The 144,179-nt window shown below is 36.4% G+C and overlaps 2 long non-coding RNA genes and 1 other non-coding gene across 3 annotated transcripts; all 3 read right to left on the reverse strand.

Moving 5' to 3' along the window:
- Positions 1 to 20,728: 20,728 nt before the first annotated feature.
- LOC143690200 (uncharacterized) lies at positions 20,729 to 22,191 on the reverse strand. The gene is made up of 3 exons (XR_013179032.1): positions 22,156 to 22,191; positions 21,257 to 21,413; positions 20,729 to 20,981 (listed from the first exon to the last, which is right to left on the reverse strand). It is a non-coding gene; the product is annotated as an uncharacterized LOC143690200 (long non-coding RNA).
- A 6,818-nt stretch (positions 22,192 to 29,009) lies between these two features.
- LOC143690199 (uncharacterized) lies at positions 29,010 to 103,019 on the reverse strand. Its single transcript, XR_013179031.1, has 3 exons — positions 102,725 to 103,019; positions 94,275 to 94,479; positions 29,010 to 29,691 (listed from the first exon to the last, which is right to left on the reverse strand). It is a non-coding gene; the product is annotated as an uncharacterized LOC143690199 (long non-coding RNA).
- On the reverse strand, positions 48,131 to 48,201 carry TRNAG-UCC (transfer RNA glycine (anticodon UCC)). Its single transcript has one exon. It is a non-coding gene; the product is annotated as a tRNA-Gly (tRNA).
- Positions 103,020 to 144,179: the final 41,160 nt, after the last annotated feature.

Genomic DNA, 144,179 nt, shown 5'->3' on the forward strand with positions numbered 1-144,179 from the left:
TGACTTGAGAGGGCTGTACGTGAGACTTATGAGATCTAAATATTCAAGATCACTAAATATTCTATTTAGTGATCTTGATCTTGTGCGGGAAGAAATAATGTTGAATCATATTCAAAGATTACAGTAAAAAAGAGTCTGCATGCAACCTATTAAAATTCATAAGTAAGTTTAACAGGATCATTACATACAAGCACAATATATAAACAATACAGGCTATTTTGTATAGATGAGGAATATGTAACTAGAAAATAAAATTTTAGAAAGAGTATCATTTCCAATGTCAAAATCCTCAACCATGTAAATATAAATCGATAAAAATATGTGTAAGACCTATATCTAGAAAGTTGAAAAATATTATTGAGACACAATAAAGAAAGCCAAAATAAAGTAATTTACCATGTTCATAGATTGGCAGGCTCATTATTATAAATATGCTATTTCTCCCCAAATTAAGACTCAAGAACAGTCCCCATCAAATTTCAGCAAGCTTCTTGGTGGAAAATGAAAGCTGTTTCAAAATTTTATATCAAAATGAAACAGCCCAGCAATAGTTAAGACACTCTGAGAGAAGAAGAACAAAAACATGAGAGATTTCTCCGTGTCCACACTGATTATTAAGGTAAAGAAAATAAGAGAGTGTGATAGTGGTAATAGATTGGTAAATAGACCAATGAAAAAGATTAGAAAACAGAAACGAACCCACACATATATTGTCACCTGATTTATAAAATATTTCACTGAAATGAAATGGAGTTAAATATTTTCAGTTTATATTCTGGAGTGTTGCAGATTCCTATGCAAACAAAACTTGGCCTCTAGTCACGGCTTATTAAAAAATAAATTCTAATTGCACGATAGACTGATAGGTGGAAACTAAAGCAATGAAGCTTATAGAAGAATATGTAAGGGAATATCTTCATGAAATTGGGGTAGGCCAAGATTTCTAAACAGTACACATAAGTTCGAACTTAAAAGGGAAAGAATGAAATATTGGACTTCAATAAATTCAAGAACTTTTATCATCACAGGACATCATTAATGAAGTAAAAGTAGGACAATGTATTTCCAATATATATTTGACAAGAAATTTCTAGCCAAAATTATAAAGAATTCCTACAAATCCTATAAAAATTTAAAGACAATCTGACTTTAAGAGTTGGTCAAAAGAATTGAAAAGGCACTTCATAAAGAATGATGCATAAACGATTTCTAAATATATGAAAAAGTGCTCAAATTCCTTAGTTATCAGGGAAATCCAATAAAATACATGAGAGAAAGCAATATATACACAATATACACATAAAATGTCTAAAAGTAAAAGCAATATGACAATTCTAAGTCAAAGTATACATTTCTGGTAGAGGGACGATTTGAGACAGATTTGGAAATCTGTTTGGCAGTTTTCTCCTAAATCTGTTTGGAAAACCATTGAGTCCTAACTCATTACACCATTTATGTCATAGTTATATGACTCAGGAATCTCCAACTCCACTACACACATAGTCAACAGAAATCAGTACATGAGTGTACTAAACAATAAATGCAGGAATGATTATAGCCATATTACTTACTGAAAGTCTCAAACTGAAAACAATCCAAACATCTTTCGGGAGTACAATAGATAAATTGTGGAATGGAATAATGGAATACTACACAGCAATGGAGAAAAACAACTCCACCACATAGTTGCATCTCACAGAAACGATCTTGAAAAGAAAAGCTCAAAAAAGTGCTTTTTGTATAAATTTATTTACAGAAAATATTTAATTAGGCAAAACTGGTTCATAGTGAAATAATGGAGTAGGTTAGCTTTTGGGTTGATGATAACTAATACCTGGCAAGTTGCAAGGGAGTTTTGGGGGATTATGGTAAAGTCCTTTATGATCATTTTGGTTGTGATTGTACCCCAGGGTTCACTTTGAAAACTGCATTAAACTGTGTACTTACACCCTCGGCCCTTTACTGTTTGTAGGCTGAAATTCAATGAAGAATTTACAAAATAAAGTTAGATACTTTTCTAATGCCATATTTATTTAATTTATAAATAGAAGCATACCTCAGATTTTGATGTATGTGTAAACTAAATCTCTAGGTCAGCTAACATAGTTATCATTAGATAAATATGGCAAATCTTCCTGAAATTTGAATTCATTTAAATATTTTTCATATTGAGGATACTTAGATATTATGGACTGTGATGAGAAAAAATTGATTCATTCTTAGAGATAAAACATCAGACTTCAAAGAAACTTAAATGAAGAGATGGGCTGCCTCAGGCTCTGCCCCCAGATGCCCAGAAGGTAACATGACTCTTTCCTCTGTCATTATGTCTTTTTAAAAAAATTTGAAACTCACTGCCCAATACTAAAATGCAGTCCAATGGATGAAAAATTCCGAAGTTAAATAAAAAAGAAACATGTAAGTACTGAGAAGTGAAATGTCTATATATTTCAGTAATAAGTGAGAGGTTTCCACATGAAACTTTGAGACAGAAAACCTGTAGTAAAAGATCAACTAAAATTTGGTAATAATAACAGAAGCCAAATGTAGAATGTTAAAAACCCACAAAATATTCTTTTGTGTAATTCATCATGGATGGCAAATGAATAGAAAGTCATGTGCAACTTTTATATTTCAGATATTTCATTTATCGCAACCTATAAAGAGCTCTTTTAAGCCAACACCTCATGATCATTTCAGCCCTGAGAACATTTAAGATTTAAGATTTAACACATTACACTTTTATACTGGGGTTATACACTCTTTAAAACAGGATTGTTTGTTAACTTTTCTCCTGGTTGAGAAGAGTGTTTGACACCTACTAGGTGCTAAAAAATACTTGTTAAATTGAATTGCCAGTCACTCCAAGAAATCTAGAATTCCCCAGTAATTCTCTATCTCCAAGATTCTTATGCTTATATATGCGCTCTGTACATCACCTTTTCTAACTCTCTTGTGACTCTCCCCCAAATTATAAAACTTTCTCCTCCACTCTCAATAATTCATTTGTAAACGACTTATTTTTTTTTAACCTCACTACTCTGAATGTACCTTTCCAAGTTCTTGATTTGACGAAAATCTGCTTTAGCTCTGAGATACTGCAGTCCTTTCAAATGGTGACTATTTTTTCCTCTCTCCTAACATCCCTGAACATGAAGTTGGAGGTAGGTGAGTGTCATCCTTTCCATTCATTATTGCTTCTATTTCTCACAAATTTTTGAGTTTTTACTTTGATGTCATTAAACTATGTCATTCATCAACCTACTTGTGGTAGTTTTCTATTTATGTGTTGCTGGGGAAGTCAAGGACACAGAGGCCATCTCCCAGCCCTAGCCCATTACCCCTTCCTTTTTCTGTTGCGTGCAGATGTTTCAATATGTTTACATTCCATAGGCTGGGGGAAACCATAGGTCTAATGGAGTGGCTGGAGGATACCTTAAATTGATAACCTGGATCAGAGAAGTGGTTCTCAGTGGCAGGACTCCCCTACCCTAATGATATAAACCCCACCTTTGAGCAGTGTAGATTTGTCTCTCCTCAAGGTAAAGTGGAGTGTGTAGAACTGCCAATTAAAACTGAAACCCAGCAACTGGCTTCCCTAGGAGATCTGCCACAATGGGATCTCTTCCCCTGCTCTTTTGTACCCTTTGTGCTGTGTAAGTAACAATGTCCCACATCATTTTCAGGAGATTATATGCTTCATATTTCCTATTTTTCTGGGAAGCAATGAGGAAAAATTTTATGCAAACTCGCACCACCACATCTACCAACCTTCTCGCCACTGTGCTTTTATAGTCTGTCTTCCCTTTTGCTTTCATGGGAAATGCTGGACTGTTATTCAAGGTCAGCCCCTCCATTTGTAAACTAGGTCGTATCTCATCTCTCTTGCTCAAGTAAATAACTCTATTAATTCTTTCCTTATCTCCTACATCAGTTTTTCCTTCTTGACTGATTATGCCCATCCCCACACAGATATCATGGACTATCTCCCATCCTAACAGTGCCATTTTTAAACTTCACACCCCTTAGCCCAGATACTCTGTTCTTCTGTTCCTTTCTATAGAAAATCTCCCTGAAACTTTTCTCAGGGAGAATATACATGCTATTCTAGAACTCCTTTTCTGCCTCTCTCTACCAGATGAATTTCAGTTAGCTTCTTGCCTTCATTGCTATAATTAAACCTCTTATCAATGTCACTATGACACTGGATCCAGTAATCAAGCTTGAATTTTCATCTTACATAAACTCATTTTACCAAGTTGATCACTCCCTCCTTCATAAAACACTGCCTTCATTAACTTCCAGAATGCCACATACTCCTGGCTTCCCTACTTCACTTTGCTTTTTCTCAGTTACCTTCACTATCTCTCCAACTTCTAAATGTTGGTGACACCCTAGGACTCAATCTTTGCTCCTCTTCTCTCCTTTATCTGTGTTTTTATCCATGCTTATGGTTTTAATCACTATTGATACAATAAAGATCATCAACTCTTTATCTTCAGCCTAGACTACCTTTCCCCAACTCAGGCTCATATATTTAACTGCCTTAAAGACATTTCCATTAGATGTCTAACAGGCATTATAATTAAATATGATTGAATCCAAATTTCTCTTCCCATACCTATTTAACTACATTTTTCCTTGTCAAATAAATGACCACTCTATTTTACAATTGCTTAGACTAAAAAAACTTGGAATTATACTTAACTCCTTTCTCTCTTTCACTCTTCACATCTTTGTCAGCTTTTCAACAGCTCTTGTTGTTTCTATCTTCAGAAATACCAAAACCTGAAGAAACCTCACGTCTCTTCATTATCATCCTATATCAGGTCTCTGCTCGACAGTCACCTTCTCTGTGAGCTTTCTCTGATCATCCTTTGTAAAATTTCAACAACCACACCCAACCCAAGAATTCCCTTTCATTCTACATTTTTGTCTTTTGCAGTTGTCAAGGTTAGGCTGCTTATATACTTTGCATATTTTTTTTCCTTTGTTTCTTCTTCCTTTGCTATAACATAAGTTCTATGAGAGTTTATATTGCTTTTGCTTGCAGCTAGATATATGAATGTAGAACATTGACAATCATACATTGGTGCTCAAAAACATTAATCAAAGAAATGAAAAATGAATGGGTCAAATATATAAAAACATGATCAATATAAAAAATCATCTTAGTGCATAGTAACATATAACCATGAGATAAGCCATCACAAGGCTTAAATTTGACTTAAAAATGAACTAAGATTGAACATTTAGAAGACATGAAAGTATGTATTTCAGAAGATTTAGAATGTCCATTACCCTTGGATTAGCAATTCCACTGCTATGAATTTATCCTACATGTAGGTCTGTTCATTGTAGTGATGCACATATGTACACTAACAAAATTAATTTGATTGAATAAGCTAAATGCTCAGAAACTATTATAATATTCATGCAACGTACAATTATTGATTATAGAATGATATTTTCAGTATATTGTACAGAAGGAAAGCATGTTACAAAAGAGCAAAAAGTGTATTATCCCATGCTTATTAAAATACAATTTCATAACAAAATTTTCAAACCGATAAAATATTAATATTGGTTGTCTCAAGATATTAGAAATGAAGGTGATATTTTGAGTGTTTGTACATGTATATATGGTGTTAAACATGTGCAAGCTTTTTTTACTAGCATTTAGTAGGAATGCATCTACTTATACAAGTGTAATTTTAAAAAAGTGAACTCAGGAAATAGAATTATTAAAACTGGCTCAATCTCATGTAAAAGAATGTTTTCATGCAACTATTAAATAATCCATTTTCCCCACATTGTATTGTGACTATATCTTAAATCAGAGATTTACAGTAAATTTTCAAGTGATTATATTAAGTCAAATGAAAAGTCTGAAGTTACCAATGATCTTGAACTAATCCAATGTCTGGCCGATAGGAGTTAAAATTCATTCCCAAAAGAAAAAAAAATAATCTATGTATCCACTCTCATTCTTGAATTCAGTGCTATACGCAGGTTTCTCAGGTCAATGGAGAGGATAACAGGTTTTTGAATGTTCACTTCTGAAAGGATAAATGTCTAAGACACCATGCTACCCTGTTTGCCTGAAGATATCAATCATCATAAGATGCAAAAAACTCCAATCAGAGAAGCCTAAAAGTATTTGCTCCAAAAGTGTAAACTAATTTTTAATAGATAAAAGAACTTACAGGATCAAATATTTCATATTAATGTAGGCATAATGGACAATAAAGAATAAGTTTTGAGTTAGAAAACAAGGAGTCTTTTGTGCATCAAAGAACTTTATCAAGAAAGTAGAAAGACAGCCTACACAATGGGAGACAATATTTGGAAATGACATATCAGATAAAGGTCTAGTATCCAGAATTTATAAAGAGATTGTTCAACTCAACAACAAAAAGACAGCCAACCCAATTACAAAATGGGAAAAAGACTTGAATAGACACCTCTCAGAAGAGGAAATACAAATGACCAAAAGGCACATGAAGAGATGCTCAATGTCCCTGGCCATTAGAGAAATGCAAATCAAAACCACAATGAGATATCATCTCACACCCACCAGAATGGCCATTATCAACAAAACAGAAAATGACAAGTGCTGGAGAGGATGCAGTGAAAGAGGCACACTTATCCACTGTTGGTGGGAATGTCAAATGGTGCAACCACTGTGGAAGGCAGTTTGGCGGTTCCTCAAAAAGCTGAATATAGAATTGCCATACGACCCAGCAATACCATTGCTGGGAATCTACTCAAAGGAATTAAGGGCAAAAACTCAAACGGACATTTGCACACCAATGTTTATAGCAGCGTTATTTACAATTGCAAAGAGATGGAAACAGCCAAAATGTCCATCAACAGACGAGTGGCTAAACAAACTGTGGTATATACATATGATGGAATATTATGCAGCTTTAAGACAGGATAAACTTATGAAGCATGTAATAACATGGATGGACCTAGAGAACATTATGCTGAGTGAGTCTAGCCAAAAACTAAAAGACAAATACTGTATGGTCCCAATGATGTGAATCGACATTCGAGAATAAACTTGGAATATGTCATTGGTAACAGAGTCCAGCAGGAGTTAGAAACAGGGTAAGATAATGGGTAATTGGAGCTGATGGGATACAGACTGTGCAACAGGACTAGATACAAAAACTCAAAAATGGACAGCACAATAACACCTAATTGTAAAGTAATCATGTTAAAACACTGAATGAAGCTGCATCCGAGCTATAGGTTTTTGTTTTATTTTGTTTTGTTTTGTTTTGATTTTACTATTATTACTTTTATTTTTTTCTCTATACTAACATTCTATATCTTTTTCGGTTGTGTTGCTAGTTCTTCTAAACCGATGCAAATGTACTAAGAAACGATGATCATGCATCTATGTGATGATGTTAAGAATTACTGATTGCATATGTAGAATGGTATGATTTCTAAATGTTGGGTTAATTTCTTTTTTTCCATTAATTAATAAAAAAATAACTACATAGGTAAATATAAATGCTATTATTATAAAAAAAAAACAAGGAGAAAATTAATATGGATGGAAATGTCAATTGCTATGTTTTTATGAATTTAGGAAATCTGCATGAAGCTCCTGAAAAGTGTAAATGGCCTACTGTCTGATTTCAAAAATCAGAATATCACATAAATTTAGGAATTTTTTCTTAGAGGAGAAAGTGATGTTTTCTTATAAATTCTCAGCCCATTTGCTGCTATCTTAAAAGATGAAACAGAATATAAACTGCCCTTTTAAAAATGTTCAATATAATGTTTTCATTGCCTCCAAGAAACTGTTAGTGTATCTCAAAATTAATCATCTTATATTATATTAAAGGGTAAAAAATAATTTCTTTCCAAATACCTCAAGGATTTTGGCAGTAGAACAAACTAAATAGATGTGGAAGTACCATCGGTTAGCAAAGTTGCAGAGGGTTAAAAAGAAGTTTGGAGACATGACTGTTAGGTATAATTTAGCCACTGAATAGCTGGTCCACTTGGTTAAGTCAATTAATCAATACTCTCATTAGATTTCTCTGAAGCAAACCACTCTAAATGGTTATAATTCCATGAGATAGTATATTTATGTTTCATTTAATAAAAGATTTCTAGATTGGTTTTAAGCCCACATGCCAGTAAATCACCATAGTGCTGACCGAGTTGGTTTTAGTTTGCTAAAGATGATGAAATGGAATATATCAAAAATCGATTGGCTTTTAACAATGGGGATTTATTAACGTCCAACTTTAAAGTCTGAGACAATGAAAATGTCCAAATCAAAGCATTAACGGGACAATACCTTCTTTCTGAAGAAAGACTACTGGTGAGATGGGGCTTCTTCGTCATGGCTGGAGCCTGCTGGTTTTTTGCTTTTCTTCTGGACTTCATTGTTTTTAATTTCCGTCTGATCCATTTCTTTCAGTTTCTCTAGCTTTTCTCTCTGAGCTTGTCTGGCTTTTCTCACGCAGCTTCTCCGGTGCTTTTATTTTGTCTTCTCTTTCGTCTTTTATCCTCCTATAAAATACTCCAATAAGACCCTGAAACTCACCAAAAGATCCTACTCACAATGGGTCCACACCCATAGGAATGGATTAACTTTAAGAACATGATCTTTTCTAGGGTACATTCAGCTTCATCGCAAGTTGCTATTATGTTTCAGGCAATCTTTCAGACACTATGAATAAGAAGGTAATCAAAAAAACACAAAGTTACCAGTATTTTACTCTTGTAGCTTGTAGGCTAGTTAAAGAAATGTGAAACAACTAAATATTCACATAAGCAAATGTAAGCTGTATTCATGGACAATGCTTTGAAAGTCAAGTTCTTTCTGTAATAGAAGAATCTAGCCTCATCATCCAGGTCAGCAAAACTTTTCTGTGGCAGGATTGATGGAGATGAAAGCTGAAGATAAAAGGGAAAGAAGGGAATCCTAGGAAATGGAAATAGCTTGTCCCTTTCTTCCTATGGCAGGAAGACTATTTTCAATGCAAGAGACTGAATGAAGCCTTTTTACGGAATGTAATTTATTGTTCTATAATTGCTTAATTGTTCTCAGTACACTGAAATCTCTGATGGCAGAGAACACTTTTGTTTCCCCCCCCACACACACACACACATACACACTTCCCATCTTGGTCTCTCCTGCTTCACTTTAGACTCATAATAAATATTTGTTGAATAGCTGGCCCAGACCTCTCTCAGTGTCTCCTCTCATCACAGGTATCAGTGTTCTTCTCTTGCTTCAGGTAAAGTCATGATTGATTTTGAATTCCTCTCTACAACACTAGTGCCTTGGTCAGTGTCTTAGAAAGAGAATATATACAAAGAATATCTGTATACATATTGATACAAACTGATTTATTTTGAAGTTCTAGGCCTTTAAGTTCCAGTTACAGGATGTTGCAGTTTTTAAGGGGTGACTACTGAAAATATTTAAAATGAACGCTGACATTGTTCGTTTCATGTACATATTTTTAAAAAATAATCTAAAAAGTAAGAAAAAGTCTATTACAGGATCTGACTTACTCTCATCACTGAATATATATGATAAGAACGTCCTCTGGCTTGGCTCTGTTGATGAAATAAACCTAAATTTATTTCAACGATTTTCAGTTGAATTGTTGTATTTTATTTATTTATTTTTTTTTTGCAGTTTTAAGCATCCATGCCCTTTTCAGATTAAAGTAATGCCTAATCAAATCTGCAAATTCAGTGAAAAGGAAGACTGTTTGAAGCTGTGCTCTTCTGATAGGAAAACTCTATTATTCTAAAGGAATGGTCCCGAGACCAGCAGCATAAGCATCACTTTTGAGCTTGTTAGAAATGCGATTACACAGGTACCACCCAAACCTACTAATTCACAGGGAGGAGCCAAGTAAGCTGAGTTTCAACAAGCCAATGGTTGTTAAAGTTTGCGAACAACTGAGAATCACTGTTCTACAAAATCTTAGGATAGAGTTTGATGCTTCTATGTATAGGAAGCTATTACGAGTGACCTTTATTAGTCTTGAATGGAGTGAGAATAAATTTCTCATTCCAGGAAAGAGAGAGTCACAGCTAGAGAAATGAACAAGCCAAAATATACAATTCTTGCATTTTCCACACAACCCAGGTCTACAAACATCTGGAGACTGTTTTAAAAAACTAAGACACCTTGCCAGCACCCTCTTCCGCCCACCCCTTCAGTTTATTTAATTGTTTTTAGGATGGTCCTGACCAATACTATTTTGTAAAAGCTCTCTTCAGGTTGAAAATTACTGCTTTCATATGACTAATCCTGCAATAAACATCTTTTTCCATGTGATGGCAGCTGTGTACCATTAGCCAATGATTCCAAAATGGCGTGACAGGGGGTATTTGAATATAGATCGATGTGGTGATGATGGTTGATATAGATATAAATAGATTATGATTATAGAGATAGAGATATATCCATTGAGGTAACTTTGGTGTTTATTATGGCTTGGGGGTTGCTGTTTATTTCAGCATATTAATCACTTCCAAGTTGATAAAAAATTAGAAATTTTAGCGCTCTCTTTTTTATTATTTTGTTTTTCCAAAAATATTTTAATATTTCTGAACTCTTTGAAACTAGATAATATGTAAGAACAAAGTATATTATGCTTTAGAAACATTAATGAACACTTTTTTTGTTTCTTGATGTATTACTATAGTTTTTTTCACTAATCTAAAGTGTATCTATCTGGTGCTAAGTATGGTCTGATTGTCACATTTGCTATTAAAATCATCTATAAGTCTTTGGATTTTTAGCTGAATTAATTGGACTTTATATTTTCTGAATGTACCTTTTAATCTTAAAACCAGAGTAGAATTTTCCATAGTTGCTACCTTCTGTGGAGTCAAATATACACAGGATGGGGGTATGTGCGTCAATAAAACAGCTTTTAGCACAAGTTTGTGGCCTCTTACTATATATATTGATTTAGGCATAAGTATATGCAATAAGCAATATCATCCAGAGACGATCTGATGATTTTCAGGCAAGGGAATTAAGCAAAAAAACATTCTACTTATTTATGACTTTTTAATTACGTTATATTGGTTATTCCATTTCAAAATAATTTTTCTAATGCTCTTATAGATAGAAAACAATAATTGATGGAAATAAATATTATACATATTTTTTAGTATAAAGAGGCAAAGGTGGTTTTATGGAATTGGCTGGCTATGAAGTTTTCCCCCTTTTGTGCCAGTCTGGTCACTGAAACAAGCATTCACACTGTTACCTCTATGTGCCAGGGAAAGCTTCGATCAATGTTTTACAAAGTGTCATTATCAGGTAACACATTCTTCACAGTAGGTAATTAGAAAGTGATAATGAGAATCAAGTCCAGTATTTTCACGTTCACCCCTAAAAGCTACCCCTCCAAGAGAAGGAAGAAAGAGAGCTGAGAAATTGAGTCAAAAATGGTTTACAATACATTGCTTCACTGTATAGAAAGGCAAATTATTTTTAAAAATGAGATAGTTGGACAAAAATCAGGAAAACAAAATCTGCAAGTAATTGGATAAACACTATCGGTCATTGACTGTGGATTAACTATTGCATGTACTGTAGTTTAGTTGAACTGATTTTCAAAGTAACAAAAACTATTCTCAAATATAACTGACTTGAGCAAATATCTTGGCTCATTTACAATTAAAGACAAAAGTTGAAAGTAATTGAAAGTTGAGCACCAGCCCAGCTTACAGGATATGTGCCCAATGGAATATATGACATGATTTTTTGTTAATGATCTTGTTGGCATTAGAATCTCCATTACCAGATTGTCAATGTGATGGAAATGTACAAAATGAAGATCTAGGCCCTTCCCAGGGTTTCAAACAAGGAGGCCGTTTAAAATAGTGGCTAAATTCTTAAGATCTAGAATAGAAAGTTCTAGGTTTTCATTCTAGGTGGTATGAACAACCGTGTATGAGAAAATTGAGTTACTTGACAAGTTGCTTAAATTATCTGAGCATTTGAGGCCTCTTTTTAAAATTGATGGAACAAATAACGGTGAATTTTTCATAGGGGATGTGAGAAACACTTGTGAGCTTACTGGTGGAATTCTTAGTTTTGAGGAAATGGAACACAGTGCATGCATGTCAGTTTTGTAAAGGCATAACAGTAGTAGGAAGGGATTGCAAGAAAAGTTCAGTGCGTGCAGGAACTCTTGTCCCAGTTAGGGAAGCTTGGATGAATTCTGGGAATTAAGCACTTCACTATTTTATAACCATATTGGTTCATCTTTGAGAGAATGCACCAAAGGAAGCATGCTATTCCCTTTAATACAGAGTGAAGAATTTATAGAGCCAACCTGGGATTATGCAGAAAGAAAACTTTGGTCATTAAACAGAGATTTACACAGTGATGGTCATGTGCCAGGAACTATGTTGAGTGATACCTCTCCTAAATAGCATTGGAAATTAGAATTTAATTCTGTCTATTACAGATAATCATCTCAATTTAACTTCTAGAGCAATTTAAAATACACCTAATTGGTAAATATATACTTATATATATATTTTAAGTTGGTAAAAATCTGAATTATGATACAGTATCCATAGATAACATTTATGCTGATATTTTACTGGATTATACAGATTATTTCACCATGCAATTGCTTGCCTTTTCTAACATTTTAAAAGTCTGTAATGAAACAATTTCTTTCTTGACAACTCCTATTACCTGTACTGTAATAGATTGTGCTATATCCAATGAATTTCTAGATAAGATAAAGCAAGGAAACCTTCCACAAGTTCTACAGTAAATTTGTGAAAGTTATAGCTCTATATTTCTCTTAATTGAACCACTATAATAATAATAAAAATAAATAATTACCCTTTTTAAGCCATTCTAAGATTGCTCACTATACCTGTATAAGAGTTAAAGTAACTAGCTACTGAGAAAATGCCAAAGGCATTCACAGAAATCCAGAGTTCATCAAAAGGTTCAGCTTTATTAGGCTTTGCTGTTGAATAAAATTGTGCTTAATGAGAGGAGAATCAGGGCTGGGGAGAAAGATGGGCAAGTGGTGCTGTGTTTGGATAACTATGGAAACAGTTGCCAAGAAGCGTACACATCTGCAAATTCTTTATCTGAACCAGCTCTCCTAGCTCCCCAACCCTTGCCCTGTTTCTGGGTTTGATGTTGCCTTTTATTATTGCAATTGATCAGTGAACATCTTAGGGTACATGGGCTAATCATGGCTGCTCCCAGCATCATCTTTGAGTCTGAAAGATAAAATTTATCATTGTGATGAGAAAGAACTGCTAACGAGAGAAGGGTTAGGTGTTAATTTTTAGTGAGGGGACTCCTTACTTGAGTTGAATTAACTATTTCTACTGCTTAGCATATTATCGATATCATCGATAAGATATGGCTTAGAACTGTTTAGAAAAATGATATATTTTTTTCCCCTTGTAGCCCTATATCAACACTTTTTTTTTCTGTAAGCTGGCAGAATCATGCTAAATTTATTATTAAGAATAGTGGAAATTCTTTACCCTACAAATGATTACATATTGTGTGATGTTTGATGATATTCTGTGATGGCTTATTTTGTATTTGTTCATTTTAAAGATGCCTTTGCAATGAAAAACACATACTTTGACAATTTTACAGGCCAATAAACAACTGTGAATTATTAATTGCCACTGTCAGAAAGTGTCTTGGTATTTGATGACTGGCAATGGCTCTTACTGAACAGATTGTTTGTAATAAGATCCTTGATTCTCTGGAAAGGTGGCCTGACAGATTAACCAACCTGTGATTTATCCAATCAAGGACACTCTCAGGAAGATGTGAGTGTTTTTCTCGCTTTCAATCATAATAATGAAGCTAGCTAGCTGCAAGCCCAAGATAGGCAGTGTTTCCTTCTAAACACTTAGAAGAAGCATCATATCCTGCTTGCTGGCTCTTGTTACATTGAGATATTTCTCTAGAAACATGATATTGTGAGAAAGACTTGGCTTTATGAAGCTCAAATAACAAATGCCTACTAATTAAAAGCCTCACTTTTCCTTAAAATAGAGAGATTTCATCAAGAAATATTACATTTCTATTGCTTCTGTAACAAATTTCCACAGTATTAGTGGCTTAAAACAACCCCAATTTATTATTTTACAATAAGAAAATTAGAAGTCTGAAATCATTCTCAGTGGGATAAAATCATTGTCAGTCTGGCAAATGTTCCTCCTGGAGGCTCTGGGGGGATTCCATTTCCCTCTTTTTTCCACTTTCTAAAGACCACCTACATTCCTTGTTTTGTGGTCTCCTTCCATATTCAGAGCCAGCAATGACAAGTTGAGTTTTTTCATGCTGCATCATTCTGACACTGACTCTTCTATCTCCATCTTCCTTTTTTTTAGGTACAAAAATGAATATTTATTTAGAAAGAAATCACAACAAATGCAGATTTGAAAAGCTGACAAAGCAAAAATATCACAATATCAAGAAAAAATTAGCTAACGTTTTCATTAACTGTTTGACATACCTCTATCCTATTTTTTCCCCATATTTTTTTGCCTGCAAACTCTTTCACATGACGTTGATTTTACAGTATCAATTTCCATAGGAAAAGAAAGAAAATTCATTATTTCCTTGAGCATATTTATTGATATTAATTTTTTTTATTAGAGAAGTTGTGGATTTACAAACTACAACATAAAATACAGGATTCCAACACACCACTCCACCGCCACCTTTCATTGATGTAGAACATTTACTTTTTTTATAATTGTACTATATATTTTTTATCAGTAGTTACCTTTGTTACAAATGATGTAAGATTATTAAAACAGTACTATTAACCATCATCCACAGTTTACATTCAGTATATTTTTCCTATATACCACCTTATTATTAATACCTTGTATTAGTATCACATATTTGTTATAATTCATGAAAGAACATTCTTCCGCTTGTATTATTAGCTGTAGTCAGTCATCTGTAACAGTGTTCACAGTGTCATACAGTCTCATGTTTTATCCTTTAATTTTTATTATGTAACATATATGACCTAAAGTTTCCCCTTTTAATCACATTCACCTTTATAATTCTCTGTTAATTATGCTCACAATATTGTGCTACCATAGCCACTATCCATTTCTAAACCTTTACAATCAACCTAAATGGAAACTGTACAAATTAAGCATCAACTCCCCATTCTTTAACCCCAATCTATCCCCTGGTCACCTATATTCTAGATTCTAACACTATGAGTTTGCTTATTATAATTAGTTCCTATGAGTTGAGATCATACACTATCTGTCCTTTTGTGTACAACTTATTGCACTCAGCGTAATGTCCTCAAGATTCATACAAGTTGTCATATGCATCAATATGTCATTCCTTTTTCTGATTCAATAATATTCCATTATATGCATATGCCACTTGGGTTGTTTCCATCTTTTGGCAATTGTGAATAAAGCTGTTATGAACATTGAAGTGAAAATATATGTTTGAATACCTACTTTCTAATACTCTGGGTATGTAAGTACCTAGTAATGGGATTGCTTGTTCATAAGGTAATTCAATACTTTGTTTTCTGAGGAACTGCTGAACTGCCTGTACCATTTTACATTCCCACCAGCAATGAATGAGTATTTTTATTACTCCATATATTCTCCCATATTCATAGTTTTCTGTTTTTATAATTGTGGCCATTCTAGTGGTGTGAAGTGATATCTCACTGTGTTTTGATTTGTACTTCCCTAATAGCTAGTGATGTTGAGCATCTTTTCATGTGCTTCTTAGCCGTTTGTATAACCTCACTGGAGAAATGCTGATTTAAGTTTTTTGCCCATTTTTTTTATTGGGTGGTTTGTCTTTTTATTGTTGAGTTGAGCATTTTTTAAAATTCTGGATATTAAATCTTTAATGTATATGAGGTTTCCAAATATTTTCTCCTATTGAGTAGATTGGGTTTTCACGTTTGTGACAAAGAATTTTAAGGCACGAAGGTTCATAATTTTGATTACAAATAGATAAGGTCCCACTTATCTATTTGTTCTTTCATTGTTTACGATTTGGCTGTCAAGTTTAAGAAATTATTGCCTAACACAAGGTCCTGAAGATGCTTCCCAACATTTTCTCCATGAGTTTTATAGCACTGCTTATTGTATTTAGGTCTTGGATCAATTTTGAGTTAATTTTTGTATATGAGATGAGATAAGGATCCCTTTTATTCTTTTGTTATGGCTTTCCAATTTTCCCAGTATCATTTTTCAAGTGACTATTCTCTCAAAATTGAGTGGACGTGGCAGTCTAATAAAAAATCAATTGGCCATAGATATGAGGGTCTATTTCTGAACTCTCCATTCAATTTCATTGGTCAATATATCTGTCCTTGTGTCAGTATTACGCTGTTTTGACTACATTACATAGCTTTGGAATATGCTTTAAAGTAAGAAGTATGAGTCCTCCAACTTTGCTCCAAAGATTGCTTGTCAGTCAAAAGATACCTACCCTTCTGGGGAATGGGGGTGGGAGAGTAAGCCTCTAACCTCTGAAATCATGAGACAATACATTCTTGTTGTTAAGCCAACCCATTGTTTGGCATTTGTCTTAGCAACTGGGAAACTAAAATATGACATTTTAGCTGAGCTAAAAGGCAAGATTATATGAATCAGGAAGCAACAGAGAGAAATAAACTTAAGGGTTTCCAGGAAGAAAAGTCAGTATGCAAGAAGAAATTAAGATTTTTGCTGACATGATCTTCCTCCCTTTCACTGAAATTTATCTTTTTTAGTTTTAAATATTTGTATGTTTTGAATTTATATTGACGTAAGGCAAAGTTAAGGATAAAGATTTACATTTTTTCCCCAAATATTTAACTAGTTTTCATGTACCTTTTGTTAAATATTTACTCCTATATAGGCTTTCATCATAAATTTATATTTCTATTTGTGTTTGTTTTTGAATTCCATTCTGCTCCATTGCTTTGCTACCTTGTAGTTCTTCAGAATCAAATGATTTTGGTTAACATAGTTTCAAAATAAATATAAATATCTGGTAAGATTTATCTCTCCCTTATTTGCACTTCCTTTTTTACGACATCCTTAGGCAATTTCATATGTACTTTTTAAAGATTAGTTTAATAAAATTTTGTTGAATCAAAAATATTTTAGTATTTTATTTGAGATGGTATTCAATTTACAGACAAAATTAGGGAGAAATGACCTTTTTATAATGTTGACTTCTCTTTTCAAAAATATAGTAGGTTCTCTCCATTGCTTGTACTGTTTTATCAGGTATTTTCTTACTACAAATGTCCTGCTAGGGTCAAACCCAAACATGGAAATACATAGTTGCTATTAAAATATATAATAATATATATATTATATATTTTTATATATATAAACTATAGATTTTTTAAAAAAATATGAACAGGCACCAAGAATCGAACCCTGGTCCCCAGCATGGCAGGCAAGAATTCTGCCATTGAGCCACCGTTGCACAGCCCAATATACATATAAACTATAAAAAAGGAATCAGAACAAATCTCACACTTAAAAGGCTGAACAGTACTGCATATATGACAAAATCCAGAAATACATTTTTGTTAACTAATTAATATACTTCCATAATCAATTTCCACTATATTTTTTAGCTACCTATTCTTTGAGCGCTTCACATGACAGCAATTTTGTTACATTTTCTTTGGAGAGATGAAAGTATCATTTAGTATTTCCCCTAGAGTGGTCAATCAATTTATATTTTATTGTTGATAAGTTTTACCAGAAGTAGATGTAAACCAAATTCTTTGCTTATGGTATTGTAGTATGATGACTGGAAGAAATTCCCAACTGGCTTTTGGCTTCACATATTCCAAAGCTGATTTCTCTTCCACTAAACCACATTCTTCCAGGATTGTGCACCAAAGAAAATATTCATAGAGTGACAAAATTAAGACAAAGTCCTATACCTTGGTGTCTTAATACTGGGTGAAATATCAGATCAAATTAGACATTTTTCTGGAAGTCGTTCTTCACCAGAACAGCTGAAAATAACTTAACTATTCAAGAAAATGGCTGCAATTCATAGGAGTAGATCTTATTAAACCCAAACTAAATGTGCTCCCAACTCTACTGTTCTTTAACAGATCTTGAAAATGCTGAGCTCCATTACAGTGTTATCAGAAAGAAAGGGTAAACTGATGGAGGTTAAGTCGGATTGATTATTGAGGCAATGTCATCTACCAAATAAGCTAAAATATCTCATTTTTTACAAAATTTGAAAAATACATGACCATGAGAACACATTTGCTAGGATCGTTCTTAGGACCTTGAAATGTATACATACATGACAGCATTTTGAAGCATAAGCTTCATTAGTTTCTCAGTAAATTCACCTCTGTGTCTTGCATGATTATTGTTAAGCATCATATCTTTTATTCTAAATTGTTATTTATATATGTATATACAAATATTTTTATTAATTCTGTAAGAATCATTCTAGTTTTATATTGTCTACTGCTAATAGATAAGACAATATCACTTTCTTGTGATGATTCTAACTCAGTGGGGGCATATTCCCCTGTTGTACTGATCTCTTCACAATAGTTTCTTTTCCACTCATTGCATCTCTCCAACCATGAAGTTTGCACCAGATTATTAATAATCCCCAGGTGGAATGGGAGGGGCAACTTTAATGGGGCTCTTGTGGCCTCTTCATTTTAGCATTTTCTCCTTTTTCATAAGTTCCATAAAGTCTTGGTTACTTTAGTGATAAGTCCTGGGTGATTTTGATTATTCTAATCTTTCATTCTATTTTCCTCCCAATACACACTGAGAAAAATTACAAATTCTTGAAGTTATTTATCCCTTCTTTGAGATACCTAGTGCAGTATAGAACTTCACTTTAGTGGAACTTTATAGCACTTTTCCCACACTCCAGGATGTCTACAGAACTGCTTCTCTCCTAATTTGAGAGTTGCATTGAACACTATTAGTGCCCTTGTCTAGAATTCCTACGACTTCATTTATGAACTCTTTGCATCTACCATTAACTTCTTTGAGTTTTTCTTCCAATGGCTTTGCAATGGGTTAAGATTTTTCTGCAAACTCCTAGGTCAAATTGCACCCTAATTAACAGAATCAAGAGCTTCAAACCTTAGACTAAAGCCTCCATTTTTTTTCTTGCAAAGCTCTCAAATCAGGGACTGTGCTCTTACTTTGGGACCACTGAAAGACCACCCCCTGGACTTCCCCAGAGGATGGCCCTTGGACATTCCAGAAGAATGGAAGTAGCTGAGAATTTACATCCCCTGGGACAGCTCCTAATCAGTGCTTGACTGGTGCAGGAGTTTGAATGCCCTCCTTCAATGCCTACGGGGAGGGCAAACTAAGGCATTATTTGTACTCCAGAGCTCCCATGCTGAGTTAGCTCATTAGCCCCCAAAAAAGAATTGCCTGACATCACACCATTGCTTGGTTTTTCTGCCTTCCCTGTCCTACTTCCTAAATTTATTTACTAGCTTCAGTTGGGGACAGTTCCTTAATAAATTAGTTGTACATGAATCCTCATTTCACAGTCTACTATGGCTACTATTTTTCAAAGTTTTTGTTATGGAGTTGGGTCTGTTTCCTTGTTTGTTGCTATGTGTTACCAGACAAAAGCAGTGGATTTTTTTTTTTTGCCCCTGTGTTCAAATGACCAATTCCTGAGATACCAGGGTTTCAAAGAAAGACAGAGCTTATAGGTGTAAAAGAGTGAGATCAAACGGCCTATTGGCCCCAAAATCTGTCTCCATGAACTGCATTTGGGTTAGATACAGTCTGGACTTGGAGTAGCTTAGTTCTGGGCCAACCCAAGACTCTTCATTAATATACATTGAGGGGCTGTCTTTAGTGGTCAAAGACTTTAAAGTTGAAAGACTGGGTAAGTGGGTACAAGTGAAGGTTAGTTAAAAGTTTTTCTCAATCACAAGGGCACAAGATAAATGCTATGCAATCATTACCAGAGATCAAGGCAGCTGGATTACAATTCAAAGATTTCAGGCATTTCCCTCTGTCTACTCCAATATACCAGAAAATAAAAAGCAATTTCTATAGCAACCATAATCATCCCTTAAATCCTAATTTCTCAGTTACATATGGACCATACAAAGATGCACACATCCATACACACCCACAAACATTCACCACACAGCTACTCTGAAGCTAAAGCAAAAAATATGGACATATGGGCCTAAGTCAGGTCTGTTTAGTTTCCTATTTTCAAATCAATTTTGAGAACAGTGTAATATTGTGAGCTTTCAAATATTAATTATAAGAATCTCAATGTAGTTACTAATGGAAAATAAAACTGGGAGATTTTCTTTTTACCTATTTCTTGCAAGCAGGCAGATAAGTTTTATGTTGTATGCCTCTCAAGTCATGAAATCAAAGGTCTATTTGCCTATGGATATTTAGTATTTTTCCATCCTTTAAGGCTGCTAATTTAGAAATCAATAATATCATCAATAGCTGATTTGGTTCAGTAGTTAGCCTGCTGAAATTGACAGCTTGCTCAATAATGCTGTTATCTGCTTGAGAAGTCTAAATGCAATCAACTGTATACTACATGCAAAACTTCCATGACATATATACTTTTATCCAGTTTTTTAAAAAAAACTCATATTTTCAGAACTTTCTAAAGTGAACAGTTGATAAATGACAAGTGGAAAAGAAAGGTAGAAGTAACTGGGTTAAAGAAAAATATCTGAAGTGCACTTTATTTTGTAATCACAGCAAGTAAAATAATAGTTATTTATTTTTAGTATCTACTGTGTACAGAAAAATATGTGCTAGGTAATGGAAGGTAGGAGAAGATATAATAGAAATGCCAATGATTTCTTCTCAGGAGGAACTTGAACCTCAATTGAGTGATTAGCAATCTTCTTTCTTCTTTTTCTGATGCCAGACAGAAGCAGTGGGCTCTCAAATGACCAATTCCTGAGACACCAGGATTTCTAAAAGAGAAAGAGTTTATTGCTAGGTACAAAACAGATCAGCTTAATAATCTGTTTCCCTAAACTGCTGTAATGCTGATGGTTTTATAGAATCAAAAAATGGTCTGGTTTTAGGATAATGAGCACAATGGCTCTAGATGACATAATTACAGATGATCTATTACCGAGCATGGGCAGACTGACTACATGCTTAGTCACAGAGGGTAAGAAAATGGCAATCTTAATATGATAATGCCTGTGATTTTTAGTATTATATTAAGGTATAGGCCACTTACAGGTTCAAGTTTAAGCTACTGCGCATGTCAGACAGGCCCATCTGAGTTAGATTCAGCTTTGTTTATGAAGATAGCTTGAATTGGGTTGGGTTAGTACTGGGCTAACTGAAGTTCTTTCATTCATAAACATTTGGAGCTGTCTTTAGTGATCATAAGACTGAAATTGAAAAACCAGATAAAATGGGTATGAGTGAGAGTCAGCCACAAGGTATTACAATCACAATGGCACAAGATGAAGGCTATACAATCATCAGAGATCAAGGCAGCTGGATTACAGCAAAAATTTCAGGTATTTGCCTCTGTCTACTCTAATATACCAGAAAGTAAAAAGGAAAATCTATATAATGATTCAGTAATCAAAATTAGCCCCCAAATCCTAATTTCTTGATTACATTTCTTTCTGATACCTATCTGCTGATTCCATTTAAGTGGACAGACCCAAATTTTGACAGTCATTCTCTAAGACATTGTTCTTGAAATAATTCAATCTATGCCTACATTTAACAAATACAAAAATCTCATTTCTTCCATTTTTGACATGAATTTCCCTTTAATCTCTAACTTTTAGAATCACTACTCTGCTATAGTTTTTCCAGCCATCTTGTCCATTTTTACCAACAATAACAAAAAAAATTTCCATCAAACCCTAGAATATCCAATATTGTTTTCAGAAGATAATCCAAGTTTGCTCCATCATTAGGGGTCAATTGATGGATATGGCCAGTTTTATATAGATAATAGTGCAAATTAAAATAGTACTTGAATATATATTTGATCTTGCTTTAGATGGAAAAACTATACACATTATAATAGCTTCTGTAAAGTCAAAATTATAAAATTATATTTTAAAATGACAATCTATTCATTACTTTCTTTAAAATATTAACAAAATTTCTCACCTGCCATGGCAGAGACCCAGGTTCAATTCCCAGGTCTGCCCATGCAAAAGAAAAAAAAAATACTGAGGAATAACAGGATGGTAAGAGAAGACAAAATAGTACTCTGCTAGAAAAAGAACTGTACTAATTGTAAACTTCTTACCTGTACTAATTGTGTTTCAACATTATTAGTCATTAGGGAAATGCAAATACATTCTTAACTACTTAGCCATTTCATTTCTAGGTATTTACCTGAGATAAATAAGAATACTTATTCACAAAAAGTTCTTTTGTAAGAATGCCCATAATTCGAATTTAAAACAGTCCAGATGTCTGTCAGTAGGAGACAGATACAAAAATAAAAGGATGAAACTACTGATACAACATCCAGTTACACTGATGGCTCTCAAAAGATGTGCTGAGTGTTAAATGATAGATAGAAATGCATACATACTGAATGTTCCATTCGTATCAAGTTGTAGAAGAAATCAAGCTAATATATGATGATAATCAGAATGGTAGTTGCTTCAGGGAAGACAGTAACTGGAAACAGATATTAGGAAACCTTCAGGGATGTTGGAAATGTTCTATATCTTGAGCCAGAAATGGATAGAGACTTATATACATTAGTCAAAACTCATAAAACTGTACACATAATGTCTTAGCCTTTTAAAGTATGTGAAATGCACTTCATTTTTTTTAAAAAGAAATAATGGAGATTTAAAAAGAAGAAAAAAAGAAAAATGGAAAAATTTGTGCATAAGTACTATGCTAAACATTTGTGTGTGTGTGAGTGCTAAGCATTTTAAATGTATCTATTTCATCTTTGCAGCAGTCCAGGGAAGTACATGTTCCACTTTTTTTAACAGAGAGATCAAGATATCATAGCTCAGAGGCATTAACTGGCCAACCTATATAGAGTAAATAGCGTCCATATTCAATATTAAACTTACATTTTTAAAGCTGTTCTTTTCCCCATTATAATTATGGATAAGCTAATTAAATCATATTAGAGTTAAAACTGTAAACAATTTAAAAAGAATATGGAAGATGTTGCAAAATTCTTATAAATTTAGCATCAACACATAAAATAGGAAAAAAACTGGAAAACATATAGAAAAACTATATAATAGAGGACTGTATTTGAAAAAAGTTATGAAAAGAAAGAAATTCACTGTTTACTATAAGAGATTGAAAGATGAAAAAAATTTTCAACATCAAAGTGAATAAATTACACCAGAAAACACCAGAAAGTGTATGTCAAAAGGAAGGTATAAGAGCTACATGATCTAGTGAATTGAATTTAGGAGCCTCAGTCCATACTGCAACTCATCCTCTCTGTGAATTTTTGTAAACCGTTTAACCTCTGCCTTGTTTTTCCCACATGTAAAAAGCAAGAATTCAAATAATGACTTTCCTTACAAGACTGTGGGGAAGATTAATTAGGTAATGTTCTCTAGGAGCTTTGAAGATTAAAAGCCTCAAATAAGTGCTAAGTATAAAATAGAAAACCGAAGAGGCAGAATTAGAAAATATGCACCTCAGAAAGATGAAAGGAGAAAATATGCCTATAAAAGAGATGAAGTTAAAGTCTAGAAAGATATAGAAGGAGTGGGGAGATGAACTAGAAAAAATTTATCTCCAAAAACACATCTGGGAAATTTAAAAAATGTTTTAAGTAATGGTATATATATATATATATATATATATTCACTATGAATATGGCATTCAGAAAATATATGTCAACATTATTTGTACTGGAAAAGATCTGTTAATATTTTCTCTGCAAGGTCATGGGATGTGCCATATTCATCGTATCTATCACTCCCAGAACTGTCTCCTCTCATTTCTGTTAAATCTGCCTTTAAGTGTCACATGCTTATCTAGTGTGGGACCTTTGTTCCCAGATTTCACTTATCCTCACCATCTACTTTAAATGTGTGAAATTCACAAAATCAACCCAAAATAAGATGGATGGGACTCAGTGACCACAAAGAGCTCCAGTGAACTGTAAAATAGAGAAATGAGGCAACCTCCAGAAAAAAAAGATTGGATGGACTTAGAAACTCTAAAGCCATGTACTGTAGTGAGCTTTACTCTATAATTTCCTCAAACCAAATGAGAACTTCAAGGGGAAAAAATGAATAACAATAACAAAGTCCTGTGACTCAATCAGACAGATAGTAGAACTTTAAAAAGTTTTGGTTTTATAAAGTATTTAGTTTAAGATTAAGTTTGAAGTCGAACCAGAATATTCCACAACAGTTACCTTGTGGACCACAGGTATCATGTGAGTTTGAAATAGACCATGTAAAATGGGTACCACACTGACCTTGACTAGTCCAAATAGATTTGGGCAATAAACAACCCAACTGATAATATGCTGTATGGATATTAATCTTGGGTAGGACCAATAATAGGCAGATTGCAAGATTGGCTGGGTTTCATTATTAGGACTGTCTTCTTTCCCCCTTAGTTTTTCTTATTTTCCCACCTTTGGCCCTGAATGGTTTTTCCACTACCGTCATGTTTCTCACTAGCTTTCCAGGTTCAGTCACTGTATTGTCATCCTGATCTCGACTCCATTAACTACATTATTTTTTGGCATATTTGTGTTATCAAAATTTCAATTTCTTCTGAGCTCAAATTAGTTTTATGGAAAAATGTGATCTGATAAACTAATATACACTAAGGCATTATAAAAATTAGTTTAACATTGCTGAGCTACTGCTTTCATGACTCATGACAAATTGCATTCAGATGGCTCAAATGCTGCTGAAGTACACTGAAATAATACAATGGAATTCTTCTCTAAAGGTCAAATCTGGGATTTTTTGTGGCCTTTTAGCATTATTTGGGGCAGCAGATTAACCTGGAATCCATCATATCGAACTACTTCTATATATGTCTATTTATCTTACAGATGACCGTGAAAGAAATAGTATAAATAAACAAGGTCCAGGGCTAAGACAAACTTTTCATGAATCTTTCCTGAATCCTCTTTTGTAATCCATGCATTCTCTTGAAATTCCCCATATAATTATTTATGTACTTTCTTATCCTGCCTACCAGACTATGAAAGACGGCAGCTTAGAAACTAATATATCATCTTTTAATTCGTTTCTAAGCTGCCAGAATGCAATATACCAGAATTGGAATGACTTTTATAAAGAGAATTCAATGTTACAAGTTTACAGTTCATAGCCTATAAAATGTCCAAACTGAGGCATCCAGGCAAAGACACATAATTCAAGGAAGGCTGATGGGTCAGAAACACCTCTGTAACTGAGTAGTTGTGTAGCTGGCATCTGCTGGTCCCTTGCTCCTGGGCTTCATTGCAACCCACCTCTGCTCCTGTGGAGCTTCCTCCCTTTGCTTCTCCAGGGCCGGCTTTCATCTCTTGGCTCCCCTTGGCTCTCTCCAGGTCTGGCTTGCTTAACATCTCATGGCAATGTCTGCAAGGCTCCAATCGTCTCCAAACACCATATTTCTGTTCTCCAACTGCCCACATCTGTGTCAGCTCTGCTCTCTCCAAATTGTTTCCTCTTTTAAAGGACTTCGGTAAACTAACCAAGACCCACCTGGAACGGGTGGAGTCAGATCCCCATCGTATCAAAAGGTCACACCCACAACTGGGCATGCCACATCTCCATAAGGATAATCTAATCAAGGGTTTCCACCCCACACTATTGAATCGGGATTAAAAGAAATGGCTGCCCATGTGAGATTGAATCAGGATTAAAACACGGCTTTTCTGAGGTACAAAATGCTTTCAAACTGGCACAGATGACATCATATTGGTTCATCTTTGAATATCACAACATTGAATACAGTATGCCTGTCCGATTAAGGAACTAATGCACTATTACTAATATAGCAATAGGCCCCCAATATTTTTTTAAAATTTTTGAATAATACAAAGAATGGGTGAGTAAAGCAACCCTGGTTATCATTCAGGAAACTATCCCTGCTGTTGCAAAACTGAACTAGAATTAAGCTAGATTGTCTCTGAAGTCACAATTCTGACTTAAACATCCTAAAATTCAAAATTCTTTGCCAAGTATTGAATGTTCCATAGTCTGGATTCAAATATGCTGTTTAGCGTTATTGGTTATTGGATGCACTTAGATGCCTAAGAGACATTTTAGGCAAGCTAGCTATTTGCCATTTCTTTGTCAGGCCCTTATATTTCTTACCTTTCACTATATTTGAGTTTAGTTATGGTACTCTGCCTCTCACATCCTTGTCCAAATCATTAATATTTAGTAGTGCCCCTATAAAGCATTTCTCCCCCATTTAATATGCTTTTCACATCTACTTAATGTTATGTGTGGTTTGTTTCTCCTGAGGGCAAAGAGCACGTCATAGTCATCTTTGTACACCCTACATCTTTTAGTGCAGTGCCTGTGACTTGGTTTCCACTGATAGGTCACGATGGACTCATGCCAGTAATGTTGGTCAGCTCACTTCAAGAAATCAGAGCCTGACCTACAGTTGCTTTGTATGTATCCACAGTCACCCTGAGAACAAATCTGAGATTATTTCAGAGTCATAAAGTGATATAAGTCTGGAAAGCCTAGAATACTTTGGGAGAAAATGTGTATCATGAATTATTTTTCACAGATGAGAAAATTACAGGTGTCTTCAAAAGCTGGCTGAAATATCTCGAAGAAATGTTTAAGAAGGTATTGGAACAAGGTGTAATTATAACAAGGGATTCTGTATATGATTACAATAAACAGTAACAAACACCCAATTAATATATTTATCTAAACAGACCATTTCTTCCCAGAAGGAAAACAGCACGTAATTAATTTGGCTGATCCAGACTCCTAACTGTGAATTCTCAGCTATATTGCTAATGGGGTCACCTAAAAGACCAGCTAGAAATGCAGAAATTATTGAAAGAAGAATCAGAAAAACTAGGTACACAAATACCTTCCAATTAGTGGCAATTATTTGTTAAAGTTATTGTCTTTAAAAAAAATGCATTATTAGAGATACCTACTGTTTTATTTTCCTTGGCTTTTCAAGCAAGTAGCCTGCAATGGGTTGGCATAAACAATGAGAATTTATTCGGTCATGGCTTTGAGCCTAGGGCAAGGTCCAAATCAAGGCATCATCAAGGTAACGCTTTCTTCCCTAAAATCTGCATTCTGGGGCTGGCTGCCAATGATCCTTGGTCCTGGGCTCCTCTGCCACATGGCAAGACAAACAGCAGCCTCTTGGGGCTCTCCCTTCTCTTCCAGGTTCTGTTGACCTTTGACTTCTTGCTTCTGGAAGCTTTCGGTCTATCTGCCTGTATTTCAATCTGCTTATAAAGGACTTCGGTGATAGGAACTAGACACATTCTGACTGATTTGGGCCATACCTCAACTGGAGTAACCTCATCAAAAGGTCCTATTTACAATGGGTTCACACTTAAAGGAATGGATTAATTTTAAGAATATGCTTTCCTGGAGTACATCTAGCTCTAAAGCTACATATCTACCCAAAGGGAACTGGTGCAAAAGAAATTGGATTAAATGTAAGAAACGAGTCTATGTACTACTGGTCTGAAAGAAGCATACTAACTCATGTCTGTCTCTGGCCTCACCCCCACATTACCTGAGAGCAGGTGCAAAGTGGCTCACCCTTGACCCTTATCTTTTCTGTCTTTTATAAGAAGAGTGTGATTGGGTTGGTAAAACATATATTAAGAAAGAATTTCTGATAGCCACTTTAGGAGCTATTGAAAGTTTTTGCTGAATGCAAAGCTTCAGAAGAATATTTTCAGCAGTGATAGCAAATGATTTGCTTTGATGTCTGACTAGAGATAGCTATCTTTACTGGTCAAAGCAATAGAGTGGATAAAACCCAATATATTAAAGGACAATAAATGAAACTAAATTGCATTGACTAGTTTATGTTGGATCTGCATTTTAGGGCTTTTCTGCTAAAATAATGTGTCTAAACTCTGTTCTACGTTAAATGTGCATTTGGATAGACTTCGGAAAGTCCATAAATAACTATAGTATGACAGCTTAATTTGCTAGCACCACCAGATGCTTACTTTGTGGCATTTTTTATGCTGTGTCAGATAAACATATTTGTTTGGCATGTAGTAAGGAATTTATGATACTTAAGGAAATTCAGATCTATAGGAGTATGGGAGACCAGAAGGCCATTTATGCAGAAAAGCTCACTTAAAGAGAGGCTTTATGGCTATAGAAATATGCACAAACAAACAAAAAAATACCTGCATATTTTTCAAATATCATCTGAAACAATAAATAATAATGTACTTCTCCATTGAGTTACTAAGTGTTTCTGTTTTATATTCCCCCTTTCAGTAAAGCAACTCTGAGAAATTCTAAGGTGCTTACAGAAACAACCAAGAGAAAGAAAAGCCTTGGAGAGCATTAAAAGTCCAGAAATAAAGGAAAAACTTTCAGGAGAGTTTGTCTTAGGTGAACAGAAGAGGTTAGAGACAACTTAAATTACAGTTTATTTATTGAATGAAAAAATTCTTACAATTCTTAACAGAAATGTGACATACTGCTTACCTAAGACTATCTTCCTATAGTGCTTAGCTCTAAATAATCAACTTACCCTTGTAGAATCCTGATCTGAATTTAGAGAGTTTCTCATTACCCTTATACACATAGTCAGTTGTTTTGGATATATAGGATAACCATGATATGGCTAGTATTCGCTACATGCAGTTATGATCTGATTTTGAAACCATATATAACTGACCTCTGTGGGATCCAATTGATTATGAAAATAGATATACATAGTGAAATATTATGTATGGCATGCCATAGTTGCATGTGTGTTGTAGTTAAAATCCCTCAACAATGAAAACCAAATCAGTAGAAAATACTTGGGCTCACATTTAACCAAAAATTGTTAAGTGCATCTATAGCTAAAGCATTTTTAGAGGAGCAAAATGTCCTCAGATTGATCACCATCTTTGTTTCAGGCACTGTTCCAAGCTGATAATATATTGTGAACATTTTTTTTCATATTAGTAAGCATTTTTTGAAATAAAATCATTGTTACTGGTTCCCACTACCCCATTGTATGGTGGAAACATGTGCCATTTAACAAGTTTCTTCTCTTAGAAAGTTAGATAGGTGACTTCTAATTTTTTTTTTTTTGTTACTATGATCTTTTGAGTATCCTCCAGAGGGGGGAAAAATGCCAATTTCTTTTCTTAGTTGGTAGGGTGAAAGTGTTCTTAGAAGTGAATATGTTATATCAAAGATTATACGTATTTAAGAACTGATAAATATTAGCAAATCACCCTTCCAGAATATTTATCCCTTCTGTAGCCACCTGACTGATAATATTACATCCAAACCATCTAGGAAGGTTTTTCCAGGAAAGTATTTAAGCATCAACTTTCCAACTTACCCTCACCAGAACTGGTATAATTATTTACCCACAACCAATGTTCAGTGTAATAAGTTCCTTATAACTTGGATTCCAGTTTGACAAAATCAACACTCCTTCTCTCCTCCTCTCTGCCTCACATATCTATTCCATTTCCCATGTAGATTCCAGTCTTCTCTACTAGAAAACCAAACAATTTTGCTGTGAGTATTTTATTCTTCTTTATTTTCACTTAAACTCCTGGCATGAAGTTTTGAAAATTCTAAATATTAAAGCATTTTCTTCCAAATAAATAAATAAATAAGCATGGGAAATATATATGCTAATGTATTTACATACACTGATATGTGTTTCTATACATGTAAACCCAGGTAAGTTTATGTAATATTTAACATATTATATACACATAGATGCATAATTTAACATGTTACTATTTTAAGTCACATGTTAACTATTTTAAGCAGATACTGAGTTTCAAATTTCAGAAACCTAATCAGAAATGGCAACTTTATTTGGGAGATTCTTTTTGAATTTGTAAAGACAATCAATGCCACCTTAGATGTTTTCATCTCAAGAAGAGTCAATTTTAGAAAAGGGTGGGGACACTTTAGAGTGTGACATTAAATGAAATAAGTTCCATAAAAAATGAGCTCACTGGAAGTGTAATGCAAACCTTTTCATGCAAAACACCCAATATAGATTTTGCCTCCTTGAAAATGTGCTGGCTCTGCATACTTTGATACAACCTGATAGTAACTTCCTGGTCTCATCTTCTGGACTTGATCAGAGTACAGCTGTGATTTCTCTAGTATTACAGCTGATGGTTGACAGCTAATCCTAATGGAAAAGCAATACCACGTTTGCTAATCCTATCAGAGACGCTAAATCATTTTCATGTTCATTCTGAAAATCACACATCGGATTAGTTTTAAAAAACTGGATGCTGCTCTAAATTTTATCCCAGTAAGCAAGACTGCATGTGTTTATCTATGAACATAAATATTTCAGGTCACTTGCTATTATTAAGAATGCATTTGCAGTTACTTTTTCCCCATGTTCTAAAAAAGCTCACCATTTTCAAACTTTATTTTAAATAAAGATCCCATAAAATTATGACACATTATTAAAGAAATGGCAACTACTTATTTGCCATAGGTTAACCACAGATATATAATATATTTATTTATTCTTTTCCTTACTGTTTTGGAAAATATTGTGATTAAAATTCAAATGAATTAACATAAGTTTCTGTACTGATGCATAGTTTTCAAACCTTTGCTTTTTGAACAAAATAGTGTAAGGAACCCATAGCTAAATAATATAACTATTAATAAAATATAATTGACAACATTTGAACACTTTACACATTAGAAAATGTTTTCTTATACACTATATCAGAGCAATCCACTTATGAGGACATTTTCATTAGCATAGACATAGGCATTTGGCATTGCAGATTAAAGGGTCGGGTCAGAGAGTATGATGGGGTTGGGGCTCATACAGTCTCATTAAAGCCAATTGTTAGATTTTCAGGAATTTTGCAAGAAAATCCAGTTGATGTCATGTTAGTAGCTTGGAATTATCCATGCTGGTAGTATTTACATCACATAAATTGGCTAACAATATAATCATTTTCCTCATCCCAAATAAGCCATTTGCTAAATATTAACCAGCATATCACTTGGTTGGACCATATTCTCTCTAAATATCTTGTCATTAATAGAATTCTAGAAATACCTTAGTTCTCCTATCTTCAGTCATAAAATGGAAGCCAAAATAAAATCTGTTTTTATCACAGTGAAAAGCCCAGAATTCAAAAATAGTGGATTTATGTACATGCTTTTTAAATTTAAAATACTCATTTCTGTTATATTTTTTCCCCCTTTATCACTGAAGAATATGTTTTGAAGGGTGTAGGGCCTGTATACACGGTAGTGAAATGGATCCCAGCTGTCACGGACCTTTCAGTCTGAGGGGCTTCATATTTTCTCCTTTTTTAATGACAAAAAAAATTAGCAAACAAATAATCAACAATGTTCAAATAACTCTAAGGTACATTTGAATGAGACCATGAAATTTTAAACAATTTTACATGGTCCAGATCTCACCTTTCTGAACTTTAGTTTCAAAACTCTTTTGTAAAGTAAGAAAATATTAAATTAATTACATATATAAGCTTTGTTCTGACAGCAAATATCTATGATTTCTTATGTAAAATGCATATTTATACCATCCTGAAGATTGTCTTCAACATGCTTTTATACTTTTGATGCTTTATTAATGATGGTCAGGTCTTTGTTTCTGCATGTATGAGCCACTGTCAATGGGGAAGATATTTGCTTAAGTGCAGTATGCAAAGACATTTAGCAAAAGCCATACTCTATTCCTCCAGGGATTATTTAGGAAATACATGTCTTTGTTGGAATGTTTTCTAATACTCATCTTTCCCAACCTTAAGTAATTGGTTTATTCTTTCTTGGGAGAAAATATACTAACTATTAAGAGCCCAAATCAGAAACATTTATCAAATTGTTAAGACAAACTCTGTTTAATACTTGTTACAAGGACTAGAATTGTGACTCTCATTGTGTTAAACTAGGGAACTGAACTGTCTCAAACTTAGAGCTCACACAAACCTCCCACTTTAAATAAAATTGGTGATAATAGCAAAAAGCAATGACCACAATATTAAAGAATAAACAAAAACAATAATTTAAGAAGTGTTTATAGTATGCAGCAAACTTCATCATAGGTCTCACATGCATTACTTTATTATTTATTACAAAATCCTTTGCAATAAATATGTATTTTTATCAATAAAAATAATAATTATAATAATTACTATTATCATTCCACAAGTGATAAAATGAGATTTTACAAGGTTGAGCCACTTGTACAAGGTTACACAGCTAGTAAGGATGAAATTTTAAATTAGAAGGTTCGAATTTCAAAGAAAAGATGAATACCCCTTTTCAAAGTGCAGGTATGGCCAGTCCTGCAGAGTAGGTGGAACTGAATGGATGGAATTGTCATCGAAATTTCAGCTGCATGGTAATGGAGAAAGCTTTTTTTTGATGAGCAAAAGCTAAAAGTCTGCATTTTAAGTATGTGGTACGATTATTTCCTGCACTTAAAAATAAAAAGATAAAAAGTGATCTTTCCTTAACAGTATCCAGTTTATCCAGGATCCAAAATCTTGAAAGAGATTTCTTTAAGGAGATAAAGCAAAAAGTCCATGTCATATGTCTGTCTTTAAAACAGGGCAATGGGGTCCCTACGCTGCACTCTTACTTTAGAAGGACTTGCGCAAGCCTCTTCCAACCGGGAGTCTCCCTACATGTGAGAAGTTCGCAAGGACAAGAACTTGTGCCCACTTGGACCTGTGGTCTGCCTTCTAGACCTCACTATGTGGACATATAACTCCACAATTCCTTGACCAGACAGTGCTGAACCTTATTTGAGAACCTGCGCAGGTCTCCCTACTGCATCTGAACTTCTGAAGGAACCATTTAGTGGTGTGTACACACTTAAATTCAAGAGTTGGGTTGTGGCTATTTGCAGAAGTTATGGATGGAATTGAACCTGAGATGTAAGGTGTCCATGAAGCCATTTATAGTTGGGACAAAGAGGAGTTGGTGATGATGGGTTGAGAAAGTAAGTGCAGGGTGGAACACATTGTAGTTGGGGCCAGAGCTGCCGCTTTATGAATGACACACTCTGGCACAGAACTCCAATTCTAAATCTTAACCTGGTCTTCTAGAGCACTATGAAGACATACATGTCAATGTAGGCAGAGAGAATATTTCTTATTTAATTTTTGGGTCTGATTTATAACTTTTAAAAGACATTCTTAACAGCCTCTATATGCACTTTGTTTTCTGGACCACACAAATGTTAGGGATAATTTTCCATGAAAACTGTAAAATTATCTTACAATCTCTTCAAGCTTTCCTTAAATATAGACCATGTGGGAAGCGATGAGGCAGCTATTGTTGTGTTGACCTATCTATTCTATAAATTGCTAATTTTCTTTCTATTTCTTCTCATGTAACTCTTCTATATCAAATCCATTTCATGTGTTCCAGCTCATGTCAGTGTAATCTGTTTGGAAGTACAAATGGTGGAAACTTGGAGACTGTGAGTGCTCCAATTCCCTTGGGATCTACAGTGCAGGATTATAAATGCATTTAACTTCTCTTAGTTAAGATTACTATTCTCTGCATTTCTGAAATTACACAAATAGCAACTAAAAATCAAGACGGTGAATTTGTTACACATATGCACTTCAATTTGAGATAGCCAAAGCCATGGAAAAACAAAACCAGCAAATCATCCAGGTGAGTCGCTTAAAAATATGTTAGTGGGGTGGGCCACAGTGGCTCAGCAGGCAGAGTTCTCGCCTGTCATGCCAGAGACCCAGGTTCGATTCCCGATGCCTGCCCTTGCAAAAAAACAAAAAAAAGTTAGTGAATTCTATACTGCATGTTTCTAAAGGTAGGTTCCCCTTAATACAGATAGTCAATTATGTCAAATTACCTCTCAGAGGAATACATTTTTAAATATGTTAGGTTTGTTGTCTATAAACAGGATAATAACATTTAGGCCCTTTCTAGACCTAATTTCTAGAGCCAAATTTCTTATTAGGATAAAACTGGTTTTGTTTTATTTTTTTTTCTTGTTTTTACTTAGAGTCCAAACAATTCCTCCATATTTTTCATTTATGACTATTTCGTTTTACACACTTTACATTTCAGTAATGTTTGTTAACGTAATTGCATGGTTTGGATCAAAATATTTTATCTCCAACTATACTATCCCTCATTTTTGTTTTATTTTCCCAATTACAGTGTCTGGAAAAAAAGTTAGTAGAAGTCCAATGCTGCAGGGAAAGAAAAGCTTCAACAAGTTGAAATAAAATGCTGAAAAAAAAATAATTTGGAGTTGGAATTGGTCCTCAACTGAAGTAAATAATCTCAGAGCCATACACACCTGTTAGGTTTGAAATGTGTATTGCTATGTTGTAAATGCTATTTATATATTACACCCTTTAGAGAAAGGCATACATAGTAGAATAAGAATACACATTACTATGTGACTCAGATATTTTGTTAACAATGTTAGGAAACCAATAACATATCATTGCTGAGGGCTGAGAATAACATATATATCTTAATGCTGAACAAGTGAGGCAGAATTCAGGAATCCCAGTGCATATTTCCATAAGGGACTGGATAATTGACGAGCCATTGATGTTGATCTCACTGCTTTTACTATGTTCCTTATCAAACTTCAGAACTATGAAGAGGCTGATTGATCACACGATGGACTAGAACAAATGTGTACATGTTCAAGAAATAAGAATTCAAACTAGTATAGGAACTACTTTGCCTCTAGTTCTGGCAAGAAAAATCACTATGGTTAGTAATTGTTTGCCAAAGGCAAACAAACTCCACTAATGAGAGTACAAATGTAAGTGAGCAGAGAAGTTCTTATTATATCAAGATTGCAGGGATGAATCAGCCAGACCTGTCAAATTTCTCATGTGGCTATTTTGCTATCTTAAATATAGTAAGGCCTATATTTAAAATGTATCAACAATTTCACATGAGATTTTAACATTTAGATAACAGAAATTCATATATGAAGACACTTTTATTTTGAAAAACATATTTAGAATAACAACATTTTGAAATACTCTGTCATTGTTTTGAAATGTTTTAGGTAATGAAATGATTTTCTATTTATCATTTGTATAACTTTTCTGAAAATCTTAGTATGATCAAATTAGACAAAGACTTCAAATTATACTAGGTTTTCATAGATTATTTTGAATTTTTGTCACAATGTAGGGATAAAAGAAGTCCTTGGTAACTTTGGTAACATTTGGAACCTGCTTAATAGAAATGCTATACACAGTAAATTAAACTCAAGGCATAAATATTCAAGTTTGGCAAAACTACATTATATTATTTTAGATGTTGTAACCCACAGAAAATAGCTTCAATAGATTAAAGAATTTTGTAAAGGCAAATAGCTCTGAGCACATAATGTTTCAAAGTCGAAAGCTATTTATCATAAATTATGTAGGGTATTTCTGCAACATGCTATTAAGATTTTAATTTTACAACTGTGTACAGACCTTATAACATTCTCACGTTTTGCTGCATACCAGTAATTAAATGGAGAAGATGCTTATTTTTGTAAATCTGTTAGGTAAAAATATACTATTTTTCCAAGAAACTATTTAAAAACAATTTTTAATCTGAAAACTTAATTTGGAGAGTGTGAAAGAAAAAAAGGTGTTTACTTTGCCACTGAAAACATTTTAAGTCCATTTCAAGCTTTCAAGGGAGCTCATATTCTTTTAAATTACACCTTCACATTTAATGATATTAATCTTTTAAAAAATATAGGAATTGATGATGTGGTAGTTTGAAGCTATATGTACCCCAGATAAACATGCTCCTGAGTCTAACCCATTCTTGCGGGTGTGGACCCCTTGTCAGTAAGAATTTTTGATGAGGTTATTCAGTTTAAATGTGACCCCCTCATTCAGGATGTGTCTTACTCCTATTATGGGGGTCCTTTATAAATGGAATGAATACATAGAGAGAGAGAGAAAAAATCCACCAATACAAGAAGCTGAAAGCAATGAAGCCCAGCAGAGGAGGGAGAAACAAGCTGATGCCACTCTGTGCAGAGGAGCCAAGGATTGCTGGCAGCTGGTCTTCAGGAAGAAAGTATCACCTTGATGGTGTCTTTATTTGGACATTTTTGTGGCCTGGACCATAAGCTAATAAATTCCCATTGTTTAAGCCAACCCATTTATTTCATGGTATCTACTTTGAGCAGCCTAGGAAACTAAAACAGATGACAACTTTAAATAAAAATAGCTTTTGGATGTAACAAAACTTTTCTCCCTTATCAATACTGTTTCAACTTTCCTTTAGCTTGACTAAACTTTAGACAGACTTCTCCAGACTCCAGGCTCCTGACTTTCCTCTCACCCTGGTTCTTACACAGTCCAGGTGCCTGAGAATCTCTGAACTAGGTAGTTGATTATCTCTCTCTTCCTCCCTCCAGTCCTGCAGATTATAGGTGATTTAAGTACCATAAAGAAAAACATTAGGGGCCAAGTGGTCCTACTTACAACCTCATTAAATCACTCATCCCTCCCAGTGGTCTATCTTCCAGTGTTTTTCCCCCAAATTCCTAGCTCTTAAAAAAGCTTTCTTTCCTTCATTTTGATGGAGATGAGCTCAACTTGCCCCTGCTATAGCATCGCATCTCCTAAGTAGAGTCACCCTTGCCTGTTTCACCTTTCCTGGTGCAGTGCTTTCTTTGACATCTCCACTACCTCTCTCCAGAGAGGGGGTCCTCCCCAGATAAGGTGTTTTGCATAATATCATCCACTGCTGCTAATCTGCAGAAGAATATTTGTACTGTGTATCACATTATTGCTCAATTTTAGGTTTTGACTAACCTGAATTTTTTTTTCAAAGAACAAATTTATATTTCCTCAAAAACAAGTCAAATTTTACATGTTTATCTTTATGCAGCCTTTATTTATTTACCAATGCATTTTTTAACTTCTTTATCTCTCCTCCCTTTCATTTCATAATAGGACTACTATTTCTTCTGCTGTGTTTTCTGAGAAGAAAGGGAAATCATTAATGCACTCATTTCCATAGTACTTGTTTGCATAAACTCATGAATTTTCTGCTGGTGATAGTTGATCATATATTTCTGTGCTGGTTTGAAACTATTGTGTACTCCAAAAGAGCTATGCTCTTTAGTCAGCATTCAATATTATTGGGTGGGATCTTTTTTATTGTTTCCACAGTGATGTGACCCAGCCAGTTGTGGGTGGTAACTTTTGATTAAATTGTTTCCGTGGAGATGCGTCTCCACCAATTCAAGGTAGGATTACTTACTGGAGCCCTTTAAAAGTGAATCATTTTGGAAAAATCTCAGAGCTTCTGTTGATTTTTTATTTCAAAAAAATTTTTCTCTTATTTCTGTGGGCACCAGTCTGAGTTCATTCCCAGTATATCTTGGGGTGTGTCTCTCCTTCTGACTTTAGGAATTTCTACTATTGAGATATGGGTTTTTTTTTTCTTCATGTTTTTAAAATTTTATTTTATTATTGTTATTATTACTTTTAGGGTGCATGGGCCAGGAATCAAGCATAAGTCTCTCATGTGGTGGGTGGACTAAACTACCCATGCACTTCTTAGCTTTTAATAGACCCTCAAATAGAATTGTACCCACTACATGAGAGCCCGGCCTTGGTTTGGTGGGGAATTACTGACAAGCCAAGTGCAAAATGGAACCTTCAATGCAAAACCAAGTAAATACAAAACATTAGATGAGTGAAGGAAACCAAAATGTAAAATAACCTTATTAAGATAATCAAATGCCCCAAACACAGCAGAAAATCACAAAGCTTGTGATGATATAAGCAAAAATGGATCAGCCAAATGACCAAATCAAAGCACTGAAGTGCATGTAGAATATGGTATAATTACTCAAGAATATTTATTAAAAAATAAAGGATGTGAAGAAGATACTAGAAAGCATAAAGAAGAGTTCAAAAGATTAAATAGAAAAATGGCAGATCTCACAGAGATGGAAGATGCAGTAGACTAAATTAGAAATATGTTAGGTATATACAACAACAGATTTGAAGAAGCAGAAGGAAGAATAAGTGAACTATAAGACAGAAAAATTGAACTAGAGTGCACAGAAGAACAAATGGCAAAAAGATGGAAACAATGGAACTGGATCTTAGGGAAATGATGGACAGCAAGAGGCACACAAATATAAGAATCATCAGTGCTCAAGAAAAAGAAAAGAAGAGTAAAGGGCTGGGAAGGTTAGTTGAAGATATAATTGCAGAAAACTTCTCAACCATTATAAGAGACATAAATATGCAAATCAAAGATGCCCAGTGAACTCTAAAAAGAATAAATCCAAATAGGCTGACCCCAGGAAACATACTAATCAAACTGTCAAATGTTGAAGAGAAGCAGAAAGTCCTGAAAGCAGCCCGAGAAAAGTGAACTACTACATGCAAGTGAAAACGCATAAGACTAAGTTTGGATAACCCAAAAGGCACCATGGAGGTAAGAAGACAGTATCATGATATATTTAAGATCCTAAATAAGAAAGGCTTTCAGCCAAGGATTCTTTAAACAGTCAAGTTCCTTCAAAACTGAGAGAGCTATTAAAATCTTCAAAGACAAAGATTGAGAGAACTAGTCAAAAGAGACCATATCTACAATAAATACTAAAGGGAGTCCTGTCAACTGAAAAAAAAAAAAACAAAAAGACAGGAGAGGGAGGTCTGGAGGAGGGAAAAGAATTGAAGAGTGCCAGTAATGGTAATTAAAAGGCTAAAAAGGGAGAGAGGAAAAAGAATATATAGACGTGACAAGTTAAAACTAAAGGATGGTAGATTCAAGACAGCTTTTACAGCAATGACTTTGAATGTTAACAGACTAAAACCACCAATTAAAAGATACAGATAGGCAAAATGGCTTAAAAGTTATGATCCATTGATATACTGTTTACAAATGACACATCTTAGACCCAAGGACACAGAGTGAAAATGAAAGCATGTAAAAAGATGTTCTACGAAAGCTGTATTTGTACTCCTGTAACTTGTACTCCTAACCAGGAGTAGCTATGCTAACATCAGTTAACGCAGACTTTAATTGTAAAGATGTCTTAAGAGGCAAAGGGGCACTACATATTAATAAAAGGAATAATTTACCAAGAAGAAATAACAATCATAAATGTTTATGTTCCCAATCAAGAAGTCCCAAAGTACATGAGGTAAACAGTGGCAAAACTGAAGGGAGCTATAGACATTTCAACAATAACAGTGGGAGACTTCAATAAACCACTCTCCACTACAAATAAAATTACCTGATCAAGGACAACAAGGAAATAGAGAACCTAAACAATGTGATAAATGAATTAGAACTAATTGACAAATATAGATCATTACACCCCAAACACCAGTAAGTTCTTCTCTAGTGTGCATGTAACATTCTCCAGGATAGATCATATGCTAGGCCACAAAACAGGTCTTTATAGATTTAATTGAAATTATCCAAAGCACTTTCTATTACCACAACAGAATGTAACTGGGAATTGAATAATCACCAAAGAACCAGAGCTTTCACAAATAAATGGAAATTAAACAATACACTCATAAACAATCATTGGGTGAAAGAAGAAATTGCTAGAGAAATCAGCAAATATCTGGAAGTGAACAATAATGAGAATAAAACATATCAGAACTTATGGAGTGTGGCAAAGAGTGCTGAGAGGGAAATTTATTGCCCTAAACGCCTATATTAAAAAAATAAGAATGAACAAAAATCGAGGACTTAACTGCTCACCTGGAGAAATTAGAAAAAAGAAGAGCAAACTAATGCCAAAGCAAATAAAAATGAGAAATAACAAAGATTAAAGCAGAAATATACAATATGAAGAAAAAAAACACTAGAAAGCATCAACAAAAACAAAAGTTGGTTCTTTGAGAAAATCAATAAAATCAATTGACTCCTAGCTAGAATGACTAAGAACAAAAAGAGAAAGGACACAAACAAAATCAGAAATGAGAGGGAGGTTGTTACTATGGATCCTGAAGAAATTTTTGAAATCATAAAAGAATACTAAACAACTATATGCCAACAAATTAGACAACTTAGATGAAATGGAAAAAATCCTAAAAAGAAATGAACTACCTATATTGACTCCAGAAGAAATAGAAGATCAAAACAAGTCAATTACAAATAAAGAGATTCAGTCAGTCATCAAAAATCTTCCTAAAAGAAAAGCTCAGGACCAGCTGGCTTCACAGGGAAAATTTATCAAACATTCCAAAAAGAACTAAATTGATCTTGTTTAAACTGTTCCAAAAACTTGAGGAAAATTAATGCTACTTAATTCCTTTTATGAAGCCACTCTAATACCAAAACCAGATAAACATGCTATAAGAAAGGAACACTGCAGACTAATCTCCCTAATGAATATAGAGGCAAAAATTCTAACAAAATACTAGCGAATCAAATCCAACAGCACATTAAAACAATCATACATCACAATCAAGTCATGTTTATACCAGGAGTGCAAGGAGTTCAACACAGGAAAATCAATTAACATAATACAGCACATTAACGAAACAAACAGGAAAAAATCACATGATCATATCAATTGATGCAGAAAAAGCATTCAACAAAATTTAGCTTCCTTTCCTGATAAAAACACTTCAAAAAGTAAGAATCAAAGGAACTTCCTTAATATGTCTTAGAGGACATATATGAAAAACCCATAGCTGGCATTATTCTCAGCAGTGAGAAATTGAAAGCATTCCCCCTAATATTGGGAATTGAGACAGGATGCCATTGTCACCAATATTATTCAAAATTGTAATGAAAGTCCTAGCTGGAGAGACCAGAGAGGAAAGAGAAATAAAAGACACCATGTAGGAAAGAACTAATTAAAACTTTCATTATTTACAAATGACATGATCCTCTACTTGGAAAACCCTAAGAAATCTATGATAAAGCTACTTAAGCTAATAAACACATTCAACAAATTGGCAGGATGCAAGATTAATGTACAAAAATAAGTAATGTTTCTATACACAAGTAATGACCTATCTGAGGAGACAATTATGGGAAAATTTCATTCAGAATATTGACCAAAATCAGTTATCTAAGAATAAGCCTAACCAGAGATGTCAAGGACTTGTACATAGATAACTACAAAATATTGCTTAAAAAATTAAATATGACCTAAATAGATGGAAAGACATTCCATGCTCATGGATAGGAAGGTTGAATGTCATTAAAATGTCAAATCTACCCAAATTGATCTACAGATTCAATGTAATACCAATCAAAATCCCAACAACCTACTTTGAAGACTTGGAAAAGCTAGTTATCAAATTTATTTGGAAAGAGACACTAAATAGCTAAAGATATCCTAACAAAGAGTAAAGTGATAGGATTAACACTTTCTGACCTTAAAACTTACGAAAAGCCACAGGGATCAAAACAGCAGCATGGCACTAGCACAAAGACAGAAATATTGACCTATAAGATCAAATCAAGTATGCAGATTAGACCAACAACTGGTCTTAAATATGGGACCCACATTCACTGACCTAAGACAGATTAGTCTTTTTGATAAATGGGCATGGGAGAATTGGATATCAATAGACAAAAGAATGAAAGAGGACCCCTACCTTATACCCTATACAAAAATTAATTCAAAATGGATTAAAGACCTAAATGTAAGAGACAGTACCATAAAACTTCTGGAAGAAAATGCAGGGGAAGAACTTCAAGATCAAGCATTAGGAAGTAGCTTCTTATACTTTGCACCTAAAGTATAGGCAGTGAAAGAAAAAAAATAGATAGATAGGAACTCGGGATCAAGAGCTTCTGTGGCTCAAAGGATTTTGTGAAAAAAGGTGAAAAAGCAGTCAACTCAATGGGAGAAAATCTTTGGAAGCCACATATCAAAGAAAAGCTTGTGTACATAAATAAATAAATTATGCAGCTCAACAACGAAAGAACAAATAACCCAATTATAAAATTGGCAGAGGAAATGAACAGATGCTTTTCTGAAGAGCAATTGCAAATGGCTAATAAATACCTGAAGAAATGCTCATTTTCACTAGTAAGGGAAATGCAAATCAAAATGACAATGAGATGTCACCTCACAACAATAAGAATGGTTGCTATTAAACAAACAGAAAGCTAAAATTGTAGGAGAGGATGTGGAGAAATTGGAACACTTATTCACTGTGGATGGTAATGTAGAATAGTACAACCACTATGGAAAAGAGTTTGGCGATTCCTTAGAAAACTAAATATTGAGTTGCCCTATGATTCAGCAGTACCAATATTTGATATATGCCCAGAGAGCTGAAGGCAGAGACATTAACAGAAGTTCGCACACAGATGTTCATAGCAGCACTATTCACAATTGCCAAATGATGGAAGCAATCCAAGTGCCCATCAACAGACGAGTGGATAAACAAAATGTGATATATACATATGATGGAATATTATGCAGCAGTAAGACAAAATGATGTCCTGAAGCATGACAGCATAGCTGAGCCTTGAGGGCATAATGCTAACTGAAATCAGCCAGACACAAAAGAATAGACACTATGATTTTGCTGTTATGATTCTCATAAAGGTAATCTCAGAGGTTACACTGTAGAATATAGCAGACCTATATTCTACAAAAAAGCTAGAGATGGGGAAAAGGTTACCCAATGAGGTTGAATTTAAATGCAAGGGAACAGATGGAAGAGATGGTAACTAATTAGTGGGGTTATATGTAACATTGCGGTATTGAGGGTGAATATAAATGAAAGGGAATGTACAGTTTCATGAATCCCACTGATTAAATCTAAGTTATAAATAAATTCTTGCATGAGCTATTTCAAAGGTTTGACTTTGGTCAAAGAGTCAATAGTAGAAAGATATAGAGGGAAAACTAAAAATGCGTGTTATGGCCAATAGTTAACAGGAAGTCATCAATAGTACCACAGCACTTCCAGGTAATTAATTGGAGGAAAAGGACAAGAGGGGCAGTTTTGATTTGATTTGATTTTGGTTATGCTGTGTTTGTTGGTTCTTTGTTACTATGGACCAATGAAAATTATCTAAAATTCAAAGTACTACTTATTGCACAACCATATGAGGATATTGTAAGATGTGGTTTGTTTATTTTGAATGCTATCCATGATGTCCAATAGATGGAGGGAGCAGAAGGGTACAATGACTGAGAAGCAGAGTGGCGAATTTTGATACATTTATATGATGGAACATAGTGTGGTTGCAAAAAAGCAGGATGTTGAGAGGCACGTAATAAACTGAATAAACCTTGGAGACAATGTGTTGTGCAAATTGGAGACAACATGTTGTGCAAAATAAGCCAGAAACAAAAGAGCAAATATGCTAAGGTCTCTTTCAGAAAATATGCAGAAGAAAATTGGAGCCTAGACTGTGAGCCCTCATAACAGCCACATTTAGTCTGAATTTGTAAGCGTATTTCTAGACTCTGAGATGTTGAGCTATATGTGTATCAGCTGGTATTTCCCTGGAACTTTCAGTTATTCTATGACACCTAAGACCCAGAGATGGATTGCTGCAGCCCTGAAGGCTGCATTCAATAACAGCTAAAATAACCAAAGAAGATATCAGGCCTTAATTAGAGCTAAAAACAAAGCCAATCTGGCTAGGACTAAGGTAAATCAGAATACAAGGCAAAAGATGATAGTGCATGTACTCTAGACCTTCACCTACTGTATGAGACCAAAGGCAGAGAGGTTTATTATGTCTAGAACCTAAATTTTCTGTAACACACTATCTAAATCAACCTGTCTGGATAGCTCATTTAAACAACTCAAACTCCTGGAGTCCATAACAGGAACTAGGCCTTGTAATTCAGTATAACTTAAAGTAATAGCAGGCTACATCTCAGACTATGGTGGGCTGATAATTAAAAATATTGGTAATGTCCCTTGAGGGTCCAAAGGAAAAACTATTTGTGGAACTATTAAACTTTCTCATCTGGGAAACCCCAGGTGCCCTTTCAACCATTGGGGACCTCCAAGAAAATAGGCCAAGCCCTTCATTTTGAGGCTTGCCCTTGTGAAACTTATTTCCATAGTGGAGAATCTAAGACTACCTATAATGAGGCCTAAGAGTTACTTCCAGAACTCCTCTTTTATTACTCAGATGTGATCACTTTCTCTCTAAGCCCAATTCTGCAAAAAAAAAAAGCATTATTCTTATCCTTATGTGGGGCACAATATTGAGGGGTGAAACTTTCCTGACAACTTGGGGTGTGACTTCTGGGAATGAGTCTGACCTTGGTACCCATGGACCAACAATGCCTTCCTGACCAAAAGGGGGAAAACATATGTAATAAAATAAGGTATCAGTGACTAAGAGAATTCATATAGAGTTGAGGCTATTCTGGGGGCTACTTTTACACAAGCTTCAGTTAGACAGTGCTAATTGCCATAGTTTGCTAAACCCCAACCATTAACACTCCTATTAACTGTTAAGTACACCTAGTGCTCAAACTGAGTCTGTATAAAAGTTTCATGTACTAAGTTTGCTTTCCTGGGACCTATAATTTTCAGAGGTTTCTAGGACAGATAAATCCTGAAACTCAAAGAGACCTGCCTCTTCAAGTTTATCAATTAATGATGCCCGCCTTTGCTTTAGTGTCAATACCCCTTCTCAACATGAAAACATCAGAACAGGCATTGCCTAAAGATCCCTATAGATTAGGAGAAGAATTAAAGTAGAAGGAGGAGGCTTAACAGAAGAAACAGGATTTAATAAATGAGTATTGCTTCTGAATCACTATATTAATATTCCCTCTAGCCTACGGTGTTTTGGAGCAACTAGAAGAAAAAATCTGAAATAGTGGAGTAGTAATCCATAACAAATTCTGAAATCTGTCCTGTAACTACTTATTTAATATACTTCAAAAATTTTTGCTTTTTCTTTCTTTTCTTTGTATATACATATTACACAGTCAAAATGTATAAAATAAATTTTTGTATATGAGATAAATATAAATACATACTCAAATTATGTGGTGATTTAGATGAATTTCCAGCTGTTGTTTAGAACACTAATGTGTTCATTTTTTTAATTTATTTTGGTTAAAATTGGAACTATTTTAACATTGAAATGATTTTTTTTAAATGACCTGTAGGATAAACTTGGCAATTAGACTAAAGCTGAGGATGCAGAATTGATCTAAATATATGGCCATTATCTTGGTAAACCCATTAAGTATATGATATAGCTACCATATGTTATTTTCACAAAGGAAATGACCTGAATGACATTTTAATATTTAATTGCAATCTGATAGTCTTCTTTGTAAAAATTTATAGTTTTATCTCAAGTAATATTTGATTTAATAAGTGAGTTCACTATGTAGGTTAATAAACATATTGCACAAGGGCATGTTAATGCAATTAAAAATTAGCTCAGGCAGAAATTATTATGAAAGATTTATAGAGTGCTAACAGAAAAGATTATTTCTGTGTTCACTATGCCTAATATCAACTCTTCAAATATATATTTTGTTTTCATGTTCTTTGCTAACTTAACTCTTTCTTGGTATAAAATATTTTTTGAACCAAAAGATGACTCTGCATTTAACAAAAAGATTCCTAAGTTAACTTTTATTGAGGCCATAGTGGCTAGTTTTCACACCATTGTTTAAGGCTTAATGAAAAAGTTCAGAAGCTTTCTGGAAGGCACATTCATAACTCTGTCAGATCTCTTCCCATTGATTTGATGAATAAATTGCTATTTTCAATAAGGAAAGGTTACATAAAGTATGTATACTTATGACACCTCCTCATCAAAAGTTTCAGAAGTTTTAGTTGTTTTGTTAAAGTATTATATCTAAGTAAAAAGGTACAACCTTTCATTTCTGAAAACAGTAACAAGACAAAATTGAAAATGATTTTGTTCAGTTATCTGCTAAGAAAGTAGATACGGCTGAACTTGTTTGACAGCCTCTTGTTTTATAGTCATAAGTCTCTATAAGTAAGTTATTTAAAAATAACTATTGTTTTTATTTTTAATTTCGTCATTAAATGTGTTCATTTAGTTTCTACTTATCTTTGATATTGTGATTATAAATAAAATAAATCACATTTTATAAATAAAACAGATATATCCACATTCAATACTAAGTCATATTTAATATAGGAGAGAAGTTGTTCTCAAGTTTTTGTGTGCATGAAGATCAACTTAGTTCATGGTTTTTGAAAATGTTCTAGCAGCCCACCAGCAAAGCTCTGATTTATTAGGTATGGGGTGAGACCCAGTATTGTGCATTTTAACAAACACCTCACATGGTTCTGTGAAGATGGTTTCTAGAACACGATTTTTTTAATTTTATAAGTTTCAAAGAAATGATAAGATTTTCAGAGCCAAAAAGCAAAGAAAAAGTCTGTATTTGTTCTCTGGTGCTGCTCTCTGGTTAAAGATTTTTAGCCAAAACTGAGCCAAAGTTTCCTGTTGTCTTTGCAGATCATGGATGCTCAATGCTCATATGAATTTCTTCCTTGCTTTATCTACTTTTTGCATTCATTTTTTGTTCATTTGTTTTGCTTTGTTTCCAGTGAATTGAATTCCATTAAATTAGGCAACCATTATCAGCACCCACAAGCTTTCTATACCTGTCTTGATTCAGTAGTGGATACCAAATATAGAAATAGATTTGTTGGGAGAGTAACAGCATAAATATTTTTTATTCTGGGTGGACCTGTCTGACCAAGGAAAGGCCCTGAGTGCCAACCTTATGTCCTGCTACTTAGGTCACAAACACTGACTTTTCCTTCTCTGTGTTTCTTGCTTCTCAGTAATTTAGTTTAGAGGTCATAGGCTGAATCGCACTTTCACTTCTGCTTATAAACTGGCATATTTTTAAATGAACTTATCTCTGTCTTATAAAATGTTGTGAAAGAATAGCCAAAACTGTCAGAATTCTGTGTTCTTCCAGCCTCTTTCCTTATGGGTATATAAGTTTAGTGTGATCCAAATGACCACCAATAATAGTTCAACAGATGTTTTCCCCTAAGACAAACGACACAAATTTTTACCTGCCTATGGTATATCTTTTCTTCTGCCTGCTCTCCAAACACCAATGCAATGCCACATGTTTAAAATTTGTTGCTGTAAAACTCCATTTTCAGGTACCAGTTTCTGTGTTAGTGTGCAACAAGAGACCCCAGATTCAATGGCTTGAATGACATGGGTGTTCACGAAGGGTGACTTGATCAGGGTTAGTGGAGTGACTAGCACCACAAAAACACTTAAGGAGGCAAGATCCTTTTATTTGCTCTATATTGCCTATATTCTATATTGAATATGAAGCTCTATCTTGCTCTATATTCAATGTCCGTGCATAAACCACTGACTCAAAGTGAATGCATGGACATAGCTACATGCAAAAGAGACTAAGAAATACAACTTAGAGGATTTCATTATGAAAGGGAATAAAAGGAAAATGATTTTGAGGGGACAAGTAGCACTCAATGTCACAAACTGGGAGTCATAAAAGATAATAAAACTACATAAGAACTGATATTTGCTACACAAATGATGGGTATATATGTATTTAATACTATCCATTAGAGCTGACATACTCTATCTCACATCTCCTTTCATTGCACAACAGTCCTCTCAAGAAACTATAATGATTTGACTTAGTATTTCCCATTTCGTTCAATGCAAGTCCTCTTGAACAGCTTTCAGATACTCTGTTAATTGCTTCAACACTTATCTATCCTTATTCTGAAATGATTTTACTATTTTCTAAGTAGCATTCATTCATTCATCCCTTTGTATTTCCAACTGTGGCACTTTTTCTAACATCTCCACTCCTTCATCTTCACCATCCTCTTCTTCAAAACTTAAATTCTCCTTCTCCATAAAGTACCTGATTAATCCTGCATGCTGTCAGTTTTTATATCATCACTTTTTACTATGTTATTTTCACTTGCAAACATTTGATGTACAATCATTTTTTTTTGGGGGGGGGGTGCATGGTCCAGGAATTGAACCTGGGTCTCCTGCATGGAAGGCAAGCATTCTACCACTGAACCACCCATGCACCCTTATCTGTAATCATTTTAATGTATTGCACATTCATATGTGAACCTAACTGAAAACTCTTTAAAGACAGGGATAATGAACCTTTGAACACACTAATAATATAAGGAAATGGTGTGAATATTCCTTGCTGAAAAAGCATCCCTCCTGGGAGAGAATCAATAAATTTGTGAGGAAAAATATCCACAGTGCTTGGAAATGAGAAATCCTTTCTTCATCTTGCTGTCTGTGTGAACTTGGCCAAGTAACTGATCCTTTGTGTTATAACTGCTGTTATTCTAATGATGAACTCTAAGGACTCTGTCAGCAGAAAACTTCTATAAGAGTTTTATCAACATTGCTGATAATGGCATACTGTTAATTCAGTGTTGTCACTCAAAGTGCTTAATAACATTCTACTACTATGTAAAAGTTCAGGTTATTAGGTATTTTACTTGAATTTTGTTTGCCATAACAGCAGGCAATATTATCAGCAACATTGGTATGAATATCTAAATGAATACTACTATCTATACACTAATTTCTAATGATAATGCTCTAATGCATTCTCTGTGGACCTCTATGGCCACATAAAAATAAAATTCACATATTAAGTCCATTAAAGAATAAGTTTACTATTTCTTTAACTAAATGAGAAAATTATCTGATTAAACAAATAGATCATGTACTGTGACCTAAGAACCCAAATCTCAGAATGTGTAAAACCAAAAATGACTCAATTCCATACACAATTCACATTGACTCAGCATTTTATGCAGAATAGAATAATTAATGTAAAATTATATGTTAGAGGGTGGCACAACAGTAGCTCAGTGGTAGAATTCTTAACTCCGTGCTGGAGACAGCCAGGTTTGGTTCCTGGAGCCCACCTATGTTAAAATATATATATTTTATTATATATATATATATATATATATATATATATATATATATATATATATATAATAAATGTTAGGATTATTTGATCTCTAATATCCCCCACAGCAATAACATTTCATGACCCATACTTTAAAAAGCTAAAATGTCTTTACATTTCTAAATATTACTACTACATACACCATTATCATTTTCTAGTAGGCTTATTTAAATGTATCAAATAAAAAAACATGCATCTTTTGAATTCAATATATCTTATTTTTCAGATAAATCTCTTCAAATAGATCTAAACATAAAGTTCTGAATTTTAGTGCGCTTTCTAGAAATACTAAATGTAGTTCACCATTCTGGAAATAATGATAAGTACCTTTATAGGCTTCAGAAAACAGGTATTTCATTTTTCCATTTTAAAGTTTAGGTACAAAATCGTTCTTTGTGCACAATGACATTTGCATAGTGAGTTAATAGGAAACGTTAATATTTTTGCTTTTCCCCTCTATTTTTTCTTGGCCAGAGTGTGAAGGAGAAATAAAATTATTTGAGTATAAATAAAAATCAATAATTGACTGAAGGGAGCAGGTCATAAATAGCAGGCCATATAAATTTCCTCAATAGTTTAATAAATTCACAGTTCTCCATGTATGTCCTCAGAGATTCTACATTCTCCTTCCGAACTTATTGATTACAGATTCTAACAAATAATTTTTTTTTTTACGAGACTTGATAACTCATCTGAAGTGAATCTCAGGTGAGAAAGATTTGGAATTGTATTTCATTTTATTTGTATCTAAGCACCTGGTTCAGATGTTTAATAGTTGTTAATGTTCATCTGCAAGACAATACCTATTTCACTTTCTTTTTGGAAGCCTGGTCCTTCACCTGCCTCCAAGAAATTCCATATATTTTTAAGTTGCTCAGAGTTTTTTGTTACCTATAATGAAAGAACCCAGACTAATCCAAGAATGCTTTTATAAATTTCAAATGGGAGAATTAAAAATAACTATAGAAGCCTTAGACAAAGTCTTGGGCAAATCCAAAGCAGAGGAAGGTTTTTCAAAACAACAGCCAAGGTTTGATTTATTTTAGTCCTAGATGGAATTAAAGAGGTGAACTCTACTCTGTCTGCTTGCAAGAGGACGGGGGAACACTTCCTGGAGGAAGATAACATTTTAAGAAGACTCCATTTTTCTTCTCAATACATGTGTATTGAGACAGCAAAGAGACAGCAGTATATGACCATATGACAATAGAAACAGCTCAAAGTTAATCATGATAATGAAATTAGAAGACAAATGCTTTAGAATACTATGGTTAATGTATTTTAACAAGCTAGAGAAATAAATGGGCAAAGATGAAAAATGGAGAATATACTAGAGAAATTGAATTGAAAAATATAAATCAAATGGAAATTTTGTAAATTAACAATGCGATAACTAAAAATAAGAAAGGAATAGAAAGCTTTTACAGCAAACCATGTACAAAAGAAGACTGGAATGGTATAATGAAAAATATGTTGATACAAATGTTAAATCTGAAAATCAGGGAAAAATAAAAATACATAAAACAAGTTGATATTTATGGGATGTAGTGAAAACATACACATTTTTTATCTCGTGCTAAGAACTGTGGAAGAAAGAGAGAGAAGAAATGATGCAGAAGCATTATTTGATAAGTTAAGTGTTTGAAAATTGTTCCATACTTTGAAAAACATGAACCTACAGATTCAAGATGACCTATAAACCATGTACAGCATGCACAAAAAAAAGAAAATCATTCTTGGGCACATCATAACAAAACTGCCAACAAAGAAGGAAAATGAGAAAAACATGTAAGCAATGAGAAAAAAAAAAGACACTTTCAGGAGAGCAAAAATAATACTGACAGATGATTTGTCTAAAGAAATGATGGGAGCTAGAAGTCAACATTGTTAAAGTTGAAGGAAAATACCCAGTTTCACTTGATTCTATTTTCAGTGAAATGATCTTCAAAAGTGAAGATAAAGCCTCAGTTTCTAGTTAGGATGTAAAAAGGCGCAAAGAAACCATCACTGCTGCCACACCACAGAGGATGAGCTAGAAAAGCTACAGCATAACAGTTTTCTTGAATATATCATAAAGCTGGGGACAAAAAAGAAATCAATATCAACTAAAATGCAGAATATGAAAGCAGTTTCTAGGAATGAAGACTAGACTAGACATGCCTACTTTTATCTCTAGTGAAGCAGCAGGAGAGAGACAATTTGTCATGGAACGTGGTGGGAAGAAACTGGCCAAAACTATAGCATTTCTTGGTAAAATGTGGTCGAGCTAAATGTATTATAACCCCAAGTACCCGTAGCCACAGAACAAGACTGCATTAACTGCCATCTCTTACACTCAAGATTTCACTGACAGTTTGCAAATAATATGCTGAAAGCTGGAGGCAGGGAAGGAGAACTCAGAGAAAATCACTCTGGGCAATTCTGGGCATTCACCAAAAGTAACAGAGCTGTTGCCTCAGGCTGGTTGTGACATGGTAGTAAAGCTGAGCCATGATATTCAAAACTAGTTTTTTTTCTCTGTAGAATTTTCTTTATAAAGTGAATAATAATATTTTAATGTAAAATTATATAACCATTAATTAAAAATGATTTCTAGCACCTTCATAAACTTGAAAGTGTATATATTTTCTTCGAAGATTAACACATTATAAGTCATCCTAACTTCCATTTGAACCTGGTATGCAAACAACACTGTTCTTTTAGTGTTCTGAGTCCTAGATAAAGTAAGATTTCATTAGATTAGTTCATTTTCCCTAATTGAGTCTTCTATTCTCATTTCTAAAATTATTATCAATTTGTAGAGATGTTAAGGTATAGCTTTGCTTACATTGGAGCAGGTTAAAGGTTAAAATTTCTTTGTTTTGCTTCATATTATTCACTTTATTTAGTCTTGGCTATTGAAATGGAGATTCTTAAACTGATATGATTCTGTACAAAGAATTCTTTCCATTTGGATTGAAGTGAGGTGTTCATAATAATTCATAAGACCCCTTTGCTTCTTCATATTCATTTATTCATTCATCCATTTGAATCAGCAGTGATTTGTTTGAGTTTCTGCTATAGTACAAGCCTTTATTCTCAAATCCTGGAGTCCTGTTTGGTACATTGTCCTCTTAGACCTGTGTAAAAAGTAGTACTGAATTTCCAAAGATTCAAAAGAGTTAGGATGATGAGTTAAAATAGTTCATAGACACAATAAAAAGCTCTGTATTTTTATTTGATTTTTCGAACATCATTATTTCATTATGCCCAAGTGTTCTTAAAGTGAAAGTAATTTGTGTGAATATTTAGAAAAGCAATATATCAGCTGTGGTGCACAAATGCCATCTAAATCTTCACATTATCTATCCAAGGAAATATAAAACATTATCTCCATTTTCTGGTCAGTAAACTTAAGCCAATGCTTAAATAACTAGCTCAATATTATAGAGAAATCCTGGCTATTCTGACAGGAAAGCTGATAGCCTTTTCATTATATTAAGAGTCTGCCTTTCCTCCTCTAATCTGACTAATTTCACCTGACTTTATTTTTTGTTATGTTAGTGCATTTGCTCACCAAGGGGTATGTAATACATAGATCAGAGGTCAAGAAGATATTATACTAAATATGGACTCTGTCACGCAATGGAAGAGAGGTATTTACCATATAGGTTTGCATTTGAACATTGCCTACAGTGAAAATTTCCCTTATTCTGACATCAACATACATAATAATGATAGAGCTAAAAGTGAAAGTTGTCAGAGGATTTTGAGTATTACTTCGTTTTACATACTGAATTAAAGGACACTCATTTTTCTTAATAAAGACACTTGAGAATTCATTCAACTCCATATTGATTGACAATGTTGATTACTGACTATGACTCTCAGTGCTGCACTTTCATTTATTCTCCTGTCTTTGTTTCATCAGAGGTTCTTCTTCAACATGACTGTATTTCGATGACAAAAAAAAGCAAATTTTGTTTTTACACTATATATTCTTTCTTCTTAAGGAAAAAGTTTAGGATACAAATGCTAGCAATATTGTCAATATTTATTACCTTTTATTTTGGACTTAGCATTAATATTGTACCAGAGTCAAGTTAATTAATTGACTATGAGTAGGGGATCCACAAATGTAAGAAGGAGAGTATGTTGGGGGATGGATTTTCACATTATTAGCTGTACCACAGATTTAGCCAGGGTACTTGATATTATTTTAAGAATTGGGAAAAACATATCAAGTCCACAATGGCTCTAAGAGATAAAACTTCAGTTCTTTTAACATTGAGATGAGTCATTCATTTTAATAAAAATCCTTTTATTAAAGCAAGATGTGTTCTCTATCTGAGTCTAGATAGATTTGAGATCTTAGGTTTCTTACCTCTGATAATTTGTATAAGAGCATCTTTCGCTACCAGTATCTTTGCTTCATCATTAATGAATAACATCAGACCTGAGAAACATGTATTTACCATGAGCTTGAACATCTATTTGACAATCTCATCTTTAAATGCCAAAGGTGGAATATTTTTGCACTTCCCAGTCCTCCTGGGTCCTATTCTTTGTATATAGTATGCTGACAGCCAAAGCTAACCTCATTTCCTTTCTTTGAAAGTAACTCTAACTGTTTATATTATTCTTTTCACATTTTCTCAAGTCAGTCCAGAGAAAAAGGAATAGAGGTTGAGGATACTGCTCAATTTTATTCCTTATGATAATAAGTTTTGGTTATAATTTTTATACTATTGAAATACTTTTGTATTATCATTCTGTTTAGAGTAATACAATAGTTATAAATCATAGCACCTGGGTTCAGATCTTAGCCTTGTCATTTCTAATTGTGTGACCTTGGGCAAGATAATGAATCTGTCTGCATTTGTCTCCTCAAGCATAATGTAGATAATAATAGCATCTATCTCTGAAGATGTTGGGAGAATGAAACATGTCAATACATATATAGAAATATAGGGCTTGGGAGATTTTCTGGCACATATTTAGAGTTTAATAAATTTGCTGCTGCCACTCCTGCTCTTGCTAATATTTTGGCACTCAGTGTCCATGTGTCATAGTTCAATGAGTGGAATTCCCTCAAACTGGGAAGGAAACCATTTATGTATTCTAGAAAAGTATTTACCTTCTCACAGTAGAGATGGAGCAGATCTTCACAGATGAATCCTTTTTCTACTTTGTTTATGAATTCTTCAGTGTTTATTTAATTATATTTTCTCTACGTTTCCCTTTATACCACTTAGATGGACACAGGGTGTATTGGAACCACTTGTGGTATAAGATTTTACTGCATACCATTCAGCAATTTCAAAATTTACATTTTGGGAAATTTCAGAATCCTTGGCTTAACCAGGACAAAAAGATTTTGCAGAAGAAAAATTTTAATCTAATGAAAAAAGTATTATTTCTCCTTGATAAGCTGGAAAAAAGAAAAAATATGTTTGCTCCCAAAATTTGTGAGTGTTTTATAAAATTTTATAAAATTTGTCAGTGTTTTATAAAATTTCATGTTCTTATAATAAACATGAGGTAGAATTTTTATCGCCTTCTTCAGACTTGAATTAGTTTTAATGCTGGAAAAGAGATACATGGATTACTATGGCTCATAAGGGGAGAAGGGGGATGAATGGACATTTTAATATTGTTTGTCTGACAATAGAGTATGAGCAATATAAACTAATTCTCATCTTTATAAACATAGTGTTATATAGAAACAGCAAAGGACAGAAACAAAACTTCTAAGCTTCTGCTCTCTTTTCATATTCAAACACCCCCTGTAAGTATTTTGAAAGCCACTAGAGTTTATTTTATTTTCTGTCTTACTAAAGGATTTTGTGACATCCTTTTAGATAATGAAAGATAATCTAGTTGTTACTTAACCATTATTGAAATTATTGAGCAATAGTGACTTAACTAAAAGGAAGGAAATTGAGGACATCATTTGAAAAATCCCAAAATCAAGTTTTGTGTTTATTATTTTGTTCTGAAAACTGGAACACAATTCTAATTAGTTTTAAAATTATTCCTAAAAATTACTCAGATACAGTCTTTTTGTCTTGCTGTTTATACCTCCCAAAGAGATGATGTCTTGTTGGATTAGAGTTTCATCATAATGCAGTAGCAAGGAGAAATATTATTAAATTAAAGAGAAAGAGAGGTGGTCAATTTTATATCATCTAAGTGTTTAATGTTTTTTTTTTAATCTGTAACTATGTTATAATAGGAATTCTTCCACTTTTCAAAGTGTTACGTGGTGCTTTGGCTTGTTTTCCCCAGAAGCAGATCCTGGAATGAAGATTTGCACTTGGGAGGTGCAAAGACACTGGTAGGAAAGTGGAAAGTGAAACAAGGAAGAGAAGGCAGTAAATAAAGCCTGCATTATCAAGAGAACAACCATGGTGGGTGACTGCAGCTTAAATCTGCAGAGACCTTTGTGAAATGCTATAGAACACACATCTCAGTTAACCTAAAGAAGACTCCTGGAACTGGGGTTGATAACCTCTAACTACTGTTAGTCATTGATTGAGAGGGTTGGGGTTATGGAGTAGAGTGTTGCTAATTCCCTCAAATTTCTAGTCTGACAAGCCCTTTCCACAATGGCTTTCCTCTCTTTATGAGAGAGCATTCTGTCAAAAAGATTCAGATACTCTCAATTAGAAGCTGGACAACAGGCATTAAGCTAGTACTGCCAAAACTCTATAAGCAGAATACCAACTGCATCTGTTACATATGGCTTTCAGTGTGTTATTCTGATTCTACTTTCCTACATGGTCACATATTACTCTTTACTTTTCATTATTTATCTCATTATGTGTAACTGCTTATTTATTTCTATATGTCATCTTAGTTACCAGTGAAATTCTGGTCCATTTCCCAGAGATAGATGCATGGGATAATTTTAAATATTTCTTGAATAAGTGAAAAAAGAAATGAAGCCCTCAATTTCTTTTCTTTCAGTTAAATCACTATTTTTCAATGATAAGTGAATGGAATCAAGAATGCCATTATTTCAGTTTCCTAGTTGCCAAAACAAATACCAGGCAATGGGTTGGTTTAAACACTGGGAATTTACTGACTCATGGTTTCAAGGTCAGGAGTAGTACAATTGTATCATAAAGGCAATACTTTCTCCCAGAAGACTGTGATCTTCTGGGGGTTGGCAGCTGTCTGCTGGCAATCCTTGGTCCCTTGGCTTTTCTATCACATGGCAATACACATGATGGTCTCTACTGGCTTCTCCTTTGTCTTCTACATTCCCCTGATCTTTGGTTTCTGGCTACTCCCCCTGCATGGCTTTCTCTGCCTGTGAACTTCCCTAGACTCCCTTCAATAATAAGACTGAGATCCACCTTGATTCATCTAGACTACACCTTAACTGAAGTAACCTCATCAAAAGTCCCATTTGTAAGAGTTCACACCCAGAAGTATGGATTAAGCTAAGAATTGCTTTTCTGTGATGCATAGCTTCAAGCTACCTGTATTAGTTAGGGTTCTCTAGAGAAACAGAATCAACAGGGAACACTTGCAAATATAAAATTTATGAAAGTGTCTCACGTGACTGTAGGAATGCAGAGTCCAAAATCCACAGGCCAGGCTGTGAAGCCGATGACTCCGATGGATGGCCTGGATGAACTCCACAGGACAGGATCACCAGCCAAAGCAGGAATGGAATCTGTCTCCTCTGAGTCCTCCTTAAAAGGCTTCCCATGATTGCATTCAGCATCACTAATTGCAGAAGACGTTCCCCCCTGGCTGATTACAAATGGAATCAGCTGTGGATGTAGCTGACGTGATCATGACCTAATCCTATGAAATGTCCTCATTGCAACAGACAGGCCAGAGCTTGCCCAATCAGATGAACAGGTACCACAACTTGGCCAAGTTGACACCTGTCCCTAACCATGACAGTCCACCCCTTGTCAACTTGGCACCTATATATATATCACCTTAGACCATACTTAATTTCCAAATGAAAACAAATAAGCACACATTTTTTTCTTTTACCTGACAATACTCAACTGTCCTGCATATAGCTGGAAACACATTAAATCTCTCCAGAATAGGGTGCAAATACTTGGGCAACATTCATTCTTAAACTTGATATCTTACAACTTAAATAGTATAACACGAACAAAACAGCATTACAGTCCTCGTTTCTGTAACTGATCACGTGGTCGAAGTTCATATTTATCACTACCTTCTTCCACTACCCATTCCATGTTCCCTTTCCCCTCAGCAAGCACTTCAGCTGGCCGTGGTTCTTTTCCTGGTGGGGTAACCCAAACCTTCATTCCTGAAGTCTCAGAGCCATTAGTGGTCCTGCCTGGATTGTGTTGTTGCAGTTTTCCATTGATTTTAATCACAGGGCATGGTAGTACTAATAGACGCCCCAGGGGATCTTCTATATTCCAAGAAAACTCTTCTCTACCTTCATTATGTAGTTGCAGTCCTACTTCCTTCTGATAGTCAGGGTCAATTACCCCAGACAATAATGTAATCTCCTTCTTGGGGTATTGATCCAGAGGCATAAGTAGTCCAAAGTGACCAGGTGGCAATCTTAACTTCCAGTTCAGTGGTATCACTGTTGATTCTCCTGGAGAAAGCACACCCTGTTTTGGAACTAAAACCTGTAGACCAGCAGAACTCAGGGTAGCAGGGACTGGAAGCAAAAATTTTCCTCATGGATCACTAGGAGTAATAGTGAGTGGCACCACACCCATTTCCACCCCTTGGTTCCTGGACCCATGGATCCTGGCTATGGGAGAAACAGCACCATACAGCGGACGCTGATTCAGAGCATACACAGCTTCCTGGAGAACATTACCCCAGCCTTTCAAGTTTTTGCCACCTAATTGGCACCATAATTGAGTTTTCAAAAGGCCATTCCACCGTTCTATCAATCCAGCTGCTTCTGGATGATGGGGAACATGGTAAGAACAGAGAATTCCATGAGCATGTGCCCATTCCCGCACTTCATTTGCTGTGAAGTGTGTTCCTTGATCCGAAGCAATGCTATGTGGAATACCATGACGATGGATAAGGCATTCTGTAAGCCCACGGATAGTAGTTTTGGCAGAAGCATTGCATGCAGGGAAAGCAAACCCATATCCAGAGTATGTGTCCATTCCAGTTAGAACAAATCGCTGCCCCTTCCATGAAGGGAGTGGTCCAATGTAATCAACCTGCCACCATGTAGCTGGCTGGTCACCTTGGGGAATAGTGCCATATCGGGGGCTAGTGTGGGTCTCTGCTGCTGGCAGATTGGGCACTCAGCAGTGGCTGTAGCCAGGTCAGCCTTGGTGAGTGGAAGTCCATGTTGCTGAGCCCATGCATAACCTCCATCCCTACCACCATGATCACTTTGTTCATGAGCCCATTGGGCAATAACAGGAGTTGCTGGGGAAACAGGCTGACTGGTATCCATAGAATGGGTCATCTTATCCACTTGATTATTAAAATCTTCCTCTGCTGAAGTCACCCTCTGGTATGCATTCACATGGGACACAAATATCTTCATGTTTTTAGCCCACTCAGAAAGGTCTATCCACATACTTCTTCCCTAGACCTCCTTGTCACCAATTTTCCAATTATTGTCTTTCCAAGTCACTGACCATCCAGCCAAACCATTAGCAACAGCCCATGAGTCAGTATACAAATGCACCTCCGGCCAGTTTTCCTTCCAAGCAAAATGAACAACCAAGTGCACTGCTCGAAGTTCTGCCCACTGGGAGGATTTCCCCTCACCACTGTCCTTCAAGGACACCCCAGAAAGGGGTTGTAATGCTGCAGCTGTCCACTTTCAGGTGGTACCTGCATATCGTGCTGAACCATCTGTAAGCCAGGCCTGAGTTTTCTCTTCCTCAGTCAGTTCACTGTAAGGAACTCCCCAAGAGGCCATAGCTCTGGTCTGGGAAAGAGAATGTAATGTGGCAGCAGGAGTGGAAACCATGGGCATTTGTGCCACTTCTTCATGTAACTTACTTGTGCCTTCAGGACCTGCTCTGGCTGTATCTCGTATGTACCATTTCCACTTTACAATAGAGTGCTGCTGTGCATGCCCAACTTTATGGCTTGGTGGGTCAGACAACACCCAACTCATGATAGGCAACTCAGGTCTCATGGTAACTTGGTGGCCCATGGTTAAGCATTCAGTCTCTACTAAGGCCCAGTAGCAGGCCAAAAGCTGTTTCTCAAAAGGAGAGTAGTTATCTGCAGCAGATGGTAAGGCTTTGCTCCAAAATCCTAAGGGTCTGCATTGTGATTCTCCTATAGGGGCCTGCCAAAGGCTCCAGACAGCATCTCTATTTGCCACTGACACTTCCAGCACCATTGCATCTGCTGGATCATACGGCCCAAGTGGCAGAGCAGCTTGCACAGCAGCCTGGACCTGTCGCAGAGCCTCCTCTTGTTCAGGTCCCCGCTCAAAATTAGCAGCTTTTCTGGTCACTCGATAAATGGGCCAGAATAGTACACCCAAATGAGGAATATGTTGTCGCCAAAATCCAAAAAGACCAACTAGGCATTGTGCCTCTTTTTTGGTTGTGGGAGGGGCCAGATGCAGCAATTTATCCTTCACCTTAGAAGGGATATCTCCACATGCCCCACACCACTGGATACCTAGAAATTTTACTGAGGTGGAAGGCCCCTGTATTTTTGTTGGATTTATCTCCCATCCTCTGACATGCAAATGCCTTACCAGTAAATCTAGAGTAGTTGCTACTTCTTGCTCACTAGATCCAATCAACATGATATCATCAATATAATGGACCAGTGTGATGTCTTGTGGGAGGGGGAAATGATCAAGGTCTCTGCGAACAAGATTATGACATAGGGCTGGAGAGTTGATATACCCCTGAGGTAAGACAGTGAAAGTATATTGCTGACCTTACCAGCTGAAAGCAAACTGTTTCTGGTGGTCCTTACTAATAGCTATTGAGAAAAAAGCATTTGCCAGATCAATAGCTGCATACCAGGTACCAGGGGATGTATTGATTTGCTCAAGCAATGATACTACATCTGGAACAGCAGCTGCAATTGGAGTTACCACCTGGTTGAGTTTATGATAATCCACTGTCATTCTCCAAGACCCATCTGTTTTCTGCACAGGCCAGATAGGAGAGTTGAACGGGGATGTGGTGGGAATCACCACCCCTGCATCTTTCAAGTTCTTAAGAGTGGCAGTAATCTCTGCAATCCCTCCAGGAATACGGTATTGCTTTTGATTTACTATTTTGCTTGGTAGGGGCAGTTCTAGTGGCTTCCACTTGGCCTTTCCCACCATAATAGCCTGCACTGCACGAGTTAGAGAACCAGTGTGGGGATTCTGCCAGTTGCTCAGTATGTCTATGCCAATTATACATTCCGGAACTGGGGAAATAACTACAGGATGGATCCAGGGGGCCACTGGACCCACTGTGAGACGGACCTGAGCTAAAACTCCATTGATCACCTGGCCTCCATAAGCCCCCACTCTGACTGGTGGTCCAGAGTGACGTTTTGGGTCCCCTGGAATTAATGTCACTTCTGAATCAGTGTCTAATAATCCCCGAAATATCTGATCATTTCCTTTTCCCCAATGCACTGTTACCCTGGTAAAAGGCCGTCGGTCTCCTTGGGGAAGACTTAGAGGAACGTTAACAGTATAAATTTGTGGCAGTGTAACAGGTTTCTCCCCCATAGGAACCTGGCCTCCCCTTCATTCAAGGGGCTCAGGGTCTGTAAACTGTTTCAAGTCTGGAAATTGATTAAGGGGCCGTGACTCTGTGTTTTTGTAATTCAGGTTAGACTTCTGTTCCCTTGACCTAGAACTCTTTTGTTTATACAGCTCCAACAAGAATTTAGTAGACTGCCCTTCTATTGTATTTCTAGGCACCCCATGATTTACTAGCCAATGCCACAAATCTCTGCGTGTCATATAATTTTGATGCCTCCTTTGAGTTTGTTGTCTATTATAATATCCGCGTCTACCCTGTCTTTGGTGATTAAGTGCTGCCACCTGGCTTCTGCCAACCCGGGATCCTGTCATCCCCATTGTGTTTAAGGATTCCAGCTCAGTGACAGCAGTTCCTACAGTAATATCTGACCTACAGAGAAGTGCAACCACAGAGCTCTTGAGCGATGATGGTGCTAGTCTCACAAACTTATTTCTCACTGTTCTGGTAAAAGGTGCATCCTCTGGACATTCCTGGGGTGTAAGAGCAGGCTTTGCATGATAAATCCACTCTAACATCCCAATATCTCTAAGCCTCTGGATCCCCTCATCTACATTATACCAGGGCAGTTGTGGCATTTCAACCTCAGGTAATGTTGGCCACCTTTTGATCCATGTTTCAACCAACCACCCAAACAAGCTGTTAACACCTCTTCTAACTGCTTGAGCTGTATCACTGAATGCAGAATCTCTGCTTAGTGGGCCCATATCAGTAAATTCAGCCTGATCCCGCCTTATATTCCTCCCACCATTATCCCGCACTCTTAAAATCCATTGCCACACATATTGCCCTGATTTCTGTCTATATAAATTGGAAAACTCACACAGTTCTTTTGGAGTATAATGTACCTCCTCATGTGTGATACTTTGTACCTCACCTTTAGGGGCCTGTTGGGACTTTAGTCTAGTTATAGGTCTAGAAGAAATGAGGGGTGGTAGGGGTGGGTCATGAAAAGAATTAGAGATATCTTCCAAGCCATTTGCTTCAGGGCTTTCATTTGCAGTTTCATCTGGTGAAACAGGATTAATAACTCTAGCATTAATCCCTTCAGGAGGAGGCTGCGTGGCCAATTCCTCAAGGCAGGCTGGAGGTGGGGCAGCTATGTCCTCAGGGCAGACTATTACAGGGTTATCTAAAGAAGGCTCAGCATGGTCTAGGGTTTCAACCTCACCCCCAACATCATTATCAATCCATATGTCACCATCCCATTTTTCAGGGTCCCACTCCTTTCCAATCAATGCCCTCACTTTAACGGCAGACACCATGCAAGACTGAGATTTCAGTTTACGTTGTAAAGTTGCTACTCTAACAATAAGATTCTGAGTCTGATTTTCAGAGATCTCAAGTCTACGGCTACAGGAAATAAGATTTTCCTTCAGGATACTCATAGAAACCTCTACATCTTTCAGACGGCGCTTAAGCTACTCATTTGAAGCCTTAAGCCCATCCCTTTCACCCTTTAATGTAGACAGTGTATCTAACAACAACCAACCAACATCTCTATAACTCTTATTTCTACAAAAGTCTGTAAAGGTGTCAAAAACATTATCCCCCAGAGTCTGGCTTCGTACAAGCGAAGCATTAGAAGAATCGAATGATGATATTTTGACTATCTCCTTTGCCAACTCAGTCCATGGATTGGGAGTGTCATTCTGATTATGGGAATCAGAGTTCTTAGTGTCTCTGAGTCCAGTCAGAGTAGAAAACCATTCATAAAAACCCATTTTTAAGATTCTGTTCCTTAAGAACCACTCCTTGTACCAAGATGTATTAGTTAGGGTTCTCTAGAGAAACAGAATCAACAGGGAACACTTGCAAATATAAAATTTATGAAGGTGTCTCACGTGACTATAGGAATGCAGAGTCCAAAATCCACAGGGCAGGCTGTGAAGGCGATGACTCCGATGGATGGCCTGGATGAACTCCACAGGACAGGATCACCAGCCAAAGCAGGAATGGAATCTGTCTCCTCTGAGTCCTCCTTAAAAGGCTTCCCATGATTGCATTCAGCATCACTAATTGCAGAAGACGTTCCCCCCTGGCTGATTACAAATGGAATCAGCTGTGGATGTAGCTGATGTGATCATGACCTTATCCTATGAAATGCCCTCATTGCAACAGACAGGCCAGTGCTTGCCCAATCATATGAACAGGTACCACAACTTGGCCAAGTTGACACCTGTCCCTAACCATGATACTACCACAGCCATTAATTTTGACCTTCTAGTATGGGTTTTTATTTTCTACTTATCTCATTCTAATCAGCACACTTCTACTTCACAGGTTTAATTATAATGCTTTAAAACAGAATTTATAGATATTTGTACTTAGAAGTTATTTTTCCATTCAGTCTGTATTCCTACCCCATTAACATTTAGCTAGAAACTTGAGTGAAGTAAATGAAATGCCGCTTACATGTCTTAGCAACCCCAGATTTAGAGGATAAGTATATTAAAGAACAAAAGACCAAAAGTGGGCTAATACAATTACATAAGTAAATACACACTGCCCTGTTAAGTCACTTTACACGGATACAATGAAATCCAAAAGGTTGGCTCCTTAGAGTAAAGGGAACACTAGGTTGTCAGTAAGATTTTAAATGAGCAAAAAGAGTTTCTGTCAATTTGAGAGTGATCTAGGAATATGCTTTCTGTGAAAGGATTGGATAGAGGAGCTCCAGTTTACATAGAGTAAGACGCTTCATCAGCTTGATGCTTCCTGCCACAAGTGCTTATGTTTTCACACATATAGTAACATATTTTGAAATTAATTATAGTTTGGATAATACTTTTTTCAGTAATTTTATTTCTGTGTTTAATCTTTTTTCTTAAGCTTTATGGTCTTCATACTATGGTGTATATATATATATATGTACATATATACCATATATATAGGGCAAAGGCAGGCTCTGGGACTCGAACCCAGGTCTCTAGCATGGCAGGCAAGAATTCTGCTATGGTTTATATTTTAAAACTTCTAATCTATGGCTATACCAAGTTCACAGCTGCCATTGAAATATTTTGTGCTAAAGAATTTTAGCTTTCTTCTGAATACAAGACTCATTCTAAGACATCCAAAAGTACTCATTTATACTCGTATCCAATATGTTAAAACTTCTAGAGAAATTGTGTGTGAATGCACGTGCACACACCATACACATTACCTACCTGCCTATCTATGTCTGGGTGGGGGGAGAGAGAGAGAGACAGAGAGAGAGAGAGAGAGAGAGATTGAGAGAGAGAGAGAGAGATTGAGAGAGAGAGAGAGAGAGTGAGAGAGTGAGAGAGAGAGAGGAGATGAGAAAAGTTACTTCATTCCTGCAGAAGGAGTGATGGTTTCTCTATAGTTTCCTCTCCTCCCATGTTCGGTAAGGGCCACACATGCTTCTGGGGTATAATACTAGAAATCTACAATAATACTAGAAATGCTAGAATTTGATAGAGGCATACATTCTCTGTTAAATACTGAGGAGAAAATTGTACAGCTTTAAAACTGGTAGTTTCTAAGTTGGGATGACCTATTAAACATAAAACTATTAGCAAACTCTCCTTTCAATACTTTCCAGAGTCTATTATTTTGAACTTTTGATTTAATAAGCAAGAAGTTAGTAAACAAGGAATGACCATGGTTAACACTTACTGTCATTACTATTTAATAGTGCTGTGCTAAGCATTTTATATACATTTTCTCATTAAATCATAGCAACAGTCCTAGGGTAGACAATACTATCATTCATATTTTAAGATAAAAACTTAAGAAACTTGTCCAAAGTCACCTTTTACAGGTGTGGAATGAGGGCTTGAACTCAGGTCAAACTCCAGAGGTCACAGTCTTTGTACAATGCTATGTACATAGAATTCTGGAAAGATGGCAGAATTGGATAGGTCAAGTTCATCCAGCTTCAAGGAACAGCTAGAGAAGTGATAGAAAAATGACTGGGACAACAATTTTCTGGTGTAAGTAACTGGGGAAGGTCTCCTTCACCATATAGGGAGGTCCTGGTTGAAAAAGCTAAAGAATTGAGACAGAGGGCGGGCCGCGGTGGCTCAGCGGGCAAAGTGCTTGCCTGCTATGCCGGAGGACCTCGGTTCGATTCCCGGCCCCAGCCCATGTAACAAAAAACGGAAAAACAAAATACAATAAAACAAGAAAATGTTTAAAGATGTTTCCCTTTCTTCCTTCCTTCCTTCTTTCTATCCTTCCTTCCTTCTCTCTGTCTTTCCTTTAAAAAAAAAAAAAAAAAAAAGAATTGAGACAGAGGATTGGAAACTGTCCATCTAGTGCAAATAGCCTAATGCACCCCTTTCCCAACAGAGGCCTGGAGCCCTCAGGACTACATGGACAGGGAGATGGGGATTAGGAAGTAAGCCAAATTGTGTCTCCACTCCCACCCCACAACCCGAGATTCCCCTGATACTCACACACCTGAAGTCCATCACCTACCCACCACCCACCCCCACCATGCTCCAAGCACTCCCGCTCCAGTGCCTGTCCCAGCCTGCCCCAGCTCTTCCATGCAAGCACACAGTCTCACCCCACCTCTCCTGAGACAAATGCTCCCACACCCAGCCCGTGGACCTCTACCTCCCTCTCCCTGTCCCTGCAAGTGGTCACATTTGGGCTGCAGACACTCTTTCATACCCTGGCTACACCCCTCCCAGCACATAGAGTTGTGCAGCCCTGCCCCCCACCCCCACCTCTGCATATGCATATATAAGCATCTAAACCCCCAGACCCACACATGTGCACATGTGCACCCTCAGCACATCCCCTTAGCTCTGGGCAAGTGCTGATGTGCGCACTTGGGCAACACCCACTTCAGCCCAAGCAGGTGCAACTGGGCCCAGCCATCCCTGAGCTCTGTGCACAAACACACAGAGCCCTATCCTCTACCCCATGCATGAACAGACACATCCGTCCCACTGAGCACCCACACACCCTGGCACAAGCTCCCTGCTCCTTCACCTGGCAGGTGCTCACATGTGCATATGTGCCATATAGCTCCCACCCTGCATGTGCCTGTAACCTTGTCCTAACCTCCACACCTGTGCAGCTGCACCAGAGTCCTGCCCATCCAACGTCACCCACCCCTGACCCATGTCCCACAATGCCCATGACATGTGCCCCACACCTGCACACTCCTGCATCTGCATCCATATCCAGGCCCCCGGGGCCCCTCCCTCTGTGTAAGGACAGATCCGCACCCTGCCCTCCCTGTGCCCTGACCTCTGTTCCCATATACCACACCCTGATACCATGCTTCATACACCTACCCACATCCTGCCTGCAAGTCAGCTCACATGCATCTCCACAGACCCCCAACAGCCTCCTATTTCACACTACCTATGTGTCTCCCATGCTGCACAGTTCTCCTATATTCCAAGGCCTGCCTGAGCTGCACTTCACCCTCATGGACCATGCACTAAACCTCCAGAATCCTACACTCTGCACTCCACAGTCACAGGTACCGTCGCAGTGTCCCTGAACCTGCCTATACTTGCACAGCAACCTGTCACTGCACTGTTGTGCCCCACCCCATGCCCCACATCCTGCTTCACATCCATCCTGCAAATACAAAACTTCAGACTACTGAAGGAAATGAACTTCCAAAGTAACCCTCTCAAGATATTTATATGCCTCAAAGACAACAGAAGATCACTAAGCATATCACAATGCAGACAGATATAGCCCAGCCAAATGATCACATTAAAACAGTAGAGGAGACAAAGACTTTGGAAAAACTAATTCAAGTTGTTCATATAACTCTATAAATAAAATCAGTGGCTGCCTAACGACATAACGATGATCAAGAAGGCACTAGAAGAACATAAAAAAGAATTTGAAAGAATAAATAGAAAAATAGCTGATATCACAAAATTAAAGATGCTGTAGACCAAACAAAATATATACTAGAGACACACAACAGCCGGTTTGAAGTCAAAAGAAAGAATAAGCAGACTAGAGGAAAGGCGAACTGATTTCAAACTTACAGAAGAACAAATGGCAAAAAAGATGGGGAAATTTGAATTGGATCTCAGGGTAATGATGGACAAAACAAAGCATACAAATATAGGAATCACTGGTGTCCCAGAAGGAGAAAAGAGTAAAGGGCTAGGAAGATTAGTGGAGGATATAATGGAGGAATACCTTCCACCCCTTTTAAAAGACATAAATATGTGAATCAAGGAAGCCCAACAAACTTCAAATAAATTGAATCCAAATAGATGTACCTCAGGACACATACTAATCAGTCTGTCAAATACTGAAGAGAAGCAGAAAATCCTGAAGGCAGCAATAGAAAAACAGTTTACTATATACAAAGGAAACCACAGAAGACTGAGTCCAGACTACTCAACTGACACTATGAGAGATGAGAAGGCAGTGGTATGATATGTTTAAGATCCTGAAAGAGAAAGACTTCTAGCCATGAATTCTCTACTCAGCCAAACTGTCCTTCAAAAGTGAGGGAAAGATTAAAAATTTCACAAACAAATGCAAAGAGAATTTGTCAACAAGACACTAGCCCTACAAGAAACACTAAAGGGAGTTCTGTCAGCCAGAAAAGAAAAGACAGGCAAGGGAAGTCTGGAGGCACAGAATTGAAGAGTACCAGTAAGGGTAACTTAAAGGATTATAAGAGAAAGAGGGAAAATAATATAGAGATCTGACAAATAAATTGCAATGATAAGATAATGGATTCAAGAAATGCCTTTACAGTAATAAATTTGAATGTTAACAAACTAAACTTAACAATTAAAAGATAAAAGATTGGCAGAATGGATGAAGAAATATAATCTAGCTACATGCTTCTTACAAGAGGATTCATTTAGGATGCAAGGATACAAATAGATTGAAAGTGAAAAGATGGAAGAAGATGTTCCACACAAGCTGTAACCAAAAGAAATCAGAAGTAACTATACTAATATCAGACAAAATAGACTTTAAATGTAAAGACATCATAAGAGACAAAGAAGGACAGTATATAATTAAAGGGAAAATTCACTAAGAAGAAATAACAATTATGAATGTTTGTACTTTGAGTCAAGGAGCTCTAAAGTACATGAGACAAACATTGACAAAATTGAAGGGAGTGATAGATGTTTTAACAATAATAGTAGGGGACTTCAGTACACCACACTCCTCTATAAATAGAGCAACAAGATAGAAAATAAACTAGGGAATAGAAAATTTAAACAATTTGATAAATGAATTAAACCTAACGGACACATATAGGTTATTAGAGCCCCTCCCAAAACCAGGATATATATTCTTCTCTGATGCTCATGGAACATTCTCCAGGATAGATCATATGCTGGGTCACAAAACAGGTCTTTGTAAATTTAAAAACACTGAAATTAACCAAAGTACATTTAATGATCACAATGGAATAAAGCTGGAAATCAATAACCACCAAAGAAAGAGAACTTTCACAAATATATGGAGATTAAATTAATAACACACATACAGAGATTAAATAACATCCAGTGGGCCAAAGAAGAAATTGCTAGAGAAATCAGTAGCTACCTAAAGACAAATGAAAATGAGAATACAACATATCAGAACGTATAGGATATGGCAAAGTCTGTGCTGAGAGGGAAATTTGTTGCCCTAAGTGCCAATATTAAAAAAGGAAAAAGATTTGATTCCTGGTGCCAGCCCATGTAAAAAAGAAAAAGGAGAAGAAGAAAGAACAAAAATCAAGGACTTAAATGCTCATCTCAGATAACTTGAGAAAGAAGAGCAAATTAATCCGAAAACAAATAGAAGAAGAGAAATAACAAAGACTAAAGCAGAGTTAAATGAATTAGAGAACAAAAAAATACAATAGAATCAATAAAATAAGAAGTCTGTTCTTTGAGAAAGTCAATAAAATTGATGGACCACTAGCAAGGCTGACAAAGAAAAACAGAGAGAGATTCAAATAAAATCAGAAATGAGAGAGGGATCATTACCACAGGCTCTGAAGAAAAAATATCACAAGAGGATTTTATCAACAACCATACACCAACACACTAGACAACTTAGATGAAATGGACAATTCCTGGAAACACATGAACAATCTACACCAAATCAAGAAGAAATAATATATCTTAACAAACCAATACAAGTAAAGAGATTCAGTTAGTCATCAAAAATCTTCCTAAAAATAAAAGCCCGGGGCCAGATGGCTTCACAGGAAAATTTATCAAACATTCTAAAAAGAATTAACATGAATCCTGCTCAGATTTTTCCAAAATTTGAGGGAAAAGGAACACTACCTAACTCATTTTATGGAGCTAACATCACTTTAATACCCAAACCAGGTAAAGATGCTATAGGAAAAGAAAAGTAGCCTCCCTAATGGCTATATTAGCAGCTCCCTAATGAATATAAATGCAAAAATTCTCAGCAAAATACTAATAAATCAAATCCAAGAATGTAATCCAAGAATCATACACCACAACCAGTTGGGGTTTATATTAGGAATGCAAGGACGGTTCAACACAAGAAAATCAATTAATGTAATATGGCACATTAACAAAATGAAAAGGAAAATGTATATGATCATCTTGACTGATGCTGAAAAAGCATTCAACATAATTTAACATCCTTTTCTGTTAAAAATACTTCAAAGGTAGGAATCAAATGTAATTTCCTCAATATGATAAAGGACATATAGGAAAACCCATAGCCAGCAATGTACTCAATGGTGAGAGTCTGAAAGCTTTTCCCTTAAGATCAGGAAAAAGACAAGGATGTCCTCTGTCATCACTATTATTCAACATTGTTTAAGAAGTTGCAGTTAGTGCAATAAATCAAGAAAAAGAAATACAAGGCATTCAAGTAGGAAAGGAAGAAGTAAAATTTTGATTATTTGCAGATGACATGATACTATACTTGGAAAATCCTGAGAAATCTACAACAAAGTTACTTGAACTAATGAACAAATTTATCAGCGTATCAGGATATAAAATTAAGGTGCAAAATTCATTATTGCTTCTATACACAAGCAATGACCTAACTGAGGAGTCAAGTAAGGAAAAAATTTTCATTCAGAATAGCAACTAAAATAATCATGAACTTAACTAGGGACGTAAAGGACTTGTTCACAGAAACTATGTAACATTGCTAAAAGAAATCAGAGAGGATTTAAATAGGTGAAAAGACATTTTCTGCTCATGAATAGGGAGGGTAAATGTAGTTAAGATGTCAATTCTACCCAAATTGATCTACAGATTCAATGCAGTACCAATCAGAATTCCAAACCTACTTTGCAGAATTGGAAAAGCTAGATACCAAATTCATATGGGAGGGGAAAAAAAAAACCCAAACAGCTAAAAGCATCCTCAAAAAGGAGAATGAAGTGGGAGGATTAACACTTCCTGATTTTAAAGCTTATTAAAAAGCCACAGTGGTCAAAATATCATGGTATTAGCACAAAGATGGAAGTATTGACCAATGGAATTGAATCAATAGTGCAGAAATAGACCACCAAATCTATGGCCAATTGATCTTCGACAAGGCCCCCAAATCCATTGAACTGGGGCAAAATAGTCTTTTCAATAAATGGACATGGGGGAATTGAATATTAATAGCCAAAAGTATGAAAGAGGGGGACCCTTACCTTACATCCTATACAAAATTAACTCAAATTGGATCAACTATATATAAAAACCAGTGCCATGAAGCTCCTAGAATCAAATGTAAGGAAACATCTTCAAGATCTTCTAATAGCAGGTATCTTCCTAAACTTTACACCCAAAACATAAGTAACAAATAAAAAAATAGATAAATGAGAACTCCTCAAAATCTAATGCTTTTTTTGTGTCTCAAAGGACTGTCAAAAAGGTGGTCAGTCAATTCAATGGGAGAAAGTATTTGGAAATCACACTTCCGATAGTTATGATATCCTGTATACATAAAGACATCATACATCTCAGCAACAAAAGAACAGACAGCCCAATTATAAAATGGGCTAAAGATATAAATAGGCATTTTTCTGAAGATCAAATACAGATGGCTAGAAAGTGCAAGAAGAGATGTTCATTTTCATTAGTTTTAAGGGAAATGCCGAACAAGACAACAATGAAATACCACCTCACACCTATAAGAATGGCTGCTATTAAACAAACAGGAAACTACAAATTTTGTACAGAATGTGGAGAAATTGAGAAACTTATGAACTGCTGGTGGGAATGACAATTAACCCCAGTGAATGATGCTCAATGAATGGAGGTGGTTGAAAGATACACTGACTGAGAAGTAGAATGGTGAACAATGGTGTATACATATGACTAGATATTGCATTGCTACAAAAAGGAATGAAATTGTGAGGCATGCAATGTTGTGAATGAACCTGTGGGACATTTGGTGAGGCAAAATAAGCCAAAAGCATATAGTTACATTTAGAAAATACTTATAAGAAAATAGGGGCCTAGATTTTAAGCTCTTATAGTCACATTTAGTCCAGAACAGTAATTGTTACTTCTGGATTTAGATATATATCCTAGTATTTAGAGATAAGAATGAAGCCAATCAGGTCAGAATTAAGGTAATTCAGAATACAGGGTTAAGGAAGACACAGTCCATATTTTAGAACTTTATCTACTCTTTGAGACCAAAGGAAGACATGTTTATTTTATCCAGAACCTAAATTTTCTGTAATGCATAATCTAACTCAACCTGTCTGGACAGACCATTTAAACAACGTAAACAAAGGGACCCCAGAATAAGAATGAGGGCCTTTAATTCTGTATAGCTTATTGTAATACTGGGATACACCCCAGAGTATATTAAGTAGATAATCAAAAACTATTGACAAAGTCCCTTGAGGCATGGGAGAAAGAACATAGAACTATTAAACTTTACCACAGGGAAACCCCTGATACTGTGTCAACCATTAGGGATACCCAAATCAATAGGTCACACCCTTGATTTTGAGGCTTGCTCTTATGAAGCTTATGTAGGTAGCAGAGAAGCTTAGCATACCTATAGGTATGACTAAGAGATACTTCCAGAGGACCTCTGTTGTTGCTCAGATGTGGCCTCTCTCTCTCTCTAAGCCTGACTCTGCAAGTGAACTCACTGCCCATCCTCCTATGTAGGACATGACATCTAGGTATGAAAGTCTCCTTAGCCATGCGGGAGATGATTCCCTGGGATGAGCCTGGCCCTGGCACCATGGGATCAATAACACCATCCAAAAGGGAGAAAAGAAGTGTAACAAGTAAGTTATCAGTGGTTGAGAGAGTTCAAATAAAGTTGAGAGGCTACTCTGGAGGTCACTCTTACATAAGCTTCAGTTAGACATTGCTACTTATCATGGCTTGTGAAATACCAACAAAAACCATTCCTGCCTATCCTAAGGAACACCTAGTATATTATATAAGATTCTACAAAGGTTCCATGCACTAGGGTAACTTTCCAGAAACCTACAACCTACAGATGGACTCCTGCACCAGGTAAGTCCTGAAATACAGAGGGGTCAGCCTCTCCAGAACATAAACTTGTTCTATCCCCCTAACCCATCTGATCGATACCGCTTTCCAACAGGGAAAAGTTAGGATGGGCATAGTCCAAATACCCCTACAGGGTGGGAGAAAGGTCAAAGTTGATGGTGGAGTTATACAGAGAAGGTAGGGTTTAACAAATAAGTATGATTGCTGAATTATTATATTGATATTTCTTTTAGTCTCCACTAGCTTAGAGCAGCTAGAATTTAAAACTAAAATTGTGGAATTTTAACCCATATCAAACTCTGAAATCTGTTCTACAACTGATTGTTGCAATGTGTTTTGCAATGTGTTGCTTTTTGTATATATGTTATTTTTCACAAGAAAGTCGATTGTGATGATAACTGCACAGGTATATGATGATACTGTGAACCACTGATCATATGCTTTGGATGATTACACGGTGTGTGAATATATAAGATATCAATAAAAAAAAGGTAATGGGAAACAAAACAAAACAAAAAAAATTCTGTGTATAATTTAGAGAGGAGAGGAAGCTGAGCTACCTTGACATAAATTATACAGAGCTCAGGCCTCACATGCCCCAAAAGTATAATTAAGGGCTGTATTGGAATTGCCTGCACTACCTAACTTAGGGGCCATTGAGCAGTCATCACTAAGTGCCAAGGGCTTCATTTGTGTGGAGGTTATTGGGTTGATGAATAAAAATATCGAAGGCTTTTGGGAGCTGGGGGTGACACTATTTATATAATTAGAGCAGTCACCTGAATAACTTCTTACCAATTGGCTGGCCTGGTAGAAGTGGACAGAGAAGACTGAAATAGGATATGTTAAAATGTCTAAGCAGGGAAATAAGACTTATTAGCACTTGTAGTAGTACCATGCCTTTGATAGTTTACCTCAGCTGCTAGTAGTTTGATTTTGGTGGCTGGCAGGGGTGGGGAGTGTGATGGAAGGATGGTGTTCTAGTGTGCAAGCTGCTGGAATGTGATATACCAGAAATGTAATGGCTTTTAAAAAGAGGAATTTAATATGTTACAAGTTGAAAGCTGTGAAAATATCTCCATTAAAGCAAGACTATAGAAATGTCCAGTCTAAGGCATCCAGGGAAAGATACATTGGTTCAAGAAGGCTGATGATGCTCAGGGTTTCTCTCTCACCTGGAAAAGCACATAGCAAACATGCTGACATCTGCTAGCTTTCTCTTCAGGTCTCTTGTTTCATGAATCTCCCCCAGGGGCATTTTCCTTCTTCATCTTCAAAATGTCTCTGGCTGGGTGGGCTTTCATGGTTCTCATGGCTTGCTTCTCTTGTGGCTCTCTCATTCTCTCTGTTGGTGCCCTTGTGGTTCTCCAAAATGCTTTCTCTTTTAAAGCATTCCAGTAAACTAATCAAGGCCCAACTGGAATAGATGGAGCCACATCTCAATGGAGATAATCCAATTAACTTTCCAATCTATAGTGCTGGGTGGCTGCCTCCCAAAGATAGGATCAGGATTAAAATGTGGCCTTTCTAGGGCACATAATCCTCTCAAACCAGCACAGATGGCATAAAAAAGTGGAGCAAAGTCATGAAAACATCACCATTTTGCAGAGCTCTCCAGGGTTGTTACTAGACATTTATCCCCTGTAGACCAACATCCCTGAAAAAGAGAACTTAATTTGACTCAGAAGAAAACAATTTATGGTAATAAGCTCTGACTTGGCATTAAAAAGACTGAATCATCTGATAAGGTGAGCCTTACATACCGATGAACTCATGGAAGAGGATCTCAACAGGAAGTAGTGGTGAGAGCCTTAGGCACTTCACAAATAAATAGTTAACTGTGGAAACATCACTATAAAAAATCTTACTTCATGTCACATTTATTAGGCAGAGTAATTTCGGGTCTCAGATTATATAAATTACAAGATGTACCTATAAATCAGGGTGGGGGGTGGCAAACTTCTTAGGTGAGAAGCCACCTAGGGCAGCGGTTCTCAGTTGGGGTTGACTTTGCCCCTGAGAGCCACATGAGAATGTCTGGAGATATTTTTGATTGCCACAACTAAGCTTGGGGGAAGGGGGTATGCTACTGGCAGCTAGAAGGTGAAGCCATGAATGCTGAAAACATTCTATATTTCACAGAATAGCCTCTCAAATAAATAATTATATGGCAAAAAAAATCTAACGATTTCAAGGTTAATAAACCCTGACCTAGGAATAGAGACTTAGATCAAACAAATTTATCTATGAAGCCTTAAAACCTTGAAGTAACAATCTATTTAGGGACAGCAGCTATTGAAATTGTGCTATTTATGACTAGCCAACACTGTTTATCTCCAGAGGACTGAGCAAATAGCTTTGCATCACTGGGGATCATGGCTAGGTGGATTAACCACTGGATTATTTTTTTTATGAGAACTTGAGCTCTAAGTACAATCAGAGTCCTGATTATCTCACATCAATTAGGATGAGCAAATAAAGGAGTAACTGTTAAGTATATAGATATGCTGTGTAAATTACTCAAATTTATATTAAAGCAATGCTAAGTATTTTTCTCAAAAAAGCATTCTTAATACTAATGTAGAAAGTAAATACAGAGAATGTGACACATGGACATATTCTCCTTAAACATAATTTCTCTCACATGTTTTATGATGAAGAGTTAAATATTGAAAATCCTGTTGCATTCCATTGTTGCAAAGCCTTCTTGTTTCCAGCTTATAAAACTACAAGAAGCTGTAATAATAAAAATGGTTCCACCTTATAGGTCTAGAAAAAATAATCACATGATTTCTAAAGAAGTAAAGAATGTTAACAAAAATACCTTTAGTTTTTTCCACATAAGACAAACCAATTTTCACTGCTGATTTATAGAATGCATTTGACATTTGGTTTAAACTAAATGATAATCACAGCAAAGCTCTGATTCTGACTCATAAAGATGATTTTCTAGTCAAATGTCAAACTCTCTTTTTCCTATAATTTAAATGTAAAGAAGTATTCTTAAACATCATTTAATAAATGTGTAACTAGTAGTACTCTTCATAATATAATGTTTATAAAGATGAGAAAACTTTCTAGTTTGGGCATTCTGAAACAGTGATGTGAGAATGTGATTCTAGAGTACTTGAATCCTCTGAAATTGAATGCAAATTATGAGATTGAGTACATGTTCTCCTACTCCTGGAAAAACAGTTCAGGATTTTTATCAGGTTGTTAAATTGTTCATGGAACCAAGGTATTTAAAATGACCACCATAAAGGGAAGAGATAAAGGGTTAGGTCAATCAGTAATATCTGGTAGGCCCTTTTACACCTGAAAATAAATACTGTCATATTCCTTATTGGAGGAGAGAATACAAAAGTGTGAAAATTATGTGTTCCTTATCCCTAAAGAATCATAAAGAATATCCCTCTTTCAAAAAATTCATATATTTACAATGCAATGGATTCTTTTTAAGAAGTCAACAAAAAAATCTATAATCTTAAAATACCTCTACCTACCATTCTCAAAGGGTTGAGAATTCCAGTGATTCCAGTCTTTAATAAGTCAATTTTAAGAGTAAAATACTATATTTTCAGGTACAAACTATGGTATCAAACAGTGCAGTTGTAATCACTTGCAATTAACCTATTGTGGAAATCTCTATCCCGGCAGCAGATTAGTTTAGTTAATGAAGATATACTGATATCATGATTATTTTTCAATTTTTATTTAAGAAATCTCAATATATTGTTTCCTTGAAATGATTTTTATAGCAACGTGTTTGGATTCCTATTACACTAATCCTGCCATTCTACATTACATTATAATTAGTTGCAAATGTGAAATTAGTCTTCTGAAATCCGGGACGGTTTTTTATTTGTGTGTTTTTTTTTAATCCTCTCTCAGAGTACTTTTAAAATAAAAGTGCTCAAAAACTGCTGAATTTGTTTCCTTGGATAGTACTTCAAATTTGGTCAAAATGGTTCTCTGAAAAAAACAACATAAAAAATTCAATTTTTCAGATATCAGAATGTGTCTACTCTGTTCAAGGTATGACTTATAAACCAGTTTGGAAGAAAAAGTTGGATTCCTTAAAATCTGTTATAAAAGTACATAGAAAGAAGAGATAATATCTCAAATTAAGGTTTCCTTTCATTAGGTTAGTTATAGTTCAGCTCAGATATGAAGTATGTGGGAAAAGAAAACATTGTAAAAAGTATCCAAGTAACCACATGAATGATTTTGTTAGATACTTTTTACTTCATCTGATCTAGACAAGTTATCTTGGAAAAGTGTCAACAAATCATTTTCCCATGCCACTATTTTTCATTTTCCACAATGATAAACGTGGGTTGCAAACACAAGAGTCAAAATATCCAGGTATTGCAGACCGATGAGTTAATTAGGAACACCCTCATCTGGCCAACTTTGCTTTCACAATAAATTCATTTTTTAACTTTTTTATTGTATAATCCAACAGATATACAAAGCAAAGTAAGAAAAAAGCCAAAAGCAAAAAGTTTTCAAAGCACTCTTCGGCAAGTTTTAAAGGACAGATCCCAGAGTTTGTCATGGGCTACCATAAGATCCTCTCAGATTTTTCCTTTTAGCTATTCCAGAATATAGGAGGCTAGAAGGAATAAATATTTTTTTTATCATAACAATTGACTTTTTCTTTTTTGTGAAAAATGACATAAATAAATAAAAGCTATAAATTTCAAAGCACAGCACCACAATTAGTTGTAGAACATATTTCAGAGTTTGGCATGGTTGACAATTCCACAATTTTAGGTTTTTACTTTTAGCTGCTCTAAGATGCTGGAGACTAAAAGAGATATCAATTTAATGATTCAACAACAATATTCATTTGTAAATCCTATCTTCTCTGTGTAAATCCACCATCACCTTTGATCTTTCTATCCTTCTCTTTAGGAGTGCTTAGGCTTTGGCCATTTTAACTTTTTCATATTGAAAGGGGCTGTCAATAATATGGGATAGGGAGATGGAACTATCTGATGTTCTGGAGAAGCTGGGCCTTCTAGGTTTCAGGATTTATCTGGTCCTGACACCGATCTGGAGGTTGTAGGTTTCTAGAAAGTTACTCTAGTGCATGAAACCCTTGTGGAATCTTATATATTGCCCTAGGTGTTCTTTAGGATTGACCATCCTGGGTGGGGATTGGCAGGTTATGATAGGTAGCAATACATAACTGAAGCTTGCATAACAGCAACCTCCAGTGTAGCCTCTCGATCTATTTGAACTCTTTCTGTCACTGATACTTTACCAGTCCACATTTATTTTCCCCCTTTACGTCAGGATTGAATTGTTGATACCATAGTGCTAGGGCTTGACTCATCCCTTGGAGTCATCTCCCACGCCGCTGGGGAGACTTTCACCCCTGGATGTCATGTCGCAGAAAGGAGGGAAGGCAATGATTTCACTTGTAGAGTTAGGCTTAGGGAGAATGAGACCACATCTGAGCAACAAAAGAGGCCCTCCAGGAGTAACCCTTAGGCTTACCAATAGGTTGGCTAAGTTTCTCTGCTACCTACATAAGCTTCACAAGAGTAAGCCTCAAGATCAAGGATTTGGCCTATTGATTTGAGTGTCCCTAAAGTTTGACACAATAGCAGGGGATTCCTTGATAGTAAAGTGTAATAGGCCCATATTTAAGAAATTCATTTTAAATACAATTTGTGATAATGAGATCTTTGCAAACCAAAGAGTAAAATCTCAGTGTAAATTTCCTTTCCCAAGTACCTTTGAGGTAAAACAAAGATTCATCAACTAAAATGTCATTGTGCCAAGTACAGATTTGCAGAACATCCCAAATTGACTAAGAAGGACTAAATAAAATTTTTTTTTATAAGATTCTCTCATAACTATTCCAGAGTCTCCGCAGGCACTGTAGCTTATTAGCAGGTGTTACATTAGCTCAGCCAGCTGTCAACAACTGCTGAGACTACCATCGATGCAAAGTATACAGAAATTCAGCAAATATATTCCCTTGTTATTCTTCACCATCACATTTTGAGATAAAATAATGGCAACTTTACTTAACCATCATCTTCACTCTGATTCATTATTAAGAACAAAGATGTTCCAAGATTCACATTTTTTAAAAGGTGATTTTCCAATAATAATGTTGTCAAACTTTAAAATAGTAAGAAATGTAGTCAATACTATGCAAGTAAAAACTTTTAATGACTTTTCCACAAGTTCAAATTATAGGGAAAAGTACAAATGAAATTGCGTTTATTTTCACAATATGGTTTCCACTTTTTAGTTACACTTTTTTCTTTGACCAGCACACCCTTTACAAATCTACAAGCTCACTCTCCTTCTGACCTTTCTGTTTTGTGATTTCTCTATACAGAATTTCTATCAATGTGATAGATGTAGAAATAATTAAATCCATTAAATTATTTGCCCATCCATCAAGTTAAGATGCAAAATATCACTCAAGATCATAAACTTTCTAGGTTTTCTTTCTTTAAAATTCACTCACATATTGTCAAAGCTGTTTTCCCAAGTTATTTTAATTTTCTTCAGATCTCCCAGGTAGTGTTTCTCTTCAAATTTCCTTTTGAATGATCACACGCAAATTCCTTACTCAACAGTTAATGTGAACGTTATGCTTACTTCTATTTGGTTATCAAATTCTCTCTCCTCAACCAAATCTTTAAATTCATTTCTATCACATGAATAGACCTGAAAACAATATTCCAGGAAGTAGTGGCTTTAAATTAAAGTCAATTTCTACATACAAATTCTCGCTCATGAGAGTCAAATTCTGTGTCACTGCTCCCTCACACTCAACAATGACACTTGACTACAGTATATTCCAGGGAAGAATCTTTTTAACAAGTAATCCAGTCCATTCCCAAGGCCATCTTTTTAATGTCAGACCTTTTCTCTGAGGGCCTTTATTATGCCAGGCAGTTTCCAATGGCAAAAAAAAAGAGTGTTTTAAAAGTATTTTGAGCTCTATCTCACTTTCCCTTTCTTGTATAATCATATATTAGAGATTTATACAATCATATGACTGGAAGGGATTTTGAAGCTTCTTTTCCCTTTATGGTGAGCTTTGAAGGTGCTTAAAAAACAAGTAGGCTCTCAACTGACAATTTATTTCCCTTTCAGATTTAAAAAAAGTCATAGTTCATATCTCTCCTTGCATACACGGGTTACAGGTTCTGCCATACAGTGTTCAAAATAAGAAGTTTCCTTAATCCTCCTCTTCCAGGTGAAAATGCCATCTCATATTAAATGATCGGTTTGATTTGTCCTCTAGGTTTATCTGTGTGGATTTAGCTTCCTTTTAATCAACCACGGAACAAGGGTGACTTTAAAAATCTCCTATTTATAGCCCAGCTTTAAAAAACAAAACAAAATGTTTTATGCTACTATTTTTTTAAAAAACCTGTAAAGTAAGTATATTTATCTTATATTTCTTGAAATTGAGACTAAGATATCCAAATAACTTAATGTCTCAAGCCAAAAAAGAAATGTAATAGGGTTTTAAAATATAGATCAATAGCAATTGTCTAATTACAAAGTCGATACTTAAATCACACATGGAAGCTGTGGTCTAACCTGTAGCCTAACCTATAGCATGGAATAGAGTTATGGTGTATTGAGTCATGGAAGAGATGAGATATAAATAATAATATTAAATATATTATTTCTATTTCCAGCACTAATTCAGGGTATTATTTTTGTACCATAGAAATTTAAATTTCACAAGTTCTTCACTTGTATTGAATTTGTAGCTCTTGTTCAAATAACACTGCTTATGTCATGATACAGCATCAGCTATAATATCATTAGCTTGTTAAGTGCAAGGTACTTTTTGACATCATTCAACATTAAAAATTCTTTTGCGTGAAAAACGGGGTCTATAAATTTCAAAATACATGTCAAGTTTATACAGCACTTGTCTTCTTTAGATGCCTTTTTCAACATTAAAAAGGAAAAGAACCTTTCTTTGTCTTTGTTCACAAGGTGATAAGTGGTTTGATTTCAACACATAATTTCCACTTTCAGCTTTGCTCTGACTGGAGGGCAGATTCAGGTAGTCACTTGATCTGGAGTTGTCTTCATACTGTTCTATCACAGAAGTAACTTTACATTATTTTATTTTATATGTAAATTATATTTCCTTAAGTAATACCTTTGCATTGTTTAGTCTGCTAAAATACTGTATACATCCACATAGGTTCAAACAATTCAGGTATGTGGGTATCTAATGCTGCCTATAAGTTTATAGATATTATTTAATTTATAATTCACTACTTTGATGCAGTAGTACTCTAATAAGTGATACTAGAACAGTCTTAAAAAAAACTTTATCCATTATTGTATTGTTTTTTAAAGTAGGTTTTTCCATAAAAAGAAAAAAAATCTATTAGAAGTGTTGGCAATTGTGATGTTAGGGGATGTAGTGAATACCTTTTTCATAAAAGCAAAAGACTAAAAAAAAAATCATAGAAAAAGTAAAACCAAAACCAAAAAGAAAAAAAAAAATTCCAGAGCACTAAAGATCAACCAAAGGCATACAACAAATTAAGAAACTCATATTCTTGCAAAACTCAAGTATTATTTGCTTTGAATGGCGGCACATAAGGCAACCTTCTTGTTTGGAACTTTTCTTATCTTTTGCACCAATCTGATCACAGCAAACAGTCACTCTGTTTATAGATGGCAGCAAACACTACAAACTTTGAAAAAAGGAGATGGAAGAATCAATTAAATACTGGGGGACAGGGAGTGTTAGCAAAAATCTGCAGCTTTGTCAGCTAAATTCAGCAGACTTAGTTTGTAACTACTGGTGAAACTCACAGCTCTGCTGGCCCAAGGTTTTTAGCTGCATGTGTGGTGAGAAGAACAGTCAGATGTTACGTGTATACAACTCCACCGCAGGAAAGAAAAAAAGGCTGAGCAATGATAACTGCACATGATGAGGAAGTCAGATTATATAATTTAATCCCTGGCAAGTTACTAAACAACAGAGCAAAAATTCAGAAAAAATGAAACAGAATACTATATTGCTAGAATATATTATATAAAATATCCAGTTTGTAACTGAAATCATAGATATCCAAGGATATGGAAAGTGCAGCATTTCCTCAAGGGAAAAATTAAGTCCATAGAGTCTAATTCCAAATGGTCACATATGCTCGTATATTTTATTTGGCAAATAAAGACTTTCAAGCAACTATTATAACTATTTCAAATAATTACAGAAAATATAATAAAATATTTAGGAAAACATTATAACAATGAGAATTCAATCATATGCAGATTTGAGATAGAAAATGGAAAAATCTGAACTTGAAGATAAATCAGTGGAAATTATCCATTCTGAAGAACAGAGAACAAAGATTGAAAGAAAATTAATAGATCCTTAGGGACCTGTGGGACAATTTCATACATTTCAACTACATATAGCTGGATTTTTAGAAAAGGGGGAAAAGAGATAAAGAGCAGAAGAATTTAAGAAATAATGGCCATAAATTCCCCATGCTTGATGGAAAGTCCTTAAATCACAGAACGACACTTAGACACATTATAGTCAAAGTGCTGAAAAACAAGGCAACCAAAAAGTTCCCCAAATATTAGGAGAAAGACTACCAAGACTATATAGGGAAAATAGTGCTATTTAATTTTTTATCAGAGATTAATAAACACTGGGATGAGATATTCAAAGTGATGAGAGAAAAAAGAATTTGTCACTTAATAATTCTCTCTGTAGCAAAAGAATCTTTCAAAAATAACACAAAAAAAGTCATCAGTTAAAAAAAAATTGTTGCTCACACACCAGGTTAAAAAGCAATACCAAAGGGAACCTTTTATGCTAAACTAAAATGACAGTATATGGTAAATCAGATCCACAGGAAGGAATGAATAGCACCTGAAATAGTAAATATGTGGCTAAGTCTAAAATACTACATATGTATACACAAACACACAAACACATAAAATAAATAAAAAAGAATTTAAATACCTAAAACATATATAAATTCATTCTCTTAATATCTTTAAAATATTTGATCATTTAAAGTAATAATTATAATACTATAAATTTTATAAATATTAATATATAGATATAGATATTTAGCTATAGATTTATAACAATAAAAGCATAAAGAAATAGAGACAGAAAGGAAAAGAAGATTTCTTGGTGGAAATGTACTACATTTCAGCAGAATTTTGTTATAATTAAATAGAATTAGATTGTGAAAAATTAAAGTTACATATTGTAAGCACAGTTCATCCAACAAAAATAATTCAAAGAGTATAATTTATCAAAGAAAATAAAAATTAAAATGGTAATCAAAAAGTATTAAACTGGAATTGAGACAGAATGGAGGAACAAAGAAACAAAACAGGATGTACATAGAAAACAAAACAGCAGATGTAAATTCAACAATATCAATAATTACATTAAATATAAATGGATTGAATCCATAAACCATGCTTGTCAAACTGGATTAAAAAAAAAAGGTTGGCTGTCTGCAAGAGATATACTTAATTTAAAGAAAACAATTTGAAATTAAAAGGCTAGAAGAAATACATACCATGTGTTTTAGTTTGCAAACCAGAAACAGAACAGCTTTTAAAAAGGGGAATTTATTAAGTTGCAAGTTTACAGTTCTAAGGCTGTGAAAATGTCCAAATTAGGGCATCAACAAGAGGATACCTCCACTCAAGAAAGACCGATAAACTTCAGGGTCTCTCTCTCAGCTGGAAAGATGCATGGTGACATCTGCTAGCTTTCTCTCCCAGCTTCTTGTTTCATAAAGCTGCCCTGAGGGCATTTTCCTTCATCTACAAAGATCTCTGGCAGTATGGATTCTGCAGCTTTTTCCAAAAAATGGTTCTTTTTAAAGGGCTCCAGTAAGCAACCCCACCTTGAATGGGTGGAGACACATCTCTACGGAAACAATGTAATCAAAAGTTATTACCCACAAGAAACAATCAAAAAGCTCCCACTCAGTAATACTGAATGAGGATTAAAGAATTTGGCTTTTCTGGGGTACCCAACAGATTCAAACCAGCATACCATGCAAACATTAACTTTAAGAGAACCAGAAAAAACATGTACCATGCAAACAGAACTATAAGAGAACCAAAGTAGTTATAGCAATACCAGATAAGATATAATACAAGGCAAGGAATATCAATAGAGGCAGAGAAGATTTCATAATTAATATTGATATAGAATGAAATTATACAATTATCCATGCATATTACTTAACAACAAGAGCCTCAAAATTTTTGAATGAGAAACTGACAGGACTAAGGGAGAAATAGACGATTCAACAGTTATAGTTGGAAATATCAGTACTCCTATTTCTGTAATTGGCATCTGTACAGAAAATCTGCAAGTGTATAGAAGACTTGAACAACATTAGCAACCAACTTGACTTAAGTTTTAAATATCAAACACTCCATTGAACAGCAGTAGAATAAATAATTACTGCCAAGAGCACATAAAACATTTCTAGTTATGGTAAGTAGAATAATAGCATCTCAAATATATCCATGCCATAATCCATAGAGCATGCAAATATGTTACCTTACATGGCAAAAGGGACTTTGCAGATGTGATTCTATTAAGGATCTTGAAATGAAGAGATTATCCTGGATTGTCTAGGAGTAACCAATCTAAACACATGAGTCTTTAAAAGTTTCTTCCAGCTGTAGATAATCAGAGAATTGATGCTGCCGTGAGTAAGACTGGGTCTGCTGGTGCTGGCTTTGAAGATGGAAGAAGGGGGAGATGGGCCCTGAAGTGTGAGAAGTCTCAAAGAGTAGGAAAATGCAAGAACACAAATTCCACCAGAAAGAATGCAACCCTTTCCACACCTGGATTTAAGCCTGATGAGAACAATGTCAGAATTCTGACCTATAGCTGTAAGATAATAAACTTATCTGTTGAATCCAACAAGCCTGCTATAATTTGTTAGAGCAAAAATAAACAATATGCCTGCATAGAACATATGGAAGGCCACAAAATAAGTCTCAAAAATTTTAAAACAATTGAAATCATATGGCATTTGTTCTCCAGACACAACAGGATAAAATTCAAAGAAGCACAGTAGGAAATTTGAAATACCTGCAAATATTTGAAAATGAATCAATGAAATTTCAAGTAACCCATGGGTTGAAGAAGAAATAAAATAAGTTAGAAAATACCATAAACTTGTAGAAATGAAAACACAAAATACAAAAATGTAAGGGATGCTGCTAAAAAATGGTTAGCTTTAAGTGCTCAAGTTATAAAAAAAAAAATCTAAATCCTAAACATCCACCTTAAGAAGCTAGAAAAAAACAACTAAAAACAAAGAAGATAAGGTGGGTCACAGTGGTTCAGCAGGCAGAATTCTCACCTGCCATGCTGGAGACCCAGGTTCGATGCCCAGTGCCTGCCCATGCAAAAAAAAAAAAAAAAAAAACTAGATAGAAGGAAAGAAATAGTAAAGATCTGGACAGAAATTTGTGAACTAATAAACAGAAAAGAGACAATATCCATATGGCTAAAACTTGCATCAAACCAGTTGGATCAGCAATATTGAAAAGCCACTGGTTAGGCTGGCCATGAAAGACCAGAAACAAAAATGCAAAACTTATAAAATCTGGAATAAAAGATGAAGCATCTCTAGAGACCCTAAAGATAATGAAAGCAGTTTATTTGCAGAGAATTTTGCAAACAAATCTAATCCAAAAAGTGACCCTTTTAAAGGAAAGGGACTGCATCCTTTCAATGTAAAATTACCAAAACTGACTGAAGATGGACTAGAAATATTAAATATACTTCTATCAACTAAATACATAGAATTAGTAATTTAATTTTTTTCAGAAGAAAATACAGGGTGAGAAACTTCATTGCTGAATGTTCACAATCATTTAAGGAAGAAACAGATACAAATTTGCAGCAAATTACTTAAAAATCTAGAGGAGGAGGACACTCTTTTCCCACTCATTTTATGAGGGCAGTATTTCTATCAGTCAGGGTTTTCCAGAGAAGCAAAACCAATAGGAACTATGTAGGTATATATATAGGTGTATATAAACATGCATATATTACACACACACAGAGTATGTTATTTTTAAGGAATTGGCTCATATAGTCCAATATCCAAAGGGCGAATTGACAGGCTAGGGTGTTGTTGCAGTTCAAAATCAGGAGTGGAATCCAGCATGCTGGAAATTCCGATGCTAAAGTAATACACCTGAAATCCACAGGGGAGGCAGCCAGCCTGGAAATTCCAAGGGGAGCTGTGGTTGTAGTTTGAAAGCAGAATTACTCTTCTCTCTGGAACTCTCAGTTTTTTGCTTTCAAGTTCATCAAACTTCTGTATCACACCCACCCCCACTATTGAGGGTACTCTCCTCTGCATGAGTCAATTTATTGTAGATACTATGCCAATCTGCATAGTATCTCCACAACAGCATATAAGCCTATGTTTTCCCAAACAACTGGACACCATAACCTAGCTAATTTGATGCATAAAATTAACAATCACAGTATTAACCTGACAGCAAAATCTTCACAAAGGCATCATTAAGAACACACCAATAATTCTCATAAATATAGAAAAAAATGTAAAATATTAGCAAACTGGATACAACCATACACAAAAAGGTTTACTCACTGACTGGGGATCTATTATTGAATGTAATTTTAAAGGAAAAATCATATGATAATCTCAAAAAGTACAGATAAAGCATTTGACATAATCTAGTACCCATTCATTATAGAAACTCTCAGCAAATTAGGAATAGAATGGAACTTTCTCAAATGATAAAAGGATATCTATGAAAAACTTGCTGAAAACTTCATAATAAGTGGTTGAAGAGTGAATGCTTTCTTATAAGACAAGGAATAAAGCAAGAATTTCTGCTTCTACTATGTCTCTATTCAACATAACACTTGAGGTCATATTAAATGCAAAGATGAAGGAAAAAAAATCAAAGAATGTAGAGTGTAAAAGAAGTAAAACTATCTTGCTTGGCAGATGAAACAATCTTAAATGTAGGAAACCATAATAAATCTACCAAAAAGCTACTAGAACTAATAGGTAAATTTAGAAAGGTTTCAGCATACAAGATTGGTACCCCTAAATCATCTAATTCTTCATACTAGCAATGAAAATCTGTAAATTAACTTAAAAATTAATTTCAGGTAACATCAGAATGAATAAAATATGTATGAATACATTTAACTAAAGTAGTGCAAAACCCATCATACATTGAAAAAATGTAACATTGCTGCCAGAAATTAAAGTTAAATAACTGCACAAATATACCAATTTATGGATTGGAAAACTCAATATGTTAAAAGGTCAGCTCTTCCAAAATAGATCGATAGGTCAGGCTAATAGATCTATAGGTCAGGTATAATATTGTTAGACCTAACAAAATTCTAGTAGGTTTTTTTTTGGTAGATTTACAAGTTGAGCCTAAAATTTATGCAGTAATGAAAAGTACTTAAAATAGTCAATCTGGAAATAAAAATGTTGGGGACACACAATCCTGATTTCCCAATTTTCTATAAAGTTACAATAATCACAAGAAGGTAGTACTGGTGTAAGGATAGACATATAGTTGAGTGGAACAGACTAGAGTCCACAAATTGATCCTCACATTTATGGTCATTTGATATGGACAAAATTGCCAAGGTAAATCAACAAATGGTACAGTGATATTTAGATAACTATGTGCCATAAGACAATAAAATAATAAAAAAAACATCTATTCCTTCCTCCTACATGTGGCAAAAAAAAGTTCAAATGGAACATAAACATAAGTGTAAGAACTAAAACTATGAAAATTCTCAAAGAAAATATACAAGAAATATATTTGTGAACATGGGATGGACAAAGAGTCCTTAGATATGACATTTTCTTTGAACAGCAGCAAAGAAAATTATTTAAAATACTTCATGAAAATAAAAAATTTGCACTTCAAAAGATGCTCTTAAAAATGAAAAAATAGGAGGGGGGCCAAGATGGAGGCTTAGTAAGGTGCGCGCATTTTAGTTCATCCTCCAGAGCAACCACTAAATAACTAGAACAGTACAGAACAGCTCCTGGAACCATGACAGAGACTGGACACACAGCATACCCCAGTCTGGACCAGCTGGACTGGCTGTGAGTCTCCAGAACAGTGAGTTACCTGAGCCATGCACACTTCCCAAAGCCACGGCGGCCAGCGGCCAGTGCCCCTCCCTCACAGGCGGCTTCCCAGACAGGCTGCGAGGCTCCAGAACAGTGAGTTCCCTGAGCCATGCGCACTTCTTCAAGTCATGGTGGCCGGCGGCCGGCACCCCTCCCTCACAGGCGGCTTCCTGGACCGGCTGCGAGGCTCCAGAACAGTGACTTCCCCAAGCCATGGCGGCCAGCGGCTGGTGCCCCTCCTTCACAGGTGGCTTCCTGGACCAGCTGCGAGGCTCCAGAACAGTGAGTTTCCCAAGCTGCGGTGGCCAGGGACTGGCACCCCTCCCCCACAGGCAGCTTCCGGGAGGGAAAGGAAAGAGTCTCCAACAGTAGCAGGGACTGAGTCCAACCAAACACCAATAGTGGCATTAATAAACAAATTCTGACTACTAAAAATAGGCCCCCAGCTCAGGTGAAATGGGTCAAGGCAGAGGTCGCTTATTGGGCTAACTGAAAAAGAGGAAAGGGGATGAAACGGAGCCTTCTGCAGTTGCTTCTATGGAGGCGTGGTTGCCTCTGAACTCAGCGCCGGGATTACACAGGATGCAACTGCCCCAAACGTAGAAACAGGCTGCTTTAAGGGTTGTCTACCACCTGAACCTTCCCCATGGGAGGGATGAAACGAAACTCAGGTGGAATCCCTCTCTCAAGGAATTCAGATCCCAAGGCTTCACAATTTGAAGCCATTAAAACCAGCCTACAACCTTTCCTCTGTCTCCACCATGCCCCCAGCATGGAGAGCCTTCCAAAGTTAAAGGAGCCACAACATATTTTGCTGGTGTGACCCACAGACAGACAAGTGCCACATAATGGGCAGGATAAGAAAAACATAGCCAAGAGACTTCAAGACTTCACAGGAAAGTATTTCAACCTGCTGGGTCTCACACTCAGGGAAAACTGATGCAGGTGATTCCTTCCTCCCCCCCCCCCCCCAAAGGAGGCCAGCTTAGTGCTGGAATACCCGGCTAGAGTCTATAATACCTATGTAGACCCTCCTAAGGGTAGGGAGGGAAAAGGCACCTTACAAGCAGGACAAGAAACAAGAAAATAAGAACAGAAAATTTATACTCTGTTAAACAAAACTTAAGCTAGAGGCCCAGAAAAAGCTGAACTGAAGGTCAATGAACACATAGACAACAAACTCATCTAGCAAGAAAACCCTAGTAAGATAAGTGAAAGCAATCCCCAGAATAAACGAATTAAGGTAATGAAATGTCCAGACACCAGCAAAATATAACAAATTACACCAGGAAAATTGAAGATATGGCCCAGTCAAAAGAACAAACCAATAGTTCAAATGAGATACAGGAGCTGAGACAACTAATTCTGAATATACGAACAGAAATGGAAAACTTCTTCAAAAGCCAAATCAGTGAATTGAGGGAGGATATGAAGAAGGCAAGGAATGAACAAAAAGAAGAAATGGAAAGTCTGAAAAAACAAATCACAGAACTTATGGGAATGAAAGATTCAGTAGAAGAGATAAAAAAATGGAAACCTACAATGGTAGATTTCAAGAGACAGAGGTTAGAATTAGTGAACTGGAGGATGGAACATCTGAAATCCAAAAAGAAACAGAAACTATAGGGAAAAGAATGGAAAAATTTGAGCAGGGGCTCAGGGAATTGAATGATAATATGAAGCGCAGAAATATACGTGTTGTGGGTGTCCAAGAAGGAGAAGAGAAAGGAAAAGGAGGAGTTTACAGAAACTTCTAATGGAAGAAATTATCACTGAAAATTTCCCAACTCTTATGAAAGACCTAAAATTACAGATCCAAGAAGTGCAGCACACCCCAAAGAAAATAGATCCAAATAGGCATTCTCCAAGACACATACTAGTTAGAATGTCAGAGGTCAAAGAGAAAGAGAGGAACTTGAAAGCAGCAAGAGAAAAACAATCCATCACATACAAGGGAAATCCAATAATACTATGTGTAGATTTCTCAGCAGAAACCATGGAGGCAAGAAGACAGTGGGATGATATATTTAAATTACTAAAAGAGAAAACCTGCCAACCAAGAATTCTATATCCAGGAAAATTGTCCTTTAAAAATGAGGGAGAAATTAAAATGTTTTCAGACAAAAAGTCACGGAGAGAATTTGTGACCAAGAGACCAGCTCTGCAAGAAATACTAAAGGGAGCACTAGAGACAGATATGAAAAGACAGAAGAGAGAGGTGTGCAGAAGAGTGTAGAAAGAAGGAAAATCAGATATGATATATAAAATACAAAAGGCAAAATGGTGGAGGAAAATATTATCCAAACAGTAATAACACTAAATGTTAATGGACTGAATTCCCCAATCAAAAGACATAGACTGGCAGAATGGATTAAAAAACAGGATCCTTCTATATGCTATCTACAGGAAACACATCTTAGATCCAAAGATAAACATAGGTTGAAAGTGAAAGGTTGGTAAAAGACATTTCATGCAAATAACAACCAGAAAAGAGCAGGAGTAGCTATACTAATATCCAACAAATTAGACTTCAAATATAAAACAATTAAAAGAGACAAAGAAGGATACTATCTACTAATAAAAGGAACAATTCAACAAGAAGACATAACAATCATAAATATTTATGCACTGAACCAGAATGCCCCAAAATATGTGAGGAATACACTGCAAATACTGAAAAGGGAAATAGACACATCTACCATAATAGTTGGAGACTTCAATTCACCACTCTCATCAATGGACAGAACATCTAGACAAAGGATCAATAAAGAAATAGAGAATTTGAATATTACAATAAATGAGCTAGACTTAACAGATATTTATAGGACATTACACCCACAACAGCAGGATACACCTTTTTCTCAAGTACTCATGGATCATTCTCAAAGATAGACCATATGCTGGGTCACAAAGCAAGTCTCAACAAATTTAAAAAGATTGAAATCATACACAACACTTTCTCAGACCATAAACGAATGAAGTTGGAAATCAATAATAGGCAGAGTGCCAGAAAATTCACAAATATGTGGAGGCTCAACAACACACTCTTAAACAACCAGTGGGTCGAGGAAGAAATTACAGGAGACATTAGTAAATATCTCGAGTTGAATGAAAATGAAAACACAGCATATCAAAACCTATGGGATGCAGCAAAGGCAGTGCTAAGAGGAAATTTATTGCCCTAAATGCCTATATCAAAAAAGAAGAAAGGGCAAAAATTTGAGAATTAACTGTCCACTTGGAAGAACTGGAGAAAGAACAGCAAACTAACCCCAAAGCAAGCAAAAGGAAAGAAATAACAAAGATCAGAGCAGAAATAAATGAAATTGAGAACATGAAAACAATAGAGAAAATCAGTAAGACCAAAAGTTGGTTCTATGAGAAAATCAAAAAGATTGATGGGCCCTTAGCAAGATTGACAAAAAGAAGAAGAGAGAAGAAGCAAATAAATAAGATCAGAAATGGAAGAGGAGACATAATCACTGACCTCACAGAAATAAAGGAGTTAATAGCAGGATACTATGAACAACTTTATGCTTATAAATACAACAATGTAGATGAAATGGACAAGTTCCTAGAAAGGCATGAACAACCAAGTTTGACTCAAGAAGAAATAGATGACCTCAACAAACCAATCACAAGTAAAGAAATTGAATCAGTCATTCAAAAGCTTCCCAAAAAAGAAAAGTCCAGGACCAGACAGCTTCACATGTGAATTCTACCAAACATTCCAGAAAGAATTAGTACCAACCCTGCTCAAACTCTTCAAAAAAATTGAAGTGGAGGGAAACCTACCTAATTCATTCTATGAAGCCAACATCACCCTCATACCAAAACCTGGCAAAGATATTATAAAAAAATAAAATTACAGACCAATCCCTCTAATGAATATAGATGCAAAAATCCTCAACAAAATTCTAGTAAATTGAATCCATCAACGCATTAAAAGAACTATACATCATGACTAAGTAGGATTCATCCCAGGTATGCAAGGATGGTTCAACATAAGAAAATCAATTAATGTAATACACCATATCAACAAATCAAAGCAGAAAAATCACATGATCATCTCAATTGATGCAGAGAAGGCATTTGACAAGATTCAACATCATTTCCTGTTGAAAACACTTCAAAGGATAGGAATACAAGGAAACTTCCTTAAAATGATAAAGGGAATATATGAAAAACCCACAGCTAATATCATCTTCAATGGGGAAAAATTGAAAACTTTCCCCCTAAGATCAGGAACAAGACAAGGATGTCCACTATCACCACTGTTATTCAACATCGTGTTGGAAGTTCTAGCCAGAGCAATTAGGCAAGAAAAAGAAATACAAGGCATCAAAATTGGAAAGGAAGAAGTAAAACTCTCACTGTTTACAGATGATATGATACTATACGTCGAAAACCCTGAAAAATCCACAGCAAAACTACTAGAGCTAATAAACGAGTACAGCAAAGTGGCAGGTTACAAGATCAACATTCAAAAATCTGTAGTGCTTCTATACACTAGCAATGAACAAGCTGAGGGGGAAATCAAGAAACAAATTTCATTTACAATTGCAACTAAAAGAATAAAATTCTTAGGAATAAATTTAACTGAAGAGACAAAAGACCTATACAAAGAAAGCTACAAAAAACTGTTAAAAGAAATCACAGAAGACCTAAATAGATGGAAGGGCATGCCATGTTCATGGATTGGAAGACTAAACATAGTTAAGATGTCAGTTCTACCTAAATTGATTTACAGGTGCATCTAAATCGATGCAAATGTATTAAGAAATGATGAATATGCAACTATGTGATGATATTAAGAATTACTGATTGTATGTGTAGAATGGAATGATTTCTAAATGTTTTGTCAATTTTTTTAATTAATAAAAAAATGAAAAAATAAGCAAGACTGCAAGAAAAACTTTTCTTATAAGGCACATGTATCCAGATTATATAAAGAATTTGTCAGAAGATAATTGAATGACAAAGAGCATGTGAAAACATGTTCAACATAAATCATCAAGAAAATAAAAATTACAATCACAGTGAGATACCACATTACGTATAGTAGAATTGCTAAAACAGTCTGACAATAATAAGTGTTGGTAAGAATGTGGAGGAAAGGATACTTATGCTTTGTAAGTAAAACAGAATAGACATTTGAGAAAACAATTTGCCAATTCCATAAAAGTTAAGCCTACATTTACCATACAACTCAGCCATTCCATGTCTAGGGGGTTTATATTAGAGAAATGAAAATGTATTTCCACCAAATTCTTGTAGGCAAAATGAGCAGTAGCATTATTCATTGTAACCCCAAAATGGAAACAACTTAACCATGGACTACTAACTAGTGAAGGGATAAGAAATATGTGCTCTATCAATATGATGGAAATACTACTCAGCAAAAAAAAGCAAGGAACTACTAATGGATGTAATTGAATGGATTAATCTCTAAAACAAAATTACTCAAAGTGAAAGAAACCAGACACAAAAGGCTATATGTTGTACAATTCCACTCACATGAAATTTCTCCAAAAGACAGCATTTAGAGACAGAATCCAGATACAGTTTTCTGGGACTAGGTGTGAAAGTGAGGATTTGTGGGGTAAAGTATCAGGAAAAGTTCTCAAGTTTTGACAGTGTTCTAAAGTTGCATTGTAGTGGTGACTACACAGCTAAATAAATTCACTAAAATCATTTAACCATACACTTAAAATAGATGAATTTTAGGGTGTACAAATTATACCTCAACAAACCTACTAGAAATTCTCTGTTAAAAAAATAAAAAAGAAAGAAATTAGCATCTGGAATTCTGATTAGTGCATCATATTAATATGATACTTGCATAGACAATTTAACATGCTTTAATTGTCTACCATGTTCCAGGTTCCTTAGGCATGCACAAATATAACTCCTGCCCTGAAGTCAACTCAGTGATCAAGACAGACAGAGACAATTAACTATAATGAACAGTGAGATAAAAGCTTAAATTTGAGGTATAAATTGCTATGAAAATAATGAAATTCTTGATTTTAATTGAGGGTTCTAATTTCAGAAAGGACATGTACTTCAGTAGGTCCTTGAAAGATTTATAGGATTTAAAGATGCAAAGTTCATCTGGAAAGACATTTCTAGAGAAAAAAGCAACATGAGTAAATGCAAGGAAATTCTAAACCTAGCACATCATGCTGCTCTCAAAGTATAAAAAATAATAGGAATGCCTCTGCAGTAAAGTAAGAGGCTGTGATTTTCTTCCCCAAACAGTTGTATTAAGAAATATACATTCTTTTTTTATGAAAATAAGAGGTAATATAATTATCATAGTAAAGGTACATTGTCAAAAATGGAATTATCCTGATCTTGTTTATAACCCCCATGGGTTTAAGATATCTCTCCAAATCTCCCAACTAAGTACCTGTAAATCATACTTTTAGCTTGTGTAGTTTTCTCTATGAACTTATAATATAGGTGACCTTAACAATGGAAAAGTAGGGTCATGTAAAAAAAAGAAAAACAAAGTAAAAGAATTATATATTGCAAAATTATTAGTAGGTATAACTCTTTTTGAGAAAATCAAGGACAGAACAATATAGATAAAAATATTGATTAAAGAACCCTCAAGTGGCTCAGTGGCAGAATTCTCACCTGCCATGCTGAAGACCTGGGTTCAATTTCCGGTGCCTGCCCATGCAAAAAAAGAACCCACAAGTGAACCAGAGAGCATCTATTCATACATCTTATTTTAAAATTAAAATAGGATAAACTTAAGATATTTCTTTCAATATTGGAGTATCAATAAACAATTAAAATGAATTCAATTAATTTACAAAGTGATGTTAATTTATACTTACACTATCTCAAGAATGAATAAAGCTGGCTAGGACATTGAAGAATGTAGAATAATTATGTGAAAGATTACATAATAAAATTACTGCTTGGGCCAAGTCCCACACTTCTAGCTGTTTAAAAATGTCCCACTCTATCATGCAGCTTCTGAATGTTTAATTTTGAAAGTCACTTTCAGGTTAAATTCTGATCACATATTTTCCACGGGACCTACAAATGACAATTTGGGTTCAATATTTTGGAAATGGTGGTTTAAAGACATTATTTATCATTTTTAAAATATAAGCATTTTGCTGATCAAAATCACATTGTTATATAGGATGACTGGATAGGATGTGAGAAGGAGAAATACTCTTAAGTCCAAGGATTTACCAAATAGATGGCATAGGCTCACAATTTACAAGCGAGTTTTAAAATTTATGTTATTTTCAGCTTCTGAATATAATGTAAACTTATTAGCTATATACATTGACTTTCAAACACCCCAAGGTTTACAGACAGCAAAAAGAAAATTTAAGTTGCCTATTTGTAAATTATAGCAAAGTTTTCAGAATATATAATATTTCTCTTAATAGGACCAGGTTGAATGGGCTGAAATGAGCTGGAGTTAAGAGAATCTCATAAAATTTCTGGGACTTTTCTCTGTAGTTCTTGGTACCTCTCCAGAAATAATGAAGCAGGTGAAAATGGAAAATAATTTCCAAACATATTACCATGATGACAACTAATAAGAATATGGTAATAATTAATACCTTAGATTTTATGACTCACATAAAAGGCTTTATTAATTTTAGCTGTACTTTTTTCCAAGCTTTAATTTTCACCCTTTTGCTAATAATCATTATCTATTTACACTAGATAAACCTATCATCTACATACTATTGGAACCACATTTTCCTGCTAGTCATTGTTAAATGCTCAGGCAAAATTACTGCTGTTGAAGAAATCATAAATTATTGCTAATATGGCTGCCGTGGCTGATGCAAGGCAACACAAAATGGCTGACCTGAACTCTGCCCTCCACCCTAGCAACAACGACCACCAATCCCAGCCCGACACGTGTCCCTGCACGCTTCCCAGCCTATATAAGCCTGTGCACTTCCTGAATAAAGTAGACGCCTTCCATTTTCCCCTGAGGGTTGTCTCCTGAGTCGCGTGCTGTGTGCTCTGTGTCTGTGTGACTGACTCAGTACGGCTGCTCACCCCCAGCCATCAGCTAACCAGCCATCAGCTGCCCCACAAGTGGCGCCCAACGTGGGGCCACCCCCCCACCCTTCGGCGGTTCTCCATGAGAGCTGCCCCCTTCAGTGGTTCTCTGTGATAGCCACCCCCTTCAGCGGTTCTTTGTGACAGCTCCCCTCGGCGATTCTCCATGATAGTCACCCCCTTCAGTGGTTCTCAGTGACACCACCCCCGTCTCAGTAAGTGGCCCCCTCGGCGGTTTCTCTGTGCACACCGCCCCTTCTAAATTCTCCCTATCATGGGCAATACTCCCTCCTCTGATTTTGCGCCTCAGGCTCGTGCTATCCACGCCTTATTGGCCATGAGGCGGGTTAAAATCTCTGAAAAAACCTTACACGAGTACTGGGAAGTCCTTACGCAGTCTAACCCCTGGTTCGAAACTGTCTTGATATGGGACCCGAATACTTGGTCCAAACTCCTTCAGCACGTTCATGCCATTGAGGAACACAAGGGAATAACCTTTCCCCTAGGTCTCGTTCCCACCCTCCTAGCGATATATGCATGTCTCATGGGAGCCCCTTCTGGAGCACTTTTGCTTTCACCTGCCACGTCGGCTTCATCCTCTCCCCTCCCTACCACTGCGTTCAACTTCCACCTGCTTCTGAACCTGAGTCTCCCCTTTCCGAACCCAAGTGTTCCCCGCCTCCATACAAGCCATTCTCCTCCTCCGCGGTAGCTTCACTATATCCTTCCTTACCCTCACCCCCTGTGGCTGCCGCCATGGCTACCCCTCCTCCCACTCCTCCTAAGCCCTCTAGGCAACCACAACCTGCTCCCTATCTCTCGATTTCACTTCCCCCTCTTTCTGCCCCTCCCCCTCTACCTCCTCTTCCCCCTACTAACACTCCATTGATCAATGCGGCCTCCATTGACAACCCCTGCCCCCTTCCCCCTTCCACTCTCCACACCCCTGTGCCAATCAGCCCTGCTCCACAGCCAGCCGGCCCTGCCTCCACCCCCTCTCCTCCTGTTGCACTCCCTCCTCCTTCCCTTCCCTTGCCGCCAGCAGCCTGCTCCCCCTCCCTGTTTCCGCCCAGCTTCTGTTCCTGCGGCCCCCTCCCCCTTCCCACTGCGTATGTCCTTCCCTCCCCCACCCCTCCGCTGCATCACTGCACCCTCACCTGTCTCCCCTTAATCTTCATCCCATGTCTTCCCTTCCTTTCTCCTGGTACCTGTATGATCACAAGACCATTTCTAACCTTCGCAAAGCCATCCAGGAGGACGGCCTCCATAGCCCTTATGCTTAGATGCTTCTTGAGAATCTTTCCTATGAATACAACTGCCCGGTAGACTGGAAAAACCTTGCCCATGCTATTCTCAAGCCGGGAGACTTTGTTAACTGGAACGCGTTGTATAATGATGAAGCTGATCGAACTGGTGTCCGGAATCTCACCAATGGTCACACCGAAGTTCCCCCTGATGCCCTTAAGGGCACAGGACAGTGGTCTCTTCCTTCGGTGCAAACCTCCTGCCCCCCTCTCCTCTTTGAACAGGTCTGTAATATTGCTAGGTCTGCCTTCCAGATGCTCAACCTGCAGGGTAAACCCATTCCATTAGCTGGACCCTTACAAGGTCCGGATGAACCCTTTTCCACCTTTTTCAGCTGCGTTAAAGACGCTGTACATCGTAAGGTGTCAGCAGACCCTGCTACTGATGCCCTTCTCAAGGAACTCCTTTGGGAAGGGGCAAATGCTCCCTGCAGACAAGCTATCACCCCCATCCACAATCAAGAGCCAGACAGTTGGGTCCTGGCCTGTAGGGACATCTCCTCTTCCTCCCCCCAGCAGCGATTGCTGCTGCCACTGCCTCAGTTGCTGCGGCCGCTGCTCAAGATGGCGCCTCCATTCTTGCCGCCACCCTTATAGAACCATCTATTCCCCCAAAAGGCCTAGAACCTGTTATCTATCGATGCCATCAGCCCGGCCACTACACTCACGAGTGTACCTTTAACACTTCCCCCCCAACTCCTCCTACAAACCCCTCTGTTCCTGCCTTCCTGCACTCTGTGTGTCTCCAATGTAAACATGGATTCCACTGGAAAAAGGACTGTAGGGCTATCTCTGATGTTCAAGGGCATCCCTTGCCACCTTTAAACTAATCTCGGGGCACCTCTCAGCCCCGCCCCCAAGAGAGGAGTGCTCCCTCGCAGTTCTCTGGGCTATTCCCATCACACAAAGCAAAGCCTTTCTAACACTAACAGTTCAGGGCAAAGCCATTACTGGTCAACTGGACACAGGGGTCGACGTTTCTGTTCTTCGGCCCCAAGAACTCGACCCCTTGTGGAAACTTAAGTCGGGACCCTTAGTGCAGGGTGTTGGAGGCTTCAAACCTGCCCAACAGCTTGCGAGCCCCCTAACCTGGGTGGACCCCAATGGAACCACAGGCACGTTTAGCCCTCTGGTTCTTCCCAGTCTAACTTACCCACTCTGGGGCTGGGACATCTTTCCAAAGCTTAACGCTGTTCTTACATCCAACCCTGCGGTCCACCCCCAAGCATAGAGGCCACTGCTCATCCTCCCCGATTTCGGTCACCAAGCCAGCACCCATCAAGTTACAGTGGCTAACAACTGCCCCTATTTGGACAGAGCAGTGGTCGCTGCCTCGAGAAAAACTTTCTGGCCTGCACTCCCTTGTCCAGGAACAGCTTTCCCTTGGACACATTGAACCTTCCATCAGTCCTCACAATTCGCCAGTCTTTGTAATCAAAAAGGAAACTGGCAAATGGTGTTTCATTCATGACCTCCGTAATATCAACACCCAGATGGAAAAAATCGGATCCCCGCAGCCAGGACTCCCCCATCCTTCAGCCATTACACACGGCTACCATATTGTTTCTGCTGACATCAAGGACTGTTGCTTTCCTATTCCTCTCCACGAAGAGGACCGTCCTTATTTTGCTTTTTCAGTCCCTACAATTAACAATGCCACTCCTCATCAGAGGTTCCAATGGAAGGTCCTTCCTCAGGGAATGAAAAACAGCCCAGCAATGTGTCAGATGTATGTCTCGGTCGCTACTAACCCGCTTCTGTCATACTGTCAGGTGGTGCATTACATGGATGATATCCTTTTAACCCACCAAGACCTGAGTCATTTATCAGACTGCCTTACAGCTTTATTCGATAATTTCAAACAGCTACAGCTTGCTGTTGCACCTGACAAAATTCAACATTGTCCCCTCTTCACATTCCTGGGCTACACCATCATTGATGAGATTACACCCGCCTTCCCTAGGCTGGACCTCCCAGACTGATGCACCCTTAATGAGCTCCCATGCATCTGTGGGGACATTAACTGACTGCACCCCTGCCTAAACATTACCACTCATGAACTTAGGCCCCTGTTTGAACTTCTAGAGGGAGATTCCAACCTCTTCAGCTACTGTACTCTTAGTGACCCTGCACGAATGTGCATATCCCTTATAAACGACAAAATCAAGGCCATGAGCCTCGCCCGATTCCAACCAGAGCACCCTCTCTTAGCCCTAGTTATCAATACCCCAGGGACACCTACAGGTCTCCTGTACCAAGATGGGCCACTTTTCTGGGTGCATTTGGCACTCACTTCTCTGGGAAAGATCACTCCGTACCGGGATGCAGTCTGTATTCTTGGGAGAAAACTTCGGACCACTGCTGTCCGCATGTTTGGCTTAGAGCCCTATACGTTAGTTCTCCCCTTTGCTATGGAACAAATTAATCACCTTTGCCAATTCGACCTCAACATGCAAATTCTCCTTGCTGGCTACAGAGGGAAAATAGACAATCACCTGCCCAAACACAAACTCATCACATTCGTGACACTTCTTCCCTTTATCCTCAGCTCACACGCATTTCCCACCCCCAAGCCCATCCCCAATGCCCCCCTTGTTTTTACAGATGCAAGCAGGACTCACAGCTCTATTGTTTTTAAGCAAGCCAGTACTCCAAATACTGTTGAGGTACACCCACACTCCGGCTCAGTACAGTAGGGGGAGCTTTATGCCCTTCTCTTGGTTTTTCTTCACCACCAAAATTCCTCATTAAACATCTTCACAGACAGTGCATATGCAGCCCAAACTGTCAGGGCACTTCCACATGCGGTTCTTAAAAACAAGATGTCTCTCCAAGACGACATGCTTATAGCCATGAGAGACCTCCTGGAAAACCGTGCATTTCCCTGGTTCATCCAGCACATTCGGTCACATACTGAGCTCCCCGGACCCCTCGCTGAGGGTAATGCTGCCGCGGACTCCACGCTCAAGTCAATGTCTTGAGCTCCAACATCGACCAGGCCTGTATACTACATGCTAAATTTCACATGTTGGCACAATCCCTTCAACTGCTTTTCCCCTCACTTTCTGCGCAACAGCGCAAACACCTCACAGGTACTTGTGCTCAGCGTGGGCCCCTTCTTCCGATAGGCCCGCTACAACCACAGGGAGTAAATCCACGTGGCCTACGACCTAATGCCATCTGGAAAATGGACGTTACACACTTCCCTGGCTTTGGTAGGTTCAAGTATCTCCATGTCATTGTGGACACATACTCCAAATTTGTCCATGCTTCCGCCCTCTCTGGAGAAAAGGCAAAACATGTCATCTCCACCTGCCTCCAGGCATTCAATACTATGGGGGTGCCACGGGCTATAAAAACAGACAATGGGCCTTGTTACTCATCAAGGGCTTTCCAGCAGTTTTGCACTGATTGGCACATAACGCACAAAACTGGCCTTCCCTACAACTCTCAAGGACAAGCCATAGTTGAACGCACACATCATACACTTAAACAGCAACTAAAAAAATTGAAGGAGCAATTCCCAGCAAGGTGCCCCCAAGATTGTCTTAACAAGGACCTCATCACCTTAAACTTTCTGACCTTTGATGCTCACCGATGCTCACCCGCGGTCAAGCACTGGGCCGGCCTTTGGGAGGAGCCTACACCCGTCCCTCTGGTTACGTGGAGGGACCCACTCACAAACGCGTGGAAGGGTCCACACCCACTCTTAACCCAAGGGCGAGGTTTTGCTTGTGTCTTTCCAGAAAACACAGACCAGCTCCTTTGGATCCCCAGTCGACTGACCAAGCCTGCCGTGTCTAATGGACGAGCTCCCGCAAACCCTGCGTCAACATGAACCACAAGTGTCTTTTTCACCCTTCTCACCATTCTCTCTCCTCTCATTCTTGCTTCTGCTTCTCCCTTATGCTTCCCTCCAATATACACTCTTCCCTTCCAACCCCCACCAGCCTTGGAAATGGACCTTAGCACGATGGGAAGATTCCAAACTTGTGCAGACCCAGGTTACAGCAGGCCGCCCCTCCTTCATTGTTTATGCCTGTGATCTAGTTCTGCTCCCAGAGGGCACACCATGCCTTAACAAAGCCCAATACTACATGTGCCCATTCTCAAACCCCGGAAAACGGTATTGCAATGCTCCCAACCAATACTACTGTGCATACTGGGGGTGTAAAACACTAACCACTACTTGGAAACCTCCCTCCACTGATCATTACCTAACTCTAACATGGGCCCCTTTTGGATGCAAACCCCGCGACCACTCCATCAATCATGTATACGATAAGACAAACTGCGAAAAACTGAACCTTACCATACAGCTCCCTACTGATCCCTCTTGGCTGATCGGCCGAACATGGGGCTTCAGATATTATTTGGATGGGGTCGACCCACGGGGTCTTATCATGATAAAAAAGGAAGCAATGAAGCAGACATCTGCCATTGGGCCTAACAGAGTACTCGTACCCCCGCTTCAGGCTGTTCCTTCTCCCAATCCCATTCCCATCTCAACATTATTGCCCTCAAACAAAACAAGCTCTTCCTCTGCCCCCCTGCCCCTCTGGCCAATGCTCCAAGCTGCTTTCCTTTCCTTAAAATCCTCCTTTCCTAACCTTACTCACAGTTGTTAGCTGTGTGTCACCACCCCACCCCCTTATTATGATGCCATAGCTGTTAATGCCTCGTTTACTACTTCTGATGAGGACAATCCCTCCCAATGTCCTTGGACTGGCAGAAAAATTGGTCTCACCATGCAATCCGTTCTTCACTCTGGGCATTGCATTGGCAACGTCTCTACCTCTCTAAATACGGTCTGTGCTCAATTGTTCTCTCCATCACATAGTAAATACTATATTCCCCCAGTAGGGGCAAAATGGCTGTGCTCTTCCACAGGGTTTACCCCTTGCATAGCGAAAAAGGCCCTCATGGAGACGGGAGAACTGTGTGTCTTAGTGACTGTGTTTCCCCATGTCCTCTTCCATAAAGAAGAGGACCTTTATCAATACTGGGACGTGTGACTTCCAGCCACGTTAAGAGAAAAAAGAGAACTCATCACAGCCGTTACTCTCACCTCTCTTTTCGGCGTAGCTGGCCTAGGTGCCGGCATCGCCTCTATCATCCTCCAACAACAAGGCCTCTCCAGCTTAAGAGCTGCAGTAGACGAAGACCTAACCTGCATTGAAAGCTCCATCACCCACCTCAAAAAATCCCTTACATCCCTATCAGAAGTAGTTCTCCAAAACAGGAGAGGCTTAGACCTGCTTTTCCTCAAGCAAGGAGGGCTCTGTGCTGCTTTAGGTGAGGAATGTTGTTTTAATGCTGATCATTCCAGTGTAATTAAGGAGTCCATGACCAAACTCAGGGAAGGACTTCTGACCCATAAGCGTGAGTGGGACGCCCAAGAGACCTGGTACCAACAATTATTCTATAAATCCCCATGGCTAACCACCCTAATCTCTTCTATTCTGGGACCCCTTTTCATCCTCCTTCTCCTGATATCTATAGGCCCATGTGTAATTAAGCACCTTCTAGCTTTCATTAAAGCATGAGTTAATGCTCTCCACCTTATGGTGCTTATACAGCAATACCAACCTATTCCTTCCCCTAGCTCTATGTATGATGATGCTGCAACCAAAGCATGACAACCCCCCTAGCTTAAAGGCCTGTTGCGAAACCATTTGTTTAAGACTTATTGCAGATGTAGCCGAGAGGACATTAAGCACTGGAGAAACATGTTGAAGATTTGTATTGCGAGCTGCCGCTGACAACCTCCTGTGCACCCTTCCCACCTGCTTTCCCATCAGCTGCTGTGTACCCCTGAGTCCCAAGGAAGTCCTTGGGCTCCTTGAGGCCCCCATTGCCCTCCTGAATACTGGTGGTTTTGGCCTACCCCCTCCCGCATGCACTCCCGTTGTCTGGGCTTTGGCTTTGTCATAAAGTAGCATCACCTGAATCTCCACGGTCTCCATACTAGTCAGTCTTAAGTTGTGCATCTCAGTCCTCCTGTGTGATGATCAGATCAGCAGGCAGCCAGTGACGGGTAAGACCTCCTGGGGAGGCAACCTAAGACAGGCACTGCTGCCCCTCACTTCCGATGGCTTAGCTGGTAGCCAAAGGTGGGTAAGACCTCTGGAGGAGGCAACCTAAGACAGGTACAGTTACCCGGAAAGCCAAAAAACAAAAATGGAGGAATTGTTGGAGAAATCATAAATTATCGCTAACATGGCTGCCGTGGCTGATGCAAGGCAACACAAAATGGCTGACCTGAACTCTGCCCTCCACCCTAGCAACAATGGTGACCAATCCCAGAAATCTGCCCTCCAGCCTAGCAACAACTACCACCAATCCCAGCCCGACACGTGTCCCTGCATGCTTCCCAGCCTATATAAGCCTGTGCACTTCCTGAATAAAGCAGACGCCTTCCATTTTCCCCTGAGGGTTGTCTCCTGAGTTGCGTGCTGTGTGCTCTGTGTCTGTGTGACTGACTCAGTATGGCCGCTTACCCCCAGCCATCAGCTAACCAGCCATAAGCTACCCCACAACTGCGTCCTAAATGACAGCATAAAAATATTCAACACTCATATTTTTTAAACTGAAAAGACAAGACTAAGTTTTATAAAGTATTCATCATTTTGGTAAGCTAAAATCAGGCAAGTATTGAGGCAGATTAAATAAAGTAAACATGTCTCAAAGGATTTTATATAAACTCTGAAGAAAAGAACATAGATAATGAATTATTCCACATGTTGCAAACATATTAAATGTCACTACAGAGCAGTTATTTTTCATAATGCTTTGACTCCTTTTGGAACCATCCCAGTTTATATCAGCTTTTTCCTCTACATGTTTGGGGTAAATCAACCAATTAATCAACCAGTCAAAAACAATAGCAATATTATCAATCAATAAAAAATATATTTAATATATATGCTTTTGTTAAAGAAATAACTGTGATATGAAACTTACTAATATGTATTCTGCATCTAGAACCATACTTTAAAAGCAAAATAAAGGAAAACTGTTAGAGCATTTGTCTCACAGTCTTTTTTGTACCTTACTATGATATCTTCTGACATGGCCTGTCCTTGGAAAATGCATACCTTTGAAATGCAAAATAGTGTACAATTTAAAAGTATGATTGCATTATTATAGGATATCCTGTTCTGTGGTTCAAATCATGCCACAAACCCTATCCCTCCAAAACAATATTTAAGTATCTGATATATAGGTTTAGATATTTATATAAATATCTGACCTCAATCACTACCTCAGAATTTGAAAAAGTTCCAAAGTATGTGCAAAATTTTGTGACCTGAAAAGCGTACACATACCTTTGCCCAAAAAGAATAGAATAGGGTGGACCACGGTGGCTCAGGAGGCAGAGTTCTCACCTGCCCTGCCGGAGACCCTGGGTTCAAATCCTGGTACCTGCCCATGCAAAAAAATAAATAAATAAAACATAAAAAAAGAGCAGAATAAAATGTGTCACATCAATAGAGGGGAGCGAAGGATAGGGATAATCTTGATTCATAATTAATCCCAAAATATTTCATATTCAGCTTGTAATATGCTAGATGACCTTTTCCTATGTTAGAATTAGTTTATTAAACTTATTTTTCTAGGGTCAATTCTAAGATTAATTGATGGTATTTTTGCATAAATTCTGAGGAGGTCCAAAATGGGTTACTGGCAAGCTGAAAAACATTCTTGGACAAATTACCCCACTTAATCTTTAAAATAGTAATCTTTTAACTTAGCAGGGGTAGATTCAGGTTTTGTGGCTCCTGAAATTTATACATTTTGGAGGCCCACTTTAAGTAAAATAATACAAATTTACAAATCAAAAAATAAACACAAAAGTGAATTTCAGCCTTTGATTATAACCATGTCAAGAATGTTTGTATGTTAAGAATGTTGGTATGTTGGTTCATTGCTTATAACAAAAATATTAAAAAAAAACAAGAACCAGCAAACATTTGTTCTACTGTAGTACTACTTAACTATATTATTTAACCATATAAGCCTTATTTGTATGTACAGTCAGTGCTATAAAGATATGGTTGAGATAAGATTAATACACATCACTTAAAAATTTTATCCAAGGTAACCCGACTGCTCACAAGCAATTAGGTAATCCCTAGAAGTTAAGACAGCAGCCAAAAGCATTCCAAAAATAGTCTGCATTAGGGTATATATACCCTGTTATAAATTAGTTATATCTGTATACGTGGTAAATTGTTGACACAAAGTGAATAAATACATAGAATAAGTACAAAAAATAATAGAAGAGGGTGATCCAGTTTGCTAGTTGCTGGAATGCAATATACCAGAAACAGAATGGCTTTTAAAAAGGGGAATTTAATAAGTTGCTAGTTTACAGCTCTATGGCTGAGAAAATATCCCAATTAAAACAAGTCTATAAAAATGCCCAATCTAAGGCATCCAGGGAAAGATACCTTGGTTTAAGAAGGCTGATGAAGTTTAGGGTTTCTGTCTCAAGTGGAAGGGCACATGGTGAACACAGTCAGGGTTCCTCTCTCATCTGGAAGGGCACATGGTGAACATGGTGTCATCTGCTAGCTTCTTCTACTGCCCTCCTATTTCATGAAGCTCCCCGGGAGGCATTTTCCTTCTTCATCTTCAAAGGTCGCTGGCTGGTGGACTCCGCTTCTTGTGGCTATGTCATTCTGCTCTGCTCTCTCTGAATCTCCTCTTCTCCAAAATGTTTCCTCTTTTATAGGATTCCAGTAAACTAATCAAGACCCACTTGAATGGGTGGAGACATGCCTCCACCTAATCCAATTTAACAACCACTCTAGATTAAATCACACCTCCAGGGAAATGACCTATTTACAGTTTCAAACATATAGTACTGAATAGGGATTAGAAGAAATGGTTGACTTTACAAAATGGGATTAGGATTAAAATATGACTTTTCTATGGAAGATCCTTTTCAAACATCCTTTCAAACCAGCACAGAGGGTAAAATGAACAATTATACAACAACAAACTAGACAACTTAGATGAAATGGACAAATCCTGGAAACACATGACTCATGAAGAAATAGAAGATCTCAACAAACCAGTCACAAATAGAGATTCAATCAGTCATCAAAAATCTTCCTATAATATCAGGGGATTCCTTGATGGTAAAGTTTAATAGGCCCATATTTAAGAAATTCATTTTAAATATAATTTGTGATAATGAGATCTTTGCAAACCAAAGAGTAAAATCTCAGTGTAAATTTCCTTCCCCATGTGCAAATCTTTACTGAGGTAAAACAAAGATTCATCAACTAAAATGTCAGTGTGCCAAGTACAGATTTGCAGAACATCCCAAATTGACTAAGAAGGACTAAATAAAAAAAAAATTATAAAATTCTTTCATAACTATTCCAGAGTCTCCTTAGGCACTGTGGCTTATTAGCAGGTGTTACATTAGCTCAGCCAGCTGTCAACAACTGCTGAGACTACCATCAATGCAAAGTATACAGAAATTCAGCAAATATATTTCCTTGCTATTCTTTACCATCACATTTTGAGGTTAGATAATGGCAACTTTGCTTAACCATCATCTTTACTCTGATTCATTATTAAGAACAAAGATGGCCAGAAGGCTTCACAGAGGAATTTTATCAACATCCACAAAAGAAGTGACACCAATCCTGCTCAAACTCTTCCAAACAAATTGAGGAGAGAAGAACACTACCTAACTCATTTTATGAATCCAATATCATTTTAATACCAAAACCAGGTAAAGAGGCTATAAAAAAGGAAAGCTGCAGGCCAAATTCCCTAATGAACATAGATACAAAAATTCTCAGCAAAATACTAGCAAAACGAATCCAACAACACATTAAAAGAATTATACACCACAACTAAGTTGGGGAAAAAAAGTGAATTTGAACTAAAAGTGGTCTTAACTGACTGCAGTCAAATATCTAACTGGTGCAAATTCTATAAATGTATAGGAACATATTGTTAGGGCCCTTGGAAGTGACCCATGAAATGAGCAGCCTTCAAATTTTAGCTTCATTAGCCTCAGTGTAAGTCTGCCATGTATCTACAGGCAGTTTGAAATGCCCTTATAATCCAGAAAATACAATCTGGAGGTTATCCATGCAGGGGTCACAAAGGAAGCCATGAGATGGGGTAGGATGACCAGAAGGAGAGACTGTTCATGACAATTGAATAACACATCATACAAGGCACAGCACAGTTGTCTGTTGGTGAGTTATTCAAGGTGCAGTGAAGTTTAGCTGTGTAGGAATGGGGTTTGGGAAAGAAGCATAGCAGTTTCTGTACTTACTGCTGTGATTTTTAAATAACAGGAATGAAATAGGCATAAGGTTAGATTAACCCAGCCCCCAAATTCTAAGCAAAACATTAGATATTTCTGGGTTTTCTGCTGAGAATATTTTTTGATGGCAGAGACCCATAGTTTGAAAGGCAAGCTTGTGGAATGGATCAAAGGAGTGGTCTGGTGGGACACGCCTCTGAAGCTTTAATGCACACTACCTCTGAATCATGGCAACAAGAGTTAATATACGATGCCTCAGTTGACAGAAATCTCAAATCCTGATAGTGATACATTACAGAGACTGATAGTTTTGTGAACATGGAAGTCGATAATGTTTTAATCTCTTGCTCACAGAAGAGGTTAGTAAATTGCTGGAATTTAACTGTGTGTGGCTCTTCTCTCAGATGTTTGTGCAAATATATGCCAGATTCTCTATTATAAAGTAAACATAAGGTGATTTAGGAAAACCTACTGTGATTTGGCATGGAGAATATTCGCCATGTATGATTTTTCATTTAACCACATTCCCAATGCAATAATCCATCAGGAGCATTCGGAAAAAGGAGGGGTAGTTTACAATTTGTTAGTTTCTTTCCTATTGACCCTGATGTCCCCTATTACATTCTTAGCCCAGGGAAATTCTTCTCCTAGATTATTCATGCAATCATTCATTTAAAAGTCACTTATTGATATTCTGTTTACACAAAACTCAGTTTAGGCTTGCAAAAGTGTTGGAAAACTGGATTAAATGTTCCTAGGGCAAATAGCATGATAATAGTAAAAATTATTAAACCAATAGTAGAAATCTTTTAAATGTATTATTCACTTATTGATTAACTACTAGAAATGCACCATAGGGTATAAAACATTATCACTGGGTTACAACTATTATTTACTCCCATTTTTCAGTTGAAGAGACTGTATCTTCATGAGATAATTTATTCAAAGTCATACAATCAAAATTCAAAATTCCTACCAATTCATACTTATTATATGCTAGGCATTGATCTAAGTGATTTATATACTAATATATGTATTATAATACTTGTATAAGATAAGTAATATAATACTATTCCTGTTTTTTAAATGACAAAACTGAAGAACAGAGAGGGTAAATAATTTAGCCAAGGTCACATAGCAACTAAGTGACAGATTTAGAAGTCAGATTTATCTGGCTTGGTTGTAGAATACATCCTTTTAATCACTAAACATACATTTTTTAAACAGACAAAATATTTCTCAACGTGAACTGATATCATAAATCACTGACTTAAAAGTTTAGGTAGTTTATGGTGGGCAACAGAGGCTCAGTGGCAGAGTTCTCGTCTCCTGTGCCGGAGACCCGGGTTCAATTCCTGATGCCTGCTCCGAACCTGGTGCTTGCCCATGCCAAAAAAAAAAAGAGTAGTTTTAAGTAAGATATTTTAAAAAATACAGAAAAAGTAATAATAAGTGCCTTAGTTTACTAAGCGACTATGGCAAATACCACACAGTGGGTTGGCTTAAACTATAGGAATTAATTGGCTCGCAGTTTGGAGCCTAGAAGTTTAAAATCTGTGCACTAGCAAGGCGATGCTTTCTCTTTGAAGACTAGGCATTCTGGTGCTAGTTTTCTAGGAGTCCTGGGGCTTCCTTGGCTTTCTCATGGTGATGTCTTCACTTTCTCTTCCAGATTCCTGCTGACTTCCGGTTCCTACCTCTTCCTTGTCTATTTCAGAATTTCTTCTACTTAAAAAGTTTTCTGGTAATCTGGATTAAGACCCAACTTCATTCAGTTGGACCATATTTTAACTCAAAATAATATCTTCAACAGATCCTATTGTAAGGGGTATATACCCACAGGAATGCAGATTAAAATTAAGAAGCTGTCTAATCTGGTATACATAATTCAATCTATCTCTTTAAGAGTGGTAGCTTTTTCCTTAATAGGGGACAAATTTACAACTTTGTTCTTGTAATTTAAAATAAGGGTGATAAACTTAAGTGTGATTTTAGACCTAAGGCATGGTCAGGGGAGTACTTCTCAGGGATTTGGGGGATAGGGATTAAGGGGGATTACAAGGATGATTCAGAAATACATGCATTTTCCTTTAAACAGAATCATTTAATACTTTGTATATTTATATAAAATAATTTTTTTATATATAGCCTAGGGGTTAATACCACTGGAGCCAGACTGTCTGATTTTTGAATCCAGGTCATATTTTGTAGCAACTATATAACAATGGCCAATGGAATGGGAGTTACCTCTCAATATCTCAGTTTCTTCAAGGTAAAATGGGAGCAAAATTAATTCCTTCCGGTTTTGCAGATTAAAGGAGTCACTGCATAAAAAGCTTTTAAAGGAGTGACTGGGGGGCACAGATCGCACTATGTAATGGCTTCTATCAAACTATAGGGAAGAAAATGGAGTTCCATAATGCCTGAAGTGATTGCATACAATAAGTTGTCATTAAATGATCAGACACAGCAATATTTGTTCTTTCTTTTAATTAAGGCACTCCCAATAAATACTGGTCTCTCTAAAGTTCTTTCATTTAAGAGTGCCAGTCAGCTCTAAAGGGATAACTGGTGTTGCTTACACTCCTGGTGCCTATGATAGAATGGAAGCACATATTACTGCTGCTAGACTGGTTTCAATGCAAAATATATTTTTTCACTACAGGCTCTATAATTTAATATTGCCTAAGGTGTAAAAGCACTGGTGATGTAGTGCAGTGACTTTTGAGGTATTTTATAATATAATTGGCCTTTTCTTCTCTTTTTTTAGAACTCTTTAAAGATTAAAGTAGGCATTATGGTTTTGATAGAACAAAAGAGTTATCTTCAAAACATGTCACAACTGCCTGGAAAAGCAGGTAATAAGATGCTGCTAATAAGGATCTGCTAATAAGCAGCTCAAAAGTACCTCAAAATGGGGCGGGCCGCGGTGGCTCAGCGGGCAAAGTGCTTGCCTGCTATGCCGGAGGACCTCGGTTCGATTCCCGGCCCCAGCCCATGTAACAAAAACGGAGAAACAGAATACAATAAAAACCAGAAAATGTTTAAAAGATGTTTCCCTTTCTTCCTTCCTTCCTTCCTTCTCTCTGTCTTTCCTTTAAAAAAAAAAAAAAAAAGTACCTCAAAATAACCCTACAATGAGCTTCTCCATCCCCCAGCTCAACCTGAACACACATCAAAGAGAAAGACTATGAAACAGAATTGCATATTGATTATTACCTGCATTTTGTTGTGGGGATCTTTTGTTGTGCACAATTTGAGAAGCTTAATATGAATGAAAAGAGGAAAACAGCTTGAGAGTAATGAAATGTGAGCCTTATTATTAATAGTATTATTAATAGTACTATTATGGGCTGTGTGAGGGAGGTTAATGCTTTTTGTCTTTTCTTTTCCCTTTTTATTTTTCTTTTTGACCATAAACCTGAATTTGATTACACCAGCTCTTGGTAGAGTGTTGCACAGAGAGTTCATTGTGTGCTAATTAATTGCAACTAAAAGGTGAAAACCATTAAGCTGAATTGAGTATTTCACAGATATTAGTTGTATCGTGGCTCTCCAATATCTATATCACTATTTTTCTTTAAGAAAATCCTGCTTGCAGTCATTCTCAGTTACGTATTTTGGATGGGATGCCATCTGCCTTTGGACAAGAGTTTAATCATATGACCAATGTCTTCTTAATTCAAAATATCAAATATTCCTGACAAATATGATCAGATAAAAATGCTCATATGACTGATCAGAGTTAATTAGAAACAATGGCTTTTACTTGAAGTTCAAGGAAAGGGATTTTCTGCTAACTGTTGGAAAAGATGTGAGACAGTTTGAGGTCGGAAGCTTCTGCAGCCCTTTTGCAATGATGAGAAGATAACCTATCTGAGAATAAAATCAGCTGGGAGAGATACCAAGAAGATGCCCTTTAACTAAGTCTACTACTCTTCAAGCTTCTTTTGAGAGTTTGCAGGGAGAGGAATGTTGCTATTTGAAAAATACTTAACTGCATGAAAAAATATAATCAACTTTAACCATCCAATTACTTAATATTAGAAGCAAAAATGTATTTGTCTATATATATGTATATATATGTATATATATGTAGGTACTAAATTATAAGACCCACTTCATTTCTTTCTTATAATATAATTATTATATATCAAATTATAAGGTATTCTTGAAATTTGACAAACCTATTGGTTTTAGCCTATCTATTGCTGTTGTTGCTGTGTGTGTGTGATTCACTCTGCTAAGATAGTTTCTGAATATGTTGTGATGACAGGAACCAAATATCTATTATATCACAAATAATAAGTTGAAAAATAATCTTTCATCTTTTTGTATGCTTTTAAATCCCAGGTATCATGCTACTAAATTTGAGAAAATAAGCAGCATTAAAATACAAATTGGTTGTTTTAAGCTAGATTTTTAGAGGAATTGACAGTGAATTCAACTATACACATGTCACATAGTAAGAATGCATTGCTACCTAATATCTTTTGAATGTTTTCTTGAAATATGATCCTTGATATATGTTCCCTGTGGCTCATCAAAGTCTAAATGTTTGGTAGAAATCCAAGTATGATAAGGGAATCACAGAGCAGTACCTAGGTACTGCACAACCAGAATAAATTAGTGAGTTCAAGTTCCAGAAATAACAGAGTAGTGTTTATTGGAACAATAAACCCAAAGTTAACTATAATGTAAGAGTTATTTATAAACTCTTGGAAATAAAAAATAGTTTTAAGAAGGCACTAGAGAACTATCAAAATCAGGAAGGAATTTCAGGGGGCTTAGTCTTTCAGAGGGTAAGTCAATCCAAATATACACTGCTTTCTTCCATGTAAGTGAATGTGGAGACCAGAATTCAAACAGAAACTTGCAGTTCTATCAGCTGAAATCCTATCAGCTTAAGGTTGTAAAAGACATCATGTATGGAAATTAAAGTGATGAATTTAATTCATAGAAGGGTCTGCCCAAAAATGCATATATAATCTTCTAAACTTCCTGACTGACTCCCAAATACATGTGGGAGATTGCTAAGAACCACTCAGAAAGAAAACAATAAGAAGACTGAAATGTATGACTAAGTCTAAAAGTGATTTCAGCTGCCATCCAAATAAGAGAGACAGAGTTGGGAGTTTGAGCCCTGCCAAGTTAGAGGTGCTTGCTAAAAATCTTAGATTTTCTAGCATGTGTCCTAACGAAGTTTATAACCAACCCTCCACAAATTCGGAGTGAATGGGCAATAACTTACCTACCTACTTGAACAAAAGTTAACTGCCATAATAAAATAAGAGAATCCAGGATCTACAAAGTGTTATCCACAATGTCCAGGGTAAACTAGAAATCTATCTGATACGCAACATATGTGAACTACTCTTCAGATTTTTTTTTTAAAGACACTAGAAACAGACAAAGTGATAACTCAGATGTGGAAAGAGACAAAGCCTTTAAAGCAAATATTACACACATGTGTGAGAACTTAAAGGAAAGCATGGTCATAGTGATTGAATATAAATGTGCACATCAACAATAGCAAACAAAATGGAAATTCTAGAATAGAAAGGTACAGTATTCGACACGATAGGCTTAACTGCACATATCAGAGAGGGCATAAAAGTGGATTGGTGATTTTGAAGACGGTATAGTAGAAACCATCCAATGTCAAGAACTTATGAAAAAATGACCTGAAAAATGAAAAGGAACTCTAGTGCCCTGTGGAGCAATTCTAAAACATGTGGAATTGAGTTCCAGAAAAAGAAGAATAATAGAGAATGGACAGACTTTACCAAATGTGATGAAAAACATCAAATTCCAAATCTCAGAATTCAGATGTTGAAAGGCGACCAAAAAACACTTGAATGAAACTAGAGGAAAATAACACATTGCATAGAAAAGAACAATATTACAAATAAACAATCTTAAGAACAATGTTAGGAATGGGTTGTTTAGAAGTAGTGGTTAACCCTAAACCCATTATTATTCTTAAATGCAGTCCAAATTCAAACTAGAGATTCATTTATGTCATGAATATTTTTTACTATTTACTATATGCCAGCAGTTTTTTACATTCTTGGAATTAGAGATATAAACAAAACATTTAAATACTCTGCCTTCATAGATTTCATGGAGTTTACATTCTAATTGTGTAGCTTAAATGATGGATTAATCCTCATGGTGTCTTTTTCATTTTAATTTCATTTTCTCTTCTTTTTGTTTCTTTTTTGGCCAGGATTTTTAGTGACACATGGTTTTCTAATGAGAACATACTAAAATTTGGAATGATGACCACACATAAGCTATTCTGTTTCATGTTCCAAATAGCAGCTATTTTCTTGGAGGAAAATATTGGAAGTTGGAAAGAAACGTAGCAGATAAGCTTGTTCATCATTTTTGCCCCATGGTGATTCTTTTCTCTATTTGAGTTCTGGTTCATATTCAGATGAAGAGGCATTGAGAAACTGAATCAATAGCATCTGCTTCTTTTTTTTTTTTCTAAGGAATATGACATTATGACTCTTCTATCTTTAAGAACATTTACTGAGAGTTCCCCCTGAAATTTGTGGGTGGTTAATAAAGCTAATAAAACCTATAGTTATATGTGGTACTTTAACCATTTATGCTTATAACAACCCTGTGAGGGAAAATACAACAGGAAATTATATCATGTCTTGTCACTGAGAAAACAAAGATAATGTGACTTTGTCAGAAGAAAAAAAACATAAGATCCAGGATTCAAAACCAAATCAATTTAAATATTGTTTGATGAATTATAGTTTATGATAAACATGTAACTATCTGTGCTAGTTTGAAATTGTTACATACCCCAGAAAAGCCATTTTTCTTTCCATCCAGATACTGTGTAGTGGGGTCAGACCTATTGTTTAGGGTCAAAACTTTGATTAGATTGCTTCTATTTCCATGGAGATTTGACCCACCCAGTTGTGGATGTGGCCTTTTGATTAGATGCAAATGTGATTCAGCCCATTCAAGGTGGGTGTTGGTTAGTTTACTGGAGTCCTTTAAAAGCAGAGACATTTTGAAGAGCCCTCAGATGCAGAGGCAGAGGCAGAAACAGATGTTTGGAAATACAAAGTCCCAGGAAACACCAGAAGCTTAAAGAGCCAGCTGAAGATGGATAAGCACCAGAGCTGACACATATGCAGACATTTGGAGTTGCTTAGAGAGCCAACAGAGAGAGCAGATGCCTAGATATGGACATTTATAAATGCAGATCCCAGCAGACATTGCCATGTGCCTTCCCATGAGATACTAAGCAAGCCAGAACCCAAAGTTTTGCCTCAGAGAAGTTAAGTGAAGGCCCACAGACACTTAGAGAGGAAGCCACTGAAATAATAAACTGGAAGCAACAGAACCAGGGACAAGCACCAGCAGATGCCAGCCACATGCCTTACCATGTGACCACAAGCCTTCCCACGTGCAGATGTTGGCCTTTCACAAATCAAGCAATCTTTCTCTGGATGCCTTAGTTTGGGCTTTTTTAGGGCCTTAGAACTGTAAACTTGTGACTTAATAAATCCCCTTTATAAAAGCCAACCCATCTCTGGTATATTACATTCTGGAAGTAGCAGCAAACTAAAACACTATCCTTTGTCACTAGTAGATTTTGAAGAAAGTTTACAAAGCAAATAATATCCATAACAAGACTTTTATATAACAAATGAGACCATGAATGAACTGCATAGTACTGTTTTTAAAAGCTTATATTGCTCTTGACTTACTTTTATTTTGTCATTTCATTCATTTTTAAACTCAGGCATACATGGACAACATTTTATATGCTCAATGATGGAATCTATAGTCTCAAAATACATAATAAGCACAGTGAATAAGCTCAGTTATAGTTATAGAATCAACAAAGATTGCCCCAAATTCTATGGTCAGTGTGATCTGAACTGTGCTAAGCTGTAATATTATTTTAGTGCTAAATCTTTAAAATAATTTTGAGATCATTAGTGATAACATCTGTAAAAAGCAAATATTGATCTTCTGTTGATGGGAAAATAAATCCCACAAATATGATGCAAACATCAAAATGTGAAATATACAGTGTTTGCTATAATTCATGTACAAATGAACCAGACTGTTCACAGTTCTGTACATGAAAGATCAGATGTGAATTACCTACGCAAAAAAAAAAAACATATAGCCCTCTCAAGCCACGTGGCTGTTTGTTTTCACACAACTAAGCACAATGAACAATCCCTTATCCACATATTTAGTCAAAATAATCACAACCTATATTTACCATAGGTATTTTAGAGGGTTCATTATTTGATATATTCTGCTCAGTTAGTGTAAGACTTAACATTGTATATTTTTTAAAACTACAATATTTCAGTTAATTTTGAATGCTTCTTTGTGGTCCTTATATTTCATCACAATTAAACTTGTCTATGCCAGCTCTTTTTGCACACTTATTACAGATATATACATACGTGTGTGATTTGAGGACCTTAAAGTTAACAAACATTCTCCCCTCCTCCATAGGTACTCTAGAGTAAGTTAATGATCTAAACTTTTTTGCATAACTTAACTTATAAATTATGTATGTTTCAAAACTGTTTGCATAGACCTGAACAGCATACTTTGTTAAAATCATATTCTAATTTCTGATACTTCTCAATATTGAATATTGACTATGTTGTGTTTTATTCTCACCTCTTTTTATGTCTGTGATTCCAAACTATGAAATAACAATTCCAAGTCTCTAATAGTAGTAATAACTGTTTTCTCATGTGCCAGCTTGTTCCCACACTCTGACAGCTGCTGGTCTCCTCATTAGTATCTCTTTCATATTTTTATGCTGTAAGAGCTGGCATTCCAAACAAGAACCTACTTTTTCATCAATTTCTTTATTGGATGCTTGCCAAAATGTCGTAGCCTATGCTTTTCTTTTGCAACGTTTCATGAGCTCAAATAACCATGATGTATTCTGTTTAATACTTACTGGCAAAGGTTATTGGAAATAACCATGCAAACATCTTTCAGCAATACACTAGTCACTATTGTGAGAGATGTCCTGATGTTCCCTTATGCCCATATGCCTTTTTTAGCTTCTTTTACTTTTTCAGCCAAACTACTCATAAAAAAATTAATACATTGTTAACACTGGGTCCATGGCTCTCTCCTCTGCTATCCATCTGGACTTAATTTTCTATAATAAGCAAGATTTTATGAATGACTTCAATCTGCTTTTCAGACCTGAAATATTTGGGGCAATTCTCCTAAAGTTAAGAATTTTCTACATAAACTTATAACAAATCATTGTCATATCATCAAACTTATTACACTTATCAATATGAATTTTTTTAATCGTTAGTTTACTGAAAATGAGAGCTGTTAAATTATATAGAGTTTTGCTATGTTCTCTCACTTGATCCTGAGTTTACTGAATTTTTAAAAAATGAAATAACTTACACATGCTACTCTAAACTAGAACCTGAGAGGAAGTTACCTGGAAAGTAATTTATTTAGTGGTGTTTTCAGGAGAAAGAGATGAAGAGAGATACATAAGCCAGGGGAAAAGGCAAAACAATGGTTTAGTTTTACCTGGATTTCTTTAGTCCGACCCCACAGTGAAATCTGAATAATCAATTGCACCACAGAGTTGGTTCCACTTTGGGGCAAGGGGACCAGCATTTGGTATCCCCATGGGAGACAGTCACTAGTTGTGGTCTACTCCTACTTGAGCAGTTTAACAGCTCTCATTTGGCTAAAAGAAATTCTCCAGAAAAGGTGATAGCTGCAAGTAGTTTGGAGATGACACTCATAGGAGAATGAGTACACAACTCAGGTAATTATATATATGGTATAATTGCATCAACAACTTTATGGAGCATCTAAAAAGGAATCACCCTATGGGGATTTGAATTCAGAAATTGAAAGATTTTTTTGAAGAGTCAGTATGTATGCACATTTGAAATAATCTAATAATAGAAATAACACATAATTAAATGGCAATAAATACAATATAATTTTAAATCCTAAAAAGGAAAGAAAATCAAGAAGTGAGTTCAGTGAGTTTATGTTGGTCTCAGAATTCCAATAAAGCAATATGTCTTAGGCTCAGCCTTGAAAGATAAGCTTTGAACAGATGGAAAAAAGGGTATTGTCATATGACAATGTAAAGTTTCAGAGATAGCCACTGCTTAAGTAGTAAAGGATTCTATCTGCAGAAAGTCATTGGCTGGCGTTAATAGGCAATATGCTGAATTTAGAGGAAGACAGATTGAGAAGGATATTGAGTTTTATTCCAAAGATTCTGTTAATTTCTTGAGTGTGGGATTGATGGGTAGAAAGATATGTTTAAGAAAGAGTTTTGGGTAACAGGAGGGAGAAACTAAAAAACTGAGAGAGGAAATGCAGGTGTAGTCTTGTAAAGAAAAGGAAGAAGTAAATTGAAGAGCTACTGAGAAGAAACAATGTATAAAATATGACTAAAAGAGAAATAATTTAGGACACAGATTTTTCACTCTTGCATTAATATTATAATTGTGTTTGTAGAAAACTTTTAGGGGCAAGTCATTGCATTCTTTAGAAATAAATCTATTAAGTTAACCATGAGTTTTGGGTAGGTATGGTTTTGTTTGCTGCCTGCTTAATATGGTGTCCATTCTTCAAATTGTTAGTTTTATTCCCCAGTATGTTTTATAATTCATCAGTAACTTAACAGATTACAATTGAGAAAGTTAATTTACTTAAAAGAACATTTTATATTGGTAACGTACCCTAATTCAGATTTCACTATTTGTTTCTGTTGTTGTTTTTACAATATTTACCTACAAGCAATAAACTGTCATACCAATGGTAACAGCTGTTTGTTTTGAAATATCTTCTTTAATTTCTGGAATCTATTTTGTATAACTTTAAAGCTCAATGTCAGCAAAAAAGAAATTCAGCTTTTTTTTGTCCAGTGTTAGCAGGTTATTGCCTATGCCTTATCTTCAGAAGTGTATCTGACATTTTAGCTAATATCTAGTAGGAAAAATATTTGTTTCTCTTCACTTGAAGTAATTTCTGCAGTCCTTTGAGTTCTGAAATATTTTCCAATATAGAGAAAAGTCATGACCTATTAATAGAATACAAGAGAAAATAATGCATTTTCTTTTTCTCTTTATTCTGTAACAAATAAAATAATGGTAGTGAATTAGGATACCTCAAATACTGAAACTATGTAATTTGCATATCCTTAAATAATAGTCAAAATGTTTCTGGTATATCACTTGATTAACAAGGGTTTTACACATTTTCTGGCCTCTTTGTTAGTTCATGATTTCCTTTTTATGGTATAGAAAAACACAGTCATCATGATCATAGATAAAACAAAACTAAATCTAGCTTGGTGTGATATTATGTGCCCTACAAAAGACATGTTCCTAATCTTAATCCCTAACTCTGTAGGTGTAATCCATTGTAGTCAGCATTGTATTTAGGGCCTCCTGAAGATGTTACTTTAGTTAGAATATGGCCCAAGTGAGTGAGGGTGGGTCATAATCCATATTACTGGGGGCCTTATAAAGAGAAGAAACTGGAAGCCAGAAGTAAGAGAAGGCTATATTGGAAGCAGCCAGAAGTTAACAGAAGCTGGAAGGGAAGGCACAAGAAAAGACAGATTGACATGTGATGGGAGGCAGAAACACAAGCCAAAGACGGTGGCAAGCCAGTGTGACAAGGCTACAGATTTGGGGGAGAAAGCACATCTTTGCTGATACCTTGATTTTGAACTTCCAACTTCCAAGACTGTGAGCTAATAAATTCTTGTTGATTAAGCCAAACATTCTGCAGTATTTTTAATAGCAACCTGGCAAATTAAGACACTTAAATAGCTTTGTAAACTGAACCCCATTTAAAATCAAATGTATAATACCAACTGAACATATCATTTGATGGTTTTTGTGATTTTTTTAATAAGTTATTTTTATGCAGTTTTTCTTAGATCAATTTTAATCCAAACGTCCATTTATGGTAACTTAGAATGCCATTCTAACTAATGGGGAAGGAATGCAAGCCTTGTATAATACCCATGTTAGAGAGATGTGCATGTTGAGTGTCACACCTCAAAATGAGTGACGAATAGCTCAGTCTTCTCAGTACTGCCACAATTACTTAGTATTTTAGTACTTTGAAAGCCTCATTTCACCACCATCTGTGAGTTATGCAGTTTATTCACCTTTTACCTCTTACTAAAAAGTTTTGGGATTTCTTTCTCATTACCTGTCATAACCAATCACAAACCAATGGAGTGTGATGTACACTGATTCCAGTGAAAAGATTTCTCTTAACCCAGCTCCAGTTCAGATATCCATTCTCTAACTGTACTTAGTACAATTCATCTGGCCGAGAGAATTCTGGGCCCTGCAGAGTTAACAGAGGCGAGATCAATTGCAATAATAAATGATGGCAAATCAGAGTAATACCAACCTGAACTTAATTTTCTCAGGTAATTTTGAGTAGCTGTATAGTGCACATGGCAATGTCCTATATTTTTTAATATAGGGTTTTTAAAAAGGCAGATTTTAAAATCTAAATAGCAAAATATGCTCCTCTCCTCGTTCCCCTCCTAATCTAATTTTTCCCACTAATGTCAATTTAATCATGTGAATTAGGCTTTTTTTTCAGAAACATATGCTACAACAATATTCTGAATTTAAATTTACATTTTTATACAGCAGGGTTTTTTGCTTTATTTTTTACAATCTTTGTTTTATTCAGTCCTCATAAAACTCTGTGGTTTATGCAAGGCAGATATTACCCCAGTGAGATTGATATATATATATCAAGACACAGAAAGAGCATTTTATACTCTTTGTTTCAAAATCATAGTCCCCAAATGGCTTTTACGTGGAGTATATGCCATCACTTTCCACTTAGGTACGCATAGCAGATATAAACATTAGTCATGATAAAATGCATAAATAATAATATCTAAAGTGAAACAGAGATATAGAAGTTTATGATTCAGTCATGAGTACTTCCACACTATAGACAAAAGATCTTATCCCAAGAACTACCATGCCAGGCGATTTTCTCCTGAGGAGAGGCTTGGAGGCTGAGGAAAATCTTATCTTATTCTATTGTCACACTCTTTCCTCCCTGCTAAAATACTACAGAATAGAGGTTGATTCTCCAGCTGTTGTCTTGTGAAAGTATCAAATCTTGGAACATATTAGACTCATATCTATCAACCCTTATTTTCCATGCCAACACCCAACCACTCATATACTTTCTCCTTCTTCCTCTCTCTATGCTGTCTCTTCTATTATGAAAAACTAGTTTATTTTATCTTTACTTCAAAGATCCAATTCTTCTCAATTACCTTATTATAAATGTGATAACTTCAATACTAGTTCTAAGAGCATCCAATGTTTGAAATAAAAAAGAAATACTTAAAAGTGACAGATATTTTCAAACCATTTAAAATGTCGAGGTTCTGCATGTAATTCTAAAACTTACAGTGTGATCCTAATTCTCCTTTACCCATTTATACTGTGTGATTTTATATATAGGGACTTTATCTAGTATCATTACTACTTCTCATAAGTTTAAACAAGATACTATAAGCATTTCTCATCACTACATAGAATGCTCCAGTGATAAAACATTATTATGCAATTTAGAGAGAAAGCAGTATAATCATCAGTTTTACTTAGTGATCCCTAGTCTGCTTGGACAATTTTAATACTTGCTGTTCAGTGATTTTAAGTCAGAACTTAAATTATGTTAAACTATTTTTAGTATTATATCCATTACCTTATTTGTTACTTTATCTGATTTTTTCACGGTCCAGATATCAAACAGTTCTTAGCTTATTGCACAATGCTTAAAACAAATATATGATATTTTTCAGCAGTGGCAGTAACATTTAAAATTGTACCAGGTAGCCAAGAGCTGCCCCGACATCTTCTTCACCTTTCCTCATGACTTTTTAGTTTTCAAATATTGAAAACTGATGATTAAGTTTAGGATTAATTGAAGATTAAATTTTCCTTCCTTCTTTCTTGTACTCTTATTTTATGTAACAAAAGGTGGGAATTTTAACTACCTTTAGGAACTCTAATTGTCTATATTTTATTTTCTGTTTTCTTTCTAATTTTTAAAGAGTAGTTTTAGCCCTATAATTCTACCTCTTAATTGGTCATTCATACATCAATTTACTACTATTAATTTAATTTTGCTTTATTTCATTGAATCTGTTATTCTTTAGTTTATATGACACCTAAATAAAAAAAAATCGACTTCATTCCAGTAGCTTTTTTGGTCACTCAGTAAATGAGCTGGAGTAGCACACCCAATTGAAGAATATGTTTTCTCCAAAATCCAAAGAGGCCAACTAGGTATTGTGTCTATTTTTTGGTTGTAGGAAGGGCCAGATGCAACTATTTATCCTTCATTATAGAAGGGAGATATTGATCTGACTCTCACCATTGGATACCAAGAAACTGTATTGAGGGAAGCCCCCTGTATTTTTGTTATATTTATCTCCCATCCCTTGACATGCAAATGCCTTACCAATAAGTCTAGAGTAGTTGCTACTTCTTGTTCACTAGGTCTAAACAATATGATATCATCAATATAATAGACCAGCATGATATCTTGTAGGAGGAAGAAATGTTCAAATTCCCTGTGGACAAGATTATATGACATAGAGCTGTAGTATTGATATATCCCTGAGGTATGACAGTGAAGGTATACTGCTCACCTTGCCAGCTGAAAGCAAACTGTTTCTGGTGGTCCTTACTAACAGGTATTAAGAAAAAAAAAGACATCTGCCAGATCAATATCTATATACCAGATGCCAGGAGATGTGTTTATTTGTTCAAGCAATGATAACACATCTGGAATAGCAGCATCAATTGGAGCCACCACCTGGCTAATTTTATGATAATCCACTGTCATCCTCCAAGATTTTTCTCTTTTTTGCAGAGGTCAAATGAAGAGAGTTGAATGGGGACATGGTGAGAATCACCATCCCTGCATCTTCCAAGTCCTTAATCTCTGCAATCCCTCCAGGAATCCAGTTTTGCTTCTGATCGACTTCTTTTGATAGATAGAAACAGTTCTAGTGCCTTCCACCTGGCCTTTTCTACCATGATAGCCCTCACTCCACAAGTCACCAAACCAATGTGGGAATTCTACCAGTTACTGAGTATGTCTATTCCAATCATGTATTCTAGAACTGAGGAAATAACCACAGAATGGGTCAGGGACCCACTGGATTCACTGTGAGACAGACTTGAGCTAAAATTCCATTGATCACCTCACCTTCATAAGCTCCCACTCTGACTGGTGGAACACAGTGATGCTTTATGTGCCCTGGAATTAATATCATTTCTGACCTAGTATCTAATAATCCCCCAACTATTTGATAATTTCCTTTTCCTCAATGCATGGTTACTCTGGTAAAGGGCCATAGGTTTCCCTGGGGAATGCTGAGAGGAAGAATGACAGCATAAATTTTTGGCAATGTAACAGGGTCTTTCCCCAAGTGTACCTAGCTTTCCCTTCATTCAAGAGGCTCTAGGTCTGTAAACTGTCTGAAGCCTTGGAATTGATTAGGGGGCTGTGACTCTGTTTTTGTAATTAAAGTTAGATTATTGTTCACTTAGCATAGAGCTCTTTTGCTTATCCAAACCAAACAAAAATTTAGTAGACTGCCCATCTGTGCTAGTTTGAAACTGTTATTTAACCCTGAAAAGCCATGTTCATCTAATTCAATCTTGTATGGGCAGACCTATTGTTTGGGTGGGATCTTTTGACTAGGTTGTTTCCATGGAGATGTGACCCACCTATTCAAGGTGGGTCTTAATACTTTTACTGAAATCCTCTATAAAGAGAATAAAAGGCAGAAAATATAGAGAGAGCTCAAAGCCAACATAGAGAGAAGAGAGATGATACCAAGACACAGATGTTTGGAAATGCTAAGCTAAAAGCCCAGAGTCTACCCTGGAGAAGGTAAGTGAAGACCTAGAGGACCTGAAACAGCTGTATGAAACCAGAGCTGAGAGAGAAGGACACCAGACATCACCATGTACCTTCCCATATGACAGAGAAACTCTGGATACCATAGGCCTTTCTTGAGTGAAGTTATTCTCTTGTTAATGCCTTAGTTTGGACATTTTTATGGTCTTAGAACTGTAAATTTGCAACTCAAAATTCCTTTTATAAAAGGGAATCCATTTCAGGTATACTGATTTCTACCAGCATTAGCAAGTGAAAACACCATCTACTTTACTTCGAGGTACCCTATAATCTACTAGCCAGTACCATAAGTCTCTACAAGTCAGATTATTTTGACCTCTGCTTTAAGTCTGTTGTCCATTATGGTAGCCACATCCACCTTATCTTTGACAATTCACTGCTGCTGTGTGGCTTCTGCCAACTCAGGATCTCAGCATCCCAACTGTGTTTAAGGATGCCAGCTCAGTGACAACAGTTCCCACAGTAATATCTGACCTACAGAAAAAGGCAACTACAGAGCTCTTCAAGGACAATGGAGCTAGTTTCACCAATTTATTCCTCAAAGTCCTAGTAAAAGGTGTATCATCTGGATATTCCTAGGATGTGTGAGCATCTCTTTCCTGATAATCCTGTCTACCATTCCAGTTCTTCTAAGACTTTGGATCCCCTCATCTACATTTTATCAGGACACTTCTGGTATTTTGACCTCAGGTAATATCAGCCACTTTTTGATCCATGTTTCAGACAACCACCCAAACAATGTGTCAATACCCTTTCTAACCCCCTGAGCTACAATATTTAGCAGAATCTCTGCTTAGTGGGCCCATATCAATAAATTCAGCCTGATCCAACTATATATTCCTTCCACCATTATCCCACACCCTTAATATCCATTCACACACACATTCACCTGATTTCTATTTATATAAACTGAAAATCTTATCCAGCCATTCAGGGTATAGTGTACCTCCTCATGGGTTACACTTTGTACCTTCCCTTTCAGGGCCTGTTGGGACTTTTGTCTAATTATAGTTAATCCTGTTTCACCAGATAAAATTCCAAGGAATGCCAGGATTAATCTCTCTATAGAGAAGAGTGAAGGCTATTCCCCCAGGGGAGGTACTTACAGGTTTAGCAGGCTCTAATGGATTAAATTTTCACATGGAGGTTGGATGATAGACTCATTAGGACAGATTGGAGGTCTGGAAGCTGTTTCCTTAAGGCAGCCTGGAGATTGGTAGCTGTTTCCTCAGGCCAGACCATTACAAATTTATCTAGCAAAGACTCAGCAGAATTCAAGGTTTTGATGTCCTCACTGCCATCATTATCAATCCATATATTCCTAGTCCAATTTTCAGAAGCCCATTCTTTTCCAATAAATACCCTTACTTTAAGAGCAGACTCCCTGCAAGCTTGAAGATTTAGTATACATTGTCAATCTGCTACTTGCACAGTGAGACACTGGCTCTGGTTTTCAGAGACCTCAAGTCTATGACCTTAGGATATAAGATTTTCTTTCAGGTTCCACATAGAAATTTTACATCTTTCATATGGCATTTAAGTTACAGATTTAAAACCTTCAGCTCATCCCTTTCTTGCATAATTGTATCCAGCATGTCTAAGAATAACCAGCCATCATTACACTTTACAAAACTGTTAAGGTGTCAAAAACACTGTAACCCAGAGCCTTGCTTCATATAAGAGTATGATTAAGAGACTCGAATGGTGATATTTTGCATATTTGTATTTCCAACTGTTTCAGTTAGCTAAAGCTGCAGGAATTCAGTATACCACAAATGAGTTGGCTTTTATAAAGAGGATTTGTGAAGTTACAAGTTTACAGTTCTAAGGCCATAAAAATGTCTAAATTAAGGCATCCAGAAAAAGATTCCTTCACTCTGGAGAAAGGCCTATGGTGTCGGGTTTCTCTGTAACATGGGAAGGCACATGGCTATACCTGCTGATTCCAGTCCTTTTCTGATTCCAGTCACTCTGATTCCAGTGGCTATCTCTCCACATGCCTGTGGGCCTCCCTTAGCTTCTCCAGGGCAACTCTGGGTTTCATCTCTTAATCTAGCCTCTCCAAATGTCGGTCATTTGGTTCTATCTCTCTGTTCTTTAGGTTGGCTCTCAGCTCTTTGTTTTCTGTCTTTCATACTATTCATAGAGGACTCCACTAAAAGGATTAATACCCACCTTGAATGGATGGTCACATCTCCATGGAAACAACCTATCAAAAGGTCCCACCCAAAGGATAGGTCTGCCCCTACAAGATTGGATTAGAAGAACATGGCTTTTGAGGGTACATAAAAGTTTCACACCAGCACACCAACTTGCTCCATGGACTATCAGTGCCATCTTGATTATTGGAAATAATCATTAGTACCTTTGAATCTTCAAATGATTGGATTAAATACAGCTGATTGCAATCTCTCATTGCAGTAGATAGTCCCCTTGGTTGATTATATATGCAATCAGCTATAGATGCAATCAACTGACTAAGGATTTAAGTCATGCAATGTCCTCTCATCTATGGTTAGGCAAGTGGCTTGCTTGACCAGACCACTGGACACCATCATCTGGCCAAGTTGATACATGGATCTAACCATCACAGCCCCTGAAACCTAGATTTGATTTATTTGATTATGGCCACTAGCTTGGATAGGAACAATGATGTGGCATTTGGATTCACCAAGTGTCCCTAAGTTTTCTCTGGTTGTTAGATTAGAGTGAAGGCAAACAGGAAAAGTGAGGTCATTTTGGACAGAAATGTTGGAGTAGCAAGGCTCTGTGATGGGAGTGAAACTAGACCGCTGTATTTCTACTTGGGAGAGCAGAGTTGTCACTACTGTAGGATAAGGGCTTAATGAATTTGTAGTTGCTACTCTAGAGGTGGGGCAAAGGGTCCCTGCCCCTAATGGATTGCCCCCAGACCCAGCTTCTGAAAGGGAAGGTCTTCAAGTGAAGTTGATCATTCTGGGGTTTAAGGCAAGTTGGGCTGTTTCCCAATGGATTATGTTTGTAAGCAATATTATTGTAGCAGATAACTGGCTCACACAAACACAACATTGTGACGGATTGAGTGCTTGGGCTGTTCACTGGGCTAAACTGTTGAGAAGATGTAGGATAGTGTTTGTTTGGAAGGAAAAAGAATAAAAAGAGAGAAAGAGAGAGTTACTATTACCTGCTTCATGTTGCATTTTCATGTCCTCGGTATTTGGAGAAGAGGAATTTGAGGTTGCTTATTAGCTGACAGGTATATGTTGTTTCTGTCAGAGTGATTTTGGGGCATCTGCAGGGACAAGTATGATATGTGATAAGTGCACCCAGTTGGCAATTTCTGATACTTTAATTGCTGTGAGAGTAGCAAGCAGCACAGCATGAGGTCCTCTCCACTTTGGTTTTATCTGGGACTGGGGCCTATCATCTTGTCAAATCTTGATTAAGACTAGATCTCCTGGCTTGATGGTAGACTGGGGGAGTCTTTGGTTGGCTGTGGGAGAAATTTATTCCCATATTTTTGGATGAGATCTTGAGTTTTCCCTAGGCTAATAAAATATTTAGTCAGCCCATGGGCTTCAGAATTTAGAACAAGGTCTTTTGTGAGAAATGATAAACTTCCATATATCATTTCAAAGGGAATGAGGTGCAGAGTTCCTTTGGAGACACAACTGACAGTTGCAAAAGGGCAATAGGCAGGTTGGTTAACCATGAAGTGGCAGTCTCTTGACACAGTTTGGCTAAGGTTTGTTTCAGGGTAGCATTTCCCTACTCTACTTTTCCTGAGGATTGGGGGTTGCCATGTGCTGTGCAGTTATTTAATATCCAGGGTTCATGAAAGAACTTGTGTGATTTTGGCAATAAAGTTAAGTCCATTATTTTGGAGCAATTTAGGCAACTCAAATCTAGGAATGAGCTCTTTTCGTAAAAATTTAGCTATTTCTGTGGCTTTTTCACTCTGAATAAGGAAAGTTTCTACTCAGTCAGTGAAGGTATCTACAAACACTAGGATATTATATCCCATTTGCCTGAAATCAAGTTGCCAATCTTCCCCAGAGTATGTTTCTCAGAGCTGGACAAGAGGGTTTAAGGGAGGGGGCTGTCTTGATTCAACTTGGCCTGGATAACTAGTCAGGCATAGTGAACTGCTTTGGGTGACTTTTTAAATTGTGTTTCTTATTCCTTGACCTTCAAAAATTTGCTTGGCAAAGTAGTTAGTGCATCCTGCCCCAGGTGGGATGCTTGATGGAGTCCTTGAATAACTTTCCACTGTACAGCCCCGTGGAGATGTACTTTACATCCTTCTACATACCATCCCTCAGGTCTATGAGTGAATTCTAGATGGGCAGCTCATTCTTGCTCAACTGGGGAATAAGAGGATGTATGCAGCAAGTTAAGGGGTGCCAGAATGAGACTTAGAAGGGGCTTGACTAATTGGGCTGCAGACTTGGCTGCTGTGTTAGTATCATCTTTTATGGCCAGGGCAATGAATCACAGCTACTTCTGTTGGTAAGAGAATGGCATTTAAGAGATTGAGTATCTCTTGATTGTGTTTAATTGGGTTTTCACCTTTTGTGAGAAAGCCTTGCTCTTTCCATAGTGCTGCATGAGCATGCAGGAACAAGGCATACTTGGATTTGGTGTGGAGAGTTACTGTTTTTGTTTTTTTGGTCCCAGTTCTAGAAGTTGGGTGAGAGCAATTAATTCTGCTTTTAGAGCCTGAGTTTCCCAGGGCAGGGCTATAGTTTCAAATATTCCAGGCTGGCTGGCTATCGCACATCCTGCTCTCCTTGTGCCCTTGTCAATAAAGCTCCTTCCATCTGTAAACCATTATTCCTCGGGATTTCTGAGGGGTTTATCTTTTAGGTCTGGCCTGCTAAAATATGACTGAGAATGGAATTCTAGGAGTGAATGGATGAGGGACGTATCCGCTTCTGTGTGGTAACAGTGAAGCCTGATTTGGCAGGTTTTTAAATTAAATTCTGGTTTTTTATTAACCTACTAGCAGAGCCTCATATCTTATTAGTCAGCTGCTCATTAGCCACCTGTAGCACTTGGCTTCTAGAATATCTTGCACTTGGTGGTGGGTGAAGACAGTGAGAGGTTCCTCCATGTGAGCTCTGAGGAATCTCCAACTAGGAGGGTTGTGGTGGCCACTATTCTTAGGCAAAGCAGCCATCCTTGGACAATGGCATCTGTTTAGAAAAATAGGCTACTAGCCAAAAGTTGTTCCCTAGGTTCTGTGTGAGAAGCCCTAATGCTATGTCCTTCTTTTCCATAATTTAAAGGGTAAAAGCTTGTCAGGGTTTGGAAGTGCCAGGGCAGAAGGGCTGGCCAGGGCTTGGTTAAGGGTGTTAAAAGCTGTATCTTGCTTTGCTTTCCAATTAAGAGGATGGTTATCAGCCCCAGCCACTGATTGGTATAGGGGCTGAACAATTTCTTCAAACCTGGCGATCCAATTTCATCTGTATTACTATGAAATTGCAGCTACTTTTTTGTTTGCAGAGGGGGTATGCTTAAGAGGGCTTGGATCCTGTCTAGAGAAATTTCTTTCTTCCCAGGAGTAAGGGTGAACTTTAGATAAGTAACTGCTTGGAGGGAAATTTGGGCCTTAGAGACCAAGGCTCAGTATCTCATTTTGAGAGAAAATTTAGGACTTGAATAGTACTGAGGTCTTACACTTCTGTGTTGGGGCTGCAGATGAGTAGCCTATCTCTATATTGCAAGACTTCCCTGAAGCATTTGGAGGTCTTTAAGTTCTTCTGCTAAGATATTTCCAGATATGGGGACAATTTTGAAACCCCTTTGGGCAGCCTTGTCCAACTGAGCTGGATGGGAACCCTATTATTAGGTCTCTGCCATTTAAAAGTGAATAGGTATTGAGAGTTAGGATGAAGAGGGATATAAAGAAATACTTTAAGATCTAGAACTGGGAACTAGGGGGCACTTTCTGACACTTAATTGAGCAGGGTGTAAAAATTAAGTACAATTGAATGTACTATTTCAATTACAAAATTATTGATGGCCCTTAGGTCTTGTACTAGCTGTTGGATTTTTTCCACAAAGACCCTAGGAGAGTCTCACAAGGTGAGCAATGGGACTAGGAGTTGATTTCCAAGGAATTTCTCAATAATTGACTGGAGGCTCTCCAACACTTCCCATTTAAGGGGATATTGTTTTCAATGGGGAAAGGGCACTTTGGACTTGACCTGAATGTTGATGGGGGCCACTTGGCTGGACTTGCCCAGGATGACTTCATCCCATACAGAGGGGTCTATTTGCTCTAGGATTTCCTTTGGGATGCTAAAAAGCTTTGCTCTAGTAGGGCCCTTGGGGCAAACAATGGGGTAAATACTAGCTGGGTTTACTAGTTTTAAGGTAGCCCAAAAAGAATGAAGAAATTCTATTTCTAGAAAGGGGGTGGGGCATCCATAGGCAATGAGAAATTCATGGGAGGCTAGAATATCTCCAAGCCTACAAAAGAGAGGGGTAGTAAAGGTCCTAGTCTTGGTTTTACCATCAATTCCCATAACTAAGCAAATCTGAGTGGAGGTACGTCCAGACTAGCAGTTTAGGACAGAGTAAGTGGCTCCTGTATCAATTAAGAAATTAATAATCATACTTGCCATGTTGAGTTTCACCCAAGTTTCCTCTAGGATGATGGTCAGGGGTGAAGCCAGCAGAACTGAGAGGCAATTAGCAATATTTCCAAGTCAACCAATAACTAAAAAAAAATTTTTTAAATAAAAACAGCATTAGGGTCTCTGAAACACATGCCATCAGATTATGTCACATACAAATTTTCTTTGTATGAGTCACACCCCTCATTTCTTTCTTTATTGCAGTTACATCCCTCATTTTCTCATTTAGCACCTATACCCAAGTACTTTTAGCCACCACTCCTGTTCTCATTCCTGATGATTACATTCCATATGATACATTCTAATACTGTCAACTTCTTTGCTTCATACAATTCTGTCTTTCACTCTACTTCCTCAGCCACCACATCCATGTTGTCAAACTTGTCATTATCAGTGAATACACTTTCTATGAGTCTTAATTTCAAGCATCTCATTCTCCGGGCACTGTGACTTATAACTCCATCTCACTCCTTATTATATTCCTCTTGCAACAAATCCTTTAACCCTGCATCTACCTCTTATCCACTGATCTCCCAATTCTTAAAATCCATTGTCCCTTACATGTCTCATTTTCCTTTTTATGCAACTTGATTTCCTGTCTCAGCTTTATTATCACTGCATTACACTCATTTTAATTCCCTTGTTTCTCTCCTTCTGTTATTCTTTCCAGGCATAACCTCAGGAATATGTAAATGTATGCTTTGCTTATTCCATGTTTTCTCCCCAGAAACTGAACCTGGATGGAGAAAACAATCATGCAGAATGATCTCACTTAAAGTATATTATCAAAACCTCAAGTGAGTTCAACTGACTATTTGATATCCTCCAATATTTCCCAAGGCAATTCACTCTTTTACTCACTGAGATTATTTCACACCTACTGATCATTCTGTTCTTATTTCACTTACTTATAATTTCCTGAGAAATATAAATGATATGAAAATAACTTATTCTAAGCAATTAAATGTGTAATACTACTTATTTCTGTACAATATATTCTGCCCTTTATTTTGTTGTAATGGATGAATAGACTCTACTATTATCTAAGGCCAAAATTGCCACATGTGCCACAACCTACTGAATTTGAGCAAGAAACAAGCTTGTAATGATTTAAGCTCTAGAATTTTGAGGGTTGTTTGCTTTTATAGTGTAACATGAGCTATTCTGATCACTTCTTGGGAAAATATTAATGAAATAATAACTATGCTAGTTATTTTTTTATTGCTGCATAAGAAATTATATCACATTTAGCATTTTGAAATATCATACATTTATTATTTCACAGTTTCTGCTGGTCAGAGTCTGGGCACAGCTTAGCCAAATTGAGGATTTGTTTAGGCTGCACTCTTAGCTGGAGTTTTGACTGGGGAATAATTCACTTCCATACTCCTTCAGGTTGTTGACAGAATTGGTTTCCTTGCATGACTGAGGATGCTGGCTTTTTCCTGGCTGTTATCTGAAAGCTTTTCTTGCTCGAGGCTGCTCACCATTCCTTTTCTGTGTGCTTCTCCCACATGGCCCCTAAGTTCACCACATCTGCAAGGAGAGTTTCTGAGTTCTTTTAATGGGTTTCACCTGATTTAGCAGGCCATGCTTCAGCAGGATATTTTTCCTTCTTTTAATTCAAAATAATGGTTTTGGGGACCGTAATTACACATGCAAAATTTTTTCACCTTCTCCATTGTCTGTTGACTATTTGTAAGTCATACATCCCTCCTACACTCAAGGGTAGGCATTAAACTGGGCATGAACACTAGGTGACAGAGAATAGGAGGACGATCTTAGAATTGTTCTTACCCCACACAAGCAAATGTAAAATTATAAATAATAACTTATTTATAATTTATTATTGTGAGGTTGAGGTATACAATGCCTAGTAAAGTAATAGAGTTTATAAGAGTAGAATTTCCTCCTTCAGTGAAAACAGAGAAGTTTCCACTGAAGAATTGAAGCATGTTGAAATATGAATAGCTCATAGGATTTAACCAGGTACAAGAAAAGTTAAATTTATTTTTGGACAACTGTTTTAGCTTGCTAAGCAGCTCAAAGCAGATACTATGAAATGAGTTGGTTTTAACTATGGGAATTTATTAAAAGTTTTGAAGCCATGGAAATGTCTAAATCTAAACATCATCGACATGATGGTTTCTTCCTGAAGACCAGCTGCTGATAATCCTGGACTCCTCTGTCACATGGCTGGGCACGTGGCAGTATCTTCTGGTCACTCCTCTCTCTTTTGAGTTTCATTGCTTTCAGCTTCTTGTTTCCATGGCCTTCTCTCTCTCTCTCTCTCTCTCTCTCTCTCTCTCTCTCTTTTATTTATCTGTTTATAAAGGACTCCAGGAAGAGGATTAAGACCCTCCCTAGACCATGTCTTAATTGACATACCTAATCAAAAGGTCCTACTTACAATAGGTTTATGCTAACAGGAATGGATTAGCATTAAGAACAGGCTTTCTAGGGTACACCACAACAGCTATATAATAATTTCATGCAGTGAGAGGCAGCATATTTTATACAAATGAGCCTGAAAATAGACCAAGATATTACTAGAACTCAAAGAGTAAACAAAGGTGTGGTCCAATGTAAGATATGCATATGTCAGGAGTTGAGTCTTCATCCTAAAGGCAATGGAAAGACATGAGAGGATTTAAATAAGATTTAAATTTTAAAAAGTTCTCCTGACTGCATCACAGAGATGATTCTAGACAGAGATTAGAGCAGTTATATGAAGACTATTAAAACAGTCCAGATAACATATTTTAGTAATTTGAATTTATTACAATGGAGGGGTCACCATTGATTTATAATACAGAGAAGGCTTCATGAAGGAAGAAAGGTCAACATTACTGAATGCTGCTTAAGATCAACGTAAATGATGGGTGCTTAGGGTTCATGGGCTTTCCTGACCTCGAGATCTCTGGTAATGTATGCAAAACTATTTTGACAGAATGAAGAGAGATTGGCTTATGCAATAGGGTAGTAAACCAGACTGAAGCTGGAGAGGTTTCATGTTAAGGGAGAGTCTGTTCATGAGACAGATTTGGAAGTTGATAACCTGGAGACTCAATGGCTTGATGTTTACAGATATTTGCAAGAAAATAACTTGGATGATGGCAATGCAAAATGTTCAGGGTCATCAAAGTTTAGGCAAGTAACACGGACTAGGCAGAGAATCAAACTAGTCAAGCTTTTGTGAGAAAGAATAAGGGTTATCAATGCAAGCTAAATAAACCACAAATTTTGTCTGGAAAGACACCTCCATATGACCTGCTGCTATAAGAGATGCCTCCTCAGGCTTTTCATTAGAAACCTTTCAGGATTTTCCATTGCCTCTAGCCTTATAAAGAGATAGACTAATATCTACAAAATGTTTGCTGTTCATTAGGTAGTATACATTAAGGACTTTTAAATTCTTATTCTTATTTTCTTTAGTTGTACCACAGATGCCTAGAATTGGATTAATTAGTGGTAAGTGATAAGATACTAATACGGATCCACATATGCACTCTATTATTTTATTTTGATTTATTTTATAGCATAAAGATGTGATTCTATGGTTTTTCTACTTCATCTCTAACTGGAGGAGTAAATTTAATTCTGAGGTGAAGGGTTGTCAGCCATTGTTTCGAAATTGTTTTAGTCACATATTTTAAAATAGTATTTGCCCATGACAAAGCTGTTATTTCTTATTTCCATCTGTCTGATTGTTACCCTTAATTAGTTCTTAACTCATGAAGGGAAGATAGATTTTATGCATAAACCTCTCAAGCTCCACATATAACAAATTGGTTTTGATTGCACCTTGGGATATCAGCTCTTATTTTTTAATTAGAGTATGCTTATACATTGCTATCTAAACCAGGATGTTTGAAAATGAACAGAAGCATGTTCAATAATTAACCATTCTTTCCGGTAACTATGAAATAGGATTGGCTGCAGAAAAACTGCTCCAAAATGTAGCAGCTTAAATAACATTAATTTATTAGTTCACCTTCTGTGGGTTGGCTGAACGATTTTTCTAGTTTTAGCAGTCTCTAGACATGTTAGGCCTTGTATGGCTTGGCTCAGCTCCGTTCACCTACAGGTTTCGTGTTTTCCAATAGTCCAGGAATTTTTGCAGGCAGTTCCAGGTTCCCAAAGAGGAACCAAAAATGACGAACCCCAATGCATAAACACTTTTCAGGTCTTCTTCTGTCAGGTTTTTCAGGTCTCATTAGTCAAAAGAAGTCACACAGCGAAAGCCAGGGTTCATGTGGGAGACACTGCTCAGGGAGGTAGATAAAGGTAGGTAAGTAAGTCATTGTTTACAGCAACAGTCTAACACAGCTAATTTTAAGTGGTATTTCAGAAAGGTCTGATTGCATATTAAGGGGTAGCACTCAATCTAAATACTGGCTTCTATATTTGAATAAAAGCATGCATAATTTCATATGATTAGAAATAAAACTAAAAGTTTTATGCTTGGTATAGTCATAAATCTAACTCAACAACATAATGCTCAAGAAATACCATCTGCTTTTATTTTCAATAAATCAGATTAAGTTGGGTTGAGTCCCTTCATCCTAACAGACTGTAGAAATATGAAAACTTTTGATACTTGGACTTCTCCTCCCTACAAGGATGTGCCAAGTTTTTGAGATGTTACCCACTGCAAAGGCATTTGGAGGAGTGCTCTAGTTCAGCCCAATGTGGTTACTGAGACAGATAAGTGATGTCTCCTGCCATATTTCCCTCAAGTCTACTGATTCTGCTGTTTCCATTCAATCATGGGGCATAGGAATAATTGAGCTTAATAATTTCCTTTTGTAGTCCTGCCTTTTCTCTCTTAGATGCCCTATCCTGGGTATTTCCTCACTACCTCCATTGGGAAGCTGGCAGCAATCAAATACCCAAATGCTATTTCTCCTATAATCATTGAACTTTATCCTCCTTCAAGTCCATGTGAAACTGAGATGTTCCAGGTCTGTTGAAAGTTTCTTTATTCAAACATTGCTCCCTTCAAGTAACCTTACGATCTTGGTGTCAGGTTGAGAATGGAGTTTTCAGAGGTACTTCTAATTAGATTTTCTACTTACTTCACCTAATAATAGAGCTTCCTACTTATTTGAGAGGGGATAGGAAAAGGAAGGAAACACAAATGAGTACTTCATACATATGTAAGGAATTAGCTCACATGATTGTTTGTGGGGCTGGTAAGTTTGGAATCTACAGGGCAGGCCAGCAGTTCTTCAATTAATGGGATCATGCTTATTCACATTATTTAGGGTAATCTCCTAAACATAAAATCGGTTGACTGTAGCTACTAATCACATATACAAAATATCTATCACAGAAATATTTAAACTAGTGTTTGCCCAAACAGCTAGGAACTATAGCCTAGCCAAGCTGACTTGTAAAATTAATCATCATTGTACTTTAAGTATTCTTTAATATTATGTTTACTAGCTCCTAAATATCATATTTGGTAAATAAACGAGTAGTTTAAATTTCTAAGTTGAACTGCTGAGAGAAAATGATATAATGTGGTTCAATTAGCTAAAGCTGCCAGAATGCAATATACAGAAAATGGGCTAGCTTTTTAAAAGGGGATTTATTAGGCTACAAATATACAGTTCTAAGGCTATAAAAATGTCCCAATTAAAACACCCAGAAAAAGATACCTTGACTCTGAAGACAGGCCAATGGTATCCAGGGTTCCTCTATCACATGGTGTTTCAGTTTGTTAGAGCTGACGGAAGCAATATACCAAAAATGAGTTGGCTTTTATAAAGGGAATTTACTGTTACAAGTTACAATTCTAAGACCATGAAAATGTCCAAATAAAGGCATCAGAGGATAGCTTCTCTCAAGATAGGCAGACTGTGTTCAGAGTTTCTACGTCACACGGGAAGGCATATGGTGACATCTACTGTCCTATCCAGGCTTCTAGTTTCAAATGGCTCTCCCAGTTTCTGACATCTCCTGGGGCATTTTCTTACAGCATCTCCAAATATCTGTGTGTCCTCTCCAAAATGCCCCTTTCTTAAAGAACTCCAATAAGCAGATTAAAACCCAACCTGAATGGGCAGTGTCATATCTCCATGGAAACAATCTTATCAGAAGGACTTACCCAACTATAGATCTGCCTCCACATAACTGGATTAAAATAGCATGGTTTTTTTTTTTTATGGTATACAACAGTTTTAAACCAACACACATGTTAAGGCACATGGCAATGTCTGCTGGCCCTTCTCTCCTGGGTTGGTTTCAAAATGTTTTTCTCAGCTCCTGTAGGTCTTCTGGTTTCTCATGGGGTATTTCCTTTCTGTGCGCTCTCTCCGTGAACTCTCTTAGAGGATTAAGACCCACCTTGAATGGGTGGGGTCACATCTCCATGGATACAAGAAGACCCCATCCAACAATAGGTCTGCCCCACAAGATTGGATTAAAAGAGGATAAGCTTTTCTGGGGTACATAACAGATTCAAGCCACCACAATGTAGAAAGGAAATAGATAAGAGAAGCAAGGGAAAAATGATCTCTGTTTTAAAAAGAAGGTTTTCAAATCATTAAAAGAAAACCAAGGAAAAGTAAGACTTCAGTTGCTGTGACCAGCATCGCTCAGTGTCGGGACTGAAGCGGGGCAATGGGGAATTAAAAAAGAAAAACAAGAGACAAAGATATAGTTAAAGTGGGGACTAGGTGGGGCTCTGAACTCTGATGGAGGCTCAAAGACCCCAAGAGGTTCAGCACTGTTTATTTTATAGGGCTGCAAGGTAAAGAAAGCAGCAAAAGCATAACCAAAGAACGGGGAAGGAGCAAGCACCGGCTGAACCATCTGCTTCCTGTGCTGGGATGAAACAAAAGTTACACCTTTCCCAAGGCATCCTTCTACCCTAGATTCAAGCAGCTTTGCAACACTTGAGTCTTTTCAGGGCATCCAGTGCCTATTCCCACAGAGATATCTCTGCAGCGAGCATGTGACCTGTCTCATCCACGCCCGACATTCAGTGTAATGAAAACTGATGATGACTTAGAAAAGGGAGATTAGCATCAGTAAACCTGAGGGAAACAAACTACTCATCTATGCACCAAAAAATCCAGCAATCTGTCAAGTAGTCACTGAAAAAGTCATCCACTTTCCAAATAACAGAGGGTAAGGGAAAATAAGTGTTACTTTTCGCATTTAAGTCATTTTGGGTGCAAGTAAATCTGGAAGTTACATTAAATTATTGTGTTTAGTTATCTTGCTCTGAACATTTGATTCTATTTTAACCTGCATACTGTTGATCTTGGAATTATGAAATAATCTATTATCTTTTAAAGGTAGATATAGATACATCTTAGTTTTACATCGCCAATTGTTGCTCTCATCTCAACAAATATTATGTATGTAGTAGCTATCTCTAATCTACATGTCAATTTGCATAGATAAATTGTTTATTTTCTCTGAATTTGAATAAATAAATTTTAATACTACAGTAATATTAGTTCACCTCCTAAATATAAGTAGGTAGATATTTGGGCAAATACCAAATTAGTGGATGATGGAATTTCATAAACAGGATCAATTTTCTAATTTGCCTTGCTCTCCTAAAAATTTTGTGCTATACTCATTAGCATTTCATATCTTCTCCTGATAAAGAAGTATCCTACGTTCTTCTTAACTTGCCTTTTCTGTCTTATTTAAAATAGTTCATATCTCTTAGTTTAGTATAAGTTTGGTATTTTGGGTTAAATTTTAGTAGTTGAGGTTACAATATTCACCTTTGACTTGTGTAAGGTCAATATGAGTTATAACTATTATTTTTCTGGAGCATAGAACAGTTTATTTCCATTTACTGCCTTCTGGCATATATGCTATTATTGTTTTGAATTTTAGATCTCTCTGTATTTTAAACCCATGATATGTTATTATTGTTTTATTCAGCTGATTTACACATATTTTAACATTTATTATCCCTTCTGGCATCTGAAGCTTTTAAGTAGGATCATTTTTCTTCTGCTTTAAAAATATCCTTTAGTATTTCCTGTAGTGTGGTTTTGTGAATGCCCTAAATTCTTATCTATAAATGTCTTTATTTCATCTTCGTTTTTGAAACTTGTTTCACTGGCCATATTATTGTAGAATACCAATCTGTTGTCTTTTAGTTTTATTGTTTTTGCTAAGAAGTCATTTGTCTATCAATTTATGGCTCATTTTAAAGTAATCTATTATTTTTTCTGTATGTGTTTCAGATTTTCTCTGTAAATGGTGCTTGGAAATGTCACTATAATGTGCCTATGTGTACAAAACCACATTTTTTTTTTTCATTTTCCTCTTTCTTTAAATCTTCTTTAACATTTTAAAACTTCTCAAATCGGTATTTTAATGACTAATCAGTGGTGGAAGTTTTTCAGTAACTTTCCGTGCCTGTTTGAAACTGTTCTGTACCCCATAACAGCCAAGTACTTTAATCCTCATTCAGTATTGCTGGATGGAATCTTTTGTATTGTTTTCATGGAGATGAGACCCACTCAATTGTGGGTGGTAATTTTTGATTAGGTGCTTCCCATGGAGATAAGTCTCCACCCATTCAAGGTGTGGTTGCTTACTGGAGCCCTTTAAGAGGGAGCTATTTTGTAAAAAAGCTTCAGTGCCTACAGAGCCCACACAGCTAGAGACCTTTGGAGATGCAGAAAGAAAACACCCCTGCGAAGCTGTTTCAAGAAGTCAGTAGAGAAAGCTAGCTGATGCCAGCCACATGCCTTCCCAGCTGACAGGGGTGTTCCAGATGGCATCATCCATTTTTGAGTGAAGGTAACCTCCTGCTGGTGCCTTACTTTGGACATTTTCATTGCCTTGGAATGGTAAACTCACAACTGAACAAATTTCCTTTATAAATCCTGTTCCATTTATGATATATTGCACTCTGGCAGCTTTAACAAACTAAAACACTTTCTCTTTAAAGAATGCATCTATATCGTTCACTTGCTCATTTTTCTCTGGGTACCTATTACACATATGTGAGATATTCTTACTATATACCCTGTCTTTTACTCCCTTTTCTGTATTTGCATCTTCACTCTCCCTTATATTATCTCCCTGCTTTTTTCTTATTTTCCTCTTACTTTTATACAGTTTACTTGTTTTCTTTTCAGCTGTAGTTAATGTGATATTATACATATCCAATATGTTCTTAATTTCAGTCATTTTATTTATCAGTTATAAAATTATAAAATTATATTTTGTTACTTAAAAATATTGTAGTTCCCTGCCTGAATTCTCAACCTTAGGTTTTTTTCCCTTTGAATGTTTTATTAAGCATAGTCATTTTAAAGGTGGTACTGATAACTTCCTTATGTGTATGCTTTGGGATCTACTTCTAGTGTAGATCACAAAATTGTTTCTCTTGGTTTTCTATTAAATTGGCTTTCTCACATTGTGCCTATTTATTTATTTTTTATTAAGTTACAGATATTGTATAAGAACATCTGAGAAATCATTTGAGCCTTAGGATAATGCTATCTTTGCACAGAGATGTCTTTTGTTTGCTTCACAGGTATCTGTGGATCTCAGCAATCTCAGATGACTGTAAGCCATTTCAGAAATTGAGATGACTTGAAGCTGGGATAAAGTCCTGTGCCGGTTTGAAAGGATTTATGTATCCAAGAAAAGCCATGTTTTAATCTTAACCAATCTTGTGAGAGCAACTGTTTCTTCTAATCCCTATTCAGTAGTATAGATTGGAAACGTGTTTAGGTATCTCCACAGAGATGTGACTCAATCAATTGTGGACATTAAACTTGATTAGATGGACATGTGTCTCCACTCATTCTATGTGGGTCTTGATTAGTTTACTGGAATCCTATAGAAGAGGACTCATTTTTGGAGAGGTTCCTTTTGAGAATGAGGAGAGAGCCGCAGAACCATAACAGAAGGACGAGAGAACCAAAGAGTCCAACAGCCAGCAACCTTTGGAGATGAAGAAGGAAAACACCTCCCAGGAGCTTCATGAAGCAAGAGGCTTGGAGAGAAAGCTAGCGGACGCTGCCATACTGGTCATATGCCCTTCCAGCTAAGAGAGAAATGCTGAATGTCATCAGCCTTGTTGAACCATGGTGTCTTTCCCTGGATGCCTTTTATCAGACATTTCTATAGACTCATTTTTGGACATTCCCATGGCCTTAGAACTGTAAACTAGTGGTTTATTAAATCCCCTTATTAAAAGCCATTCCATTTCTGGTATATCACTTTCCGGCAGCTAGCAAACTAGAACAAGTCCCTATAAAGGAAGTCTATTTCTGACTTATCCTCAGTCTTAAGGTATAGCCTTTGTAAATTCTAATTCAAAACTTTGGAATTTTACCTGTACTCACACCCACTTCCTGGTGTATTCTTATCTTCTATTTTTGTCCTTAGCCCAAAAGTAAGCGAATAGCTCTGCTGAATTTATCAGCTATCTCTTTTAGAAATGAAAGATGTGTCTAACGTGAAATAGGCTATAAATGACAGGCTCGCATCTATAATTTTTTTTCTTTTACTGGATATTTACCTTGTACTTTTTTTTTTGCATGGGCAGGCACCAGGAAGCGAATCCGAATCTCCATCATGGCAGGTGAGAACTCTGCTTGCTGAGCCACCGTGGCCTGCCTTAACTTGTACTTTTTTTTTATTGTCTTTTTAATGTTGTGCTCTTATAACTTTAAGCTGATTTTCAAAATATTTTTCCCCAGTTTTTATAATTTTTTTTCAATGAGATGGTTAGTCTGAATTACATAGTCTACAAATACTGCCAGCCATTTAGGTGTGATAAATCACTGCTTCTTTAAGAAATATAACCGATATTCTATGAAGATGCATTAAAATCTAGTATTTTTCCTTTCTTACCTAAGAAATAAAAGATTGAGGATTATGTTCTATTTGATTTTCTATTATTGCAAACCAATTGATCCAATTTTTGTATGTCCCAATGGACTTTTAAGCTGCCCGTACATACTTATCCATCATAATGAAATCTCAATTTATTTTTGAGGAATAATCTGTCTTCCACTGGGCATAACATTGTTGATGATATGTTGGTTATCTTTATTTTTAATTTTTAATGTCACTCATATAATTTGCCATCCTATGTTTGAGAAATTCATGTACTCTCTGTTTTGGGGGGAGCGGGAAGTAACTCCTATTCACCTTGCCTTTCTCTCTAGCAGGTAAATATGCCAGAAACTCACTTTACTCAGAAATATATTCATACTACCCCTGAAGTTTCAGGTAGCCATACTACCCCTGAATTTTGACTTAATAACTAATGAGACTAAGTACAAGAAACTAAGAAATGGGAAGTCTGAAAGAGTGTAGAAATAGCTCTGTAGGCAGAATTTCCAGAGTAGCCGTAGCCATGATGAACATGAGCATGTCAAAAGTATTATTCATGTAGCATCGTTGCTGGATGCAGGGGTCAGCAGTAGAAGCAGCAATGTCTACATCGGACTAATATTAAACTACAATTTTGGCTGTAGTTCTGGCTGCATAGCATCTGAATCTGTTTCCCTGGGTCTCCAGATTTTCTAAACATACCTAAGATGGCTAATGCCTTCTATAATTTCCTTTTGTACTTAAATCAATAACTGACAATTTCTTTTCCTTTCAATTTAAGATTCTAACTATAACAAATGGCATATACAAGATCCATGCTAAGTCACTTGAGAAACTTGAATGAATATATGAAGATTTTCTTAATACTTGATTATTTCTCATAGCACCCAAACACTGCTAGGTGATAAGATTTTGACCTAAACTTACATAAATAAACATACTTTCTTTTTACAGTTGATGCATGACTGAAAGAGCTGGTTTAAGTTCATTGATCGCAGTGTTGGAACTTGACTAGAGTACTTCTATGAAAAAATTATTTCTATTTTCTAACTCCTCAGAGATCCCTTAGGTTTGGTAGTCTTGTACTCTCATTTTCCCAAAAAATAATTTTGAATTCATTGTTATTTCCTTTTGATTTCATATTTGTTTAAGTTTGCACGAAGTGGCTTCTTTTGTCACAGTGACCTTAATTGGCTTGATGGGAATCTGTGTTACAGAACATAATACTTTTATATCCTTATTAAGATATCTGGTATATCTCAGTCTAGGTCAGAGGATGCATTAGGCTATATGTATGGCTAGTGGAATATTCAGATCAGAAAAATTCCCTAATGGGGACTTGGATACAATGATAAGAATTAGAGTAGAAATAGTCTCCAAAGTTTTATCTGCATTCTCATTAGTAGACGAATAAAGAGAAACTGATTTGAAACATAGCAAGCCAACTGGTACCGTAAACTTCAAAGATTTAGCTTTAGTAGAAGTCTGTACAGTGAACTCATAAGGGCACAAGGACTAAAGAGTGGATAGTGCACTCTGAAAGTTGCTTTAATTACGTTTGTTTACTTCCCAATAGCCAGAATACTATAAACTCCAGACAGGCTGCCATATGCTTAACTAATCCTCAAGGGTGTCTGTTATTAAAGAAGAGAAGCATGGATATTGATAGATAATCTGAAATCTCTGCTAAGCAAAGGAACAACTATGATATTCATAATATTTTTGGTTCTGGCTGAAGATGAAGAAAATTTTCCCACCAAGAATATTTGAAAATAAAAGCAGAGAAAACTCAGAATCAATGCATTCAGGTAAGAAAGGCAAAGAACTCAAGGACTAGGCAGCTACATTGGTTAAATAAAATAGATATTCAGCATTAAAAAAAAAATGTTGATGAGAAACAAATCCCTGTATAAAATTAAGTAGATAAAATGGACTTAGCATATTTGTGGCTAAAACTATTAAGTCCTATGAAGGGCTTTATATATGGAACTGTGATATCCCAGGACAATGGATTTAGGAGGATGCCGTCCTGCAAACAGGATTAAGAGTTGGAAAGGCCAAAAGGGTTTGTTATTAAAACTCTTTCTTTAGTCACATTTGATAATAGTTACCACCAAATCCCCAGTGAGGAAGAACTGGAAGTAGGTACCAAAATTTTAATCAACAATTCTCTTAAAATGTTATTTTATATTTAATGGAGACTTTTATCATCTTCATGAAGTTTGAGATGTTAATGCCTTAATCTGAATATCTCAGTAGGATGAATCCTTTGCTGCTCATATTAAAAATGATGTTATTGTAAGTGGGTAAAAACAGGAAAACTTCCTTACAGAATTCTGTCTTTAGAGGTTGTTTTTCTTCTCTGCTATATATTGTGTCAAGTTGTTTGTATCCACCTACTTTGTGAGTAATAATAAAACATTCATCAATGAAAGGTAGTGATAAAGGGTATAGGAAAAAAATAGGAGAAACAAAGGTTAAAATATATTGGATAGATGGAAATACTAGAATCAATGAGAGGGAGGGATAAAGGGTATGATATGTATGAGTTTTTTTCTTTTCTTTTCTTTTTATTTCCTTTTCTGAATTGATGTAAATATTCTAAGAAATGATCAGGGTGATGAATATACAACTATGAGATGATATTCTGAGTTATTGATTATATGCCAAGAATGGAATGATCATATGGTAAGAATGTTCATTTTTGTATGTTGTTATGTTTAAAAAAATAATAAAATAAAATATTCAGTTTTATGTAATAAAACTTATTGAAGAAATTACTATATTGTGCACTGATAGAGGTTATAATGGGATTCTTTGAATATTTAATATATGTGGTATATACATTGCATGCTAATTTTATGATAGGTAAATTAGTTTTGTAATGTGTAAATTATACAAATATGTAATATATTAAAACATAATGTGTAAAATTTAAAAGATATGCCTTTTTTGAGGTATACTTTTGAAAATATGTAATAAAATACGGAGGGAATAAAATTTGCCATCTACTGTGTAAATCTCCAGGGGTTCTAGGCAGTACTGAAAGCAGGAAGCTTATTATGACAGGTAGATTCTCAGAGTCATGAGGGTCCCATCATTTGTTCTGCAAAGATAAATGAGAACATGAGATGCTGTTTTATCCTAATTTACTAGATATTTAAAAATAGCTCCCTAACCACCTTGGCCCTCTACTGTTATATATGTCCACTGATATTTTTTATTATTATCAGAAATGAATTACATCCATGAAATGGTGTTACATTACTGGTGGATTGATAGTTTCGTATGTCTGGAGAATTTAATTAAATTTACTGATTTATTTGTAACAGTATGCTAGGAATCTTCTTTGTATAAGTTTATTTTCTTTTTCTCTAAGCAATGAGCATTTCGATGGGCATCTCAATGATTTAACATGCCCTATTTTATGCATATTTGACTTAAATAAATGGTGAGAGTTTAAAAGGCTGATTATATAGATTAAACAAAAATTAGTGGGTTTATGATCACTTCAGGGGACAATAGATTTTGTTCTTTCCTGCTGACAATTAATATGTCTAAAGTTCTATCTTAGTTCGCACAGTAGCAATAGTCTATTTTTAGAAACTTTCATACTATCAATGCATTTTATACATTCATCTCTGAACT

The sequence above is a fragment of the Tamandua tetradactyla genome, chromosome 7, assembly GCF_023851605.1.
Source record: "Tamandua tetradactyla isolate mTamTet1 chromosome 7, mTamTet1.pri, whole genome shotgun sequence".
NCBI classification, from domain to species: Eukaryota; Metazoa; Chordata; class Mammalia; order Pilosa; family Myrmecophagidae; genus Tamandua; species Tamandua tetradactyla.